Raw genomic sequence first — 144,179 nt, forward strand, 5'->3', positions numbered from 1 at the left:
GTGGAACAGGGACCTGAATACAGAAAAAGGTGCATACAGGTGGGAGAATGATGGGCCTGTCATTTATTAAAGCTCTTTGCATACTGGCTACATCATCCCCGGGGAACTAAGAATTCTTTGAGAGAAGGGATAGTCCTTACTGATCTTTGTACTCCTGCCAGCCTTCCTCTGAAGCAGGTGCTTCGAAAGGTCTTGCCAAATTAAATTTGAAAAAGGGAGCAGAGGGCAGTCTTTAATTGAATCACACTCCATCACACCTGCTTCTTTGTTTGTAGGAAACATTTTTTAGTGTTATGATTAAAGGTTTATTTTCTTGTGTATGATTTGAAAATTAAATCTACACCAACTTCTTGACGGTTGCTTTAAACCTGAACATTGCTCTCTCAGAGACGATTTAAAGCATCTATCTGTACAAAAACTTGGGCTGGACACATTCACGTTTCTTATGTGTTTAGTTACTTTCTGTTTCCTGTCAGTGTTATGGGATATTGTTTTCCATAATTATGTCAGTTGCAATATCTTACTCATTGACATTATAATACTAGGTATCCTTTCTTTAAAGAATACTCTCCAGGATGGGATTTTCTTTCTTTTTCAGGTGAGGAAGCTGAAGTTCTCATGGGGAAGGAAAAAAAAATCACATAATTCTCTAGGAAGGGAGCTAGGATGTTTTCTGAATGCAGGAGTCTTGCTTCTTTGCCCCAAGACACTCCTAAGCCTAGGCAAACATGATTATCTCTCTCCATATCATTCCTTTTTTTGCAACATCAAAGGAGCATTTACCACCATTTTTATTTTTTATTGTTGTTTAAGTCCAGGTTGTTTTAAACAGGTTCATGATCAGGTGGGCTATTGACTTGGAGGAACTACAAAGAATAGTGTTATATTCACTCACAGGTCTGAGACACTCTGTGTTGAGGAAGAAGGTTTTGTAAAGAAACAAAGATAGTACAATATCTCTTTCCTGCCTGGGTTTTTCTGAACTGTGCAGACCAGGCAGATTATCTAGAATCTGTATCTATCATCACGGTGTCTCTGTGATGGTGTGACAAATGCCAGTATGTGGGAGATGTACCTAGATGGCAGGTGTCCAATCTCACTGAATTCCTATTGTCTAGCTGCTTTCGTCCCTTCCCTATTTAGAGTTTGCTCTTGGATCCCAAGCATTACAATCTTCAGGCCACTGTCAGCAATTCAAATGAACAGATCTCATTGGAGGCCTATTGAATCTGAACCCGAGTTTGATTTAACAAAACCTCTTGTGACTCTTAAGCTCATTAAAGTTCAATGTAATTAGGCTAAACTAGCCTTTTCAGCATTCTCAGCCTGTTTTCCTGAAATTCTACTCTTGCCGTGCTTAAAAAAAATGTATACACACAAAACCAAAATTAATCCGTAACTACTTTGGTGATATTGTTCTAATGTGTAATTACACCGTAGGGCTTTTGCCGACCTACTATTGGCCTTTGGATTAACGTTCAATTAGTTAAATCAGTTACTTCTAATTATAACTATGTTTCATATATTTCCTTGAGGACACAAACTGCATCTTATTAAATATTTGTGCTCACACAGTTCCTTGTATGTAAATGCTTGATAAACTGAAAGTTGGACCATGTGACTAAAAGATGGAATGAATGCATAGAAATCTAGATGGTAAATTTCTTAAAGACAAGGACAGTCGGGATCTTAGTCATTTTAAAATTAAGAATACTAAAAAAAAAGTATTAGTAATTGTTGTTGGTTAATTTGTATGTGAAAGGAGACTAATACCAGGATATGATTCTAAACTTTAGAACAGCAGTTCACAAGAACCACCCTTTCACAGGACTTGCTTAAGACCATTGAAAAAAGGGCTGGAGACTCTAACTAAGGAAGTGAAAGATCTGTATAATAAAAACTTCAAGTCTCTGAAGAAAGAAATTATAGAAGATCTCAGAAGATGGAAAGATCTCCCATGCTCATGGATTGGCAGGATCAACATTGTAAAAATGGCTATCTTGCCAAAAGCAATCTACAGATTCAATGCAATCCCCATCAAAATTCCAACTCAATTCTTCAACGAATTAGAAAGTGCAATCTGCAAATTCATCTGGAATAACAAAAAACCTAGGATAGCAAAAACTCTTCTCAAGGATAAAAGAACCTCTGGTGGAATCACCATGCCGGACCTAAAGCTTTACTACAGAGCAATTGTGATAAAAACTGCATGGTACTGGTATAGTGACAGACAAATAGACCAATGGAATAGAATTGAAGACCCAGAAATGAACCCACACACCTATGGTCACTTGATCTTCGACAAGGGAGCTAAAAACATCCAGTGGAAGAAAGACAGCATTTTCAACAAATGGTGCTGGCACAACTGGTTGTTAACATGTAGAAGAATGCGAATCGATCCATTCCTATCTCCTTGTACTAAGGTCAAGTCTAAGTGGATCAAGGAACTTCACATAAAACCAGAGACACTGAAACTTATAGAGGAGAAAGTGGGGAAAAGCCTTGAAGATATGGGCACAGGGGAAAAATTCTTGAATAGAACAGTAATGGCTTGTGCTGTAAGATCGAGAATTGACAAGTGGGACCTCATGAAACTGCAAAGCTTCTGCAAGGCTAAAGACACCATCAATAAGACAAAAAACCCACCAACAGATTGGGAAAGGATCTTTACCTATCCTAAAGCAGATAAGGGACTAATATCCAATATATATAAAGAACTCAAGAAGGTGGACTCCAGAAAGTCAAATAACCCCATTAAAAAATGGGGCTCAGAACTGAACAAAGAATTCTCACCTGAGGAATACCGAATGGCAGAGAAGCACCTGAAAAAATGTTCAACATCCTTAATCATCAGGGAAATGCAAATCAAAACAACCCTGAGATTCCACCTCACACCAGTCAGAATGGCTAAGATCAAAAATTCAGGTGACAGCAGATGCTGGCGAGGATGTGGAGAAAGAGGAACACTCCTCCATTGTTGGTGGGATTGCAAGCTTGTACAACCACTCTGGAAATCAGTCTGGCGGTTCCTCAGAAAATTGGACATAGTACTACCGGAGGATCCAGCAATACCTCTTCTGGGCATATATCCAGAATATGTCCCAACCGGTAAGAAGGACACATGCTCCACTATGTTCATAGCAGCCCTATTTATAATATCCAGAAGCTGGAAAGAACCCAGATGTCCCTCAACAGAGGAATGGATACAGAAATTATGGTACATTTACACAATGGAGTACTACTCAGCTATTAAAAAGAATGAATTTATGAAATTCCTAGCCAAATGGATGGACCTAGAGGGCATCATCTTGAGTGAGGTAACACAATCACAAAGGAACTCACACAATATGTATTCACTGATAAGTGGATATTAGCCCAAAACTTAGGATACCCAAGATATAAGATACAATTTGCTAAACGCATGAAACTCAAGAAGAATGAAGACCAAAATGTGGACACTGTGCCCCTTCTTAGAATTGGGAACAAAACACCCAGGGAAGGAGTTACAGAGACAAAGTTTGGAGCTGTGATGAAAGGATGGACCATCTAGAGACTGCCGTATCCAGGGATCCATCCCATAATCAGCTTCTAAACGCTGACACCATTGCATACACTAGCAAGATTTTGCTGAAAGGACCCAAATATAGCTGTCTCTTGTGAGACGATGCCGGGGCCTAGCAAACACAGGAGTGGATGTTCACAGTCAGCTATTGGATGTATCACAGGGCTCCCAATGGAGAAGCTAGAGAAAGTACCCAAGGAGCTAAAGGGATCTGCAACCCTATTGTTGGAACAACAGGATGTACTAACCAGAACCCCGGAGCTCTTGTCTCTAGCTGCATATGTATCGAAAGATGGCCTAGTCGGCCATCACTGGAAAGAGAGGCCCATTGGACTTGCAAACTTTATATGCCCCAATATAGGGGAATGCCAGGGCCAAAAGAATGGGAATGGGTGGGTAGGGAAGTGGGGGGCGCTATGGGGGGCTTTTGGGATAGCATTGGAAATGTAACTGAGGAAAATTTGTAATAAAAATATTAAAAATTAAAAAAAAAATCAGTTTACCAACCGAACCACAAAAAAAAAAAAAAAAAAAAAAAAAAAAGGGCTGGAGAGATGGCTCAGTGGTCAAGAGCACTAACTGCTCTTCCAGAGGTCCTGAGTTCAATTCCCAGCAACCACATGGTGACTCACAACCATCTATAACCATATGACAGTGCACTCATATACATTAAATAAATAAACTCTTAAAAAAGACTTCCTTTAAAAAAAGAGCATTGAAAAACACATATATTTATATGTGTTTCATAACAATAGCAACATTACAGTTATGAAGAAGCTGCAAAAAAAAAAAATTATGATTAGTGTTCACCACAACATGAGGAACTGTATTAAAGGGGGCCGCATTAGGAAGATTGAGAACCACTGCTGTATAAAGCCTAGAGAATAGAAACAGTCGCAAAGGAAACAAACATGCAACTTCGTGAATTGCTTCTTACCTCAGCCAACTATCAAAACATCCTGCCAACTGGTGTAAATTGAATTCTGCCATTTAAATACCTCGCTTAAGTGCAACAGCTAGTATCAGAGCCCATAATTTTGGGGTGTAACCAGCAGCAATTGTGTTCACAGGAGTGTTCTGCAGAGATTGACTGGTGGAAGAGTTAAGAATCTCTATAATACAGAGTCTATATAGTAAATTTCAACACACACACACACACACACACACACACACACACACCCCACCCCTTTCTCGGTTCTTTTTTGCACATCTGAAACTTTGTGGCTGCGGAAGAACAAGCTTTTGTTCTGTGTTTTCGATCAGACTGGGTAGGAACAATGAAATCTACTTCCCGGCCCTGGTCTCTTTCAGCCCTCGGAACGCATGTGCGAGGTCTTTCAGATGCGGAGGGGACCAGAGAGGGACGGACACACGGCCCAGCAGTTGCCTGGCAACGCCCGCTGGCGGAGTCCTGCCGAAAAAAGGTCCGGGAGAAGTGTCAGCGGCCAGGAGTGGGACCCTGCAGCGCATTCTTTCCTTGCGGGCGGCCGTCCCCGCGGCTGGCGGGTTAGGGCAGGGGAAATGTTGCAGGAGGAGTCGGACCTGTCCCTCATCATTGCCCAGATAGTCCAGAAACTCAAGGGCTCCAATTTGTATGCTCAGCTGGAACGGCAGGCCTGGGTAAGCGGGGCTGATGGGAAGCTATGGAGACCGGCAGGCCGCAGGATGACCTGCCCGCTACACTGCCTTCACCCAGGCCAGAGCTCTTTGCTCTCTCCACCCCTTTTTGCTGTTTTAAACCCTTCCCTGAGCCTTGCACCTTGTTTGCTCAGACCCAGGAGCGAGGCGATTGTATTTTATTAAAGATGGGTGGGGCGCATCACGCCCTTCTTCAGGCCAGAGAATGGCCAAGGCTTCTCCCGTTTATTCTTGTAGTCGTTTAAGGGACCTATTTTTTATTTTTTTAGATGTTGGACTCACGAGCAGCATGCCTTCCTTCTCTTTTACTGTCTCGTGGATGGATCGGGACCCCATGTGCTTTATTCTAATGTGTCACTTTGTTGCACTTTGCTCTCCCTACAGTGATTTTTTTTTTTTAATGTGCCCACCTAGCGTTTATTGAATTCATTTAAACAGACTCGGCCCTGCGAGTAGACAAAATAACCAGGAGAGCTTTACTCTATGAGAATGTAGTGTGAATGGAATCCTACAGTACCTAAACTTTTGTGGATGCTTCTGTCCCCGTTAGGATTTTGAGATCCATCCAAACTTGGTATTTTAGTACTTCTGTTCCTTTTAATTGCTGAATAATATTCCATTGTTTGGAAGCCTGGCCATTAGTTTTTCTAGTTAGTACTTACCTGGTGGATATTTGGGTTGTTTAGAGATTATGGATAATGCCAATATGTATATTCTGTAACTTTATCTTTATCCCATGGATTGTCCAGAAAATGTATTGTTTAGTTTTCAAATTTGGGGAGATCTTTCCAGTTTCTTCCTTTTGTTGATTTCAAGTTTAACTCCAAGATGGATAAAATTTATATTATGTTAATTCTTTAAATTTTGTTGGAGTATTTTTTTTTTATTTTTAAGATTCGTAATTTGCTTTCTCTTGTTGAACATCCTTCGTGTACTTAGTAAACATCTTTTTTTTTTTTTTGATAATTTAGAAATGTCAGTTAAGTCAAGTAGGTTGAAAGTTTTGTTCAAGTGTATCTTTACTGAGTGTGGTATGTGATGGTTAATCTTGTTAGTTGACTTAAAACACCTGAGAAGAGGAAACCTTAATTGAGAAATTGATCTCCTAAGCTTCTTCTGTGGACATATGCACGGGGCATTTCCGTGATTCCTAACTGAAATAGGATGGCCGAGCCCACTGTGGGTGGTACCATCCCTAAGCAGGCAAGCCTAGGCTATATAATCAAGGTACTGAATGATGAGCCTTGGAGCAAGCCAGAGAGCAGATTATCCCTGGTCTCTGCCGTAGTTTCTACCTTGAGTTGCTACACTGGCTTTTCTCCATGGTAGGCTGTCATTTGTAAGACAAATGAATTCTTTACTCCCCCAACCCCCAGTTGTTTTTGGGCAGTGTTTTATCATAGCAACAAAAAGCCAAGGAAAATGTGGTGCTTCAGTTAGCATATATAGGTCACGAGTGAAGCAAACTCTTGAGATTTTCTCTGTTACCTTCCTTACACCCTAGACTGCAGATCCCTGCACCCAGCCTTCTGTTACTTCTGCTTAGAGTCTTGGAGCATAGAGAAATTGCCTCAATATTTCTACTACCTCCCAGCTTCACAAGTCTCTCTGCCTATGTGTCCCTTTCCAAGCAATAGGCTGATATAGTCTGTGCTAGCATCATGGTAGGTGTGGGATCCTCTGATTCTACACTATGAGTTCATATACCTTATCTGTGCAGGGTCCTTATTAGCCCTGGCTTTTATTTTTCTTTGTTTTGCAACTAAACTCAGCCTTGTATCTGTGGCAGGTGTGTGAAACAGACACACCTGCTCTGGTGTCTGCTGACATCTCTGCATTGGCATGAGGTCCTAGGCCCAAGAGAATTTTTTTTTCAACCTGTCCACATTGTAGAGAGCTTTTACAACTATTCTAAACTGGGGAGTTATTGCCTGAAATTTTAAATAGAGAGTTTCTGACATTGCTTGTGATTTAGGGCCGTTGCCTCATGGAAGGGGAGAGTTTGGTTGATGTAGCAGTTTTATGCTTGTTTTTACATATTTAGCCAGCAGAAGGTACTCTGCAGATTCCCGTGAAACCCTGGTAGATGCTCATGGGAAAGGGCACAAGATGAAAGTGGATTCCTTCTTTCTTGTACTCTGGACTACTCTAGACTGGTCTGCTAGCTCATAATTAGTCTGTATACTATGTACCTAACCTCTGTGGTTACCTGGATTATAGCTCATATATGGAAAGTTTAAAAGTTAACATCCACATATAATGGAAACTGTACTATATTTATTGGGGGGGGGAGTATGAATTACCTCACTCATGCTTATTCTTTTTTCTAGTGCCATCCATCTACCTGCAAATTTTATACTTCTATTTTTCTCAATAGCTGAGTAATATTCCATTGTGTGAATAAACTGCATTCCCATTATCTGTAAGTCAGTTGATGGACACCTGACCTGTTTCCAACTTCTGGCTAGTATGAATAGATCAGCAAGGAGCATAGCTGAGCAAAAGTCTGTGTAATAGGATGTAGAATCCTTCAATTATATGCTCAAGGGTAGTAGAGCTGAATCATAAGATAGCTTAATCCCCAGCTTCCTGAGAAACCACCATATTGATTTCCGTAGTGGCTGTACATGTTTGCACCTCCCTTTGAATAGAAATGAGTAGACATTCCCCTCCCCTGCATCCTCGCCAGCATGTGCTATCATTTTTTTTTTTTATCTTGGCCATTCTGAATGAGGAAAAATGGAATATCAAACTAGTTTTAATTTGCATTTTCCTGTTGGCTAAGGATGCTGTACATTTCTCTAAGTGTTTCTGAGCCCGTTGGGTTTCATCTTCTGGAAACTCTCTGCTTAGTTTTGTACTCCATTTTTAAAATGAAATGATATCTTAAGAATCAGGTTTTTAGTTTTTATTCTTCTCTAGTTCTTTATACAGTCTAGATACTAACTGTTTGTAACAATTTGTAACAATTGATGAAGATCATTTTCCAGTCTGTAGGCTAATGCTTTGCCAGATGATTATGTCCTTTGCTGTAGGAGAGGCTCTCATAAGGAAGGGGAGATAGAATATATTGTTATGGCGACAAAAAGGGGAAATCAGAATTGGATGATTAAATACGGAGAGGGATAGGGAGGCCACTGAGAGAGACAACTGACAACAAAGGCAATTGGAAACACCAAATCGACACCTACACCTGCAGAAGCTTTCTAAAATATATACACACGTGAAAGGAATTTCAATGAAGTTACCAAATGATAGGGAGACAACGTCCCAACTAGACATTGAGTAAAACGTCCAGTGCCAGGAATGGGCTAATATTGTTAAATTGGTCAAAAGGGTCCCATGGACATGCCTTCACTCCCAAATCGCAGGCTGTTGCCAAAGCTATCATGTACTCTCCACAACCTGCACTATTGCTGAAGAAAACATTTGTCTGTGTTATCAGACATGGAGAAATCAAGCGGTGCCTAACTAGAAGCTTCAGTAGTATTGACCAGCATTCATGGTACCAGGAGGTACCCTGCACACTACCAAGGAAGAAAATGAATAATCAATATCTGTCATCTACAACCTCTGCACCGTGTAGCAGTGACTTGCCTGTGAGATTATACTGGTGCAATATGACAAAAATGATTAATATGATTAAAAATGAATATAACAAGGTCTGGAGAAATGGCTCAGCTGCTCTTCCATAGGTCCCGAGTTCAGTTCCCAGAAAGCATATGATGACTTGCTACCATCTTTAATGGGATCTCACTCCACCTACTGGCATACAGTATACATAAAAAACAATACTCATATGCATAAATAAAACTTAAAAAATTAATACAGCAAAAATGAAAAAAAAAACCAGCCTATTTGTTTAGTGGTTGATTGCTTATTGCCCCTGTGTCTCAGCCCCCCCTTCCTCCATGCTCTGCCAAAGGCAAGCTAGTTTGCAGACATGATTGTCCTTGGATAACTTTGTTTAGAATTCAGTTCATTTGGTTTTCTTAAAAGTTTTTGTGGGTGTGCAGGGGAGACAGTGTGGAATAAAGACTTATGATTTTATTGAGAATGGCCTGATATTGGTGAGAATTGAATATTGAAATTACACACTGTGTGATTGTTATCTATCCAACAGTGTGACTTTTAGGGAATGTTCAACTAACAAGTTAGAAAAAAATCTCAATTATGATTTTGCTAAGATAGAGCATTCTTAGAAACTTCTTTCCGTTTCTGCCTCTGTTGTGTTCAGCCAGATGACTTGTCCTGTAAAATTTGGTAAAATGTATAAAAATCCCTACCCATTTCTTACACAAGATTCTTTGTAGTCTATACATAAATTTATTGTATAACATATGTTGTTATTATTGGTTTATTGATATGTCTCTCTTACAAATAAGGTTTTAATGGCAAAAATGTTATGGCTTTGTAAGTAATATATATTTTATCATTGTTGGTCTGTGAGTGACTCTGTCTCACAGTGGCTCTATAAGATGGAGGTTAGACAGTCTTACTGATATGAGGGTTAAGGAGTACAATTTAGTGATGAGAAAAAATGCTGTGTCATTTTTTTCCTATGTGTTTGTCAAGTCATTTAAAAAGTTATGGCCTCATAAATGTGTAGGAAAGTCTTACACTTTTTTTCATTTGCTATTTTCTGTAAGTGTTACAAAATTTTATTTGTTTAAACACTGGGGAGAGTTCTCCAATATAGCCTGTGCTTAGGGTTTCCTGTTTGTGCCTTTTTTGTTTGTTTTTTTTATTAACATATGCTGTTAGACTAGCTTCTGGTTTATGTAAAATTGAGTGGAATGTACAGAGTCCTCCATCACTGCTCTTGTCTTCCAAGTAGCTCCCTGTGTTGTTAATGTGTCTCACTGCTGTGTGGCGCATTTCATAAAAATGACTAAAACTGATCGACTGTGCCTCACCAGATTCTATAGTTCGCATTAGGATCCATTCTTTTTGATGTACAGCTCTATGGGCTTTCAACAATATGTATCATGTAAAATTTCCCGTGCCCCGCAGTACCTATCTATACCTCCCTTGGCCTGGGTACCAGACTCCATCTACTACTGTCCTTTTATCCTACTATCCTGTCTCCATACTTTTCCCATTGGGAATGTCATACATTATGCCTACACAGTATCTGGTCTATAATACATCAGTTCCTAGTGTCTCTTGCATGGCTTGAGAGCTAATTTTTCTTGTGCTGAGTAATATCTTATTGTATAGATCTACCATTTTGTATATTTACCTCCCAGACAACAATCTTGGTTTCTTCCAAGTTTTGTCTGGTGTGAACAAAGCTTCTATAAACAGTTCATGTTTGTGTTTCAGGTGTGGGCATAAATTTTCAGCTTTGGTATTTGAACAATACCAAAGACAGTAATTACTGGGTGGTTTGATAAGATTATGGTTGCTTTGCAAGAAAATGACAGTTGGTCTCCGCTTGAGGCTGTAGCGTGTTTTTATTCTCATCAATATTGGATGAGAATTCCTATGTCTCCCATTTTCTCCAGCACTAGGAACCTATGTCTGCTATGTATTGTGATAACTCATTGTGTTACTTTTTAGGTTCCTAATGGCATACCATTTTTTTTTTTTTTGGTACAGATTTTCTAGATCAAATTGCTAGCGTTTGCATGTGTTCTAGGGTACTAGGGTCTGGGATTGATCCAGAGTCTTGCTTGCATTCAGCCACTGAGTTACGCTCTGAGTCTCATTTTTCTTGTTTTTTTTTTTTTTTTTTTTTTAATCTGTCTGGTAGTTCTTTATATATCTTCAGTTTGAAGGATGCTTCTTACACACATGGCTTTCCAAGTGGGCAGTGATTTTCTTGCAATGTGTTGGAGGTGTTAGCCATTGTCTTTTTTTTTTTTCCCCTTTCTGGCTTCTATTGAGCTTCTGTCATCACTGAATGTATACTGCCTGCCTTTATGTGGTGTCTTTTTAGCAGTTTCTTTCTGTTTTTGGAGTCTCACCAGACTTGTTAAGATGTACATTAGTGAGCTATTGTGGATGATCGTTTATTTTGCTTGTGTCTGTCCTAGTCAGTCTTATGACAATCTGACACAAGATCTAGTCGTCTGAGAGGAGGGAGCCTCGATTGATAAATGCCTCCATCAGATTAGGAGGGAGGTAGGCAAGCCTGTGGAGCATTTTCTTAGTGATTAACAAGAGAAGGCCCAGCCCACTGTGGGTGGTTCCATCCCTGGGCTGGTGGTCCTGGGTTCTATAAGAAAGCAGACTGAGCAAGCCATGGGGAGCAAGGCATTAAGCTGCACCCTTCCATGGTCTCTGCATCAGCTCCTGCACTCCCACTTTATTTGAGTTCCAGTCCTGACTTCCATCAGTGATTAACAGTGATGTAGAAATGTACGGCAATTAAACCTTTTCCTCTTCAAGTTGCTTTTGGTCATGGTGTTCTATCACAGCTATAGAAACCCTAGTAAGATAGGGCCTATAGCCCGTTTTAAACCCAGCATCAGTTTGGGAAATCGCTTGACTCATCTTTTCAAATACCAACTCTGGCTCCTCGTTTCTGGTTCCACATTAGGAATCATAGCTAACTATGCCTCTACTACGTTTTTGTAGATCCCTTTCCATCCTTTTCTGTTCAATTTAGAGATTTCTTATGGGCCGTCTAATCCTGTTTTGTGCTGTATATTATCTCTTATTGATCCACCTAATGAGTTCTTGTGTATGTATTATATCTTTCAGTTATAAAATGTCCAGGTGTTTTTTAAAAAAAGTTGTATTTTTATTTATGTGTCTGCATGTGTTTGCCATATGTGTGTGTGCACAGGTGGAGGTAAGATGTTTGATCCCCCAGAGCTGGAGTTAGGAGCCATTGTGAGCCACTGGGTATGGGAACCAAACTCAGGTCCTCTGGAAGAGCAGTGAGTGCTTTTAACTGCTGAGCATTGTTGACCACCCCCCCCCCCCCAGGTGATTCTTGTTTAATGAAGCCAGCTCTGAATGTATTTTTCCTGGATTTTTATAACCATTTTTTCGTGTGTGTGTGTGTGTGGGGGGGGTTAGGTTCTGTGTCCTTCATAATTGTAAAGGTTCCTCTTCATTAAAACTGTTATCTAGATTACCCATGGAGCTCTTTGTAATCTTTTCTCCTCTTGCCTTTGTCCGTGTGCTGTCAGTCAGACAGCAGCATGCCTTTATTGGATGCTTTGCATTCTGTATAAATTAAAATACAGCTTCAGATTGTCACCTGACCCTCCCCGGGTCAGGCTTGGGACTAGTTACCAGCTGGAATGCCATTATGGAATGTGCTGAGTCAAGGCTGAGCTTTCTCAGGAGCAATCTTCCCTTGGTCCTTTCCTGGGTCTCCTAGGGTTTCAACGAAGGATTTGATGTATTCTGTGCATTCATTACATTTGGGTCTCAAACTTTAATCTTTTCCTCAAAAGTCCTTTCCCCAAAGGACTTTGTCAGTGTGTTTTATTGTTTCCGGTTTTAGCCTTCTATCCCACAGAGTACCAGTTTCTTGAGAATAAAACTGGCTAAGTGCTTAATACTTGCAAAGTCTTTACTTATTTCTCTGTGTCTTCGGCAGCCCTGCTGGCTTTGTGCTGGGCTAGTCCTGATTCTCATGCCCATAGGCTTACTCTCCTAGAGAAAGTGTAACTATCGCATAGTATAGCTAGTTCCTCCTTCGGAATTTTTCTCCTTTTACTCTAAGACCTGTTAAATCAGCAACTCTTTTCTATATTTAGGAGTGTGTGTGTGTGTGTGTGTGTGTGTGTCTGTGTGTGTGTATGTGAGAGAGAGCACTCTTGGTTCTAGACAAGTGTATTACTAACCCAGCAGTTTGTCCTTCCACCTTATCCACCTCGTACACATTCATCCCACTTGGTGAGGACTGAAGAAGATAACATACCTCTCACTTATATTAGTCAGTGCTTTATAAAAGAAAACCTGGCTTTTTAAAGAAGGTACAAATGATTCAGCGTTTCTTCATCCAATGTTCTTCATTGTCTCAGTGTTCATTGTGATACTTTGCCCTTTACACTTGAAACACTGACCCATTTTTTTTTCTTTTAGTCAGCTTTGCTAATGTACTTTTAAACAGCTGACTGGACACTATGTGTCTTTTACATTTAATGAACATATTTTCCTGCTGTTATGTCTCCTGTACTGCCTCAAGTTTTCTGTTCAGGTGTACATAGAAATTGGTAGAGCAACTTACAGAGTTAAATATAATTGTATAATTGTTTAAAAACTAAATACAGATTTTAAAAACTATTTTTCTCCTTGTAATAAAATGTTATTTTTAGCATAATTATCCACCAATTATGTTTTAATACATTTCTTATATAGTAGAGTGGTCAAGTGTTTGTTTTCTGACTATTCCCAAGTAACTGGCTTGAAGTTCTTTTGAGTCTTAGGATGGAGTTTTCTCATCCATTCTCTAGACACTGGGGTGGCAGTCTAATTCCAGATTGATGTCCAGGGCCGTATTGGTATTGTTACTTTATTTTATTTTGCATTGAAGTTGATGTTGCATAAACATGTTATTTTCACTCCATTAAGCATTAAATATATTTTGTTATTCAATTTTTAAAATTATAAACAATAGAATTAAAACAGACAGGGCCCTGAAAGAAGATGAGCTTTGGAGAGAGGAATATATAATAGGTATTATAATGTCTAGAACCCCAGAATATCTTGGTATTAGTAAAGAAAAAAACTTCATGAAATGTTATCTCAAATATATGGAATTTATATTCATATGAAAGGTCTACGCCATGAGCAAAATATGTTCTTTTTTAAAAGTTTTTTTTTATTATTTTAAAATTACATGTGTGTGTGTGTGTGTGTGTGTGTGTCTGTGTGTGGGTGTTTGTGAGTATAGCTGCTTACAGAGGCTAGGGGTGTCAGATATCTCTGCAGCTGGAGTTACAGGTGACCATGAAGTTCACCTGTATGAAGGTGCTGAGAACTGAACTTGGATCCTCTGGAAGAGCAGTATGCATAGCCTGTCTTTTTGAGTATATTTTCAGGTAACATTTGGTGTATACTCAGGGAAGATCTAGATTGTATTGTTGCAGTTGATATATAAATTTGAAACTCAAGGTCTCTTATTTGTCCTGAGTCAGGATGCAATGTCATCTTTATCTTTTGTATGTTGGTTTTTATTGTATCTTTAATTTTATAAAGTAATATAGTAAAGAAGTGAATGACGGCATGTAGAATTCCAAGAGAAGAAAATCCTTACCTGTGTGGAATTTATTCTTAGGATACAGGATATACATTACAATGTGAATTTGGCTTGCTAAAGTATATCTCATGTTTTATGTCAGCACCGAGTTGCTTAGAAAATGTCATGTAGGGTTTCTGGAATAGATAGGACAAACCTTTATTGACTAAGGGAGAAGATTGGTCACAAAAAGTAAACTGAGAATGATTTCACGAAAGGGAACAAGAGGTCACGATAGAATGGAGAAGAGAGTGTAGGTAGGAAAGTAGGTCAGCTTGGGGATGTCAGCAGAAGGCAGCCAGGGACAGATCCATCTTCAAGGTGAGAGAAACCAGAGTGGGGCGGGAATCACACGGCACATGTTGAGTGTAAGGCTAAGTCAGCGTTCAGGGCGCCTGGCCTTCCAACCTGAAATTAACACGTACCCCTGGCTACAGGGTGTTCCACTGGGACTGCTAGGATTACAGCAATGAGTCTGCACTATGGTTTTAGATGGAACCAGAAGTATTAGGAAGGAATGGAGAGACCCAATTCAACATGTTTACATTGAGCGTCTCATTAGTGATGGTAATGGACTCTTGAGAGGAATTAGACTAAGTCGGGAATAATGAGAAGCATGTCTGGGAACTACTGTGGGAAAGGGCAGTGTCTTTTAAATACTATGTCTCATTTTCATTTTTATGTCTTTAATTATGCTGTGAGATCTTTAAAAGTAAGAAAGGATATCTTTTTGTTTTTAAATTCAGCAACTAGCACATACAAAGAACTCAGTCATTGCAAGAACAGTGTAGGTGAAGAGAGCACAAGTGCACTTAGGGGGGCAGTCTGTGTGGTGTTCAAGGACAGATCCCAGTTCCCAGTGTTGGGGCAGTGAAAAGGCCACTCCGGATTCTTGTGTGGAAACTTTGTAGATAGGTAGAAGTACCTAGGTTGAATGACTAGCTCTTTGGAGGGTTGGAAGTTCCTGAATTAATACCATCACCGTCTTCGTCGTTGTCGTTGTCGTCGTCGTCAACAACAACAAACAACACAGGGCATAAAGAGGTTGTTGCGGTAATTTCAGAAGGGGAAATCACAGGAGTGTTTACAGAGCACACTCATATGCCTCTGATAATCAGGAGAGACAGAGGGAGAGAGTGCTATATCCTCTTCCGCTGCTTGTTTTTATTTCCTATGTTCTGTGGGATCTTCTGTGATTCCATGAGCAGCCTATGAACTAAGGTCAGGAGGCCCCAGCTACACAAGGACTACACACAACTAAGGAGTGCTTAGTGAAGCAGAAGTCGTCTTCCACAGGGAAGACCACACCTATTGATTATCCAGCACCAAATTGTCAGCCCTGAAAACATACAGGTAACATTATACAGACTATGCAGGTTATATTTAGAAATATATGTATATATATATGTATATTCCATATATATTTCTTTATATTATATATAATTATTTATATAGTTATAATGCATATATTATATAATTATATACTCTATATTGTTTCTATATAATCTACATAATTTCCATATATATTTCATATATATAATCATATGTGATTTCCATGTACATATTCCAAATATATAGTTATATATAATAAATACATTATAAGCACATATAATTTATAAATAATAATTCTATATTTTATGCTATGGAATTTAATAACAAATATTATAAATGTAATAATATATAATATAATATATAATATATACATGTGCTAGTTGTATGTGCTAGTTGTTGAATATATACATGTATATGGAATATATACATGTATATGGAATATATACATATATATGGAATATGATACATATGTATTTATGTAATAGCAATTAATGAAAAAAGAGACCATGAATTTAAAAACAGCAAGGAGGGGTAATGAGAAGGTTTGAAAGGAGGAAAGTGAAGGAGGCAATGATGTAATTATAGGCTCAAAAAAGAAAAGAAAGAATTAAAAAAGCATTTAGGAGTTACAAGCAAATGGATTTGAATTTTTCAAAAATGAAAATTATGAAACTGGAAACAGCTATTATAATCCATATGTATTCATGTAAGCTGTTATTCATAGAATCGATTCTGTTATTCAAAAAATATTTGGAAGATGCTTCTTCAAAAAAAAATGACGTTAACATGACACTTGAAGGAAAGTCATTGTGTGTGATGATGAAATTCAAGCTTTGAATAAAAATGAGCTGTTGAGCGATTGGGACAATGTGCCTGCCACTGTGAACATAATGGCTTCTCAATATTTAAAAACTATTCGTGGGTGATATTGGTGGTGACATTAATGAATATTACTTTTTGATGTTGTTCAATGGTAAGTTAACCACTTGACTTAGTTAGCCAGTATCTGATCATGCATGATATTAGAGGGTCACATGTAGGGAAAAAGCTGAGCAATGCATTTTTTTTGTGTGTGTGTTAGAGACTGGAGAGTGTATTGATATTAAATTCCATATCACAACCAATCTTTAGGAGACCATAGGTTATCATATTTTGGTGTTTCATAAAAGAACATCTTCAGTTGTCTGTAAAATATAATAAAATTCTACTCCATTTCTAGCTACATGTATGTATTGTCCAAATACATCAGGCAAAAAAGCAATGCCATAGGTCGACTGCCATGGGAATTACAAGGAAGTGGTAGTTTTCATCTACTACTGTATATATTGAAAAGATTATATAATGCTTCTCACTGATGTTTAGAATTTTTGTTTGTTTTTAAAAATAAAGCTACTTTAAATAAGCATTTAGGAAAATATATAATGAATTATGATTATTTTAAAATGAATCAAGCAATTCTTTCTTGTGGTCCAATATTCATAAAATTTACCTCTGCTCCTCGGTTGAGTGGTCCTTTGGCATGAGGTCCATTTACACCGTGGTTAGACAGACCGCCATCCATGTCCAGAACTGTTTAAACCACCCTGGTGAAGCTGTGTGCTGGTAAACACTCACTCCCTGGCCCCTCCCTATCCTGATCACCGAGTTCTATTGTTTCTGGCTGTGACTGTTTTGGGCAGAAGCAAATCATAGTATTTGCTTTTGTTTTCTTAATGTGTGTTCCTTCTACATAGCATGATGTCTTCAAGTTCATCTGTACCATGTCAGAAATAACTTTTAAAAGGAAGAATAATATTCAAATAGCCACAACATTTTGCTTGTCTGCTCATTATCTATAGTTTTTTGGGCTGTTGAGAATTAGTACTGGTGTCAAGTGTCTACTTGCTTCCCTGTTTTGGGTTCCTTGGGGATGCACCCGGAAGTAGAATTCCTGAATCATGGGGTAATCATGTGCTTTACTTTAAAGGAACCACCAAATAGACCCACCACACTAACAATTACTTTTAATTGGCTTTACTTGATCTGACGGTGTGCCGATACTTATAATTGACACAAAGCATCCCAGAGTCCTCAGTGACTTTTAAGAGAGTGAGGAACCTGCGATTGAAAGCTTGAGAGTCAGTGTTATAGAGGAGTGGGCTCTAGAGGCCAGTTCTGAATCCACAATAATGGCAGACAGGCGAGGGAAGAGCTACTCAGAGTGACACGGAGCTAGGCCTTGGATACTCGAGAACTTGATAGAGTTTGAAACAGATGTGGCCCTGAGGAAAGCAAATTCAGAGAAGGCGCAGTAACTCTTATTAAAGGGCTCTCAGCAAAAGGGATCAAGCTTACTCTGTGGTCTGAGGTGGTGGGGTTAGTGCTGGCACGTGTTAAGTCAGTGCTGCCACACGCTAGCTCAGCACAGCGATGTAAGGTAAGGGAGGCACCACTAAGGTAGGAATAGAAACAAACATTCCTAAGCTGCAAAGCAGTTCAGCATCCTTGTTGGGTTTTTCTCAGACAGACGACCTTGTGGAGAGGGCAGTGGCCTCTAAGTGGTTAGTGGTGCAGCAGAGCTTCCTGTAGTCTCTTCTAATCCTAAATTTCTGCCATTTTTAGGCACAGGTGGATACCTGGAGTCCAGCATCAGTATGTGAGTGTAGTGAGAAAGAGAGGTGATGAGAGCCTTTGCTGTGTGCTCTGTGTGTTCCTTTCCAGAGCATGTGGCCTCAGCCTCTCTCTCTCTACCTCTCCTGTACTCACCAAGATTAGGGGTTTAAGATTTCATAGGTAAAGGTTTGAAGTTAGACTGTTGTAGTGGAAATGGAAACTGTGTGTACACCTGCGCATCAGCAAGAGGAAGAACATGTGCTTTTAGACTTGCAGAAGAGCGATGGTACTACCGTCAGCATGAGTGGGTGACGAATTACACAGCGTCACAACCATACATCTCCTGCTTCCCGTTTTGTAAGAGGAGTATATTTTAGTTCTTGTCGTGAGCTACAGGCATTGGGCTTAAAGAAGGCTTAAGTTCTCATTGTAGATTTTCCAAAAAAACTCTTTCTCCAAGACTCAACTTTTTCAACAAAAATCTGTTACAGATATCTAGTCCATTACCATCTGGGCACATCTTATATTTTATAACATAACTTTAATTTATACTGAACTACATTGCCAAAAATTTACTTTGATAATTTTCTACTCAATTTTCATAATAACTTCATTTAGTTTCTTTTCTCTTTTAAATAAAAAAGGAACAAATGCAGAGATGTTAAGTGGCTTAATCAAATTACTAAGTAAGCCTGGGAGATAATTTCAGCTCTCTGGTGCCAAACCAGTGTTCCTGCCGTCCTGAGTGCTTTGAAAGCTGTGCTCTATTACAGCCAGGCTTAAAAATCGGTAATTGACCAACTGTACTAAACAGCTCCTCCAACTCCTCAGCATCAGATGGTCAGTGCACAGTCTGCACTGCTCCTGTGCATTTCTGCGAGGCATTGCATGAGCTTGTGCCTTTGGCATCACACAAGGGAGGCTGCAGCTCCAGCTGTGTGAGTGTCAGAGTGCAGGCCAGGGAAAGCACAAGTGCTCATGCTCACCACACTGCTGCTACAGCAGCACGCTGCTGAGGCGCAACACACCCAGGGGAAGGATACCACGCACACATAGAAGTCCTAGTCTCATCTAGGTATTAGTGATAAAGGAATTTTGGATTTGTCCTAAAAATAAAAATTTCTATCTACTTCTCTGTCAATTTCCTATATCTGTTTAGATTGGGAGTATGATTAGATCACTAGGAAATGAATTAGTAATGTGGATACTTCTCTGTGAATCAGAACCTTTCTCCTCATTGGGTCGTCACAATGCAATACAGAAATAAGATGCCTAAACTGTATCAGACTAAAGCTGCACCTTTTAAACAGTGAATGTGAGTGAGAAAGGTTTGTTGTAAATGTATAATAATGCTGCCTTCAATGTGGTTTATACAGTAGGATGCCCAAAGTATCTCCAAGAGAACTTTTCAGAGAGGCTCGTGCTATTGACTCATATGTCAGAACTGTGTCACCGTAGCGTATGGTGCACCTGTGACTGCCCTACTGTGTTGTATGTTGGTTTGTGTGGTGGCTATGCCTGTGCCTTTGGTATGGCTTTGGTCCTGGGCTCCAACCCAGATCTTTGAGCCTGCTATGCAAACCTTCTACTATGTAGTTGCATCCTCAGGTACCCTGTCATGGTTTTGATTCTCTCTTTTCTAAAGATCTTAGTAATTAACCTGACTAGTTAGTTAATTTGGTTCATGCTATGTCCAGCAGGGCTCAGGGAATGGACCTCACTGGGGCAGCAAGGAGATGAAGAAAACAGGCAGGCAGGCAGATAGGCAGACACTGGGCAGGAAGCTGGGAGCTGATGGTCCGGGCTCTCTGCTAGAGAAACTTCAGGACCTGTCCCTGTCCAACCGTCACCTCGAGCTCAGTGTGTTATTACAGTAGAGTTGAACAGAGAGGTGGGGTTATTGCATACAGATAATCAAGGAAGCAGGGTTTATGGTAAATAGCTGAACCAAAGAGGCAGACTTCTCCAATCTTACATCTCGAAGTCATCTCCAGACAGTCACTATCTCAGAAGAAAGCTATGGTGGGTATTCTCTGCACTCTGTCACCATCCATACACAGGCCAGAGGGGAAGGAAGGCTTTGCTCATCCTCCACAGATCTCAGCCTCTGGAGTCTTTGCCATGGCTGTGTGGTGTCAGCAGTACACATCACTCAGGACTCTGCACACGAAGGCCTTCTCTGCTCCCTATAGGCTGGCAACCTTGAACTATTGAAAATGTTTAGAAACAAAAACAAGCTTTTTTCTTCAAATTCTTTAAATGAGACTTTATGAATCATGTCTAAATACAAACCAGAGAAGAGAAAGAAAAACAAGACAAGTTAAATTTCCATTTGCCTCCATCATTGTGAATAATGAGCCGGAGGTTTTACAGCTTTTAAAATAAAATACTTCTGGGGATAATGGACTGGAAATTACTCTGCTCAGTTAAAAATAATTTTATGAAGTTCCTTATTTATTTTGGGATAAAATTGACTAAAAAAGATAGAACATGGTTTGGTCAATATAATTTTGTGAAGCAGCAATTAATACCAGAGTAATAGATATGCTGCAGAGTGGAGACCTGGCCTTGTCAGTCAGATGCTGCTCTAGTCAGAAAGATAAGTGCGATGAGAGCTTTCCTGTAGCCTCTGTGCTGCCTGTCACAGAGGACATAGTGTTCTGTCTTTGTTAGGGGAGCTGGATGGAGGGGTTTAGAAGTTACTGTTTTGTGATTTGTGCTGGATTTGTGATGAGGGAGTATTTGCTTCTAAGGAAACAACACAAATGAAAGCTTGAAGCCCTAAAGGCATTTCCAGTTGTGGGAGCATGGGATACTCTGACCAGTGCGTACCACAGTGAGAAGCCGAGAAGATCTGTAGCTTGGTCAGGCAGCACCAGCAGCAGGTCATAGGGATAAAGTAGATTTACACTGTACTGGGCTACATATGTCTGTTGAAAATCTCAGGCTCCTTTATATTGCTGCACAGCCACAGCTAGAACAGACTTATACTTTAGGAAGAGAGCACTAGAACACAGATTGGAAAAGAAAGATGCTGGTCCATTCATTCATTCAATAAACATTTATTCTGTATCTGTTTTGTGAAAGTAACTATTTTAGGCACAAAGACAGCTGCCCTAGTGGAGCTTGCTATTAAATGTTGTTTGGTCCTAGGCTGACCTTGAACTCAGCCTTAGTCTCCTGGGATTAAAGGCATGTACTAAGTTGCCTGGGCCTAAGCTTTTCATAGCCACTGTGCCTCAAGATTTCCATGCCAAGATCCAGGTCAGAAACTTGTGTCTCCTGGATCACAGGTGAGCTCTCCAATTCTGGATTGTAGTTCATTCCAGATATAGTCAAGTTGACAACCAGGACTAGCCATTACACGTAGTATAGCTTAGTCTTGCCAACTTAAAAATCAAATGCCTTCGAGTATGTTAAAAATATAGGTTTATTTATGTATGTGTTATAAATGTGTATGTGTGTATACATAGTCCTATGTGTCTGCTCATGTATGTGTGTATGTGGTTGCCAGAGGTTGATTCTGGGTGTCTTCCCCAATCATCCTTCACTTTAAAAAAAGAAAAAAACTAAAACAGGTTCTCTCACATGAACGGAGACCGTTGGCTACTCTAATGAGCTAGCTTTCTCTGAAATCCCTTGTCTTTGTCTTACAGGTTCTAGAAATATGAGCAGGCCACCATATCTTCCTAGCATTTTATGTTAGTTCTGAGGATGCCGTGTGTGGTCCTCACATTCTCACAGCAAGCACTTTATTCTTTGAATCTTCTTTCCAACTTTCCTCCCTTCTTTTAAAAAAGAATGCTTCCTTGGCTAAAGGCTGGACTGTTTATCTTACTGTTTCCCATAGCCTGGACTTTACTGGCTGTAAACTGCTAGTGCAGCTCGCCATGTTCTGTCCTTTATTTGTTTGTCAGCTGGGCCCCAGGCTTCACTAGACTTGGGTGTCAACTTTTGGCATAGCTGTTTAGGTAGTAGAGTGTTTTTTCATTGACTAGCACAGACTGTCTAAGCACCTCTTCTGCAGACTTAAAAGCTGTGTCTGCTCAATGCCTAGAGCCAGCAATTCATTGGGGTTCTAACTGAATCTGTTTTACTTTTAGCTGTAACGCTTTAATTTTTATGTGTACAAATGTTTTACCTTAATGTATATTTATGCATCACATGTATTCCTGGTGCCAATGGAGACCAGAGGGTATTGAAACTCCTTCAAGTAGAGTTAAGGACAGTTGTGAACAACCATGTGGGTGCTGACAACTGAACTCAGATCTTTTGTAAGAGCAGCAAATGTCATTAGAGCTATCACTCCAGCCCACAAGCTGAACTACTTATAAATTAAACATTCTCTTGTACTGTTTGGTTTCTCACTTGAGACAGGACAGAAAGACAGAATAAATGTGTTTTATTTTACTTACTAGATTTCAAGGTAATGAGTTATTTCCCCACCATCCACAATCTAATTACCTGTGTTTTCACTCTATGTGTTTTTATTAGAAAAAGGAGCCCCAGTCGGTACACCATTCTAGTTTCCTTAAATGGAACACTAGAGTTGGCCAAACCCCTTCAGACTTTAGGTCCTGCTCTACAGTAGGCTCCTTAACTGTTCCAGAGCATATTTGTGGGCTAGTTGGGGGTTCTTTTTCCCCCACACATGGCAGGTACCCTTGATCACTAGTTTCTTAACATACAGTTGCTAATACTGAACAGATCTCCTGGCTGTTAAGTGGTCAGAGCCAGTTGTATTTTGGGTTTATGGTAGATATCACCTAGTTTTTCTATAAATATTTTTCCTGGAATTTTGGTTTTGATATTAGTTGGTTTGTTTTTATGTGATAATAAAGGAGATTGAAAAATAAAACAAAACTCCAGATAGAGATGACTCAGCAGTTAGGAGTGTGTATTGCACTTGAGAAAACCCAGATTTGGTCCCAGCAGCATCCATGTTGGGCAACTCACAACTTCCTGTAATTCCAGCTCCAGGCAGGTCTGATGCCTATGGCTTCCACAGGCACCTGCATTTGTCTACACATATACCTGCACAGAAGGGAATATGGCTACATAATAAAATAAAAATAAATAAAAATGAAAAAGTTCACGGCCACCTCTTTGCAGGAAGAGGTTGAGCCACAGAGATACTAAAGTGTAGTTGAAAATTACTAAATGTGAAATTTCTGACCCGGAGGATCATCAGGTGTGTGACAGTTTCCTTGCAGAAGATTTAAAGTTTGAGGAGAGGAGCAAAGTAGATGGGGAATGAAAGCAACCTTTGACTTCATAGGTTTGAAGCGAGAATAAATACCATGAAGTAACAGAAATGGCTTGTTAAGAACTGTGTTTCTAGAGTTTCCCAGACAGAGCTGTGTCATGAAACACCAACACATTGAGGATGGTCAAACCTATCACAAGCAGTGAAAACTTATGTTATATATGGCAAAAACTGCAGTGTGGAATGCAAAGCATCCATTTGAAGATAGAAGAAACCTTATAATAAACACTAATGAATAGGGATTTTATCTACTTTTTAAAAGTGGGCACAACACATGTATATTGAGCAGCAATCCAATCTGGAAGCCACTATCCAGACGTGCATCGCATCAGCAGATCTTTGTCCAGATGTGGCTGCCAAGGGCTTTGGACATAATATGAGAATAGATGGCTGAAATGTGAACATATTTCTACTTGGGCTTTAGCTAAACAAGTATTTGCAAGCTATATGTTGTATTTTGCATATGTTAGAGTGCTACCATGAAAGTAGGTGAGGCCTTCTCTGTGGGGAGCCAGTTCAGGCAGGCCTAAGCTGCTATAGCCTCCAAGTGCATTTCAAAAAAAAAAAAAAAAAAGGAGGTGTTTCTTTCTCCACATTTGTAAGCATTGCACATGAACTCAAATGACATAACTTTTTACTTCTGTTTTCTCTTTCTTTTGTTTCCCAAAAATCTAGTCCTGTCTTCAGAGACCGGAGATCAGACTCGAATCACTCAAAGAAGATATTAAGGAATTCTTTAAAATATCAGGTTTGTAAAGTACCCCCTTACCTTTAAGCATCCTTAGACTTCCAGCTACTTCAGAACTGATAGAGCTTGGCTGAGGGCTTCTGTTTGGAGAAGATTAGAAGGCACACATTTGAATACAATGGTGCTGACATGCGAGGACACGGTAGAAGGGACTGCTTCGCATTAGTCACTTGTTTCCTTCCTAGTCAAAATTGTCTCAAGGATGGGAAATATACCCTTATTAAGTAGCTTGTATTCTCATTCTACATTATTTGTCTCTGCTCTCAAAACAACATAACATAACAAACACAACACAACAAAACAAAAAGCCAAAAAAAAAAACCAGAAAGAAAAAGAAGTCTTAATTTTTGGACAAGAAGGGATAGCATCGGGCCAGCACTTGCATGTGGGAGCTGGGACTTTGCATGCTGGCTCCTCAGAATAGTGTATGTTTGCTGGCCAGTAGTGTGATGACTAGCCACTGTATCTGGTTCTTGTGTTCCTTCTCTGGTATGGACCCAACTGTCAATCAGTCGTTGCTGACAGTCTCACCATAGCATCAGTTCAAAGACATTGGCACTCATTTAGAGCTTTGGTAGTGGAAGAAGGCATTATTCTTAACTCAAGAGAACGATTCAGTAGTTTTACTTAGATGGGAGCTAATGGTTAGCACAGTTCTTTTTTCACAAGTAACCAACATCTTATTTAGTGGGTTAAATTTTAAGTTCAGGCTAGAGAGTTAGCTGAGTAGTTAAGATTACTGATTGCTATTATAGGAGACTCTGATTCAGTTTCCAGCACCCACATGGCAGCCTGCAACCACCTATCACTCTAGTTGCAGAGCATCTGATGCCCTCTTCTGACATTCACAGGTTCATGCATGCATGAATTTATATATATATATATATATATATACACACACATATACATACATACATATATTTAAGCGCATACACATAAATAATAAAGTTAAAAAACTATAAAAATACTATGTTGCATATTTAAGAAACTAATACTTATTTTTTAAAACTTAAAAACAGGTTGGGAGAAGAAACTTCAGAATGCTGTTTATAGTGAACTGAATGTGTGAGTTTTTTCCTATGTATTTTGAGATACTATTTTGTTCAACTATACTTATATTGTAAGTAGTAAAAATTATTGTTGTTGTCTATACCTATACTCTCATTAGAATACTTACAGAATTGCAAGCAAGTCAATGTCACAGATCACTGCAGTCTAGTCTGAGAAAGAGTAATAAATAGGTGGGGCTTTTCTCTATTACCAGCTTTATATACTGAGAATGTATTCATCCAAGGTAATTAGATTTTGAGATAGTTATAATAATACTTACATTCTTCTTATTGTTGAATTTAAAACATTAAGCTTCTTTCTGCCATTACAAACTGACCATTATAAACATAATTTCTTTTTCTTTGCAAGATTATTATTGTTACTAAAAACCTAAATGTTTTTATTTATCTTGATTTGCCATCAGTGCTTATTAAAGTGTATAGAAATTTTACTCTCAAAAATATAGCTCCAGAATGTTAGCTTGGTGGTTTATTAAATACCCCATTATTAATCTGTCATTCATGGAGTGTTGCCTCTGTGCTCGTGGGTTGAGAAGCAGGGTGTAGAGTAGAAACCTAAGCACACATCCTGCCCTCATGATGTGAATAAACAGCCAAAAGAGGTTCTGTGTCTGCTGTTTTGTTTTACCACTTGGTCTGTCTCTAACATGCTGTAGTTTCTAGCACTCCATTCCCACAGTCTCTGTCTAAGCTACCTAACTGGGAATTGAGATACTCTTGTTTAACCAGACTGCTTCTGGGTTTGGCTCAGATGAAGACCTGTAGATTTATACTTTAGATGTGCAATTTGTTACTTTTCTATTGTTGTGAAGAAACCACATCAAGGCAACATATAAAAGAAAGCATTTTATTAGGGGGTTGCTTACTGTTTCCGAGGGTGAGTTCATGGCCATCTTGGTGGGGACCAAGACAGCAGGTGGACTGGCACAGTGTTGGAGTAATAGTTGAGAGCTTATACCTGAAGCATAAGGCCAAGGTAGGGGATGGAGGGGAGGAAGGGAGGGACAGACTAGGCTTGGTGTGGGCTTTTGAACCCTCAAAACATAACCTCAGTGAAGCCCCTCCTTTAACCAGGCTACATCTCTTAATCCTTTACAAACAGTTCTAAAAACTAGGAGCCCAACATTCAAATAAATGAGTCAGTGGAACCTATTCTCATTCAAACCACCCCACACATTTTTAAAGTTAGATTTTAGTGGTTTGCCTATTTCCATCTTCCAAGCTGGTCTGTGACTTTTCAGATAACATCAGATGTAAGTCCTATCTATCTATTACTGAAATTGACTGCAACCATGTCACTGGTAGTTCTGGCTACCAAAGGGATAGATGTCTGCCATGACAAGTAAAAATATTACTTCACACAGTGTAGTAGAGATAGATACCTGTTGTGTATTATTCCCAATTCTGACTTTTCAATCGGAGATTTTACTCATGACTTCTCTTTTGGTGATCTGGTGTATTTCTGAAAGTAGTTTCATACGGCAGACTGTGTCTTTTTAGTTGATGACAAAGCCTGTCTTCTTTTCATTTTCATATCTTTAATATCCTACACAATGCAATTGTGAATCTTTTTGATAACTAGTTGAGAGTTTTGTGGGAGCTCATTAGTGCTGCCTTTTTTCTTACTTGGGTTCTGAATCAAAAAGGAGACAAATGATAAAACAGAATGGGAAGTGAGAGCTCAATATCAGACTTTTGTCACTGAGCATGACTAGGTAGACACAGGCACGTGCACAAACACACACAAGTTCACATACTTGTAAAGACACACAGAATTGTTTTCTTTTTTTTTTTAGAATTATTTTTTTATTAGGTATTTTCCTCATTTACATTTCCAGTGCTATCCAAAAAGTCCCCAATACACCCCTCCCCACTTCCCTACCCACCCACTCCCACTTTTTGGCCCTGGCGTTCCCCTGCATATAAAGTTTGCAAGTCCAATGGGCCTCTCTCAAAGACAAAAACCACATGATCATCTTGTTTTCTTTTTTAAAGACTAAATAAAAGGCATAACTCATAATGAGAATATAGGGAATCCCTAACCTGAACTCCAAGAATAAATAGTCTTAAAAATCCAGTCAAACAATTATTTAAGTGGTCTACTGTGGTTTAAATGTCCCCTCCAAAGTTCATGGGTGAAATGTAATTCCACTGTAATAATATTACTGAGACCCTTGGGAGCCATTGGGACACAAGAGCCTACTAAGGCCAGGTTTGGGCCTGTTTTCCCTTACCAGATAATATAGGAGGAAGATTCTCTCCAGATGTTAGGACCTGGATGCTAGGTTTCCTGGGCTCCAGAACTATGAGCTGGTGCATTTCTGTTCTTAACTGATTGCATTTTATCTGTGTATAGTGTTGCACACCTGTAATCTCAGTGCTTGGGAGGCAGAGGCAAGACTAGTTCAAGGCTATCCTGGTCTGTAGAGTGAGTTCCAGGCCATCAGGGGCTTCCTAGTGAGACCCTGTGTGAAATATAAAACAAAAACCATTAGTAACCATTAACCATTAGTAAGATGATATAATTAAAAAATTTTAGACCCTGTACTTACAAATGAACTATTAACAGTTACTCTATTTTGTTTGTAGCATTGACTTCTTACCAAGGTAATTTATTATTGAGAGCTCAGTATGCTACTTAGCTGCCTCTCTTTGCTTCTAGGTTTCCTTTGCCCAGTCATCCTTCTGCACCCCCTGAGCATCTCAAAGAACCTTTGGTGTACATGAGGAAAGCACAGGTTGGCCAGTGTTTGTTTTCATTTTCTTCTTGCATGCCAAACAATGCAATGCATCACATATTTTTGTTGGCATAATATATATTGTTCATTATATAAAGACCGAGTAAGGACCTCTTAAGTAGTAATTATTCTTGTACACTCTGCCTTTTTATTTTTAGTAGTCAAGGGTCATACCTATTTAACTATGGTAACCTGGAAAACATTACATAGAAAGAAAGGGTCATGTACCTTACTGGCCTGAAGTTTGAAATAGAATAAAGCCTTCTATAACCATCTGCTCCTCATGGCCTGTGAATGTAAAAGAATGAAATCTTGATGAACAGCAAAAATTTCCCAAACAAACACCACCCCCCAAAAAACAACAAAAACCCTCTGTTCTTTGAAGCCAGTGTTACTGATACCATATTTAAAATAATTTATTCTCCCTGCAGGCATTACTGCTAGTTGGCTGACAACATGAAAGAAGCCAGTTTAAAAGTTAAAAATAAAACAAGAACAAAAACTACGAGAGGACATTAACACGTAAAGTCAATGAGCTAGTCACCTGCTCCCATCTCCCTAGATGTCCTTTACTGGGCACAGCCCTGCCCATCTCTCTGGCACAGCAATACTTGGGAACCTTGTTCTAGTGCTGGAGGGCTGTAGGACCATCATAGGCAGAGATGGTATTCTTTTCCCCAACACAGCCTCAGAAATAGATTAAATTTTTTTATTATAAAAATTTCAAATCATTCCTACAGAAATCCCATAAACTAATTCATCCCTCTGCTCCAGGTCATGCCTTTGCTGCTGTAGAAAAAAGTATGCTGGGTCCCATTGCCAGGTTCACTGTAGTATATGTTAGCAAGATTCCAACCTTTGCTTTCATTAAAACCTCCTCAAATGAGATGATTGTCTTGGTTAGGGTTTCCATTACTGTGAAGAGGCACCATGACCAAGGCAATTCTTATAAAGGACAACATTTAGTTGGGGCTGGTTAACACTTTCAAAGGTTTGGCCCATTATTATCATGGCTAGAAGCACGGCAGCAGGCCAGCAGACATGGTGCTGGAGAAAACGACAAGTGTCCTGCATCTTGATCTAAAGGCCACTAGGAACAGACTGACTTCCAAGCAGGAGGAGGAGGTTCTTAAAGTCCAACTCCAAAGTGACACACCTCCTCTAGTAAGTCCACACCTATTCCAACAAGACCATACCTACTAATAGTGCTACTCCCTGGACCAATCATATTCAAACCAGTACAGTGATGATGCAGTATAACAGAAACCATGGAGATTTTGGGAAATATGTAATATATTTATTCTTGGTGGTATCTCTAGAGGTTTACAGTTTACAGTCAGGGTTCCATAGTTATATAAGTTTGAACAACATTGGATTAACTGAAATTTAAACATTTAAGATTTTATCCAGTGTAATTTTAAACTTCTATGACTTATGAAAGCCTATTTCTGTATAAAATACTTTGGGAACTACATTGGAACATTCCAAGACAGTGGTATCTGAAGAAGCTAGTACACGCATGGTGCTTGTACGTGGATGAGTTTTCCTTTAAAGCAGTGCTGGTAGCACACAGAGCTCTAATGTGACAGCTGCTGAGTATGACATGTGCTCAGTTGTCAAGTACTCGTGGAAACTGATGCAGTGTTCACTCTGCCTAACGTCACGGTGCAGTGGTAGACCTGGAGCATGGCCGATCAGTATGCTTCCGGAGTCATGCTTCCTCTGGAACTTATTTAGCCCTCACATACTTGTGGAAACTCAAGATACACTGTGTGTATGTCTGATGGTTCCCCAGATGACCCACAGGACTCCCTCCTGGTGCCTTAAAGGACCTCTCACTAAGCTCTAGTTCTCAAAAGTTTCCTTGCATCTCAACTGTACAACACTGGGGTAAAGACTTTAATACATCTATCTGAGACTATCCAAACTACAGGACTCTGGCCAGTATCTGGTGCACAGAGAGAAGTAATGAATGTTTGTTGAGTGAACTAATGAGTGAGGACAACCTTCTCAACCAGTTTTGCTATTTCTGTCAATATCATAGTAACTGTTTTCTATTAGGGTAGACATTAAGAAAAACAATGATAGAAAAACAATGATACACTGTTTCTTTTGTTTCAGGGAAGCTGGGAAAAAAGAATCTTGAAGAGTTTAAATAGTATGTGCACAGAACTGAGTATCCCACTAGCAAGAAAGGTACATTAACATTTTTCTGCTGAAGTATCTTATTGTGAGCTAACTACTGAAAAATGTCATAAAGTTGTGTAACTGTATCATAGACTTGATATTCTTCATTTAGCGGAGTGTCTTTTTAAATAAAAATCTGTACGTGCCAATTGTTTTGTTATCTTTTATACATACTCTTTATATATTTAATGATTGTTATAATAAACCTATGCTATAGCCTACTCAGCCATTTGGTTATTGTATTAGTTTCCTATTGCTATGTAAGTTATGGAAGGAAGAGTTTATTTGGCACATACTGATCCAGAGGGATAGAGTCCATCACTGTTATAGTCAGGAAGCCCGGCAGTGGGCAGGCATCTGAGAGCACAAGCAAGAATCAGAGAGCAAATTGGGAGTGGTACAACCCTTTGAACTAACAAATCACACCCCCAGTGACAGACTTTGTTCAATAAGGCATTACAACCTCCCCAAATGGCACCACCAACAGGGGATCAAGTATTCTAATGCCTGAGACTTTAGGGGACATCTCACTCAAACCACCACAGCTGTAAAGAATGAGTATACTTTAAAATGTTTAATGACATTTAGTCTTTGTACATTCTGAGTAAATGAGCTCTGTAGCACTATGCCTTCAAGTTCAAGATTACTGCAGCCTTGTAATTGTCAATATGATGACATCTTTTAATGTAAAGAATTAGAAGAGTAATTTGTTGTATCTCTGCAGCCTTTGGATTCTAGTTAGATCTACTTCACTTAATGATGGAAGAGGTAGGAAAGCAAGAAAAATCACTAGGAGTCTGTTCTAGATGCTGTAGCTACTTACAAGGAGGAGACAAGGTGTTTTCCTTGACTTTCTTCTCTACCTGTTAGTTATCCTCTGCTGCGGAATAGATCCAGAACGTATACTTTTAATGAGAGCCAAAGAGAAGCCACAGAAGCACAGTAGAGTGTACAGAAAAACCTTAGATGAAAACCTGTCTGAATGCATAGTATGATATGATTCTGCCTTTCACATCAGAAGATAACGCTAAGGAATCAGTCGTTTTCCCCAGCCATGCATTTCGAGCTTACTGATGGGGATGGGGTAAGAGCAGTGGGATATGGCTGAAGAGCAGTTCTTTGTGAGAGTTACTGGCGTATCTGATCTTGTACCTTCTCTTCTTAGACTCATTAGTATCATGTTCTAACTGAACCATTGAGACTAGATATGTTCCAGTCATTGTAAAACTTAACTTATGTGTAATTCAAAGAAGTTTTCCATGTTTAATTGCTTTCCCTTATGTTCTACCTTATTTAAACTTTTAAATAAGTTACTGATCTTTGAAACTAATTAAAACATTCTTTTAGAGACCAGCTGTGGAGCAGAAAGAACTTCTCAATAAGTGGAATGAGATGGGAACTGATGAGCCAGGTATGTGGAGGACCTCCTACAAGATTGGTAATTGAAATTGGTAAAATAGCATAGTGCTTCTTCTTCCACCTCCACTAATCCCCAGGTGTCTCATTTGTTGATTTCTGTTTTACAGTGTAAGCATTTCCAGTTTTAGGCTGCATTTTCCATTACTTGGATAATATTAAATCATTTATCCGTTGTTTTCCAAATAGTGTTTTAAAACATTTTTATGAAAGAGTAAATAGTCTTCCTGTTGCCTCTTCTGTGATACTCCTTGAACTCAGGTGTTTATTGTTACAGATTTATCAACTAGGGGAAAGGTCCTCAGGCGTTTGTTACAGATTTATCAACTAGGGAAAAGGTTGTAAAAGACGGAGGACCAGGATGTCTGCTGTGAAATCATGTCTTCTGTATATGAGAGGGAAGCTGTACCCGAAAAATGACAGTGATGGCCCTAAGCAGTTATCCAATGCTAAGTGTTCAGCCCTAAAACCTATGCTTATGAGCAACACTAAATGGACTCAGTTGTATTTGTAGACTTATGTGAATATAACAATAATAATTACAGAAAAACATTTAAACAAAATTCACTTAACAGATTCCTAAGACTTACCTTTAATTAATGTAGAAGTTTTGTAAGCTTAATTATGTTAAGATGCTAAGGAAAGATTGGCTAGTGAAGAAATAAATTCCAAGAATTCAAAGTTTTTTTTTATATTGTATTTTGTCTTTAATGCACCGCCAGCTTTATAAACATAATGAATAACAACTGTATATTATAGATGCCTATGAACAGACACACACATGCCTGACCTCCCTGTGGCCCCCAGATAGTCTGGGAACAATAATAGGAAATGGGACAACTGAAATCGGAAAAGTTTAACCGAAGTGGAGGAATTCACTGAAAATCTATTCTTTGTATTCCAAGTACTTTGAATTCTCACACAGAATCTTTATAAGGAACTCTGAAGATCTTCTTTACTTTGTTGTTTAAGTTGTCAAAGACAGGGTTTTTATTTCTGTGTTCCCGGTTCCCTGTGTTCCCGATAATGCACAACAAATAATCAATTACTCTATAATTATGTGGTTCTTCTCTGTAGAAACACAGGAAAGTGACATTAATATTTACTGGTCATTTCATAGATTATCTGAAATTTTGTTTTACTTTAACTCATTCTAGATTTAAGCCTTTTTCGACCTGTTTATGCACCTAAGGACTTTCTTGAGGTATGTTCTATCAGGTAGATATGCAGTTATGATGGGTGTAATTGAAGAGCCATGCATGACCCTGAATGGCTTTTTAACCTGAGGTGATACAAGAATTATGTTTGGCAAGGGAGAGCATATAAAGAAACTAACCAGGCTTGTTGTTTATTTTTAAAGGTATTAATTAATCTCCGCAACCCAAATTATGAAAATGGTGATTCTCTTAGTTTTAGGACTCATTTGGGTTTAATCCAAGTTCCTCTGAAAGTAAAAGACATCCCTGAATTGGTAAGTATACACATTGAAGACTAAATTAATGGATATTTGAAGATAACCACTAGAAAAATATTTTAGTGCAGCATGTATATATTATAATCAGAGTCATAGACATGTTAGACAAATTACTAAAGTGACATCCTTTTTGTTGGAAATATTTACGTAGAAAGAGCAAGTTTATGTGTGTGCAAGTCAAAAAATGATTGGAACAAATCATAAGATTGATAAAAGGCTGTTTAAGAAAGCACATGTTATTCAGTGTAACCAATTTCTCTGGAGTCCAGAACATAGTGAGACACTAAGAGAAACTGCCTTTGCTCTGGAACACAGTAAGGCCTTCATTTTAAAATGAAACTGTGAGGAGATTGCCTGATGGTGGAATGAAGTTGCCGTTATGCCTTCTTCTGTTACTCAGTCCAAAATAATAAAGAATGCAGCATTGTCGGCGCCTCTGTGGTGAAACTCTGAACTCTCCAGATAGATAGGCCATGCTAAGTAACCTAAAGCAGGGAGAAGAAAGAGCAGCCTGGAGTGTGGAGGAGAGGTGCACCGGCACTGCCCCATCTGTTGGCTCCACGTCCTCCTTCACTCTGCTCCGCTGCACTGTGCTGGATCTGAACTATTGTCCTTTTGCCCGAGGGCTCATGTTAGTCCATGAATAAAGGGGTGATTCTGGAGAGATGCTTGAAAGGCTCCAGCGGGACAATGTTGTTTCCCTTCTGGTTCCTGGGTACAGTGGTGTCCTCTGCAGCCCAGCTCCAGCCTGCTCCTTTGGCATTTCTTTTTGTCACCACCATTGGTCTTGATTACAGCCTTAAGCACTGGGAGGAGACTTTTTTGACGTCACACTTCCTTTCATGAATGCTCCTAGAATCCACAGTTGCTTTCTGCACTTGATACTTCTGTTTTTCCTTTTGACATCTGTGGCTTATATTTTCCTTCTTAACTAGTAATTGACTTATAGTAGAGGCAAAATGGCTTTCTTCATAGGCCCTTGAAAAGGCTCAAGGATCAGAGACACCATGGGTCCCTGCCTTGGCAATCTGTAGGGTTGAGAATGGAGAGTCTATGAAGACTGTCATGTGGAGCGCCTTCCCATTGTGCAGTCACAACCCCCATAGGAGCCCAGAGCATCCTCCCTAGAGATACAGACCCAAAACAGCTATTAACTCAGGAAGGTCTGATGGACTGTAGGAAGGTAGAAGTCATTAACATAGGGATCAAGTGAATGTCTATGGAATGGTGAGACTGGCATTCTTATCTCTGCTGCTATGCTTTCTGACCCCCTACCAGGAAAGCTAGCAAAGATTTGAAGAACCTTTCTAATTCCACAGCTGGCCAGCTATAGAGCTATCCAGCAGAGTGGCCCATCACACTCTAGGGAAATCCCCTCTGCATAGCTCCCAGTCACATTTTTTTTTTATTGTCTTTTCCCTAGACTTGAGTGATGAACTTAAAATCCTAAGATGTTCAAACTGTTGCAATTTGAGAGCATGAGGCAGTGAACTCAGAGAGCAAAAGGAGTGGGGGAGGAGGGGAAGGGAGGAGAGAGGGCAGGAGAGAGGATGAGAATAATAAGTATAAGAAAAAGAATTTATAAAATGACTACTAGTAGCTGTTATAGATGTTTAAGGTTAGATTTAGGGTGACACAGAAGATAATAGATGACAGCTTGGCCCCATATTAACTTAGATTTATAGATGACACAAGACAGAAAACAGACATGCCCATGTTTCAGCATTGCTGTCAAAAGTATATATTCTTCTGGTAGTCTCGAGCTCTGGCTGGGATTTGGAAGCAGTCTGATTTGGGTCCTGGTGGAGTCAATTTCTGTAAACTTTTTATGAAAATTCTCCTTCTCTTTGGTTAGAGTAGTATTTGTTGAGCAAAATAACAGTTATATGTTCTGCCCTAGGCCTGTGATCTCCTATCTATTGACAAGGAGATGATACCAGGCATGATATTCCCTCTTGTGGAGCAGGCCTCAGATCTAATCAGACAGTAATTAGTTACACCCTAACAGTCATGTTTCTATAGCACCAATGGGCACATCTTTTCTCCAGGCCACGTTGTAGCATGTGAGAGTATGGGTAGTCTTCATCCGTCGTCATTAGTACTACTTCCTACCATCATTATACCGTGTCAGGATGCTTCTGACTCAGAACGATTGGGTTATGTAGACTTTCATGTTACAAGGGAATTTCATGGAATGGAGATCTACTAACTCTAAAGAGAGGTTGTGACTCATTTAGTGGCGTAGCCAGATGGGACTAGACACTGGTAGTTCAGAGTTTGCTGGGTCAGCACTTTGAGACAAAGAGATAGTCTTCATCTTCAAAGGATGGCAGGCTAGAGGGGATGGGCAGGAAACGGGCAGTTTTGCTAGCCTGTGACTAAGTGTTTAGGTTGAGGCTAAGAAGGGATAATATATTGGAAGTTCCTGTTATCAGTCTGGAAGAGCAAGGAAGGCTTCTGAGGATGCACACTCCCTACGATCAGTTTTAATAGAAATTGAGAGTTTGCTAACACTGAATGAAAAATGGTCCAGAGCAATGACATGGGAAGCGGACATCCAGATCTCACACTGCATCCATGAGATGCTCCAGTCTGTGTAATCAGAAGCTAACACCGAGGTGTTTGTTGCTTCAGGGTTTGTGTTTTAGGGTCTAGATGAATGCTGTTCTGAATGCTAGGTGAATGCTGGGATGTCTAATCATTACAATAATGAGTCAGTGAAAGTACTATAAAATACATGGAAGGCTGTGGTGGAAATGGAAGAATCATGAAACTCAGTAACCTACATAACAGATGATTTGAAAAAATTAAAATTAATTCCATTTTAAAAGAGAAAGAAGTATGGCTCACCAATCAGAATAGTTATAAAGCACTGAAGCAACTATTAATAGGAATATTTAATTTCTTGTAGAGTAAAATGATATGAACAATGTGGGGTTTTTGTGCCTACAAAATACAGATGTGATTTTTGTCCCAGGAAGTTACCAGAGAAGGGAAGGAAGTCTTAGGAGTAAATCAAATCCATCCTTATTTTAGCTGAGCACTTAATAGTACAATTCTGCTAAAAAAAAAATGAACTTGTTTTGGATATTTGTTAAAGTCAGAGTAAGATGTCAGATCACAGAGGACACAGAAGTTAATGTTGGTAATTTTGGACAATGATGTTAGGTAAAATTGATAGAATGATGTGAGCGAGTGATCCTGAGAGAAGAGGAGGGAGGGAGGGAGGGGGGAGGGAGGGGGGGGGGAGGGGAGAGAGGGGGGAGACGAAGGAAGGAAGGGGGGGTCTGTACATTTGCTTGCTTGCTTTCATGTTTTAGGAAAGGTTAAAGCATTAATATATCTTTATCTAGAAGGATCAGTATCATCTCTTCTGATATGATTTGTATGTCAACAAAGAGGCAAAATCAAGAAAAAAATTCCTTTAAAGAAGTCAGTGCCAACATTCATACTAACCAAAGGGCTCAAAATAAAGAGGTTTAGACAGGAAAAAGTGATGGAAAGGAAAATATTACCAAAGGTCCTGTACCAGAAAAGTACTGTGTATATACATTTCTTTTCTCATCGTGTATGCTAACCTTTCCTAAATGCTATCACTTTCTAGTTACGTTTATATCCTGTGAATATGATGCACAGCCATATCGGCAGTACACAGTTGTAATGTTTAGAGTCTGTTACTGTCCTTTTGTTTTTTAGATATTTGAATGAAGCAGATTCATTTTTACATGTGTTTTTTAACTTGTTGATATTTAGGTACAAGTAACCTTTCACATGCACCGGAGCCAGATGTGTGCTAATTCTCCATATGTTATTTTTCAGAAAGAATGCTTTGTAGAACTTGGCTTAAACACAGGACAACTGGGAATAGATGATTCTACACAAGTGCCTCCTGGTGAGCATTTCCCATGTGACATTTAATTAGTGACAAGTGATAGCTTCCAAGTACACAGGCCATCTCTATGCAGATCAGTGGATTACAAAGTAGACACACTGTGTGACCTCCAACCCACCCAAGAAACAGCATATCACAACAGCTTATGCCATCCTATAGTAACAGCTGTCCTGTTTGAAGTACCATAGGGCTGGTATGGCCTGTTTGGAATTATTTACTGCACACACTTGTTTTGGGCTCATAGATGTCAATGAGATCCATAGTGTTATGGAGACTTGTAAATTGTTTCTTTCCATTTTTGTATTGTGATCCACCATATGTAATTACTATTGTCTATCGTGTCTGTTGTTGGAGGCCATTTGAATTATTCCTACCATTTGGTTATCATCAATCGTCTTGCCGTGAGTATTTTTTTCACAGGCCATTTGATGTGCATGTACATCTTAGGGCACGTACCTGAGTGAGTTGATAGTTACCATATCATGTGCACATGAGCAATGTCAGTGGATATTGCCAGTTTTCCAAGCTTAGCATGTCAACTTACACGTTCACCAACTTTGTCTGAGAAGTTCATTTGCTGCTGCTACTGCTGCTGCTCCTCTCCTCCTCTCCTCCTCTTCCTCCTCCTCTTCCTCTTCCTCCTCCTCTTCCTCTTCTTCTTCCTCCTCCTCCTCTTCCTCTTCTTCCTCCTCCTCGTCTTCTTCTTCTTCTTTCTTCTTTCTTCTTTCTTCTTTCTTCTTTTTCTTCTTTCTATCTAAAATTCCCAATCTTTTCTATTTTACCACCATAATCTGGCCTTCATATTGGTCCAATTGCTTGCTCTGGTGACTATCGTGGTCAGTCAGCTTTTGTGTTTCCTTGTCTTTATAAGTTACCATCCTTAGTAAAGAACCTTTGCAAATGCTTGGCTTATTTGTGTCTGACAGTTGCCTGCTTCTTTCTGTAAGGCTGTCTTTATAAATTCTAGATACAAGTCCTCTGCCAGACACATGTTACAGATGTATTCAGAAACTTACCTTGTCAAAACTGTCAATGGTGCTGTCCTTTTTTTGTGGTAGAAGTTTATTTTAATATGCTATAGTTAATGAGCTTGTTTGCATTATGACTGCTATGATTTAAAAAGCCATTCCAGTGGAAACATTAAATCGCATTAAGGAGGTGGGGTTTGTACCTATAAGATGCAGGCTGTACTTAGATAGACAAATGCTAAGCTAACAAGCTTGTTTGTTTGTTTTTTAATTCAAATATTTTTTTTTCTTAAATAAAATTTTTAATGATATCTTTGTTTTATTTATGTGTTTGCTTCTGTATTTGTGTGTCTATGTAATTGTGTGATTACATATGTGAGGGTGCCCACAGAGCCAGGAGCAGACACTAAATGCCTTGGAGCTGGAGTTTGTAAGTGGTTGTGAGCCCAACATGGACTCTGTGATCAGATCTCAAGTCCTCCTGAGTAAGCAGCAACAACTCTTAACCCAGAACCAGCTCCAGCCCCTGAAGTGATGTTCAAATGGGTTCTTCTTTCTGAATGTTCAGAAATATTTTTTTGTATGAAAATATATTCTGTTTTAACAAAGGAAACAATTTGCCCATTTTTGCTTTCCAATTAAATGTGTGAACTCATTTTGAACAACTTAGGAAAGGGCTTCTCTAAGGCTGTTTGTTCTGACTTTCAGGACCAGGGGTGGTAGTGTGTGCCTTGAAGCCTAGCCCTTGGAAGCTTGAGGCCACCTCAGGCTGCATCAGTGAGATTAAGACCAGCCAGAGCAGCAAGGTTCTGTACCACACAAACACATGAACAAAATCTCATGTTTTCTATGAAGTTATCCAACTTTTAAAATAATTGAAAGTATTAGTACTGGGAAAAATACTTCTTATTCTAAATATAGTTGATCATGTTTGTGTCTAATAATTTTATTTTCCTTTAATACTTTTAGAACTTTTTGAAAATGAGCATGTGCGTATTGGGCAGAAAGGTAAGTTTAGTCAGATTTATTAACATCTATAAAAAAAGAGACAGCTAGGTAACCATCCCGATGAAATAGGCTCAGTTGAGATTTATTCTCTGTAAAGTGAAGCACTGGAGAGTTATAATATTTAGCTGAGCAGGTAACCTAACAGAAATCTTTTTTTAGAAGCAAAATGCAGCATATTAGCTGTCTCAGTAAATGTAAGTTAAGCACACAGCTGGCTTGCTGAGCAGGAAATGCAGACCACCATTTGTCAGCTTCCTGAGAGTGGAGCTCTCTGCAGCAGAATTTCACCACCCTGTCAAGGAGACAGCTTCCTCTTTGATGCACCCACACACCTCTCATTAGCACTAATGAGGGCATGCTCCTGCATCAGGAGAGGATAGAGCTCTTAAATCTCACTGACAGCTCACAATGATAAGGCTTAATAAATGTAGCAGGTCTCCATATCCTGGGGAACAATTGCCCATCTTTTGGGGTGTCTTTGTCTTGTTTCTGTAATCTTTTATTGTCTTTGGGGTGCAAACACGGCTTTGTCTCAGACTGAACTGTCTATGACAATTACTGTCATGTACCAGTGTCCCTCCATGAATGGTTCAAGGTCATGTTAATTTCAAAGACCTCTTTTGTAAACGCGGCCTCTTTGATTAGACATTCAGACAGGAGCATCCTTTTACATCATTATGCTGCTTTTGTCTCCCTTCTTCCTGTCATTTTCAGTTAGTGGAAAATTTCCTCTTCCCTATAAAGGAAACAAGAGAATGATGCTCTTAGATGAATATTACTTGTATAGTATATCTCACTTGTTTGATTGCTTTTATTTTGGCTTTTTATTTCCATGTTGAATAGCTCATATTTTAATTAAAGAATATAAAAATGAAAGCAAACTGATTACTGATATTTTAAAAAATATGGGTACTTCAGAATAATTTTGTTGAAAGTTTATTAGTCTTTGTTTTGCATGTTGTTTCCTTTTTTTTTTTTTTTTTTTAATTTTTGCAGAGCTAAGAAGCCACTTGGTAGACTGGGTGTCTTAACATTCTTATATTGTTCTTAGGCATGTTGCATGTACCTGCATGTACAGTGCTCCTTCTTAGTTTTGGGGGGTTTTTTGTTTGTTTGATTTTGGGGTTTTGGGGTTTTTTTGTTTGTTTGTTTATTTGTTAGTTTTCGAGACAGGGTTTCTCTGTGTAGCCCTGGCTGTCCTATAATTCACTCTGTAGACCAGGCTGGCCTCGAACTCAGACAATCTGCCTGCCTCTGCCTCCCAAGTGCTGGGATTAAAGACATGTGCCACCACTCCAGGCTTCAGTGCTCCTTCTAAGTAACAGAAGCGTCATGACTTGGTACATACATTTATGAAAATCCCAGGTTCTGAAGATGAGGCTCTGCTTGGTCACAGAAGCCAGACATCAGTCTCATTAGGTTGTAGGTCTGTGGAGCTGTGGGAAAGAGCAAGGAGCTGGGGAGATCAAGACTTGAACCCGGGCAGGTTAGGGCCCAGAGTGAAGGAAGACAAAGATAGATGGGGTTAGGTCAGATGTAGAGGCTGAGGCTCTGCTTCCCAAAAGATTTATAATAAAGGTTTCCAAGATGCTCCTTGCACTTTGAATTTTCTAACAGGATTGTCGTATACATTTGACAGTTCTAGCACAGCAGGACAGCGCTGCTGCTCAGCAGTACATCCGACAAGGAAGTCCTACAGCACTGAGAGCTGAGCTCTGGGCACTCATTCTGAATATCTCCAGTCAGCCTGAGGTAAGAAGCAAACCTGAGTTGTTAGTTTGTTTTCTAAATAGCCCTTTTTAACACAGAACAGCTGGCAAGTAGCTTGTTTCCACCCGGTTGTCATTTCCAGCATCAGTGCTCTTTTAAGATAAGGCAGAATTTAACACAGTTTAATCACTATGCTCAACAGACATCTTTGTTAGCAGATAATGTGGTCGTGTGTATATATGTAGTAAAACAGGCAGTAAATTTTAAAAAAACCTCAGGTCAGCAAAGCAATGACAGAATGGCATGTTCCAATAGCAAATAAGAAAGAACAGCTGAGAATGACCGAGTTCATTCTTTGTGATTTTTTTGTTTGTTCGGTTGATTTTTTTGAGGTAGACTCTCATGGAGCCCAAGTTGGGTTCAAACTCACTTATCTAGAGAGTCTGGCCTTGAACTCCTGGTGCCCTTGCTCTGCTTCTGAAAGTGCTTGAACCAGAGGCATGAGCAACCACACTTAGTTTTATGGTTACCTTTAAGTGTGTGCTGTCTCTGTGGTTCTAAAATTTAACAGATAATGGAGGAGGAGTATTTTTCCAAATAGTTATTTTTTTCGAGAGATGAGGTGAATATTAAAGGAAGTGACTAAATCACTAATAGAGAGATCAGGGATTTTTTGTTTCCCGATGTTGCAGATGGAGCCTAGGGCTTCATGTATGCAAGGCAACTCTACCAACTGAGCTAGCCCCAGCCCAGGTCATAGATTCAGTAAGAAAAACTTGCACAAGATGTTGACATTTTTGGGAATATTCTCACTGTGTATACATGTATAGTTACCTATGTATAGTGGCTATATATGTGTATAAAGTCACTCATTTAGAGATTTTTAGTCACTGTCATGGTAGTAGTATAACAGGATCTATGATTATATGTCTGGTTTACTGACTGCATATCATTGAGCAACTTGCTTAAGTTTCTTCAAGTCTCAGCTAACCCATGCTTAAATATGTGTAATAATACTTATATAATTGTGACAAATAATAAAAAGTAATGTATGTGAGTCGATCAATATAACAGACACAAATGTTTGCCACTAATGGCAGTTATCATAATAATTAATGTAACTTGTAATTATGTTACAAATTAATAATTATGATAACATAATTATGATGTTTTAAAACTGCATTTTTAACCTTTGAAAATTATGATACACACATATACACACGTGTATGTGCTTGTGTGTGTGTGTTTTAAATCTCCCTCTGTGGATAGCACCGTCAGCATCTTTTATCTGAAAAGATAAAGCTGTGACTTATTGAAGAGCAGCTTTAGAGTGTGAGATGTTGGTGATCTTTTGTGGTAACACTTTGGAGATAATTGTTAACAAAACAGATTTGAGTAAGTTGGACAGGTTGTTTGTGTTTGTATGATCTGAAAAGCATCGTTCTTGGCTGAATTTAAGTTCTCAAGTAGCTCAACTCACTACTGTGGAGTGATGCAAAATCTGTTCTTTTTGCAAGGGAAGTGTTATCTTTTCAAAACCAAATTTAGGATATTCCAAAAATGTCATCTTAAAAATGACAGATAATCATTGGTTTTTGCAGTACTCCAAGGTGATTTTTACATTTGAGTTTTGAGGAGGTAGGTAGTCATTTTATTTTTTTTTTATTTATTTACTTTTTTCTTTAAATTTTTATTATTTAAATGCATTTTATACATCAAACATATTAATAATATTGAGTATTTTGAGAATCAAATATGTAAATAATTTGTTCAACTTTTATATTCATATCCTTTCATACCCTAAAAGTATCATTAGTGAATATTTATTACTATCCATAAGCAAGGATCCTATATCTAATGTTGAATACTAAATTGTTTCAAAACATACAAAATATTTTTTGAGAATTAAGCATAGTAAAAGAGCATAAAATATTAAAAACGAATCATTAAGAAATATATTCAAAAGTCCTTATATGATACTACCTGACATAATAAGAATATTTAAAGCACATTATATATCTATGTACATTTTACTTAGAAAGAGTCAGTTTACTTAAAGATGATTATCAGTGTTTCTAGGAGAAAACTTATTTGTCAGTAAGTATATTTTAAAAATTTCAAAACTAGCAAAAACTCTTTGAAGTTAAACATTAAGAAAATGCCAATTTCAAGCACAGTGAGAAAAACTATCAATAATATTTCCATGATGTTTGTAGAACATGATTTTAATATTTTCAACATTCAACAGAGTAATTAAGATATATTTCATTTTTTTGTTCATGTGGCTATCTTCTTTTAGGTTTGTTGAAAGATTACTTTCTTGCTTTTTCCAGAGCATAGTTTTCCTCCTTGTGTTGGAGTTTTTCATCTATTATCCTTTGAAGGGCTGAATTTGTGGAAAGATATTGTGTAAATTTGGTTTTGGCGTGGAATATCTTGTTTTCTCCATCTATGGTAATTGAGTTTTGCTGGGTATAGTAGCCTGGGCAGGCATTTGTGTTCTCTTAGGGTCTGTATGAGATCTTCCCAGGATCTTCTAGCTTTCATAGGCTCTGGTGAGAAGTCTGGTGTAATTCTGATAGGCTTGCCTTTATATGTTACTTGACCATTTTCACTTACTGCTTTTAATATTCTTTCTTTGTCTAGTACATTTGGTGTTTTGATTATTATGTAACGGGAGGAATTTCTTTTCTGGTCCAGTCTATTTGGAGTTCTGTAGGCTTCTTGTATGTTCATGAGCATCTCTTTCTTTTAGGTTAGGGAAGTTTTCTTCTATAATTTTGTTGAAGATATTTACTGGCCCTTTAAGATGGGAATCTTCACTCTCTTCTGTACCTATTATCTTGTTAGAACACCTGGGAGTGGAGCTTCTTCTGGTGTTGTGGGACTGGCTGTGGAGTTCAAGCCCAAGGTCTGCTCAGGGTACTAAGACTGGAAGCAACCCGTGCAACTGGTTGGGCAGAGTTCCTGTGTGCCTGGGTTCTGCGGGTCCCAGTTACTTATGATGTTGGGGCAGATGTTGTATCCTTCTCACTTCCGATCCTCTGATCTTGGGCGTCTTAGAGCGCCTCAGAGTGGATCTTCTTATGGGTGTTGTGGGACTGGCTGTGGAGTTCGCACCCAAGTTCTGCTCAGGGCACGGGCCCAAATCGGAAGGGAGGCATTTTTATTTTAAAACTTAAATGCCAAATCTAATATTTTTAACTAGGAACTAGAATTTTCAGAAAACCACTGGAATGGTTTCTAAATAACTATTACAGGTAACTCATTGAGGGTGGAGTAGGGAAAAGAGAGAGAGGAAAATACTTTTTGCTGAATTAATTTTCTGTCAGTCAAACTACATATCCAGTTATAGTCCTATGGGATTTAGGATTTTGGTGGTCTGTTTCTTCTCAGTTATATATTTATGCATTTAGTAAGACTGCTCAGCTCCATCACAGTTCCCTCAGATGGACAGTCTTGTCAGATCTCTTTCCTCAGCTTCAGATGGGGTTGCCCAGTGGACTGATGATGCACATGAGCATCCTTGGTGCACCTTGGTTCAGGATGTCTCAGCTCTTCCTCAAGTCCTTGTTTATTTAGTACAGCCATCCATCAAAGAACCGCAGCTGAAAGACCATGCCGTTCTTTTCTTTCCACCTGAATATCATGTTACAGTCACCAATCATTCCCTCTTGACTCAGTTCCTCAATATGGTTGAAATTCATGCAGTTCTCTCTGTAAACCAAAATTTCTACCAATCCATTTCAAAATACTGTTTTGTACCTGGATTGAAGCATCCAGGTACACTGGATAGTGTACTACATGCAGCCTCATTCCCTACATATTCTTCCAAACATCCTCTCTCTAGCATTCTCTATGCTATTTCTGCCTTTTCTTTCTTTGTTTTTGTTTTTTTGTTTGTTTGTTTGTTTTTATTTTTTTTTCCAGAAGGGTTTCTCTGTGTAGCTCTGACTGTTCTAGAACTCACTCTGTAAACCAGGCTGGCCTCAAACTCAGAGATCTGCCTGCCTCTGCCTCCTAAGAGCTGAGATTAATAGCAAAGGCCTCACCCAGCTATTTTTGCCCTTTTGCATAAAACATTTTAAATCTTTTCTTTATGGTTCCTTAACACATCTTATTTTTCTTTGATTTCTGCATATGTCTTATATACCAAACAAACAGTATTTCCCCCTATTATAGGCTGTGGTATTCCAAGTCTGTTATGTCCCTTTCTCTAGAAAGTCTTCCTGGCACCTACACAGACATTAGAACTTTCTCACTAGATAGTTAACCAACAAATACTTAGTATTTTTCTGTTCTTACTGCTATGGCAAAAGAAAAGAATCATACCTAGTTCATACAAGATAGCCAGGAAATATGGGTTAAATTAATGGATCCTTATTTAGTTAAAAGATATTATTTTAAAAAAAATTTCTGTGTGACTGGTGTGTGAATCAGTTCACCACTTGCATGCAGTGCCCACGAAGGCAAAATGAAAGCATTGGATCCCCTGGCTTGGGAGTTTATAGCCAGGTGACTGAACAGAGTCCTTTAGAAGAAGAGCCAGTGCTCCTAAGTGCTGAGCTATCACTCCAACCCACAACTTATCTAACTTTTGAGAAGTCTAAAGATACACATATTCATGAAGAATTAATGTGGCCATCTTTATGGTCATCAAATTCTTTCTTAGAGAATAGTGTCCAAGCCAGTGAGATGAACAAACACTACTGCAGAAACAAACTGTGTCTCCATGCAGCCATTCCTCAGACAACCACTGTAGGCTGGAGCTGGCAGGAGTCAGTCGCCTCCTCTCTTTTAGGAATCAAAGTAGATTGTAGAGTCTGTGTTATCTCCAGCTGTCTCCCTGTTCCTCTTTCCTTTCAAAGCTGCATCTTAAAAGTCTGTGCTATAATTAATTTCATTAATGATTTGCATTAACTAATAAGATGAATTACTTTATTTAATAAATTACTCAGTCTGCATCCATCCCCACTGACACCAGCAACGCCTGCAGCTGCCGCAGAGCAAGGGGCACCTTTGTCATCTTGTCGCTGCGTGTGTGATGCTGCTGCCTGCTTTGTTCTTGGAAGAATCTTAGTCTTGATTTACTTTTTTCTTAGTTTTTTTTCCTTTTCTTTTCTAATTTCATGGTAGAGTGGGGCTCCTTAGAGGGACGTGAAAGCTCCTTAGAGGACCTATTCCTCTCCTACTGCTCTGAGGGTGCACACAGCCTTAAAAATGGTTTAGTAGATGCTTTTAAATCTTGAGTAACTACAGCAGTGTGGAAAATAGCATTTACCTTTAATTTATGAATATTTTGTTTTGAATAAATGAAGGCACTATAAGGTCTATGACTGTCTGCACTACAGTAAAATGCATTGCACAGTAGTGACCCTAGCAAAGGGCAGCTCATGTCACCTTCCAAGAACTGTACCTGAATTTGGGCCTAAATCCCTTGATTTATAGAACAGTCTTGAGGCTGGAAAGATGGCTCAGCAGTTAAGAACACTGGCTTCTCTCCCAGAGGACTAAAGTTTGATTCCTAGAGTCCACACAGTAGTTCACAAAACCATTTGTAACTCCAGTCCCAGGGGATCCAATACCTTCTTCTGGTATACAACATAAATGCAGGCAAAGCACCTATACATATGATTTTTTTAAAAATTCCTTTGTCTTAGTTTAGTCCAGTTTTATAAAGATAACTTGTCTAGATTCTTGCCATATCTTTAACTCCAAGAAATAGAATATTAAATATCCAAAACATTTTAACTAAAATATATTAAAAGCTAAACATCTGTTTAGCTGAATGGTATAGCATATAAAAATAATTAAAGAAAAAATTTAAAAAATGTTTAATTGCATAATTATTTCTTGTCTACACAGAAACTTTGGTATATGCCAGTATCAATAAATTATTACAATTTATTTTGTATGTTAATTAGTACTAAAATCAATGTGAAGGTGCTATTGCTATCGTTTATAAAGGCTACAGAAACCTCTTCATTTGATTATTAGAAAAAGCCAATATATTTTAACTACATATTGAAAAGAACATAAACTTGTTTTGTGACATAGTTTTGACATCTAGCCTGCAGTTTTGAAGTTGTTATGTACAGAGGAATTTCTGAACATGCCTTATTCTCAGTCATCCAGCATTTTTGTTTGTTGTTTTATTGCTAATATTTTATTACTTGTCTGAAGTATAGCTAGTTCAATTAGTCCCTGAGATTGCTATATAATTATATTTATGGGATTGTTGACTGTTTTGAATAATTGGACCCAGTAAAATTTGTCTTTATTTTTAAAGTTTTATTCAATGCAATTTCTTTATGGAACTATCTGATACTAAAATTAGTATTTTAATGATTTCTCTTATTAAGATACGTATTAATTTTCTAGTAGACTAGGGAAAGCATTGATTAATTGATAATAAAAAGCATTACAGATACAATTGCAAATAATTTATTGTTGGGCATAGCAATTAAAGTAAAATTATGCTAGCATTTATAATTCATGAGTAATGCAGATGAAAAATTTTAATGTATACTACCTATAGAAATAATTTCTGTGATTGGTTTTATTTCAGTTTTTAATGTCAGCATACATATGAACAAACATTTTTAACAAGCTGAAATAAATATTAATAGTGTAAACTCACACAACTTTTTCTAAAGCAGTATTCTTTCAGATGTCAACAGGCCATGTTTCTCTCTGCTTTGTATAAGAGATATAAAGGTCTTAGGGCAGCATAGTTTAATGCACCTTATCAACAGTCCTTCCACACTGCAGAGCTGGCCACCTCTGACAGGAGTGGCCATCTTCTGTGGCTACACTTACATCACAGATGACCACCGAGGGAGGGAAAGACAGCTGTCCTGTTCAGCTTGGAGCAGCTGATTTCACGTGGGCAAGGCACTGAATAATGGGTGCTATAGCTACTGGACCTTCAGATCACATATGTTAGCATATTAATGGAGAAAAAAAACTAACAGTAAGTGCCATATGGCCTTGATAAAATCCAAAAGCCATAAGTCCTATGGGCGACCTGAGTAAGAGCTGCACAGCACTTCTAACCCTCTCTCATTAGGATCAGGACGAGGCTGCAGTATTACCACTGCCATGCAGCATCATTTTTAAGGCTGCAGCCAATGTTGTAAGATAGGGAAATGACCTGGTTTAGGATTGGAAAAAGAAGACACAAAGTCATGCTCCCTATGATTATGTTAAATACCTAGAAAATGAAAGTGTTACTATAGTTAAAGTATTTTAGTAAAATATTATATAAAATATTTTAAAATCAGCTTTTATTCATATTATCAATAAGAACTTGAAATGCAAAAGTGGAAAACACCTAGTTTATAATAGCAGAAACATGAAAACTTCAATGTCAAGAAACCAGGGAGCTTGGTTCCAGGACTTCGCCGAACTTAGGAACTTAGTCTGCACAGGTGAGAGTGTGCACCACAGAGGCAGACAGCTTCTGGGACAGGCGGGAGCCAAAGAGCCACTGAGGCAGCACCCTTTTGGGGCCGCAGACATCCGGCACCCTCCCAGCTGGAGGACAGTGGTCCGCCCTGCACGGGAGCCCTCTGCCTCAGGAGCAGGGAGCTCCATCTTGGATCCGGGACTCCGCCGAACTTAGGAACTTAGTCTGCACAGGTGAGAGTGTGCACCACAGAAGCTGACAGCTTCTGTGACCTGCCAAAGCAACACAGCATCTGGGAAAGGTCCTGTTTTGGGCCTTCTTCTTCGGCCAGGAGGAGGTCCAAACACCAGATATCTGTGCACGTTCCCTATAAGAGGAGAACTTCTCAGCAGAGAGTGCTCTAACAACTGAAACTCAGAGGAGAGAGCCTGTCTCCCAGGTCTGCTGATAGACGGTAATCAGAATCACCAGAAGAACAATCTCTAAACAGAGACAACTATAACAACTCCAGAGATTACCAGATGGCGAAAGGTAAACGTAAGAATCTTACTAACAGAAACCAAGAACAATCACCATCATCAGAACCCAGCACTCCCACTTCGCCCATTCCAGGGCACCCCAACACACCGGAAAAGCTAGACCTGGATTTAAAAGCATATCTCATGATGATGGTAGAGGACATCAAGAAGGACTTTAATAACTCACTTAAAGAATTACAGGAGAACATTGCTAAAGAGTTACAAGTTCTTAAAGAAAAACAGGATAACACAATCAAACAGGTAGAAGTCCTTAAAGAAAAACAGGAAAACACATACAAACAGATGATGGAAATGAACAAAACCATACTAGACCTAAAAAGGGAAGTAGACACAATAAAGAAAACCCAAAATGTGGCAACACTGGAGATAGAAACCCTAGGAAAGAAATCTGGAACCATAGATGCGAGCTTCAGCAACAGAATACAAGAGATGGAAGAGAGACTCTCAGGTGCAGAAAATTCCATAGAGAACATCAGCACAACAATCAAGGAAAATGGAAAATGCAAAAAGATCCTGACTCAAAACATCCAGGAAATCCAGGACACAATGAGAAGACCAAACCTACGGATAATAGGAGTGGATGAGAATGAAGATTTTCAACTCAAAGGACCAGCAAACATCTTCAACAAAATTATAGAAGAAAACTTCCCAAATCTAAAGAAAGAGATGCCCATGAACATACAAGAAGCCTACAGAACTCCAAATAGACTGGACCAGAAAAGAAATACCTCCCGACACATAATAATCAGAACAACAAATGCTCTAAATAAAGACAGAATACTAAAAGCAGTAAGAGAAAAAGGCCAAGTAACATATAAAGGCAAGCCTATCAGAATTACACCAGATTTTTCACCAGAGACTATGAAAGCCAGAAGATCCTGGACAGATGTTATACAGACACTAAAAGAACACAAATTCCAGCCAGGGCTACTATACCCAGCCAAACTCTCAATTAACATAGATGGAGAAACCAAAGTATTCCACGAAAAAACCAAATTCACACATTATCTCTCCACGAATCCAGCCCTTCAAAGGATAATAACAGAAAAAAACCAATACAAGGACGGGAACCAAGCCCTAGAAACAACAAGAAGGTAATCCCTCAACAAACCTAAAAGAAGACAGCCACAAGAACAGAATGCCAACTTTAACAACAAAAATAACAGGAAGCAACAATTACTTTTCCGTAATATCTCTTAATATCAATGGACTCAACTCCCCAATAAAAAGACATAGACTAACAAACTGGCAACACAAACAAGACCCAACATTTTGCTGCTTACAGGAAACTCATCTCAGAGAAAAAGATAGACACTACCTCAGAATGAAAGGCTGGAAAACAATTTTCCAAGCAAATGGTATGAAGAAACAAGCTGGAGTAGCCATTCTAATATCTGACAAGATTGACTTCCAACCCAAAGTCATCAAAAAAGACAGGGAGGGGCACTTCATACTCATCAAAGGTAAAAAATCCAAGAGGAACTCTCAATTCTGAATATCTATGCTCCAAATACAAAGGCAGCCACATTCATTAAAGAATCTTTAGTAAATCTCAAAGCACACATTGCACCTCATACAATAATAGTGGGAGACTTCAACACACCACTTTCACCAATGGACAGATCATGGAAACAGAAACTAAACAGGGACACAGTGAAACTAACAGAAGTTATGAATCAAATGGATCTGGCAGATATCTACAGAACATTCTATCCTAAAATAAAGGATATACCATCTTCGCAGCACCTTATGGTACCTTCTCCAAAATTGACCACATAATTGGTCACAAAACAGGCATCAACAGATACAAAAATATTGAAAATTTCCCATACATCTTATCAGATCACATGGACTAAGGCTGATCTTCAATAACAAAATAAATAATAGAAAGCCAACATTCATGTGGAAACTGAACAACACTCTTCTCAATGATACCTTGGTCAAGGAAGGAATAAAGAAAGAAATTAAGGACTTTTTAGAGTTCAATGAAAATGAAGCCACAACATACCCAAACTTATGGGACGCAATGAAAGCATTTCTAAGAGGAAAACTCATAGCTCTGAGTGCCTCCAAAAAGAAACTAGAGAAAGCACACATTAGCAGCTTGACAACACACCTAAAAGCACTAGAACAAAAGGAAGCAAATTCACCCAAGAAGAGTAGACGGCAGGAAATAATCAAACTCAGGGGCGAAATCAACCAAGTGGAAACAAGAAGAACTATTCAAAGAATCAACCAATCAAGAAGCTGGTTCTTTGAGAAAATCAACAAGATAGATAAACCCTTAGCCAGACTCACTAGAGGACACAGGGAAAGCATTCTAATTAACAAAATCAGAAATGAAAAAGGAGACATAACAACAGATCCTGAAGACATCCAAAACACCATCAGATCCTTCTACAAAAGGCTATACTCAACAAAACTGGAGAACCTGGATGTAATGGAGAAGTTCCTAGACAGATACCAGGTACCAAAGTTGAATCAAGATCAGGTTAATGATCTAAACAGCCCTATATCCCCCAAAGAAATAGAGGCAGTCATTAATAGTTTCCCAACCAAAAAAAGCCCAGGAGCAGATGGGTTTAGTGCAGAGTTCTATCAGACCTTCAAAGAAGATCTAATCCCAGTTCTTCACAAACTATTCCACAAAATAGAAACAGAAGGTACTCTACCCAACTCATTCTATGAAGCCACAATTACTCTGATACCTAAACCACAAAAAGACCCAACAAAGATAGAAAACTTCAGACCAATATCCCTTATGAATATTGATGCAAAAATCCTCAATAAAGTTCTTGCTAACCGAATCCAAGAACACATCAAAACAATCATCCATCCTGACCAAGTAGGTTTCATCCCAGGGATGTAGGGATGGTTCAGTATACAGAAATTCATCAACGTAATCCAGTATATAAACAAACTCAAAGACAAAAACCACATGATCATCTCCTTAGATGCGGAAAAAGCATTTGACAAGATCCAACACCCATTCATGATAAAAGTCTTGGAAAGATCAGGAATTCAAGGCCCATACCTAAACATGATAAAAGCAATCTACAGCAAACCAGTAGCCAACATCAAAGTAAATGGTGAGAAGCTTGAAGCAATCCCTCTAAAATCAGGGACTAGGCAAGGCTGTCCACTTTCTCCATACCTATTCAACATTGTACTTGAAGTCCTAGCCAGAGCAATTCGACAACAAAAGGAGATCAAAGGGATACAAATTGGAAAAGATGAAGTCAAAATATCACTTTTTACAGATGATATGATAGTATATATAAGTGACCCTAAAAATTCCACCAGAGAACTCCTAAGCCTGATAAACAGCTTCGGTGAAGTAGCTGGATATAAAATTAACTCAAACAAATCAATGGCCTTTCTCTACACAAAGAATAAACAGGCTGAGAAAGAAATTAGAGAAACAACACCCTTCTCAATAGTCACAAATAATATAAAATATCTTGGCGTGACTCAACTAAGGAAGTGAAAGATCTGTATAATAAAAACTTCAAGTCTCTGAAGAAAGAAATTATAGAAGATCTCAGAAGATGGAAAGATCTCCCATGCTCATGGATTGGCAGGATCAACATTGTAAAAATGGCTATCTTGCCAAAAGCAATCTACAGATTCAATGCAATCCCCATCAAAATTCCAACTCAATTCTTCAACGAATTAGAAAGTGCAATCTGCAAATTCATCTGGAATAACAAAAAACCTAGGATAGCAAAAACTCTTCTCAAGGATAAAAGAACCTCTGGTGGAATCACCATGCCGGACCTAAAGCTCTACTACAGAGCAATTGTGATAAAAACTGCATGGTACTGGTATAGTGACAGACAAATAGACCAATGGAATAGAATTGAAGACCCAGAAATGAACCCACACACCTATGGTCACTTGATCTTTGACAAGGAAGCTAAAAACATCCAGTGGAAGAAAAGACAGCATTTTCAACAAATGGTGCTGGCACAACTGGTTGTTAACATGTAGAAGAATGTGAATCGATCCATTCCTATCTCCTTGTACTAAGATCAAGTCTAAGTGGATCAAGGAACTTCACATAAAACCAGAGACACTGAAACTTATAGAGGAGAAAGTGGGGAAAAGCCTTGAAGATATGGGCACAGGGGAAAAATTCCTGAATAGAACAGTAATGGCTTGTGCTGTAAGATCGAGAATTGACAAGTGGGACCTCATGAAACTACAAAGCTTCTGCAAGGCTAAAGACACCATCAATAAGACAAAAAAAACCACCAACAGATTGGGAAAGGATCTTCACCTATCCTAAATCAGATAAGGGACTAATATCCAATATATATAAAGAACTCAAGGAGGTGGACTCCAGAAAGTCAAATAACCCCATTAAAAAATGGGGCTCAGAACTGAACAAAGAATTCTCACCTGAGGAATACCGAATGGCATAGAAACACCTGAAAAAATGTTCAACATCCTTAATCATCAGGGAAATGCAAATTAAAACAACCCTGAGATTCCACCTCACACCAGTCAGAATGGCTAAGATCAAAAATTCAGGTGACAGCAGATGCTGGCGAGGATGTGGAGAAAGAGGAACACTCCTCCATTGTTGGTGGGATTGCAAGCTTGTACAACCACTCTGGAAATCAGTCTGGCGGTTCCTCAGAAAATTGGACATAGTACTACCGGAGGATCCAGCAATACCTCTCCTGGGCATATATCCAGAAGATGTCCCAACCGGTAAGAAGGACACATGCTCCACTATGTTCATAGCAGCCTTATTTATAATAGCCAGAAGCTGGAAAGAACCCAGATGCCCCTCAACAGAGGAATGGATACAGAAATTATGGTACATTTACACAATGGAGTACTACTCAGCTATTAAAAAGAACGAATTTCTGAAATTCCTAGCCAAATGGATGGACCTGGAGGGCATCATCTTGAGTGAGGTAACACAATCACAAAGGAACTCACACAATATGTATTCACTGATAAGTGGATATTAGCCCAAAACTTAGGATACCCAAGATATAAGATACAATTTGCTAAACGCATGAAACTCAAGAAAAATGAAGACCAAAGTGTGGACACTATGCCCCTTCTTAGAATTAGGAACAAAACACCCATGGAAGGAGTTACAGAGATAAAGTTTGGAGCTGTGATGAAAGGATGGACCATCTAGAGACTGCCATATCCGGGGATCCATCCCATAATCAGCTTCTAAACGCTGACACCATTGCATACACTAGCAAGATTTCGCTGAAAGGACCCAAATATAGCTGTCTGTTGTGAGACGATGCCTGGGCCTAGCAAACACAGGAGTGGATGTTCACAGTCAGCTATTGAATATATCACAGGGCTCCCAATGGAGAAGCTAGAGAAAGTACCCAAAGAGCTAAAGGGATCTGCAACCCTATAGTTGGAACAACATGATGAACTAACCAGTACCCCGGAGCTCTTGTCTCTAGCTGCATATGTATCGAAAGATGGCCTAGTCGGCCATCACTGGAAAGAGAGGCCCATTGGACTTGCAAACTTTATATGCCCCAATATAGGGGAATGCCAGGGCCAAAAGAATGGGAATGGGTGGGTAGGGAAGTGGGGGGCGCTAAGGGGGACTTTTGGGATAGCATTGGAATTGGAATTGAGGAAAATATGTAATAACAAAATATTAAAAATTAAAAAAAAAAGAAAAAAAAAAACCAGGGAAACCACAGAGCTCATATGAGGAAAATGAACACAAAAGACCAAGTAAACAAAACCCGACCCTCAGAAAGTCTGCTAGGTCCCATTTGGAGCTTATTGTATGTATCCATTTCCCCTCATATCATCCTGCAAAGGTGGTGTTATCATTTTTCTGAAGTCCACAGAAGGTTGTGACTTTGTCTTACACTACTAAGATCTCATTTATGTTCTTGGATGGGATGCTGTACCATCATAAAACATCGCCTTTTCTGAACCAAGTATTTAGGACAAGCTCTTTAACTAGGTGTAGTTATCTTCAGGTTTTTACAGATGTTAAGAATAACCAAACCATTATTAAATAAAACAGGGTGCTGAATTAATAAATAGCTCTTCTGCTATAATTTTACTTCAGTGGAGAAGGCTGATGCTGATAATTCTCTCTTACCCTCGCAGAAAATAGTAAGACCCTTTAATACAATAATAAGGAATAACAAGTTCTGGGAGCCTTACAGATATTTCAGTGAAAAATCAGCAGTTTTTCCAAAACTGTATAAACACATGTGGTACGGAAGCCTTTCGTAATGCAAGAAAAGGCACAGCCATAAAGAACGTTTGGAGAGTTGTTAGCATTTACCGTAAAATTCAAGCAACATGTTATTTTGAAGAAAAATGTTTGTAACACAGTGATGAGAGGGTAATTCTCCTTCATGAAGAGTCTGACAGGTTATACAGAGAAAGAGCACCTGATGCACAGGCTGATAATACTGTGAAGGAGGGGTCTGCTGTGGCAATTCAAGTGGCTAGGAAACACAAGCCCAAATGAACACAACAGCCAGCTGTTGTTCTCACCTGGGACTGAGTTCAGAGAGGTAAAGGTGCAGATAAAATAGCACCTTATTCTGCTGGGGAAACTTGAACCGGTTTTGTTCTTGAAGAGTAGTCAGGCAGTCTGTATCCTGACATAAGGTGTGTGCAGTTTTTGCCCTACAGCTCTGCTTTGCACAGTTATTCTGCAGACAGATAGCATAGTGCGGGTGGAGATTTATTGCAGCGTTATGAATAGGGACAAACTGCTGAGAAACAGCCTGAGTCTCCATTTTATAGTGACATAATTTTAGAACTGTGATATTCAAGACTTAGAGGAGTCTAGCTGTCCTGATCTGAAAGCCTTCTCCCGAAGACCAGCTCTCGTAGCATTCAAAGGAGCTGCCCAAGCTGCCATGGGGGAAGCCATGGGTAGGCTTGCCCAGCTATGAGAGTGTCCAGCTGGAGCTATAACTGTGACTGGTCTGTGGCTTTGGACAGCGACTTAGTTTTCTCCTTGGGCCTAAGCTTCTCAAATGTGAGTGGAGATAATTCTTTCTCAGGTGCACCTACTTCATATTATGTTCCTTATTATAATCAGTTGAGCAAAATTGATTGAATACCCACTAGATACCAGTGATGGAAATAGGCACATTACTGAACATCTACTATTATTTAGCTACAACATAGTAATGGATATGTAAATTATGAATAAAACCAAGACCCTACCTCTTAATAGCTATAATTCTATTATTGTCTATTGTTTACTAAGGTTTGTGGCTGACCTTATAAACATTAAATCTTTGTACATTTTACTTTTAAATTTAGGATATCCTGTATTATGAGCAGCTTAAGACCAATGTGATCCAGCACGACCTTTTGGTGGACAGTCTAATTTATAAAGTAAGTAAAAGTGTCCATGCTTCCCCGTCTCATTAATGGCTGTTAAAATGGAGAGTCTTCTCTCTGCAGGGTTTGAACTGTGGGCCAAAGTACATATGAAGCCTGCAAAGTAATTTGAGTGGCTGTGTATGGCAGTGCATATCTGTGATGCCTCTACCCTGAAGGCAGAGGGAGGGGAACCAGGAGTTCAAGGTCATCTGTGGCTCCACAGTGAGTTTGAGACCAGCCTGGGCCTTGTGAGGAGGCTCTCTCAAAAAATGGGGTTGAGAGGAGGAAGGAGGAAATACCAGAATGATCATGATACCTGTAGCCGAGGCTGGCTCCCCAAGCCTGGTGTCTGCACACAACACATCATTGTCTTCTTTCCTAGGGAGTTATTCTTGTGTTCCTTCCCCAGTGCCTCCATGGTTTCATGATGATAAAAAAACAGTGGCCATCTTAAATTCAAGTCTTTCACATGAAGAAAATGGAAAGTGAACCAAAATTAAACTATGAGTATAGAATTTTATTCTTCTTTGTCTCCTAATTCCTTGTCTTAGTTGAATATTTCTTTGTAATAAAACTTTTAAAGATTTTAAATTCTGTATATGTATCTTCATGTGGGAGTGGGTATGCACGAGTGCATGCCCCCCTGAAGCTAGAGTTACCGGTATTGTGAGCTGCCTGAAGTGAGAAAACGTGGGTCTTCTGCAAGACCACTGAGCCATCTCTCCAGACACATTAACAAACTTTTGTTTTCTTTCACTTCTAAATATGTGGCCAAGTATATCTCAAGTTTTATGGTAGGGATACATTGAGTAGTTGGTGCCAAAAGCTAGACTGTAGATAAAAATATTCCCCTGACCCTGGGATGATTGTAGCTCAAGGAAGGTGTGGGAAGCAGTATTAACTACCGTCCCTGAACTAAACTCTTAGATTCTTATGTTGCATCACGTTCTCCTTACTTCCCAACAATTAGCCTTGTGTCTCTACCCTCTAGTTCTGTGGTTCACTCTGGTCTGCCCATTATGCCAATGTGTGCCATTCTTCACTATCACACTCCTAAGGAAAAAGCTTAATTAATCCCTAACAATGGTAAATGGCAACGAGCAAGATTATATTGGGTGATGATTAGCTTTGGTGCTCCACGTGCCTCTGTAATACATAATTTATAACGTTTACTTCCAAGAACCAGTTTTGGCTCAGAGTATCACCTTTGCTGAGAATGTACCACCTTTACCTTCACCATGGAACCTCTAAGTCAAATGGATGACTTTCCCTTTCTTTCTCTGTGCGCTGCAGTTTCAAGTTTTCTCCAGAGCTATGAATGACTTGAGAGCTCCCAATCCTTTGATTGCTGTTTGATTCAGCTGCTGAGTTGAATGTTCTAGACTGTTTCAGCTCTACAGTCATGCATAGTTATGGTCTGTCACTGTCATTCTTCCCATGTTTTTACTACATATATGTTCTTGTCATTGATGTGGTAGACCTATTCTTTTTTAAAGAATATGTATGTATATATGTACATCTGCACACCAGAAAGGGGCAGCAATGGGTCCCATGGGGCTACAGTCAGTACTGAGAGTTGAACTCAGGATCTCTGGAAGAGCAGCCAGTGAACCACCTCTCCAGCCGATATGGTAGACTTCTTGAAGACAAAAATCGTCCTCATTTTCTTTGTGTTTTGATTTTATTGTACTCAATCCTGATCAACTACTCAGCACTTGTTGAATTGATTAAATTATGGATTCAAAAGTATCATCATACTTTGGGTGCAGAGGTTCTTCATACAGGGTGCAGGGCCTCATTATAAGTATGTACCTGGAGGCTTTTGATGAGAGTCTTCTGAGTATTGTCTCAGCATCTGATGCTGAAAGTGTTGACCATAGCTTTGGAGCAGGCAGCAATCTCCCAAGTTACAGACGTGGAGGCTCAGCTTTCCGTTGTTGCAGTGACGTAGTATTTGAGATACTGACATTTAAGACGGAGTGCTTTGCTTTTCTGTATATTTCAGAAGTCTCAGGTCATGGCTATGGCCTTTTTCATTTGGCAAGCCAATACCTCAAGGTAGGAGTCAAGGTAGAGAGCAAAGCCACTTGCCTCATGGCTGGGTACAAAGAAAAGGATAGAAAGGTGCCAGGGCCCAAGTCCCCTTCAGCGTCACCTCTCAGACACAGGACTTCTCTCACTGGGTGCTAGAACTTCTAGCAGTTCTCAAGAGCATATGAAGTGGAAAAGTGTTAGGGGTCACTTATCAAAGCATAGAGACCTAGATTTGGAGTTACTAGCCAAGGTTATCCAGCTAGTAGTAGCGTAACTAAATTTTCACAGTCAGCATATTCAACTCACCATGAAAGCTGTTCAGCGTCAGGCTAGGGAGAATGGGAATGTTTTGTTTCAGTCTTTGAGCTTTTGCTTGTTTATTTTTGGGGATGTCACCTATGTAGCAATGCGTTGCATTGTATCACAGAGAACTGCAATTAGTTTCTGCTGATCTTACCATTTGAATTTTTCATAATATGTGTGTTGGACTTTAGGAGTTGGGTCCTGTGATGAAGTAAAGTGTATATAAAGTAAGGCACAGAAGCTAAGAGAGCCCAAAGTCTCATTGGGAGAGTAGAATTTTTTTAAGTAGTCTCTGATCAGGAACTGCACATAGAAGTGTCTAGAGAAAGGACCAATATTCTACCCAGGGGATGTCATGAACAGTCCTGAAGGATGAAGGCAGGACATCACAGTTATTAGCCTCTCAGGAGCAGATGGTGATTTTCAGGTAACCAATGTCAAACATAGAGGAGATAGCTGATATTTTGAAGAAATGGCTAAGTATGTTAGCTGTGAACAGTAAAGTTGAAGTATAATCTAGAGAGAAAGATGGAGGGAGGAAGGGAGAGATGCTTGCTGCTGGGGTTGTGATCTTGTTTGTTTCTCTTTTTCAGCTTTAACACATCTAAAAGGAGATTAATTGAAATAAATCACAGTTACTAATGAAACCTTAAGAAATTAGAAATCAAATACACATATTTTAGCCAAGTAAATACATAATGGGAATAGAGCCTCACTAGAAAATGTCTATAACATTACATAAAATTTAGAATTCATTGCAATATTATTTCCAAACATTATATTCTTTAGAGTGATAAGCAGGTTCATTTGAGTAATTCTCAGTGCTCTGTACCTTTTAATTACAGGATGTGAAGCTGACAGCGAGCAATGATGATTACTATTTTGTATTTGAAGATTATTTATATCAGGTAAGATTGGGTTTTTTTTTTAATTTTAGTATCTTTAGGATTTTAATATTACTAGCTGACTGGGGTTTCCTGGCATCATAGAATTCTAGTTTTTTTTTTTTCCTCTCATATGATATAGTTTCTGATATAATGGCTCTTCTTCTGAACTGAGCCCTAAGGAAATAGAGAGTAATTAATACTATACTAATAGAGAGATAATTTGAGTCAAAAAACCTGAAACATCAAAATTTCTCTGCTTATTAACATTTTGATTCTTTCTATGCTGTTTTAATTGCACACACAAAATGATTATAACAGGGCCAGGGAGATGGCACTCTGCAGAAAGTGCTCGGCTTGCAAGCTCAGGAATTAGAGTTCATATCTCCAGAACCCACATAAATACTTGGTGGGCTTGTGGTTGGACAGTAATCCCAGTTTTCATAAGACACAGCCTGGGGATCCCTAGAGCAAACTGGCTAACTAGACTAGCTTGCATTCTACCTCTGGGTTCAGGTGAGAGACCCTGCTCAATGAATAAGGTAAAGAACACTCAGGGAAGACTCTGAAACCTCTCTTGGTCTCTATACACATGTGTACACGTACACATGCAAAGCAATGTACATGCCCCCACATGCATGAGCACCATACCACGTTAAAAAACTGTTATAACACTAAACTTATGAATATATAAATTACCATGTGTCAAAAAGAGTCAATAATGACATGGTTTAGAGTCTCTGACTATTGTATTTCGGAGTGTAGTTCCAGAGAATGTAAATTTGACACATTTATCATGTTTTGTGAATGAAGAAAGATTGTCAGCTTTAAAGTCTTGTGGTGGGGCTACCAAGAGCTTGTGAGGTAACAAATGCACCTCACTTGCTGAACAAAATCAGTGAGCAAGGGTAACTTATACTTTCTACAGTTAATCCCAGACATAACCCATTGAGTGTATTCACCCCTACACGTATAAGTCACTTATACATAAGAATTCTTCAAGAATCCTACGATTACCACACTCTGTAAACTTCAGTTCCTTTGATGAGCCTGCAGGGCAGGAGAAGAGGCAGGGCATGAATGTAGAATGCATTTGGAGATGATGGTAGAGTGCTTATGGAGAGTATAAGAGTACTCTTATGTATAGAGTACTCTAAACATGGCCTTTAGTCTCTACTTCCCAGCTTAATATTTTAGTTCAATATTTTTTCTAGTCACATCTCATGACTACTGTTGCTGCTGTTAGTGATTTATAAATAATATTAAATAAATATGATTATTAAATAATTACTACCAAGTACATGTGTTCCACAGCCTATAAAATGATTTTTTGATAACTTTTGAATAACTGAAATGCTATCCCACTGAATATCAGCTCTGTCTGAGCCCTCCTCCTGGCAAAATCTACTCTAATCTCTGCTGCTGTGCATTTGACTGTTAGAAGTACACCAGTGCAGCCCTGCTAGCTTTGTCTTTCTGTGACAGGCTTATCCCAATTAGTAGCATTCTCCATGTTCATCTGTACAGTCTCATGCAAGATGTCCTTCTTAAAGACTAAATATTACCCTCTTATATATTAGACACTATTTTCTTTCTTCCTTTTTCTAAACAAGCTTCACTGTGGATCTTTATCCTATTGCAGAAAGAAAGGAGAATTACAACACAAAGGTTTCTCATTTGAGGAATTACTCAATTAAAATTTTTATATAAACAGTTAATGAAAAGTATCTTTCATGATGATATTTTAAAGTTATTTTTTAATTAGTTTGATTATTTAAAACTTTATAAACAATCTACTTGCAGATGATGTGATTTTATACATAAGAGACCCCCAAAACTCCACCTACAATCTTGTACAGCTGACAAACACTTTCAGCAAAGTAACAGGATACAGAATTAACATTAAAAAAATATCAGTAGCCTATGCAAACAAATGACAAAAAGAAATCAGAGAAATAATAATCACATAACCTAAGATAATAATAATCACAATAACCTAAGATAACAACAGCAACAAAACCATGGGCTAACACTAAGCATATAAAAGACTTGCATTATAAAAACTAATGAAAACTGGTGTGCTGATGCCTCCGAAAGCTAAGTTTGATCTACCTCAAGATCTAGCATGCCATCCTTAAGCAAATGCCCAAAAGACTCTTCATCGCAATACAGAGCTAGAACAAGTGTCTGTCCATCCATGTTTACTGCTGCGTTATTCATAAGAGCCAGAAATTGGAACCAGCCTAAACATCCACCAACTGATGAAGAGATTATGAAAGTTTGGCACATTTACACAACAGGATAGTGTTTAGCTGTTTTAAAAAATGAAATTAGCAGATATGTAGGTATATCTAGAAAAAAGTATCTGAATTGAGGTGACCCAGGTCCCCAAAGATAAGTATGGCTTCTCTCATATGTAGATGTTAGCTTTTAAGCCTGTGATATGTGTGCTACAATCCAGATAACCACAGAGGTTAGGTATCTAGTAATGGGGAAGAGAAGATCTCCCAGAGAATGGGAAGTAGAGTATGTTATTGAGACAATCTCTCAAAGAATAGGAAATCGAATATAGTGTCATAGACAAAGTGAAAACTAGAATTGGAGATTAGATAGGAAAGGAGATGGGAGAGAAGGGTAAAGGAAGGAATATAGGGAAGGACAACTACACTAAGGGCCATTTGAAAAACCACATGAACACCTATAGTGTAGACGGTTTCTAAAATATATACATAGATGAACTGTAGTCACCAAATAACAGGGAAGAGAATGCCCTAACTAGACTTCTTATGGCACCAAGTGCAACCTTCAGTGCCAGGTTAGGGTTGTATCTTGTTGAGTTGTTAGCCAAAACATTCCTATATAAACTAATTTTTATATACACCATATGCATTGAAAACAACATTATACTATTTAAAATTGCATTTTTTTCCTCAAGGAAAATTTTATAGATTTTTACTCATACATATGCATTTGTATGTCAATGAAAACAGTAAGATAAGAAAAACATTTCTTTGATTCCATTCCTGTTGGTAGTTTTCTAGCAACATCCCTACTCCAAGGGCAACTGTTAATGATAATAGAGTAAATTTGGCTGTTCTGGTATAGTAAGGGCTCATATTCCTTCCAGGTAATGTGAGTTTATTGAGTTTTGTGACTAGACTATAGAATTAGACCGTGTGTGGCATGGTGATATCAAGTAGGGAGGGGGAATCTCCAGTGATCTTTAAGGCAGCCTGCCCCTGAGAATCTGTTACTTGCCTCTGTATTTTAGCATGCAGCACAAATTCTACAGAGAGAATATTTTCAAAAAGAAATCTACTTAATATTTTAATTTTAGTTTTTATTTTTCATGAAATTCTTACAAATATTTAGTGATACTGAGTTTTCATTTATCTGAGAGTTTTAAAATGTGTTCAGTCAGAAACCATCTCTTATTCAAAAAAAGAAATAAACTGGTTGGTTTAACAGAACCATTTAGGTTCCTTTGCTAAATGATATTATCATAAAGTACATAAGTTAACATGTCCAAAGTACATAAAAAGTTCATAGACAATAATGCATATAATAAAGGCTGGAGGTTTTACTTTGTGTTCCATGCTAAATCTTCATCTTATGTATCATGTTCTGAGTAGCAGAGCTGGAAAATACACTGCATTTCAGTATGTTCTGTCACTGAATGGGGTTTAAGAAAGGTCCCAAGGTAATGAGGTATTTTTCCCTGCATTTGTGTGTTCATACATGATGTGCACATGTGTGCAAGGGTTCCGTGCATATGTGTATTCATACATGATTGGGTGTATATGCATCTGTGTGTGCCTGCATGTGGAAGCTGACCAACATTGATGTCAGAACTCTTCCTCAGTTGTTACCCTGCTTAATTACTGAGGAAGAATCTCTCATTAGAGCTCAGCCATATGTCTGGTTTAACTTCATCCAGGGACTCCCTAGCTCCACCTTCCAAGTGCTGGTGCTGGAATTACAAGCATGCAACTACACCCACCTGGAATGTTTTGTGGGCGTTGAGGATCTGAACTCTCCTCCCCATGATTGCGTAGTAAGCACTTTTCCTATTGGGCCATCTCCCCAGCCTCTTAGGTATCTTTCATTCACATATCCACTTAATCAAACGTCTGAATGTTCTGATATAGATACTGCTGGGTGCTAGCAAAAGATATTTATTAAAGTTTATATTTCTGGGAAGACTGGGAGAATTATATATCTATATATAAAATTTGCCAAGTATAATAGAGGTTTATGCTCATGTCTATGCAAAGCAGTTAACATTTTAGGAATACACATAGTTCAGTAGTGACTGCAGAGAGGAAATGTTCTAAACTATCTAATTCTTTCTCATGGCTGAAGAATTTAATACATGTATATAAGTATACATTCCCATTTCCTCCCTTCAGTTCCTCTCTCAGCCCCCCACTTTCCCCTCCCAACTTCATGTGCTCTTTTTTTTAAGAAAACAAAAATAAAAATAAAAGTACCAACAGCAAAACATTAAGTCCAGTTATGGCTGCCGGCCTGTGTGTGCACTGATGGCGGACCATGTCCTGTAGCACAGAGAGCCTGTGAGGGGTCACACCCCTGAGGACAACTGACTTCCGCTCCCCACCAGTCATTAGTTGTCAATAGTTCTTCAGCTAGGGGACAGACATCATGATCCCCTCCCCTATGTTTACAGGGGTTTTTGTCTAGCTTAGTCTTATGCAGGTCTTGAGCACAGCCACTGTAAGATTATGTGTACATTTGATCATGCCCCCTTGAATTTCTTTTCCTCTCTTGACCTCTGGGATACTGTGCTCATGAGCTTCCCTGTGTTTTTCCTGCTGAAAGTCTCATATGGCTTTTTGGATTTCTCACTGTTCCCTCATCTCCACTGTGTTTTTCTAGACTGTCTAAACTCTCCCTTCACAAGTGTTCACGTTCCTTCTTTCTTCCTCTCCTTCTCCTACATCACACCCAGTGGGCAGTGTGAGGCCAGAGGTTCCCGTGTCTGTTCATGTTAATACCTGTTTTTTCTTTCCTTATTCCACAAACTCATTTATTTCCCTTGCATTGTCCTCAACTCTGGTGACTATTCCACCTGTTCAAATCTGCCTTTCATCCTTCAGTGAATTTCATGTCAGCTACGGTCTTTCCTACCTCTCGAGTTACCTTTTCATTGTGTTATTGTTGCTTTTCTGAATGTGTCTCTCCATTGGAGTTTCTACTGTGTTCAAATGTCATTGTTTATTTTCTCCACATATTTCTTTATGTGAGCATCTTTGAGATCATTGTCCTAACACCCAAAGCTATTAAATTTACTATCAGATCTTTTCATTTGACATTTTTCTTTGAATGGCCCATGCTTCCAAATTTCTTCATATTTTTCTTTATGATTTTTGCTGAAAACTGACATTTGTGTATAATAACGAATTTCTGAAACTTATGCTCTCCTCACCTCTCAGCCCATATATTTTTTTGTCCAAGTAAACCTTTTGCAGTTATTCTTGATCTGACTTTATAGTATCAACCCGCAGTTTACATCAGTGCCTGGTTCTTATTATGCTTCTTAATAATAGAGATCCTAGCTGTGAGTAATCTCACCAAATACATTGAATTTTTTCTCAGTTTGTGAGTGAGCAGCCCCTTCTGAGTGTATAACCTAGCAGATCTCCAATGAGCCTGCCGTCTATTGACAGATAAGGAAATCAGAGTTAACCGCACTCAGACTAGCGTAGGAGTTGGCAGCTCTCTGCTTGTCTCCAGGGTTGCACCCCGGGACATACTGTCTAACATACTACCTCTGCCATTCTCACTTTACAGTCCCAGGATTCTCCTTAGAGAAGTCTCAGATGTCCTGCCTTCTCTGAGGCTGCAGGCAGCAGGGCCTCTATGGGGATATATTTAAGCACAGAGCTTCTTCTAAAGTTACTGTGCTACCTCAGCCTGCTAAACTGAGGGGACACTGATATAGACATTTCCTCACGATTTTCCTCTCTGAGGCAACAGTAGATTATTGCAGGGTTATAGTTGGGTATTTTTTCCTTTCCTTAAATTTATTTATTGGGTTTGTTTATTATTTGCATTAGCTTGTGACTGCAATGCATTATTATAATTCTCTGGTTTAAAGTAAATACATCCTCTTGAGGTTCTAAATCACAGAATCGGAATGGCTTTACTTGGCTATATTCATGGTTCACAGGTCTGTGTTACTTTTGGGGCTCTGAAGAAGAGCCCATGTATTTCTCTTACCCTGCTTCCAGAATGCCCTGCCTCCAGAATGTACTTTCATTCCTTGGCCCCCAGTTGGTTCCCTCATTTTCAGAGCCAGCAGATAGTATCTCACTTTGACCTCCTTTCTTCTGTGTCTTATTTATAAAGATCCTTATGATTACATTGGATCCAGACCTATAATCCTGGATAATCTTACCATTTATGGATTGTCAATTTAATGGCATCTATTATAAGATCAATTTTTTAAAAGTAATTTTTATATTATAATTAGATCATCTATGCCTTTCCCTTTCCTCTCTCCATACCCTCCTAACAACTTGCTTTCTTTCAAGTTCATGGCCCGTTTCTGTATAATTGTTTAACTTTCAAATAAATTTATATATTCCAAAGTACATAAATACAACCTACTCAGTCCATATAATGTTACTTGTATTTATGTTTCCAGAGATGAACATTTGGTATTAGATAAGCAGTTGGTGTGCTCTTCCCTGGGGAAGATATTTCTCCAGCTCTCAGCGTCCTTTGGTTGTCTGTAGTTCTTTATCTAGGGATTGGGACCTCTGGAGTTTACTCCCTTCCACGTTTGCATGTCTCTAAGTCTCTTCATTGTTCAGCTCATGTTTAGGCAACCATGTTGCTAAGATTTCATGGGTATAGCTTTAGACAGTTCTAGGATACACAATTTCACAGTAAACTGTCTGCTCTTCTGTTACAATCTTTCTGTCACTCTTCAAAATGATCCCCCAAGCCTTAGGTGCAGGAGTTGCCCAAGAGACTCCCAAAGTATTATCGGCTATTGTTTTTGCTCTTGTGTCCACCTGAAGTAGAAGATAAGTCCCTATTGCTGAAGACACAATTCACTTTAAGATGCAGGGCCCAGAGGCCCCTGAGCTGGGTCTGACCTGAAAGCCTCCTCCCAGCACTAGCTTCCATAGTACCAGAACCGCAGCAATGGCCAGCATGGCATGATGACTCTAAGGGTGCAAAGGTGGCATGCTTACCTTGGCAGTAACGAGTTAGGCTTCAGGCTTGTTAAAAGGAAAATGATGCCTGGTACCGAAAACCTAGTAACTTCCTGGGCCTGGCGAAGCCAGGTATTTTGGAGGAGGACCTACAATGGCTACGTTATTACACAAGCATAATTCCTAACTGTATCCTAAATATTTGTCCTTATACTCACAGGTAAGTATAGTTCTTACCTCTCATCATAAGACAGAGACTATTACAGAAAACTACAATCAATCAAAACGCAGCATTGTGGAGCCCAGTCCCCATTGATCCGGCTACATTACTTTTATTATAGAAGACCACATAGCTGCAGGTCCAAAGACTGAGATATGAGTATCTTTGGAGCATTATTCTACAAATACACACACACACACACACACACACACACACACACACACACGGAGGGGGGAGGTGTGCAAAAGTACTTAAACGTCTGGCAAGAGAAAAGGTCAGCTATTCTTAGCTATTGGGCATAAGGATAAATATTTAGAATTTAGTTAGGGATCATGCTGGTTTAGCAAAGTGGCTGTTATAGGTTCTCCTCCAAGATCTATGACTTCGTTAGGCCTAAGTAGTTGTGTAGGTTTTCAGTACCAGGCTTGATTTCCCTCTTCCTGAGCCTGCATTAAGTCCAATTAGACCTAGTAGGGTTTGAAGGCATATGTTGTTCCCTTAGCGTTATTGTGAAACAGATAGAGACCATTATAGCTGATCAGCTGTGAACCCTAGTCCCAACTGATATATCTAGAACATAATTCTTACAAATAAGGCTCAGGGATCAATGTGGAAGAGGGGGCAGAAAGTAAGAAACAGAGGAAGAGGAAGTTTACTGTGGGATTTTTGTCTAGAAATCTGTCAGAGAGGCTACATCCATGAAGTCCACCAATATGGCTGACTAAACATGACCTGAACAAGGATGACATCAGTAGACATACTAACATGGAAGAAGGATAGCCCACAAGGCTTCAACCCTAGATAAAATCGTACAAGCAACTAAGGAATGCTAAGATCAGAAATATTTTTCTTTAGGGAAAAGTATACCAGCTGGTTATCCAATATCACAGGGTCGGCTCTGCAAACATACACTTACAGGTAATGAAATATAGATGGAGTAGGTTGTATTTATAGATTTAGGAATACACACACAAATAAAGACAGTTAAAAAGAAAGAGGACATGAATTTGAATGAAATAAGATGAGGTCTATTTGGGAAGGATTGGAGAGAGAAAAAGACTGGAGAGAATGTTATAATGATATGATAATCTCTAAAATTGTAAATAAAATCAGCATACACAAAGAGATAAGGTTAAAATTATATAATGGTTCAATAACTGTCTTAGTCAGGGTTTCTATTCCTGCACAAACATCATGACCAAGAAGAAAGTTGGGGAGGGAAGGGTTTATTCACCTTACACTTCCACACTGCTGTTCATCACCAAGGGAGTCAGGACTGGAACTCAAGCAGTTCAGGAAGCAGGAGCTGATGCAGAGGCCATGGAAGGGTGTTTCTTACTGGCTTGCTTCCCCTGGCTCACTCAGCCTGCTTTTTTATAGAACACCCACAAGGGAACCTCCCTCCTTGATCACTAATTGAGAAAATGCCTTACAGCTGGGTCTGGTAGAGGCATTTCCCCAACTGAAGCTGATTTCTCTGTGATAACTCCAGCCTGTGTCAAGTTGACACAAAACTAGCCAGTACAATAACATTTCGCATCTTTATGGTTGTTTAGAGCCGAAGATTTTGCTTATTGGAAAATACCCATTATATTAAAATGCTAAAATTAAATTTTTTCTCAGTAGATGCCAACATTATTTTGAATTGGATTTACTAGAATTTTTAAAGTTGTGGTTCAAAACAAAACAAAACATGAAGTTTGTCACCTTATCCACCTAAGTGTGCAACCAATGACAATGATTGTCAGTATTGACAACCTAATATCCATTGTTTATCCTAGAAAGGAAATGTATTTCTCAGTGTAGCAGTATCTGTGTAATGCCAGCATTTACTCTCTTAATAGTAAGTTAGTTACATTAATGTTCCTTACTGTTAAGTGCTAAGAACATGCCCATTGATGCAAAGGCAACTGCTCCTACTGCTGGGCATATATACTCCATCTCCACAGCCCCAGAGCCTCCTCTCTCAACTAAGTTCCAACTGTTGCCTCCCCCTCCCAGGGTATTCTTCCCCAGTTAGCCTCTCAGTAAGTTTCTCAGGCTCTTTCAGTGTTTGGTCGGAGGGCATCTTCTCAGTAGCCACTTTCTATAGACTGCCAGGCCCTTCTCTGGGCCTTCTTTATCTTGCTCCTACCATGTTTGCCACTTAATGCACCAGTTGATGTCATCACTCAGCACACTTGCTGTCTGTCACTTCCCTTCACAGCTGAGCTCAGTGCTTTGTGTTTGTGTCTTTCTTTTGATGTACCCCTACTTCACCCTGAGGTTTATGCTTCGTGTAGTAAGAGCGAAAGAAGGGAGCCAACTGATTTTTAGAAATCTGTGGATGTCCTCCAAAGTGTATTTCAGAGTGATAAGAATAATTTAAAAGGATGGCACGTTGAACAAGTGTAGGTCATAATTATAAAATCCTATAAAGGTAAATAGAGAACAGTGGGGATCATTCAAAAATCCAATGCTGGAGTATTTTCCAGAAATGGAGATATATAAAGTTTTAAGTTGAAGAAGCATGACGGTTGAGCATTATAAATAAACAAATCCTAAATTAAATATATTAAGAGCCAAGAATAACAGAATATAGAAAATTAATAGCAATGTAGTAATAACTGTAGAGAACATTTTAATCATGTGATATCCCAGGTACTATTCTAAACACTTCCCATCTACCAATTAATCCTCACAATACGCTTTGATTGAAGCGTTATTACATTCATCTTGCGTATGAGAACACAGATACTTAGAAGTGCAGCCACTGGCCCTTGTCATCAGTTAATAAACTCTGGAGCTTCAGTTTAAAGTCCAGCAAAATGTCTAGGTGGACAAGTGCCCTGGCACAAAGGGTTCTAATCCACTCCTCATTCTGTGCCCATCCCCTCTGCCTCCCCCCCAACCCCCAGTTTTTGTGGTATTTTTATAGACTCCTGGGTCTTCTAAATGTCCCTTCATCTTCCTAGGACTGGACTCCTGCCCTCAAATTTAAGACTAGTGTCAGCAATCCAGTTTCTTATATCGGGAAGCCCTGGTCCTGACTGCACCCTCTCTGTTTTAGCTCATGATAGAGTTGCATGTGCCTTTGTTGGCTGGGACAGCCAGCTTCTACTTGTATTGGGAAAACCTTTCCTTTGCTGATGCCATCCTTATTAAGAATGGAGACCTCTCCTCATTCTTGGCATGCCCAGCTATGAACTGCACACCAATTAAGTCTGGTTTCAGTTTCATAGACCCCTCAGCACTTGCGTGTGATTGCCCATGGGTACCTCAATGTAGTTCTCATCTGTTAAGTTTCTCACATGTGATTTTCATTTCCAGGTAAAACATAGGATAATTAGCACATAGCATTTTTTTTTTGTTTTCTGCTTTAAAGTCTGGGGAGCAAATAGGGAAAATGTATGAGAACGGGCAGCCTTCACATGGAGTCCCTCTGAGAACATTTAACGTAGATGTGCCAATAGAGGGCGCTCTTCCCATTGCAAAACCCTGCACTGACCTGAGCAGGTCTTCTCTATTGCCACCTCCTTATTAAATTAAAATTAATTGAATTAACATCAGTTGTTGGGTTGCAGTGCTCACTGTTGATTTTTCCAATGTCATGTCCAGGTGTTACTTTGCTTTTCACGGGATACGTCTGTACTGGGCCACTTTGCATACAACAGTGCTTCACCGCCGAAGTCATACATCAGAGGTAACATTTGAATAATTCTAAAGAGAAATTACTGAAGACTTTCATGATCATTCCAAGAATGATCCAAGAATGTTTGAATATTTTATATTGGTATTTCCAATTTAAGTTGAAAATTATTTCCAATTTCTCTGCAGTCATAATTACTGCCTTTCCTTTCAATGTTAGCACCCAGGCAACAGATCACAGAACCCTCTCCGGAAGTGACAGAGATTGCATTTCCATTGTCTTTTTCGTTCTTGACATCTCCTGCCTCCTCTGTTCCATTTGTGCCAAACCTGTTGTTTTCTTCTTCTTGCTACCCATAACCACAGATTTATCTTTTCAGATTTTCGTAACTTTCTTTTTGTAAATTGGTCTTTGAATTCTAGTTGGGCTACACTTAAACATTACGGTGTGGTATATGTGCTACATTACCCTCTAACTTCTGTTCTAGCGTTCCCTCTACCGCGAGCTGCCTCAGCATGCTCCTGTACTATTCCAGTGTACTATTCCTGTACTATTCCAGTGTACTAGTCCAGTCCTGTACTATTCCTCCCCTGAAGACTGAGCTAGCCTCAGCCCTTCCCTTCACTGGGCGGTCAACACCGCACACTAACATCCCTTTGCCCTGCTGTGTTTGTGTGCTGCCATTCTGCTGTTTCTATGAAGAATAAACATTTCTTCAGGATTGTATCCCTGCCTGCTTGTTGCAGCTCTTGCCCTAGGACAGCTCACTGTTTTCTTGTGTTGGAGTCAGGCTCTTCCCCCAATATGGGGCTGCTTTGCTTCTGAAATGAATACATAAAAATTTGCTTTTCTTTTTATCTAAGGAGGTTATTGGGCTGAGGAAATGGCTCAGTGCATAAAGTGCCTGTGGTGCAAACCTGAGAGCCTGACTTTGGTTCCCCAGTGAAGCCAGGCAGAGCAGCGTGCCTATAGCCCTAGCACCGGGATACAGAGCAGATGGACCCAGATGCTCACTAGCTGGCCGGCGTAGCTTAATTGTCAGAGAACAAGGTGGAGGGTGAGCTAGGAAGACAGCTGGCTTTGATCTCTGGCCTCTACATGCACACACACACACACACACACACGCATACACACTCACACAAATATACGTATACTACACACACCCTTCCATCTCATCCTGCACACAGAGTGACCATAAAATTTAATTGCGGGGAAAGCAGCAGCACCAGATCCAAGATGGCGGCCAGCAGGAGGCTGATGAAGGAGCTTGAAGAGATCCACAAATGTGGAATGAAAAACTTCCGTAACATCCAGGTTGATGAAGCTAATTTATTGACTTGGCAAGGGCTTATTGTTCCTGACAACCCTCCATATGATAAGGGAGCCTTCAGAATTGAAATCAACTTTCCAGCAGAGTATCCATTCAAACCGCCCAAGATCACATTTAAAACAAAGATCTGCCACCCTAACATCGATGAGAAGGTCTGTCTGCCAGTCATTAGTGCTGAAAACTGGAAGCCAGCCACCAAGGCTGACCCAAGTAATCCAGCCCCTCACAGCACTGGTGAGTGACCCCCCAGCCTCAGCACCCACTCCGGCTGACCTAGCTGAAGAATACTCTAAGGACTGTAAAAAATTCTGTAAGAATGCTGACGAGTTTACAAAGACATATGGGGAAAAGTGACCTGTGGACTAAAATCTGCCACGAGTGATTCCGGCAAGTTTGAACAGAGACCGAGCAGTGCATTCAGACACCCCGCAAAGCAGGACTCTGTGGAAATTGACACGTGCCACCAACTGGCGTCCGCTTGTGGCAGTTACTAACTTTCTACAGTTTTCTTAATCAAAAGTGGTCTAGGTAACCTGTAAAGAAGGAATAAAAAATTCAGATGTTCTAAAAAAAAAAAATTTAATTGCCTAATGAGCTAAAATGAAGTACAATTTTAATCCCCTCCACCTGCTCACACCATCTTAACCTAGCTTTCTTTCCTTCCCTGATAATCTCACAATGTGCTATATTCGTAGTAGCCCCTACATAGCCCTAGTGCATGAAGAGCTTCATTTTCCATCACCACAAATTATAGGCCCTTGGTGGACCAGCCTCTATGTCATGTCTGCCAGCCTACCATCAGTTTCCCTCCCCGCCCGGCACAGAAACCCTTAAAGCCCATTTCATGAAGTCAGCAAACGTATTGCATTATTTGTGGTTTGGTCTGCATTGTAACCAGTGGGTGGGTGGGGGCTGTGCCCTGTGTTTGCTGTGCATGTCTCAGTACTGCTGCTGTGCTCAGTTGGGTGTCTCTTTTCTCATCATTCCCTTCTTTCCTCACACAAAGACCAGCTCTGTGTGTCTCCACCTTAGCCTAAGATAGCCCCACTTTTTATTTTTATTCCTGGTTTCTCTCTTACACCCACTTAAAGAGAACCTTAATAATACATTTTAATTTAAATCCCAGTGCAAGAATGGATGTCTTTTTAATAACTCAGGGTTCTTAAGAATCCTGTTAAGATGGAAGCCAGTGGTCTGGGTTAGGGTTTCCGTTGCTGCGATGAGACACAATGAGACACCATGACAAAGCAGCACGGTGAGGAAGGAGCCCTCTAGGGCTCATCTGCCTTATACTTCCATTTAAGTACTTCGCTTCCATAACAGTACTTCGCTCATCACTGAGGGAAGTCAGGCCAGGAACTCACACAGGGCAGGAACCTAGCGGCAGGATTGATACACAGACCATGGAGAGGTGCTGACTACTGGCTTGCTCCATGTGGCTTGCAGGGCCTGCTTTCTTATAGAACGCAGGACTACCAGCCCAGGGTTATCTCCACCCACAATCGGCTAGGCCTTCCCCCACTGATCGGTAAGGCTTGTCTACTTACACTCTGGTTACCAGTTTTTCAGTTGATGATCCTTTCAGATGACTCTAGCTTGGTAGGGTGATATGACACTATGAAGTTATTCAGTGGGAGATGGGAAGAGTGAGAAGCTGAGGAACAGTACAGAGACGGAGCTTTTATAGAGCAGTTCTGTTTTTAAGTGTTGATCCTTTCTCTCTAATCATATAAACTATGTTGGGAGTCAGGATATATGACTCTTAGATAGTTGAAAAAGTTAATTTTTAACTCTTCAGCATATTCTCTAAAAACATAAGCTGATAGGATACGGCAAGACTTCACACTTGCTTTAAGGAACAGGGTTGTTAAAAATAACTTTATGCTTATAAATTATTCTCCAGTACTTAAGACCATTTGAAAACATGGTCTAATCAATATTATTTAGTTTAATTGTTAAAAGGCTTTGCTGGTATCAGACAAGTGGCTGACAGATTTTCAACTAATTCCATATCCTGAAATAAAATGAAGTTGAATTATGGTTATTTTAAAAATTCCATTCATTATCCACTACTTATTTGGACATTCACAGAATGTTGCTTTTTGAAACTTTATTGAGTGTATGGTTTTCCCTTACAGGAAAACTAGGATTAGAAGAATATGCTGTTTTCTATCCGCCCAATGGTGAGTGATGTTTCTGCTTCCTCTGGAGGGAAATGGAAAAATAACAGCTTTTGTACTGGGGATGTAACTTTCTCATTCTGTCCTGAAAATGGAACACAAATCATCGTCTAAAATAACCCTTCCTCCTGGGAAAGGTGGATTTTAGTGCCTTCCTCTCTGTTTGTGTAGTTTAATGCCAAATTGTGCACATCTCCAGCTCTACTTAGGAGCAATAGAAGATTGGTGAGAAGCTGAGTCAGCGTAAATGTCCACATCTAAGACATGTGGTTTTCCTTGAGGAGCACTAAGCAGTTCAACTAGAACCTTCCCGTTGTGTCATTGGCACAGCACAGGAGTGGGGGGAACAGACTGCCCTGTGTTGCAGTTAATGCCTTTATAGGTGGCCAGTGTGGCATTTATTAAGTAGGGAGACTGTGAAGAAAATCCTTGACTTGCTGAGAAGTGATGTGACCCTGGGTTTACTCTTTAGGCATTGGCTGTACAGGGCTTTTAGTACACAGGCAGCAGATAACATCCTTGTCCTGATGGTACTAATCCACACCCTGTACAACTAATGCTTTAAAGGAGTTAAGAACTCGGGCATTGTAACTCAGTGGATCTGGGTTCAGATCCAAGCTCTGCCAATTTACCCCCTGCCCTCGGTAAGTTACACAACTTCCCTGACCTTGAGTTTCATTAACTTAGCATGTGGATAATGATCACATGAGGCATGCTATGAGACTCCAGCACAGGGCCTCACTTTGAGTCCAGGAAGTGCAGCCATGATGATGGTGTTTAGCAGTATTGGGGAGTCTGAGAGCCGGGTGTGTCCTGCCTGCTCCGGCTCGTGCTTTTCGGCACTGTGGCCTGCTTCCTTACACTCTTGTCCTGTTGCTCTCTCTTTATACATTTCCCTAAGTTTCCATTTGCTTTCATGGGTCTATTTGCTAATTATAAAAATTTCTCTCTAGTTCTAACCTCTTCCATGATTACCTCAAACCTAATATGACCCAACTGAGCATACATATTTTCCTGTGCCCCTCAAGAAAAAAACAATTAAAATTAAAATAGCAAGCAGACAACCTGTCTCAGTCAGCTGCCATTTTCTTCTACCCAGTCACTCAAGCCCTGAACCCTGGAAGTCATGATAGAGTTGTAGATGGTGCAGGCTTGCTCCATCCCATCTATGTCTGGTGCCTTTTGCTTTCTTTTGAGGTCGTCTTTTTCTCACCCTTACTGCTGCCTTGCCCTCCCCTCCCCCGTCTGATCTTGCCGTAGCCCATGTGGGTGTAATGACCATCTACATTGGTTCGTCCTCCCTACCTTTTCTAGTTTTCTGGGTTTGCCTCTGTCGTTCTCAGTTCTACATCCAAAATGAAAACCGGAAAATTTCCATTTTTCTTAAAGTTCCTTAGTGCTGCTGGAAAGTTTAATGCCCAGGCTTCTCAGTATGACATGCACAGGGGACCCCTGGGGTCTCACCCCATACAGTCCACTACTACCTAGCTTCATAAATCACCATCTCCCACCTCACTGTTTAAATTTAACATCAACATTCAACTATTCTCCCAGAGCCACAGACACTGACACCAGCACTGTGTTACCTCATTGGCCTTATCTGGAGACTTGACCAAATCCCAGTTTGGGAATGGATGCTACTAATATCTTACAGCACACAGAACAACCTCATAACAAAATGAAGGAAGGCTCTTGAAAACAATAATAAAAATATATTCCTTTAAATCTCTTTGCAAGCATAAAGTTGATAACTTTTTATTATCTATATTAATTAAATAAATTTAAAGTGCTCCTAACCACATATATACTTAGAACATAAATTTAAATAGAAGTGGAAAAACTCATTAAAATTTTATTTTAAATATAACCTCTGGATTCACATTTAAATGCTGTTTTTATTGTAATGGTTTGGAAATTTTTAATTGCTAATGTATCAAAGTCACAGTTTAAAAGTTTTAGTTTAGAAAGATAATGAAAACTCTAATTTATCCATTCTCTCAATCTCTGTCTTTCCTGATGTGTTACATGTAAGATGAGAATACAGAGGACTTTATTATCTCAACAAATGAATGTAATAAACTGTACTAAGGAATCCAAGTGAAAGGGTGTAAGCACTTCATCTGGTGCGAGATGAAGTGAGTCCGATGAGCGTTATAAAGATGGTGAGGAAGGGGAGGCACAGCCTGGTCAGAGTGAAGCATGCTAAACTCCGTGGGCTTTGTGAGTCTTAGCCAGATCAAGAGCTGTTTGTTTGGGTTCTCTGCTTCCCCCCCCCTTGCCAAGATTTTACTGTGTCCTTCATGGAGACTTTTTGGAGCCCTCTTTCATCTTAGTCAGGCTTGTCTTGAATTTATGCTCATACTTACATGTGTTACTTTCCATTTGGAAAGCATTAAATAGCTATGGGTATTGAATATCTGTGTTGTACTAAAGATTATACTGATTATACTAGTACACTCTAAACACTCATTTATGTTTGAGGGGAACTCAGTAAAAGTTCATAAAATAAGAATTCAAAGAAAATTGATAGCCAAAGTCACAAAGAATTCAAATTCATGACTCTGTGACTTCACTGAGCCTTGTTCTTTACATTGAATCATGGAGAACATCCTATGCTATATCTTGTCACACACTTACAGTGAGGTTTTACTTTAGTGTTTTTTATTTACAGGCCCTCATTGTACTTACAAACAGTAATTGCATTATCTGTCACCTCATAGAGGATGCTGAGCTGGATTCTGCAGATAATGCATGATGTTAATGAGGCCCTTGCTTATGTAGACAGTTGATGATTTCAGATCTTAGGAAAATGTAATGAAAATGTAAGTAAGCATGAGTGATATTGATGTGCACAGCCCTTTGGGCTGCTATGCAGATCACTAGCCCAATCTCTGTAATCTTTATTAAAAATGCCTTGTCTTGATTAAGCTGTCTCACTTAGCAGATCATCAGAATTTGTAGTAGTTGGAAATAACAATAGGTCCATTTCAACTCACTGGTTGAAATGTTTCAGTAGCGGCTTAACAGGGGAAGACAAAAACAGGTTCTTAAAAAAATATTTTATTTTCAAATATACAGGGGTTGGGGCATAAGAATGCAGGTGCTCTATCAAGTTAAATGTGTAGTTAAGAGATTTAGGGTAAGGGTTTTGTTTTTGGTTTTAGGGTATAGCTCCCTTTAGTAGGGTTCTGATAGGAGGCATTGTATACAGAATTATCAGTGAAAGCTACTGACATCTGAAAGCCTGCCGATGGTGAGTGTGTTGTACCTCAGAGACTCCGGACTCAGGATCAGACAACAGAGGAAGCAGAGATGCATGCCAGCTGAGCTACATGTGGGGTGGATGAATGGGCAAAGAAGCCCGTGGCCGTGTAGGCCTTCCTCATAGTCTCAGCACTGTTCTCAGAAGATGATGAGCAATTTGGAAAGTTGCTTAGTGAGCTGAGCATTTGGAGGGAGGAGCAGAAATTAGAAGGCTTTTGTAGAACCACAGGTAAGAGCTCACCAGTGCCCAATTATAGGCCCTGGATGGAGGTAACTAAATAAACGGTTCAAAAATAGCAGAGGCAGACTCTGCAGGCTTCGTGTCTCTTTCCGCAAGCATGTAATGAGCACAATTATATTCTTGTCACAGTGCTTATCTTAGTGGGTGGATAAGTAATATCTATCCTATGCTCAAAGAATTTGTGTTTTACAAAATAAAAATAGGCCAGTGAGATAAGAGAAGGAAAACGTCTTGTGTTAATTGCTGACTTGTCAAGTATTGTACTGTAGTACCCACATTGCTTTGCTATCCCACCTTCCAGTTGGCAACACTATAGGGAAAAGCTAGGCAGGCCATCACCCTCACAGGACCCATCTGTCATAAATCCAAATACTAAGAGTTGTAAGTCAGAGCTGGAATCTACTAACCTTGTGGAAGGCCAGGTTTGCATTCTCTGTCTCCTCCACCATCCCTAGAGTACAATAAGCTCACCTGCTTCCCAGCCTGCTGATGCTTTCACAGAGAACGGCCCTGGGACCACATCTGCATCCTGGGGTCTATATATTCAGGACTGAAACTGTCAAGCTTTGTGAGCTGGCTTTAGGAAATTTGGCCTGGAAATATGGGGTGGTCACTAAGAAGAATGACCTCAGCTTAGGGTCACTGTCTTTAGCCTGAGAGAGTATGGAAGAATAAATAGGTTAAATAACTTACCTCCCTCCATATCTATAGGCAGTGACAGAGCCAGGATTGCATAGTGTTGTCTGGGCATACAGAGAGTCATGCCTCATCCAATCAGGGTAGGTCAGCTAGTACAGGAGTGCTCTGTGATGAACTGTTTTGGGTGAGAAGTTCAAGGACTACTGGGAGCTAATTCTAGAGTGTTGCTGAGTACATTATATAAAATTCTAAAATAATAGGGTATTTAAAAAAATAAAAAACTTTGAAGGAGTAAGCCAAGGGCAGGGCTAGTGGGGAAGATCATTGCCTAAAGCCCTGTTCACTCAAAGGTTGAATAGGAAAGCATCCTCTTCAGGATTGAAGATTAGAGTCCCGTTTGTAGGGTGGAGAAAAGGAATGATGTTGGAGATATAGCCCAGTTGACCAGAAAGAGACTACACTCTATATCAGGAACCAGAACCAAAGGAGAACTAGAAAGCAGTAATAGTTCAAAGGGTCTTTTCCTGTATGTCAGGGGATGTGCTAAGCAATCCTAGAAACAGCATCCAGAAGGAGGCAGGTTGCTGGGATTTCCCAGTTTCAATTAAAGGTTAATAATAAGAATCTGGTAGAGAGAGCGTGAAGGTAAGTATGATAGAGTCTTGGAACTAGCTGAGATTAGGAGTGGCCAGAAGAACCACAGAACAACAAACCACAGAAGCAGAAGGTTTGGGAAACAGCTCACTCCTCCCTGCTCATCATTGCCATGGCAAGGTCAAGGTTGAGAGGAACCTTCAGTTGTCTGAAGCAAATCTAACCACCACGGGCAGAGAAACCCCCGATTTGGCTATCAGAAGTTAAGACTGCATAGGCAGAAAATATACTACATGTAAAGATGTCTGGGAAAGTAAAGGGAAGGAGTGTAGAAAGTTGATTTTTTTTTCCAAAAAAAAAAAAAAAAAATGGAGCCTGGCTTCAAAAGAAGGAATTTTACATCTACTTAGTGGATATGTAAGATCTGAGAAAAATAGATTTTTAGTGATGTGTGATGAGGGCATATATAGGAGTGGGAGGGTTATATATAAAATCTTTGGTTGAAAGGTTTCCATAGAAACTAAAGACACAAAACTTAGAAGGTCACTGTGCTTCTGTGCTCCACAATAGAAGAACAGATCCCGGCCCTCCTCCTTCACTAGCTGTGCACAGTGAACTTTTCTCCTCACAGCCATCGGTTGGCTGCCAGAGCATCCAGCCTCTGCCTTCTTCTCCCTTTGCCTGGCCTGACTGTGCCCCTCATCCCTCTTTAGCCTGCTATTTTTCTTGATAGCATTTATCACTGTCTGAATGTAGAAACGTATTTTATGATTTTTCCATAACAACCGGCCAGTTGCAGTCCTTAGAATAACATCCAGCATATCCTAGATGTTCAGGAGATACTTGTGGGGTAATAAACATGAAGGGGAGGAAGGAGAGCTGATGGACACGCTTCCAAAGCAGGGATTGGCAGGCTTGTTGTACAGCCAGCCAATGGGTAAACAGTCTGTTTTCCTGGCCACTGTCTCTCTGCTCCATCTTACTATTCGTTTTTGTAAATACTCCTTTAAAAGCATAACAGCCATTCCTAGCTCACAGTGAAATTATCTTGCTGACAGCTGGAGAAGTTAAGGAAACAGGATTTAGAGAGCTGAGAGGGGAACGGAAATGTCTTCCTGCTGAGGATGCAAGTGAGAAAAAGTCAGGAATAAACAGACAGGCCAGAGTTCATGCCAGTGACCTCAGCCTCCTAGTGTAGGGGAGGGAGGGCCTGTTGGGTGTTAAAAGAGAGACCATTTTCAAAGCATAGAGGCTAACCAAAGAGCGATAACAAGAACCTTAATAAGCACCAGAAGCTGCCAAAGTAGCCCAGTGTATTATAAATCTGCCACATGCTTTCAGGTGAGACACCAGAGAAAGAGTTCTTTAGACTTAAAGCAGGTGACACTTAAGACCCCTGCTGCCTAACTTCTGGGTGGTCTGGCCCACTAGCTCACAATAATAACTGGGCTCCCATGATGATGCTCTTATTGAATTGTTTTTAACAAAGAAATACTGACATTATTTTGTGAATGCCTATATCAACTGTATACATTTATTACAAACCCAAGCATTTTAATTCTGAGCCATAGTTATTAACTCATTTAACCATGTAAAGTAGGTTTGATTATGTTCTCTGATTTGTGGATAAGGGAAATGATGCTTGCAGAAGTTAAGAAACTTACTGAAAGGCACAAAAAGCTCCTAAGTGACAAAACTAGATTGGCCAAGCAAGTATGCTGTCACCAGTCATGGCCTTCACTGACTGCAGCAGGGCACTGGGCCATGCACTGAAACCTAGGGACAGTTACTATCCTCACCCTTTCTCTGTCACCATTTTTATATTGCCTTGAATGAGAACATAGATAGTATGTATCAGGGAGACTAGCAAGCACATTAGATAACAATCCAAGCCCATTAATTATCTCCCAACTGGAATAGTTCACAAAGAAGAAATGTAGCAGATAAGAACACAGACCCTATTCGGGTCCAAAAACAACTGTCTAAATGCACTGTCCTAGCTGTGACTGTGTAGGGAGGAAAATACTTAGGGGTTTTAGTCATCAGCTTTGAGAGGAGAATAAAATGGGGATCTGTGCCAGACCATTTTTTCTGAGGAACAAATCAAGAACCTCATAGAACCTCAGAGGGTTCCCACTTGTGACAGGGCTGGGGCAAAATTAACCATTTCTGCACATTTCCAGAAGGGTTGTATATGTATGGTCAAAATTGGGACTACGAAGTGACATCACAGGGAGCCGGAGTTTGACCCAGCATAGCACAAGCAAGCCTTGGGAGCAGCCCATGTCCTTTATGGCTGGGCATGCTTTAGACTGAGATCCAATTGTGAGTTCTTAGAACTCAGGCTAGGTGGCTGGTGCTGGTGCAGGTGTGCCTCCTTATTGGCTAGAAGTATGCAGCATTTCTATACGTTAAAATAAGCAATCACATCAATAAAAACATTTTGGTTTTTTTTTCTAGAGTGCATTGATAAACTAATTTAGAATACTACAAAATATTCAGTAGTATAAATTACAAGTAGTCTGTTTGGAACCAAGGCTATATAAATTCCAACTTTTCATGGAATGTAACAAGATATTTAGTGTGCTAAAGTTACACTTTAAGTCTTTCTTTGCAACTGATATGGACTTTGTGTAAAGTTCTTGCCAATTATTGTACCATATAGATTTATACTATTGCCCTGTCAATATGTCTCCTAAATCACTCCAAGAATATAATTATTAGTAAAATTGATGTTATGATATTTTAGATAAAGTGATGTTTACAAAAAATGCCTTGAAAATCTCACTGATCCTTGGCAAACTGGATGCTAGTGTGGGATGTAGTTGTTTAAGAGGAATGGACTAAAAGTTTAAGGACATTGCAATAGTTCTCAAATTTACTTCCATGCCCAGCCTTACAGCTTGATGCCCTTCTTTGTAAGCATGTATATTAGTTTCTACTGCTCTGCCATCACAGTAGAAAATGAATTTGAATGTCTCATCAGGAGTAGATTTCTCTTCAATCTAGTCTTTTCAAAAGAAACAACTGAGCTGAGAGACACAGATAGTGTAGCAGAAAGCAAAGCAAAATGATAGTACAACCCAAAGAGATTTGAGCAGGCTGATCCAAACCTGTGTATGTGTGTGTTGGGGGAGGGTGCTATGCAGGGCAAGGGGACTGGACAGACCATTGGGTGTTGCCCTGTTGATTTTTTTTAAATGTATTGTAAATATTTATGAGGTGTGTGGTACATTTACTCATGGGAATAAGGTTATCTTTTTGCTCCTTACAAATCCTGGTAAACCCTACCGTGGCCTTTATAGGGCATTCCTTCCCATGATTCTATTGAGAAGCCCACAGAGGAAAAGGTCCAAATCATACATAATGCATTGCTATTACAGTTAAACCTTAAACCTGGGCATTTGAGGCTAATAATAAGTTGACTCCTTGCTAGTACATGAGTCACAGTCAGGAAGGGATAACGACTTACTTAGTTTCTGACACAGTGGGAACAACCTAGCTGCAGTCAAGGATGCTCATGCACATAGCTGCAATCTGACTATACCTGGACTCACAGGAGCAGAATGTCAGCTCTCTCCTTTCTAACTCTCACCTTGGACGGAGGCACAATGGTAGTTTTCCACAGTTGCCTCATGACTAACTCTTTGCTTACTCAGTCTCAGAGTTTGAAATTGTCTAGTTTACTTTTCTAAGAGTATTAAAACAACTGTTGTTGGTTACCAACACTGTCTTTCTGACATTTCAGACAAAGTCAAAGCAGAAAGTAGAAACCTGTGCATTTGCAGTTTTGATTCTTTAACTCGTGCATGAAGCAGCAGTGTGTGACTGATGCTCTGTTTACGTTTCAGGTGTCATCCCTTTCCATGGGTTTTCCATGTATGGTAAGTTGGCCTGATATAGTCATCAGTTTTGTTACGTTTGGGAAATTTCAGCATAGTGGGAATGCTCATAATCTCACCATTTATATAATGAATTCTATACATGTAAACCATTAAATTTAGTATTTTTATATGTCTATTTAAGAAAATTCAAAATAAAGATGACAATTGTTCAGATAATGCTTTCCCAGCAGATGAGGATTAAAGCACACTGTGAAGGTTGCGATGAGCTTTGCCGTCAAACCTAATGGGATGAGAACACGTTAACATTTAGCTTTACTATAGTAATAAAACGTCAGGGAACCAGCACAAAACCAGGCATATTAACCAATGCTAATGGAATCAAACAGGAGCCTGAGACATAAGCTCACATGCTTGTGGATGCCTGGCTTTTGTTTTTCTTTTTGACAAAGAAGCAAAAAATGCTGGAGAAAATACAGCATCTTCAACAACTGGAGCTCATCAGATGGGATGGCTGCATGCAGAAGAAAGAAAACCGATCAGTACTTATCACCCTGCACAAAATTCAACTTCATATGCATTAAGGACCTCAGCATAAGACTAGATAGCCTGAATCTGATAGAAGAGAGAGGGGAGAATAGAGTTGAACTCACTGGCACAGAAAGGACACTCTGACCAGGACCCCACTAGCACAGCACTAAAGCCAACAGTTAGTTAATGGGAACTCATGAAGCTGAGATGCTCCTGTATGGCAAAGACGCAGCCTACAGAGTGGGAAAAGATATTTAGTAATTATACATCAGATAGAGAGATGGTATCTAAAATATATACAGAACTAAAAAACCTGAACATCAGCAGTACAAATAATCCATTTAAAAATGGTGTACAAGCTGGGTGGTGGTGGCACATGCCTTTAATCCCCGCACTTGGGAGGCAGAGGCAGGTGGATTTCTGAGTTCGAGGCCAGCCTGGTCTACAGAGTGAATTGCAGGATAGCCAAGGCTACACAGAGAAACCCTGTCTTGGAAAACAAAAACGAAAAACGGGGTACAAAACTAAGTAACTAAGATCCAGCTATACCGCTCTTGAGTCAGTCTATCCACGATCAGCGGATTCTGTCCTACCTCAGCGAAATGCACTGCTCATCGTGTCCATTGCTGCTATAGTCACAGTAGCCTGAACTTGGAAACAGGTTGTATGTACTTTGACTGGTGAATAGATAATAAAAATGTAGTGCATATATACAAGAGAAAAATGTAATTGTGAAAATAGCAAGTAAATGGACAAAGCATCCATTTTATTCTCCATGAAATAAATAACCTAGACACAAAAGTACAAATCTTGTATGTTTTCTCTTATGTGTGGACATTAGATTTTAAGCCTTCAATATGTGTGCTACAATACAAATAACCTCAGAGCTTAGGTACCTGTAAGGGGCTAGGGTAGAGGAGAGACTCCCAGAAATGGAAACTAGAATACAATGTTATGGAGCATCAAAGGGAGACTAGAATAGGAGGATTAAATAGGGAGGGGCATGGGAGAGAAGTATAAAGCAGGGAATATGGGGAGGGCCACTTGAAAACTATATGAATACTTCTATAGAAGATTTATGAAATATACATACATAAAATATGTATATTTAATATATCTGTATGTAATAAATTAATATATAAACATTTAATATTTAAGTTATATTAAATTTTATATGCTTTTGATACATATAATATATAATATACATTTGACTATATATGCATATATGAATGAAAATAATCTAAATGAAGTCACCAAATAGTAGGGGAGACAATGTCCCAACTAGACATTTTGTGCCCCCAAGTAAACCCTCCAGTGCAGGAATAGGTTACATCTTGTTGAAGCATTGGCCAAAGGAACCCCAAGGAAACCTCCAAACGTATAGGCTATGTCTAAGGCTGGTGGACGCTCTCTACAATCTGATGGTGACTACTTTTTTCCTTTTCATTGATTCTTTGTGAGTTTTACATCATGCACCCTAGTCCCACTCCTTTTTCTGCCCCCTTGTATCAGCCCTCCACCCTTAGTGTGTTTTACAATAAATTCCTCTGTTCACTTATCTTCACTAGCAAATGTTCATCTCCCTATCCCCTCTACAACCATTGACGGAATATAAATCTTCAGGGAGGGTTGGCACCCAATGAGATCCTCCCCATTGTATGACCAGATATTGCTCTTGTGCATATCTGTGTAGGCGTTCATGGTCACTGTACACTGAAGAGTGCAATGGCTGTGTGATGTCAGGAAGTCGGTGGGCCATGACTTTTATTTTTCCACTGACTCCTGCTCCCCCCAGCTCTTACATTCTTTTCCCCATTCCTATACAACGGTTCCAGACACTTGGAGGTGGTAACACAGGTATCCCATTCAGGGGTGAAACATACCCATTCATGGCTGAGCATTCAGCTGTCACTTAGCTCCATCCTTTCAAGAGTCATGAGCATGCGCAGTTACCACTGTCCACCGCATAAAGAAGCCAGAAGATAACTGGGGGTGAATATGACAAGGTGTATTATATATGTGTACAAAAATGTCACAAAACTCAGTATGAATAATTTATACTAATAAGTAGGAAAATATTTGCAGTAAGAACTAAGAAGGAAATGGGTTTATTCTGATAGATAATATCCGATTGTTAGTAAATATCATACTTAGCAGTATTAAAAGTTTTGTCTCTAAGAAACAGATAAAGATGCTCTCTTAGTAATGTTTATATGGTATAATCCTTTGAAAGTCATAGCCAATGAAATAAAGTAAGATAAATAAGGAAATAAATACTAGAAAAACAAAATAAAACTTTTATTGTTATCAGATACTGTGTTTATGTGCATAGAAAATCCAAAAGAATAATCAGATAGTCTATGAGGACTGATAAATGAATTTAGTAAGATTCATGAATACACAATCACTACAAAAATAAATTTTCTTCCTATGCTCCAACAACAATGGTGCAGAAAAATTACATATTTTACAGAAGCTCCGATTTAGTGAAAAGTGTAACATGTCACCTTACAGATGTGCTGTGGGGTGGGGTCTTCATTTCTGACAACCTCTGAAGGTACGTGAATAGAAAGGTGGTGTGCTAGGTAAAAACATGATCTACAATGTACCTGTGGATAAATACCTCAGTTTCTCCATTTGCCAATCTCAGATTACAGTATTATTCTAATGAATAGGGTGTTATGATGATGATTAAAAAGAATGAGGAACTTCATTTGGGAGGCTGAGGAGGTCACAGGGTTAGGGTGAGCTTGGCTATGCCACCGTGCCTCAGAAAAGAGGAAGGTCGCCTGGTTGTTGTTTCCTTGTTACTTCACTCTTTAAAAGATGTTTGAGGTAGTTCTTGTGGCTCTTTGAGTCTTGTGTGCATACATATCCATATGCATATACTATCAGTTCATTCTCAGTTAACTGAGGAGCTAGTATTCTAACCGGTTGTTTATAACGTGTGCATCTATAACATTTGACAGTTGTTTGAACTCACACATGTGCACATTTCTCCCTTTCAACCTTAAAACACAGTGAAGCATGACAGCAAAGCCTTGCTGTGGCTATGAGTGCTGTCCTTCTTGTCTCGCCCTTTGCCTTTCATGAGTGTACTCGCAATGTCTGAGTCCTGCAGTGTCACCAATTTTGTTCTCTTGCAGTTGCACCACTGTGTTTTCTGTATCATGAACCTTACAAATTGTATCAGATATTCCGTGAGATGTACGTCCGCTTTTTCTTCAGACTCCACTCCATCTCCTCTCATCCTTCTGTAAGTTCATCAGTTGGATCTACTCAGACATTAAACTGTTCTTTCCCTAAAGAAAAAGTCTCCTACTTAAAGTGTTTCTAGAATCAATGGAAGAGAACAAAGTGATGTTTAGATATTTTGTGGAGTAGAGAGGAAAACATCTCTTATTAATTAGATTTTAGCTTTTTGTGTTGGGGGCGGGGGCTGCCTTGATTCTCATCCTTAACAAAGATGCCTACCTTCTTTGTTGATGTCTCCATCTGAGGAGGGAGGTTGGTGAGGTCCTCTGTGCTGCTTCAGGGAAGTTTACAGAGGATGCAGGGGCTGGTGGGTGCTTTGCACATGGCTACTTTCTTGTTTTTTTTTTTTTTAATTTCTTTTTTTTTTCTTTTTTTTAACTTATTTTTTTATTAGGTATTTTCCTCGTTTACATTTTCAATGCTATCCCAAAAGTCCCCCATACCCACCCCCCCAATCCCCTACCCACCCACTCCCCCTTTTTGGCCCTGGGGTTCCCCTGTACTGGGGCATATAAAGTTTGCAAGTCCAATGGGCCTTTCTTTGCAGTGATGGCCGAGTAGGCCATCTTTTGATACATATGCAGCTAGAGACAAGAGCTCCGGGGTACTGGTTAGTTTATATTGTTGTTCCACCTATAGGGTTGCAGTTCCCTTTAGCTCCTTGGGTAATTTCTCTAGCTCCTCCATTGGGGGCCGTGTGATCCATCCAATAGCTGACTGTGAGCATCCACTTCTGTGTTTGCTAGGCCCCGGCATAGTCTCACAAGAGACAGCTATATCAGGGTCCTTTCAGCAAAATCTTGCTAGTGTATGCAATGGTGTCAGCGTTTGGAAGCTGATTATGGGATGGATCCCTGCATATGGCAATCACTAGATGGTCCATCCTTTCGTCACAGCTCCAAATTTTGTCTCTGTAACTCCTTCCATGGGTGTTTTGTTCCCATTTCTAAGAAGGGGCAAAGTGTCCACACTTTGGTCTTCGTTCTTCTTGAATTTCATGCGTTTAGCAAATTGTATCTTATATCTTGGGAGTATTGTTGCTATAATTATCATTATCACTTTACCGTTTTAAATGTTATTTTGCCACACATTTTCCTTATGTTTATTCAACACCTACATTGACAACAGTATAGTGTTTTATTATATATTTTTATTTCTTTACCCTTTTTTTGTTTGTTTTCTTTTTCCCATGAACCCTGGCAAAGACAGCATTTACTTTTCTGTCAGCTTCCCCCTTTGGTGTTCTTTGGCCTTCCTGTGGGTAGCCTGCCTAGCTGTCTGTGAGAACCTGTTCAGTGGAAGGAAAGGTGGACCGGCCAAACTGCTCAGTAAAGCCTGTCTTCTTCCTACTAAATTGAACAGCTGGTTTTTATTCTTCCATTTACAACTGTATGTTCCTGCTCCACTTTCTTTGACTTCAGTTTTCCCTCTTGTATGCTAGTGAAAGTTGGCAACTAAGAAAACTCTAGAATGTCACAGATAAGCTAACAAATCATCTTGAGACTCTCTCCAAGAGAATTGGACTTAGCTATTATTTTCCATTCCTATTTAATCTAGAATAAACAGAAAGATAATATTAATAATTTTCTTTTCTAATATCACTGTCAGGATCACATTCTCATAACCCCATACACATCTCCTCCACATTCACATACACACATTCACATACACACATTCACATGCACACCACACATGCATACACTCAAGCACACAGAAACATGCACATACAGACTCACATACACATCTTATGCCTCAGAGTTTTGAAAAACAGACTCTGTGGATAATAAATACCCAGCCACACCATGCAGCCCTGCCCCTTCCTTCACTGGGGATTGACAGAAGCTCATCTTCTCAGGCTTACAGCCAGACTCAAACCATTGAAAACCATGACAGCTTAGAAACTCCAAAAGAACATGAAAACTTCCTTATCAAGGACAACCCGGGGAACACTGAGCCTCAGAAAGACTTTACTCGGGATTGCTGAGGAATAAGCACACTTGAAAAAAAATACTTGCTTAAAATTATTTATTTGTACTTTACAAATAATACTCCTCTTTAAAAAGTAGATTTGGTAAACAAAAAAAAATGTGTATTCTGAGTAATGAGATAGTTTTGTTTGATAACTTCTTGATGTGATTCAAAGAAAGTGAGAAAAGCAGGAAATGTTTTCCCAAAGGGTGAGACTGTAGGCACACCAAAGAGACACACATGGGGAGAGACAGGGATGGCCAAGGCACCAGGAAATGCCTGGAACCTGGAACACATCCAGAGAAAATGAAGTTTGCCACACCTACGCGGCCGTATGTGGCTCACAAAATGGCAGGGTTTTTATAAAGGATATTTATGTTGGCCTTTGGATCCACTGGTTTCTTCTGTCTTTTTATTCATAAAGAATATTTGTATGCATTGTCTCTTTGAATGATGTGTTGCCATACTTCATATTTAAAGACTAAACTGTGTTCTTCTGACTCATTGTTGGCTGCAGGGCATTGTGTCACTCTGTTTGCTGTTTGAAACTCTTCTTCAAACGTATCTTCCCCAACTCTTTTATCATCTGCGAGAAATCGGAGCTCAACCGTGAGTATTTTCATTGTCCTACTGCATCTTGACAGTGCTGGAAACACAGGAGGCGGTTTTTCCATCACTCACAGACACACTATGTCCTCAAGGAAGAGAGGCAACAGTTCTCCCCTCAGAGCGACCATCTTAAGTAGAACTCTATTGTGTCCTCCCTGCCCCCCACATGCACACAAATGAAAGGTTCATAGTAGAGGCCCAGGGATGTAGCTTGGTGGGAAAGCACTTGTCCTACATGTGTGGGCCTCTGGGTTCAGTTTCCAGCACTGAAAACAAAATGTGCTTAGAATGACTAGCATCCCATTAGACAGAAGTTGTATTCATAGGTGCTGATTCTTATGTATGACATAAGGATCACCAAATTCACCCAATTTCCATTTATAATGGAAACAGTACAGCCTGGGAAATATAATACCAAAATTAAGTCAATGTATCAGATTACAATGTATGAAGTACCTAAGGTTAAGGCTTGCTGTTGTCACAAAAGGGAGGCTGAGCGAACTCCTCCCAGCAGTTGTCCTGGGTTTCTCCTTACAGAGGTTGGATTTGCTTCCCTGATCTCAGTGTGAGCCACAGGCGAATGTATGGATTAGCTCTGACCTTACTGAGTGCTTCTGACTCCTTTTAAATAGTATTTTCTAGATTAGTGTTTTGCTCCTGTTTCTTTAAGCACCCCCCCACACACACACACACACACATACAAACACTGTTAAGGAAGGTCTGTGTGGAAAATGAGCACTAACTCTTTGAGGCCATGGGAGGTGGGAGTTACGGCAACCAAGTGTGGTATTTGTCTTCGTCACACTTAAATCTACACAGATCCTTCCTGAGTGGGTGTCAGTGTAACCCAGCTGCAAGTGCCACTTCTGTGAAGCTGGGCCATCAGGTAACATTATTTATGCTGCAAATTCTTTATGCTTAAATCGTGATAACTCAATTTCCTTTCCTTATAATGAGGATAATTCCCAAGGTACGGAATTGTTGCAGATTCAGTGATTATAGAGCAGATACAGACGTGGAAGGGAAGGATGGGGATGCTCTATATCCTTTCTCTGACGCCCATTGGGTTTGAGAAAGATTCCATATGTTATTTTTAAAATTAGTTCATATTCTCATTTGATAATTCCGAATTGATACTCTTTTCTTTGTAGCCTCATTAAAGGGCACAGTGCCTGCCCTTCCTCTTTTTGTTGATTATTCTGCCTAGAGATGTATTAACTTTTGCCATCTTTGAAAGAGTGGGCTTTATGGTCTGTTGAAATTTCTCTTGTTTTACGGTATCGACTACATTGATTTATGCTCTTTTATTCTTTCTTCATTTTTTTTCTTCATATTTCTTTTTTTTTAATTTTTAATATTTTATTACATATTTTCCTCAATTACATTTCCAATGCTATCCCAAAAGTCCCCCATAGCGCCCCCCACTTCCCTATCCACCCATTCCCATTCTTTTGGCCCTGGCATTCCCCTATATTGGGGCATATAAAGTTTGCAAGTCCAATGGGCCTCTCTTTCCATTGATGGCCGACTAGGTCATCAGAGCTCCAGGGTTCTGGTTAGTACATCATGTTGTTCCAACAATAGGGTTGCAGATCCCTTTAGCTCCTTGGGTACTTTCTCTAGCTTCTCCATTGGGAGCCCTGTGATACATCCAATAGCTGACTGTGAACATCCACTCCTGTGTTTGCTAGGCCCCGGCATCGTCTCACAAGAGACAGCTATATTTGGGTCCTTTCAGCAAAATCTTGCTAGTGTATGCAATGGTGTCAGCGTTTAGAAGCTGATTATGGGATGGATCCCTGGATACGGCAGTCTCTAAATGGTCCATCCTTTAATCACAGCTACGAACTTTGTCTCTGTAACTCCTTCCCTGGGTGTTTTGTTCCCAATTCTAAGAAGGTGCACAGTGTCCACACTTTGGTCTTCATTCTTCTTGAGTTTCATGCGTTTAGCAAATTGTATCTTATATTTTGGGTATCCTAAGTTTTGGGCTAATATCTACTACTTATCAGTGAATACATATTGTGTGAGTTCTTTTGTGATTGTGTTACTTCACTCAAGATGATGCCCTCCAGGTCCATCCATTTGGCTAGGAATTTCATAAATTCATTCTTTTTAATAGCTGAGTAGTACTCCATTGTGTAAATGTACCATAATTTCTGTATCCATTCCTCTGTTGAGGGACATCTGGGTTCTTTCCAGCTTCTGGTTATTATAAATAGGGCTGCTATGAACATAGTGGAGCATGTGTCCTTTTTACCGGTTGGGACATCTTCTGGATATATGCCCAGGAGAGGTATTGCTGGATCCTCCGGTAGTTCTATGTCCAATTTTCTGAGGAACCGCCAGACTGATTTCCAGAGTGGTTGTACAAGCTTGCAATCCCACCAACAATGGAGGAGTGTTCCTCTTTCTCCACATCCTCGCCAGCATCTGCTGTCACATGAATTTTTGATCTTAGCCATTCTGACTGGTGTGAGGTGGAATCTCAGGGTTGTTTTGATTTGTATTTCCCTGGTGATTAAGGATGTTGAACATTTTTTCAGGTGCTTCTCTGCCATTCGGTATTCCTCAGGTGAGAATTCTTTGTTCAGTTCTGAGCCCCATTTTTTAATGGGGTTATTTGACTTTCTGGAGTCCACCTTCTTGAGTTCTCTATATATATTGGATATTAGTCCCTTATCTGATTTAGGATAGGTGAAGATCCTTTCCCAATCTGTTGGTGGTTTTTTTGTCTTATTGATGGTGTCTTTAGCCTTGCAGAAGCTTTGTAGTTTCATGAGGTCCCACTTGTCAATTCTCGATCTTACAGCACAAGCCATTACTGTTCTATTCAGGAATTTTTCCCCTGTGCCCATATCTTCAAGGCTTTTCCCCACTTTCTCCTCTATAAGTTTCAGTGTCTCTGGTTTTATGTGAAGTTCCTTGATCCACTTAGACTTGACCTTAGTACAAGGAGATAGGAATGGATCGATTCGCATTCTTCTACATGTTAACAACCAGTGGTGCCAGCACCATTTGTTGAAAATGCTGTCTTTCTTCCACTGGATGTTTTTAGCTCCCTTGTCGAAGATCAAGTGACCGTAGGTGTGTGGGTTCATTTCTGGGTCTTCAATTCTATTCCATTGGTCTATTTGTCTGTCACTATACCAGTACCATGCAGTTTTTATCACAATTGCTCTGTAGTAGAGCTTTAGGTCCGGCATGGTGATTCCACCAGAGGTTCTTTTATCCTTGAGAAGAGTTTTTGCTATCCTAGGTTTTTTGTTATTCCAGATGAATTTGCAGATTGCACTTTCTAATTCGTTGAAGAATTGAGTTGGAATTTTGATGGGGATTGCATTGAATCTGTAGATTGCTTTTGGCAAGATAGCCATTTTTACAATGTTGATCCTGCCAATCCATGAGCATGGGAGATCTTTCCATCTTCTGAGATCTTCTATAATTTCTTTCTTCAGAGACTTGAAGTTTTTATTATACTGATCTTTCACTTCCTTAGTTAGAGTCACGCCAAGATATTTTATATTATTTGTGACTATTGACAAGGGTGTTGTTTCCCTAATTTCTTTCTCAGCCTGTTTATTCTTTGTGTAGAGAAAGGCCATTGGTTTGTTTGAGTTAATTTTATATCCAACTACTTCACCGAAGCTGTTTATCAGGCTTAGGAGTTCTCTGGTAGAATTTTTAGGGTCACTTATATATACTATCATATCATCTGCAAAAAGTGATATTTTGACTTCATCTTTTCCAATTTGTATCCCTTTGATCTCCTTTTGTTGTCGAATTGCTCTGGCTAGGACTTCAAGTACAATGTTGAATAGGTATGGAGAAAGTGGACAGCCTTGTCTAGTCCCTGATTTTAGAGGGATTGCTTCAAGCTTCTCACTATTTACTTTGATGTTGGCTACTGGTTTGCTGTAGATTGCTTTTATCATATTTAGGTATGGGCCTTGAATTCCTGATCGTTCCAAGACTTTTATCATGAATGGGTGTTGGATCTTGTCAAATGCTTTTTCCGCATCTAACGAGATGACCTTGTGGTTTTTCTCTTTGAGTTTGTTTATATACTGGATTACGTTGATGGATTTCCGTATATTGAACCATCCCTGCATCTCTGGGATGAAACCTACTTGGTCAGGATGGATGATTGTTTTGATGTGTTCTTGGATTCGGTTAGCAAGAACTTTATTGAGGATTTTTGCATCAATATTCATAAGGGATATTGGTCTGAAGTTTTCTATCTTTGTTGGGTCTTTTTGTGGTTTAGGTATCAGAGTAATTGTGGCTTCATAGAATGAGTTGGGTAGAGTACCTTCTGTTTCTATTTTGTGGAATAGTTTGTGAAGAACTGGGATTAGATCTTCTTCGAAGGTCTGATAGAACTCTGCACTAAACCCATCTGGTCCTGGGCTTTTTTTAGTTGGGAGACTATTAATGACTGCTTCTATTTCTTTGGGGGATATAGGGCTGTTTAGATCATTAACCTGATCTTGATTCAACTTTGGTACCAGGTATCTGTCTAGGAACTTCTCCATTTCATCCAGGTTCTCCAGTTTTGTTGAGTATAGCCTTTGGTAGAAGGATCTGATGGTGTTTTGGATGTCTTCAGGATCTGTTGTTATGTCTCCTTTTTCATTTCTGATTTTGTTAATTAGGATGCTTTCCCTGTGCCCTCTAGTGAGTCTGGCTAAGGGTTTATCTATCTTGTTGATTTTCTCAAAGAACCAGCTCCTTGATTGGTTGATTCTTTGAATAGTTTTTCTTGTTTCCACTTGGTTGATTTCGCCCCTGAGTTTGATCATTTCCTGCCGTCTACTCCTCTTGGGTGAATTTGCTTCCTTTTGTTCTAGTGCTTTTAGGTATGTTGTCAAGCTGCTAATGTGTGCTCTCTCTAGTTTCCTTTTGGAGGCACTCAGAGCTATGAGTTTTCGTCTTAGAAATGCTTTCATTGCGTCCCATAAGTTTGGGTATGTTGTGGCTTCATTTTCATTGAACTCTAAAAAGTCCTTAATTTCTTTCTTTATTCCTTCCTTGACCAAGGTATCATTGAGAAGAGTGTTGTTCAGTTTCCACGTGAAGGTTGGCTTTCTATTATTTATTTTGTTATTGAAGATCAGCCTTAGTCCATGGTGATCTGATAGGATGCATGGGACAATTTCAATATTTTTGTATCTGTTGAGGCCTGTTTTGTGACCAATTATGTGGTCAATTTTGGAGAAGGTACCATGAGGTGCTGAGAAGAAGGTATATCCTTTTGTTTTAGGATAGAATGTTCTGTAGATATCTGCCAGATCCATTTGATTCATAATTTCTCTTAGTTTCTCTGTGTCCCTGTTTAGTTTCTGTTTCCATGATCTGTCCATTGGTGAAAGTGGTGTGTTGAAGTCTCCCACTATTATTGTATGAGGTGCAATGTGTGCTTTGAGATTTACTAAAGTTTCTTTAATGAATGTGGCTGCCTTTGTATTTGGAGCATAGATATTCAGGATTGATAGTTCCTCTTGGAGGATTTTACCTTGATGAGTATGAAGTGTCCCTCCCTGTCTTTTTTAATGACTTTGGGTTGGAAGTCAATCTTATCAGATATTAGAATGGCTACTCCAGCTTGTTTCTTCCTACCATTTGCTTGGAAAATTGTTTTCCAGCCTTTCATTCTGAGGTAGTGTCTATCTTTTTCTCTGAGATGAGTTTCCTGTAAGCAGCAAAATGTTGGGTCTTGTTTGTGTAGCCAGTTTGTTAGTCTATGTCTTTTTATTGGGGAGTTGAGTCCATTGATATTAAGAGATATTAAGGAAAAGTAATTGTTGTTTCCTGTTATTTTTGTTGTTAAAGTTGGCATTCTGTTCTTGTGGCTGTCTTCTTTTAGGTTTGTTGAGGGATTACCTTCTTGTTTTTTCTAGGGCGTGGTTCCTGTCCTTGTATTGGTTTTTTTCTGTTATTATCCTTTGAAGGGCTGGATTCGTGGAGAGATAATGTGTGAATTTGGTTTTGTCGTGGAATACTTTGGTTTCTCCATCTATGTTAATTGAGAGTTTGGCTGGGTATAGTAGCCTGGGCTGGAATTTGTGTTCTTTTAGTGTCTGTATAACATCCGTCCAGGATCTTCTGGCTTTCATAGTCTCTGATGAAAAATCTGGTGTAATTCTGATAGGCTTGCCTTTATATGTTACTTGGCCTTTTTCTCTTACTGCTTTTAGTATTCTATCTTTATTTAGAGCATTTGTTGTTCTGATTATTATGTGTCGGGAGGTATTTCTTTTCTGGTCCAGTCTATTTGGAGTTCTGTAGGCTTCTTGTATGTTCATGGGCATCTCTTTCTTTAGATTTGGGAAGTTTTCTTCTATAATTTTGTTGAAGATGTTTGCTGGTCCTTTGAGTTGAAAATCTTCATTCTCATCCACTCCTATTATCCGTAGGTTTGGTCTTCTCATTGTGTCCTGTATTTCTTGGATGTTTTGAGTTAGGATCTTTTTGCATTTTACATTTTCCTTGATTGTTGTGCCGATGTTCTCTATGGAATCTTCTGCACCTGAGATTCTCTCTTCCATCTCTTGTATTCTGTTGCTGATGCTGGTATCTATGGTTCCAGATTTCTTTCCTAGGGTTTCTATCTCCAGTGTTGCCTCATTTTGGGTTTTCTTTATTGTGTCTACTTCCCTTTTTAGGTCTAGTATGGTTTTGTTCATTTCCATCATCTGTTTGGATGTGTTTTCCTGTTTTTCATTAAGGACTTCTACCTGTTTGATTAGGTTATCCTGTTTTTCTTTAAGGATGTGTAACTCTTTAGCAGTGTTCTCCTGCAATTCTTTAAGGGATTTTTGTGTTTCCTCTTTATTGTCTTCTACCTGTTTACCAGTGTTCCTTTGTATTTCTTTAAGTGTGTTATTAAAGTCCTTCTTGAAGTCCTCTACCATCATCAGGAGATATGCTTTTAGATCCGTGTCTAGCTTTTCCGGTGTGTTGGGGTGCCCTGGACTGGGCGAAGTGGGAGTGCTGGGTTCTGATGATGGTGAGTGGTCTTGGTTTCTGTTAGTAAGATTATTACGTTTACCTTTCGCCATCTGGTAATCTCTGGGGTTAGTTGTTGTTGTTGTCACTGTTTAAAGATTGGAGCAGAAGCTGTGTTCCACTCACCAGCAGTCTCAAAATCCTGTGGCGGGGGTCGTGGGTAGCTGGCAGTACCCCGTTGCTGGTCCAGCCGGAAGAGGCCTGTGGTCCTACTCAGGCCGGTTTTCTGCTTCCCTAACTAATGCAGTCTCAGGTCCCGCGTGCAATTGGATTGGAGCAGAAGCTGTGTTCCACTCTCCAGAAGTCTTAAGATCCTGTGGCGGGTGTTGTTGGTAGCTGGCGAGTGTCAGCCGACCCTGCGCCCTTGCTACCCCGGTGCTTTTCTGACCGGAAGAGGCTTGTGGCCCTATGTAGACCGGATTTCTCCCTCCCCAACCAGAGCAGTCTCAGGTCCCGCGTGATTGGACTGGAGCAGAAGCTGTGTTCCACTCACCAGCAGTCTCAAAATCCTGTGGCGGGGGTCGTGGGTAGCTGGCGGGTGTCAGCCGACCCTGCGCTCTAGCTACCCCGGTGCTGATCCGGCCGGATGAGGCCTGTGGCCCTACTCAGGCCGGTTTCTGCTTCCCTAACTAATGCAGTCTCAGGTCCCGCGCGCAATTAGATTGGAGCAGAAGCTGTGTTCCACTCACCAGAAGTCTTAAGATCCTGTGGCGGGTGTTGTGGGTAGCTGGCGAGTGTCAGCCGACCCTGCGCCCTAGCTACCCCTGTGCTTTTCTGACCGGAAGAGCTTCTTTCTTCATTTATACTTTATGTTTATTTTGCTCCTATTTAAGATACCCTTATCTTTCTTGATACAAGTATTAATGTTACAAATTTCTCTCAAAGTCAATTTTACCTCCATTCAATAAAGTTTGGTATGTTATTGTACTGGTTGGTTTTGTGTGTCAACTTGACACAGCTGGAGTTATCACAGAGAAAGGAGCTTCAGTTGAGGAAATGCCTCCATGAGATCCAGCTGTGTGGCATTTTCTCAGTGATCAAGTGGGGAGGCCCCTTGTGGGTTGTGCCATCCCTGGCTGGTAGTCTTGAGTTCTATAAGAGAGCAGGCTGAGCAAGCCAGGGGAAGCAAGCCAGGGGAAGCAAGCCAGTAAGGAACATCCCTCCATGGCTTCTGCATCAGCTCCTGCTTCCTGACCTGCTTGAGTTCCAGTCCTGACTTCCTTAAGTGATGATCAGCAATGTGGAAGTGTAAGCTGAATAAACCCTTTCCTCCCCAACTTACTCCTTGGTCATAATGTTTTGTCCAGAAATAGAAACCCTGACGAAGACAGTCATCATCTCGTATCAGTCAATTTAAAACGTTCAATTTCTTTCATGACTTGCTATGTGACCATCAGTTATATTAGAACTGTTACGTTCATAGAGAACTTGAGCTTGTACTCCGCTAGAGGCTTTATTCCTACTGACTGACAGGTATACAAACTGCTGGAAGGGTTATGCACAAATGATTAAGTCTTGCCAGCTACAAACCCTGAGAACTACAATAGCAACTTACCTGAAAAATATACCCTACCCACTGGTACCGGAGCGGCACAAATGTTATGGGTACTAAGTAACCCCTTTTTATTGGACTTAAGGCCTAGTTCATGAAATGCAATCCATGCCTGAAATTGCTAACAAGTTCAAGAAGCAGAGACTAAATAGGTAATGGTCCCTAGAAAAAACGTATTACTAATATTCTATTAAATGAACATAGCAGCTAAATGACTCCTAATGATCTATTGATATCTCCATACATCAGGGCAGCCCTCATCTCTCACCAGAGAAGCTGGTTCTTACAGTAGATGGCAATTAACCCAGAGATCCACAACTGAACTGTGAGAGAGAGACCTTGGAGCACTCAGCCCTAATGGGATGTCTTTATCAATCCCCTTCACTCAGGGGGCATATGCGAAAAGGAAGTGGAAAGACAGCCAGAGTTGGAGCCTGACTCAGGAAATGGTGTCTTCTAGATACTACACATATGCACTTACTGTGACAGCACGCACAAAAGAAGGGGAAAATGAGCACAAAGTCCTACCCCTAACCAAGAAGCGATTTGCAATTGGTTCCTGCTGACAAAGAGGAAATCAGTCCCTCTCCTCACCCCCAGGGAATGATGCCAAGTGTATCAACTACACTCCAGGGCAGGTGTCATGCCCTGGAGTAGCTGGCAAACCAAACCAAACTCTACTGTCTTTGTTGTTGGTTTGTGCCTTTTGTTGTTGATTTGGTTTGGTGGAGTTTTTCTTAAGACAGCAAAAGAACAGGGAATTTGATGGATAAGGAATGGAAAGGATATGATTAAAATATATTGTATGAAAAATATTTTATTAAAAATTTTTAAAATATAGCTGGGTGTTGTGGCACATGCCTTTAATCCCAGCACTTGGAAGGCAGAGGCAGGCAGCCTCTGTGAGGTCAAGGCCAGTCTGGTGTATATAATGAGTTCAGGACACCTGGGGCTATGTAGTGAAACCTTGTCTCAAAAACCAAGGTTATTTTTCTATGATTGCTTTCTGTTTTCATTCCGTTATTGTTAGAGAGTACACTTCATGTGATTTCAGTGCTTTTAATTTTTTTAGATTTGTTTTTCTGATCCAAATTTAATCTAAGACAAATGTTGCATATCCACTTGAGAAGAATTTAAGTTCTTGAGACGAGGAACTGGCTCTGATGCACAAGCCTGAAGACCTAACTTACATTCTTCAGGGCCTTTGTAAAAGACTGGATGTAGTAGCTTGCATCTGCAATCCCAGCACTACTGTAGTGACAGAGGAGGCAGGAGCAGAAGAATATACCAGAAATCCACAGGCTAGCTGTCCACTGGAGTATACAACACTGAGCAACAGCCAGAGAGCCTGCCTCAGAGTGAGGGTGGAAGGCAAGAACCAGCCCCTAAACATTGTTCTGTGACCAACACACACACACACACACACACACACCACACCACACAGTCACATACAAAAAGGATTTGTGTTTCATGAATATTTGACAGAAGTCTATAAATGTCAATAAGGCAACTATGTTGATGAGCCGTCTGTCTTTTATTCAACTCTTGAGCCGTCTGTCTTTTATTCAACTCTTTGACAATTTTCTTTTGCTCTTTGTTATTCAGCAATATTAGTCTCTAGATACAATTGTGGATGTCTTCTTCCTTCATTCTTATATATAATTTGGATTTCTGTTTGAGGGAAACTTGCCCTAATTGTTTTCCTTTACTCTTGACCATAAATCTACTATACCAGAGTACATTTCTCTTGATTACAAATTGCATGGTATTTTCTATTTCTAACTCAGCAGCTATCAATGCTTTTAAGTTTCAAGTAGGCTTTTAATCTCCCTATGTAGTAATCTCTCTCCCACTGATATGTTTATACCACTTATTATTTAGCATAACTGGTAGGATTTCATTGAAATCTATTTTGCTACAGTTTTCTGTGCTCTTTCATTTCATTGACTTGTGCTTACTTTAAAAACTGAGGGCTTGCCAGTGTGGTGGCACACACCTTTAGTTCCAGCACTTGGGAGGCAGAGGCAGGCAGATTTCTGATTTTGAGGACATCCTGGTCTACAAAGTGAGTTCCAGGACAGCGAGAGCTATACAGAGAAACCCTGTCTCGAAAAACCAAAACAAACCAAAAAAAAAAAAAAAAATCTGAGCGCTTGTCATTCTTCTTTGTGTGCACCCTCTGTTGTGTGTACTATAATAGACATCTTTGATAGGAGCCTCCTGCTTCAAAGCGTGCACCAGTAAGTAGATGTATTCCACTTTTAAACAAATTCCAAACTTGGGTGTCTGAGTACTTCCAGAACATTTTAATCCTTAATTTCTGTGGTTGCTATCAAGACTTTACCTTTCAGCAATGTGATTGTAATATATCTAGACTGAGATTTCTTTGAGTTTATTCTGTTGGAGTTTGTTGATCATCCTATGACTATATCTGTTGTCATATTGAGGGATTTTTTTTTTTCTTTAGCTACTATGCTCTGGATATGTTTTGTGCACCACACTTACCCTCCTCTTCTTCCGGGTTACAATGACACCCTGGCAGTGCTTTCAATTTTGTCCCCTAGATATTTGAAGTTCTATCGGTGCTTTTTGTTTATGCGTCTTTTTAATTTTTATTTTTAGGTTGGTTTTCCAATCAGTTTGTCTGTGATTTGGACTCAACACTTCTTTAGATCATATATTTTTCCATTAATTAATTTATTTATTCACTTCACATCCCAATCACTGCCTCTCCTCTTCCTGGTTCCCCCACTTACACAGTCCTTCCTCCCTTTCCTTCTCCTCTGAGGGGTTGGAGCTCCCCACCCCCTGGGTGTACCCACAAGTCTCTGCATGGCTAGGTGTATCCTCTCACATCAAGGCCAGACAAGGCAGCCCAGTTAGGGGAATGGGTTCATAGGCCCCCATTTATGGAAAGGCCCTCCATATGTTGGGAGATCTACATAAAGATAGAGCTGCATAGTTGCTACTAGGTCCAGCTCATGTATATACTTTGGTTGGTGGATCAGTCTCTGAGAGCCCCAAGGGTCTAAGTAGTTGATTCTGTTGGTCTTCTTGTGGAGATCCTATCCCCTCTATCCTCTCTATCCCCTCTAGGTCCCTCAGTCCTTCCCCCAGTTCCTCCAAAAGAGTCTCTGAACTCCCTCCGATATTTGGCTGTAGGTCTCTACATCTGTTTCAATCAAGTGCTGTAGGAAGCCTCTCAGAGGACAGTTATGCTACCCTCCTCTGTCTGCAAGAATAATGGAATATCAATAGTATCAGTGCTTGCCCATGCCATGAGTCTTAAATAGGGCCAGTTATTGGTTGCCTATTCACTTAGCCTCTGTTCCATCTTTGTTCCTGCATTTCTTATAGACAGGACAAATTTTAGGTCAAAAGTTTTGTGAGTGGGGGTTGGTGTCTTTATCCCTTCAGTGGGAGTCCTGCCTGGCTATAGGGAGTAGCCACTTCAGATAGAAGTCTCAGCTAAAGTCCACCTCCATAAACTCCCGGGAGCCTCCCCATGCCAGGTCTCTGGCACATCCTAGAGATACTCCCTCCCCTGTCCCCTACACTGCCCATCCCCTGCCATTTGCTATTTCTGCTCATTCTTCAGGCCCATTGTCCCTCTCCCCCCACATCTCATCCTGAATTCCCCTCCCCAACCCCTCTTCCATCCAGTTTCTCCTTCCATTTCCCTCCTATGACTTTTGTCCCCCCTTCTAAGTGAGATTCAAGCATCCTCGCTTGGTCCTTCCTTCTTCTTTGGCTTATTTGGGTCTGTGAATTATATAGCATGAGTATTCTATACTATTTGGCTAATATCCACTTATGAGTATATACCATGCATGTCCTTTTGGGTCTGGATTACCTCACTCAGGATGATATTTTATAATTCGATTCATTTGCCTCTAAAATTCATGATTTCCTTGTTTTTAACAGTTGAGTAGTATTCCATTGTGTAAATGAACCACATTTTCTGTATCCATGTTTTGGTTGAGGAGGATCTGGGTTGTTTACAGTTTCTGACTAGAATAGCTTCATTATGAATAAAGCTGCTGTTAATGTAGTTGAGCAATTTTCCTCATGGTATGGCGGAGCACCTTTTGGTTATATTTCCAGGAGTCTTATAGATGGGTCTTCAGTTAAAATTATTCCCAATTTTCTGAGAAACAGCCAAATTGATTTCCAGACTGGTAGTACAAGTTTGCACTCCCACCAGCAGTGGATTCTTCCCCTCACCAGCATCTGCTGTCACTTGAGTTTTTGATCTTAGCCATTCTGTTGGGTGTAAGGTGGAATCTCAGCATCATCTCAATTTGCATTTCCCTGATGACTAAGGATGTTGAACATTTCTTTAAGTGCTTCGCAGCCATATTATTATTGATACATGCTCTGATTCATTGACACTTTCCTTGGTCATCTCAATCTACATCAGGTCTACTCAGTCCTTTGGAGGTTTCACCATTATGTTTCTTTTTTTTTTTTCAAATAATTATTATACTATGCAGTTGTATAATTTTCATGTAGTCATTCCTCATGTAAAACTCATATATACTTGCAAGGGTAGATTTTGCTATGCTAAACCATCCCCCAATGAACTTTATACTTTTAAAGCCATCGCTGTGCAGTCTCTATGGGAGGAGGCACTATTCCTTCCCCAAGACACTGAGAATTTGAGTAACTAAAAATTATTGAATGTAATAATTTAGATATATTTTTCAATATTAAAATATTTATGGCAAAAAGTTTTCTTTTGCTTGATTTAAAACAAATCGAAAGGCTTAATTTGTGAATGCCACTGACCAATACTTGCACGTACTAGAATATAGAAGAATTCAACAAAGAATATGACTATGATCTTTCAGAGACAGTTGGGGGATTTTTAGATGCTCATAAACAACACAGAAATGTGAGAGGTCTATTTGTCTCTTAGGATATTTAAGCAAAGGGTTCATTTTCTAAGTCTGAGGGAAAACTGTTATTGTTAAATAGATGACTTATAAATACGGGAACCCATACATCTTTGAATTTTTTGTAGCAAAATAAATTCAGTTAAATTTGTTCTTATAACCTTGTCACTAAAACGAAGGGTTTGAATAAGAATCCTAAGGTCTCCTGTTGCTTTAAACCATGTGTCCTCCAGACTCCCTATGTGCAGGTTTACTTTTTCCAATCCATATAGCAGCTTGGCTGAGATGTACAGGTAACACTTGTTGAACTGAAAAGTATAAAGCACTGAATGTTCTTTAATATATCTGGAACAACAATCCAGATTGCCATGGCTTGTCTAAAATTGAAACTATCAGAATACTATAAATAAATAAATGGTCATACATAAGTCACCCTTTTAATGGTTTTAGGATATTAAATTGAGGACCCACCTTCTTGCCTCTGACATTCTATAGCTTTTAGGAAATAAGGGGCCTTAGAAGATTTGCAATAATGACAAAATTAGTTGGATTCTTCAAATATTGCCTTTTTTAATAGGAAAGATCAAATAATAGTATTAATCCTTATTTCCTTTATCTACAGACTTCGGATATCATTTAAATGGATGGTTCGAGCTTTTTCTGGATACTTAGCTACAGATCAACTCTTGCTTTTATGGGATAGAATTCTAGGATACAACTCTCTGGAAATCCTTGCTGGTAAGAGTGAAGCCCATGCTGTTGCTATGAGAGGCCCCATTCCTGTTTAACACTCAATGGTTGTCATTAGAGAAGGGTCTTCATTCACCATTTCTAGTGCATGAACATAATAGATTGAGCAGGTTTAGAAAACACGCTCCGAAGTTGTACAGTTCTGATGCATCCATTTAACTGCTCTATTCCTATCACAGTGAGGTTTATACAGCAGAGAGTGTTGCCTTTTCCTCTTAACCATGAGCTTCATCACCTTCTGTCCTGAGCCCCTTCTCAGAGGATGAGGCCCCTGCATATGTCCAAGCTCTGGTCTTCTGGTCTGCAGTTTATCCTAGATTTCTAGATTCCAAACCTTTTCATCTTTGCTAGTAATCTCTGCCTTCTACCCTGGTGCTAAAATTATTTATTTTAGATATTGTCTCCTAAAAAAAAACAAACAAGTAAGCCATTTTTCCCTTTGCTAAGAGAAGCCACAGAGTCATCTATTGTTGATGCTTACGTAGTTAATACAAATGATATCCCACTATAACACACTAGTGTGTCACACTGTAACACTCCTTATGTGTACTGCACCCACATGCACAGGTGGCTCCATTGCTTGATCACTGGGATTCTTAGAAAATTCCAATAACAGGATTATCTCTACAGCAATAGATGGGGCACAGGAAAGCTGGCAATGTTGTTTACTTCCTTTCTTTACTGTTAAAAATCACCTCTCTGGGAAATTGTGGAAATAAGGCTGATCTAAAAAAATAATGTGGCAAGAGTATTCTCTGGACACCATATTAACATTTTCTTGAATACCAGAAGCCCATAATATTTGGGTGACATTTGGAAAGGTGAAATTAGAATAACTATAAAGTATCATGAGAATAAATGTTACCCCAGATGCAGTAAGACGGTCATTGATTAATGCTTCAACAGCTCCCAGCATCCTTCTCTCATTTTTCTTAAAACTCATAAAGACTTGTTAGAGAAGAACTGCCTGCCCTTATCATCTTACCTGAAGGATGGTGATATATCATCTAGGAATAGAAGGAATGCCAGAGAGAGTGTCTGGATTTTCAGACATTTCTAACAAACTGCCCTTATCCTCTAGTGTAATGCTTAAGTGCTAGGTGATCCTGCCCTTTTCAGAGGGCCCATTTCTTTAAGGATAATATGGCTTATTGATATGTGCCCTTCTTAGGCCTTCTGAGATGGTTCAAAGTAAAGATGCCTACTGCCAAGTCTGACAACCTGAATTAAATACCCAAAACCCACATGGTGGGAGAGAGAACCACAAGTTGTGATCTACACAATCTGATTTCTACACGCAGACCATGGCTTCCATATATGTACCATGGCTTGCTTGTGCTCTCTCTCTCTCTCTCTCTCTCTCTCTCTCTCTCTCTCTCTCTCTCTCTCTCTCACACACACACACACACACACACACATACACACAATAACATAACTACATAACTTTTAAAATTAAAGTATGCCTTTTTTTTAAGAGAGAGAGAGAGAGAGTGTGTGTGTGTGTGTGTGTGTGTGTGTGTGTACGTACGTACGTGTGTGTACCCACACACCAGAAGAGGGCATTAGATCTCATGGAGCTAGAGCTGCAGGCTGGGAACTGATCTCAGATTATGTAAAAGAGCGCAAGAGCTCTCATGTCATCTCTTCAGCTCCAGATCTGCCCCTTTCAAACCAAGATTGGTTCATGGTTTTCTCTACTTTCATTCCCCTTCTCTAGAGCCTTCTAGTTTCCCCACAAAGCAGTCTGGTTTTCTGCTACCAATTCTAAATGTCTAGATTTGATAGTTCCCTAAGTTCCCCTCCTTCTGGTCTACCAGACACTGGGAAGAGCATAGTCGACAGCCTTTGGCCTCATTTCAGAGACGATGTTGGGCGAGTGTTAAGGGGGAGCTCAGCGTAAGAAAGGACATTCTCAGAGAGTGATTAAGTAGAGGAAGCTCTGTGTCACCTGAGAGGTGGCAAAGTTTTCATGTGGAAGCAGCAGCAAGTTAGCAAGCTTTCAGGGCCTCAGGCTTAAAGCCTCCGACTTTGTTACCTCATCACCCCCTTAGCTGAAGGGGAAGGGAAAGAAAGGTATGCAGGATACTAGATTAGCATCTCTGCAGAGGCTCTGTTAACGCAATATAGAAATTAAAATCGGACTGGCGGCGAGGCAGGAACCAATGCACATGGCGCATTCACCCACTTTCTCAAATGCTAAAACTCAACAGTGAAGAAGTCTAAAAATGGGGTGCAGGAGCTCCCAACCTTTGCAGTCACATAAAGTCTGTAATAATAGATCATTGCACATAGAGATACACAGATTCCCATTGATTATGTCATACAATTTTGATACAGCTGTTTAAGGGCTACCTTTTTTTAATATATATCAAGCATGTTATTGTAGAATCTTTAGAAATCTTTCTACAAATAAATCTGTCCTTATGACTTACAGACCACTAAAGAAGAGCTTAAAACAGAAGTGTCATAATGTCATGATAGGGTTTATTAAGATTAAATTAATGAAAATAGTTGTTTAAAAAAACAAACTAAACACAATTTCCACATCTCATATGAAGCATGATTTCAGTTAAGAATATCCCAAAGTCTAGATCCTCTCGTCATGGCAAGCAAGCCTGTTGTGAGTAGAAGGGATGGACAAACTCAACATGAAGCAAACAGAAAGGCCTGTGTGATGTGACACCCAGATAAATAAAGGCTATGAGTACACATTTGGATGCTGAGTTCAATCAGTGGACTTCTCTCTTGACAGCTGACCTCCATCTAAGCCTCTTTCCTACTACAGCAGAATATTTGGACATCCTGTCAAGCTTTCAGCCAACTGCTCAACTACATACAGGAATTAAAGTGGGAATCCTATTTCTTAGCTTCTAATATGTTTTCACTCTCCAAAACATGATTCCAGATAATGGGAAGTGATAAACAATTGCTGGCCTGCAGAAATGGTTTTGATACTCTTGTGAACATAGTGTCCCATAGCTTTAAATTCATTTTTAGTCCTTTTCAGTGAAAGAGAAAATCTTTGATCCAGATCTCCTGTATGCCTTATTCCATGGTGAATAATTCCAGCTGACTTACTCTTAACTTGTATTATTATTATTCCTAAATTTTCTCCTTGGTCTTCCTATCTAATTTTGATGCTCTTGCCAAGACTTCTCAAAACCTCTCATCCCCAAGCAAAATGCCTGAGCTCTTTCCAGTTCCTGGCTGCACTGATGCTTACCTGGGGTGGTTTAGAGGCCTGGACAGCAAGAGCCTGATATCCATTCCTCAAGCAGAGCCTTCCACCTGTGAAGGCCCAGGACCACCATCATCCTACCCTGCAGGCAATGTCTGGAAAGCCCTCCGTGGTGCAGCAAAGCTGACCGTCCCAAGGAAAGCACATAGTCTCTGGTGCAGGGCTGTCTACTCCTTGTCTGTGTACTCAATAGGGAAGTCATGCAAAGGTCACCTGCACAGGCTTTGGGACCAGACATAAGTGTCAGCTCTACCATTTATACCTGTGTGACCACAAACCGGTCAGCCAGCACACTGTGCCTCAGTTTCTGTAGTAGCAAAATGGACTTGATAATAGTGCTTAATGCAGAGTGCATGGGCTGAGAGTTAAGTGCCAAAGCTGTTCTCACAGTAAATTACTGTTTAAAAGATTGTGTTAGCTGTGCAGTGCACCTAGGAACCAGTCTCCTAAGTCATTTTTAATGCTCATTACCTCGTATTCCCTAACTGTCAATGTTCTAAAGGGTAGGGAATGCACTGGCACCTCAGACCTCAGTACAGGGGGAACAAAGGTGGAATCAGGAGTCCTCTGAGGCAATTTTACCTTTTCAGGGCCACCTTTCTCATACCTGGGTACTCTGCTCCCCGTCACTCACTGCTCCACCTTTCTCATACCTGGGTACTCTGCTCCCTTGTAACTCACCGCTCTCGTGGAGTTTCGGGGTCGGTTCTGTACACAGTGTGTGCTTACCTGGCCCTTCTTGTGTGTGCTTAACAGGAACAAACAATACCAATGTTTTCTACATAATGCCTATTACTAAACTTCAAATTGTCTATATGTTTTCAAAGTTTCAACTTATTGTAACTTGTAATGTTACAAGCTAACAGTATAAATATCAAGATTAGCTCCACAACAGCCTTCTGCATAGAAGTATCCATTTGTGATACTAAGAAAATCAATAATGAGTATACAAAGATATAAATATAACAAAATATTATAAAATCACTTTTTAAAGTTGGTATACCCATACTTATATCAGGACACCTCCCTCAAACATATTAAAATGAGTTTTTAAATTTTAACTTCATGTTCCAAAGGCTTATCAATATTATAGACTAAAATCTGTGAGATATTAGAGCATATTTTAACAGTTACCGTATTAGTTGTAGGTGTGAAAGAAATCATTTAAAAATGGCTTTTTAAGACCAACAGGTTTTCCTTTCTCCAAACTGTGAAGGAGCCAGGCTCCATTCTCTAGAATAGATGTCCCACTCATTATGACTCCCTAAGCAGAGGGCAGGGCAACAGCTGCACTGCCTGCTCCTTCACCTTCTCACGGTGGCTGTGGGCACAGCGTGAGTGTCTGGGCTGCTGAAGAGTCCAGCCGTTGAAATACTGTGCGTTCTTTTCCAGTGCTGGCAGCTGCCGTGTTTGCTTTCCGAGCAGTGAACCTGATGGAGGTGACATCACTGGCTGCAGCTGAAGTAAGGATAAGTTTCACTCCGATGAGATGGAAATAGTTCCTGAGAGGCCGCCAGGCCGTCACTTTTAGTGTCTGGTGCATAGGACAAGCACTACTTGTAGCTGAATTTTTAAACTCGGGTAAAACCTATAAATTCTGAGTTAAGTATTATTAAGTACTCAAATTTCCCTAATTACTTGAAAACAACCTTCTTATGAAGGGTCATAAACAAGATTATTACAGGAAACCATTATGACCATTATGAGAAACCCGATACCTAATGACTTTAATTGAAACTATGAGGGGTTATGGCACAGGTTCTTGTTGTTGCACATGTGTTACAAACAGGAAAACTAGTTGAAAGAGTTAAATAGTATGCATTTGGAGGACCTACTAATGACATGGGCTTTGGATTCTTTTTGGTGGTGAATGAATGATTCAAAGCTGATTCCTCTCTCCTTCCTTCCTTCCTTCCTTCCTTCCTTCCTTCCTTCCTTCCTTCCTTCCTTCCTTCCTTCCTTCCCCTTTTATGGCATCTCTGTTTATTTCTATCCATCTCTGAAACCAGTATGGTCCTAAGCTTCTTGCTGGTGCTCCACTGTTACCCTCTCTCTCCCTGCTCTTTCGTGATAAAATCTTCTTTCCCTTTCTCTAGTACCCATACTTGAACCCCACCACCTAGTGTGGAAGTGTGACCTGGGGGTTTAATTAGGGTTGCTTTCAGGAACTCAGGTGTAGGATTATTTACTGAAGTATGGGCAACTTACTAGCAGCTAAACCACTGAAGAAAATGACCCCCTTCCTCCATCAGCCATTAACTATCATGAAGTGAGGAACGATGAGGGCCTGTGAACCTGTCACCCATACGAGGTGCAGTTTTGACAGGCTTAAATGTATACAGGCCGGCCTTATGAAGGTCGCCACAGGTTCACCGCCCTGTGCCCTCTCCTCCACCTCTTACATTTTTTTCTGCCCCTTTTCACAGTGGTGCTGAGCTTTAGTAACAGGCTGAGCACTTGACAATCTCCTAAAGAAGATTCTATGATATAAGGCTCAGATTAGCCCCAGGCTGTGCGGGAGGCGCACATGAGAGGGACTTTGCAATTAACAGTTGTTTGAGGGGTTCATTCTTCTTAGCAGTGTAACCACTGATAAACTAAAGCTGATTTCTTTCAGTGGTAGAGTTTATACCTAAGATATGGTGCACTTAAGTAGTGCCTGCCCTGGTGCTATATTTCTTTTCTCTCAGAGATGGAAGTATTGTCCTTCAATAGCTTCTGTGTGTTGTGTATAAAGGGAAGAGGATGTTTATATATCTTGCAACTGAATAAATATTAGCTCCATCTCAACAATATTCCCTGCAGTCTTTTACTTTGTACACTTGAGTCTAGGATTCATATTGGAGGTTTATTTATAGAAGCGAGCTGAAATGTTAGACCTAGAAACCCCCGCCACTATGTGTATGTGAGGAGAGTGGAGTGCTGCGGTTGGGTCATTTTCTTATGTGCATTTTAGATTGTGTACGTGTTCAGAGATTCCAAGGAGGAAGTTGTAGTAGCATGGTGAAAGACTGAAAGCAGCGGAAGAACTTTGTGGGAGTGGCCCCAAAGGTCACACTGAGCAGGTGTGTCTGTTGTGTGTGTGCTTTGACAGACCTTAGTGTTAATAATTCCTTTTTGGTTTTTTGTTCCAGGCAGTTCTGGCTGACCTTTCTACTTTAAAAGTCATGCCTCTTCTTCAAATTTTTCTGTTTGCTACCGTCACCTGATCTTCGAGGTCGCTGACAACACCTCTAGTTTTTCATTAGAAACTAATCATGAACTATGCAAACCTGCATACATCCAGAATTAAACTTTGCACATAAGCCAATAAAGATCATGTTCCTCCTCCGTTAAACCTAAGAAGTTTTCACTTTTTAAAACAATAACCCTACACACCAAATACTGCGCTTGCATGCTGATGATTGTCAAGAGAGAAGCAATAGACATCAGTTCTGCTGAACCGAGCATCCTCCATGCAGATCCCTAACTGGTAACAGGCTCGTACCATATATGCAATAAGAACTAAAGACACTGTAATAAACTTGAAGAGGTAACACAGCTTCTTGTCAGTTTGTAAACTTCTCCCTAGATAATAGTTTTATTTTATAAATTGTTCCCCACTAAAGCTAATTGGTTGAATGGGGCTTGAAAAGGCTTGAAAATAATGCATTTGAGTGGAATTTAAATGTACTTTAGTATTTTTTATCAACTTTTAATTTATGATGGATTTTTCATATCCCTCCCATTTTATTTCTCCATTAAACATCTCTACTGGGAAAAGGTATACAGATATCTCTAATAATCTTTTGACTTGTTTTTGTTGTTGCATTTTTGAGACAGTCTTACATAGTCCAGTCTTATATAGCTACTCACTGTGTAGTAGAGGATGCCTGAGTTCCAGATCCCCCCATCTCCATCTGCCAAGTGCTGGGATTACAGGTGTGTCCCACCCCACCTGCCCCATCTGATGCTAGGTTATTCTTTCTGTTGGAAGTCCCTTTGCACTTCCCGCCTCCATCTTTTACACAGCATCCTTGCTACTGCTGACGCTGATGGTGACGCTTGTTGCCAGATTCTGTTTCCTTGGAAGAATACAAGGAGGAGGATTCAAACCCAGCTCTGTTTTGCTGAGCTTGGTGCTTCCAGATTGCCTTCAGAGCAGAACAGCTTAAAAACATCACTCTAATAAAACTCAAATCAATAGATTGACACTCCTTATCTGAAATTTATTAGGTTTTATTCAAATGTATCTTAGAAATCTGTTATTTTCACAGATATATTAGGAAAACTATGATAGTCAACATAATACTTCAAGTGTGGTGAAATTTGGTGTCAGTAGCTTACCCAGAATCTAAGTTCTCTTATTCATCAGGTACTTGCTGAATTACTGAAGTCTAAACTATTTACTCTGTGTTTGAGTCTTAATAAGTCCCCATCTTACTGTTTTTGGTGACACATCATGTCATGTGTCTTGCCATTCTGCATGTCCAGGTGCCCCTCCATGGAAAGGACAAGCATGATTCTGGGGCTAGTGTCCCCCTTTGTCACAGTGGCAAAACTATTAGGAAGCAGTTGTGTTTTAGATAATTAATGGAGAGGTACCAATGCCCATCTTTAAGCTTTTTAAAGAAAAATATAATTTTACTAGAGATATTGTAGTTACCTGATACACTTCATCAGAGAGTTCTCCTAAATAATTAGATCTGTTTTGGGCAGTTAAGCAGGATACCAAACAGTAACAAATTATTGTTTCTGCTGTGTTTACCTTACACAATTATGGAGGACCACATGAGTAAATATATATGGAAGTGATTTTCTTAAACTTTAAAAGACCAATCAAATGTGGTGTTTAATTCTTATGTAACAGATTAACTCCAACTGCTAGAAGGTAACATGAAAAATGCCCAGCTAGATTGGCATGTCTGTTGTATTTCTTGACAGCTTGAAATGATGTGTGTTGAGAAATGAATCTTTCCAGGATGGTGCTTTCATTTAGTGCAGTCTACTCTAGCTGGTTGCTCTGAATTTTAATCCCAGATCAAAGCTGGTAGGCAACCTCATACTTTGCCACTATGGCAGCCCCGCATTGCTGGTGTTACCTGCTGGGTAAGCACTAGAGAGAGAGCCATCAGGCCGCTCTGCCCATTCCATCCCTAACTGTGCTTCTTCACCCTGCCTCCTGTGCTGTCTCTGATCAACCATCAACCCCCCCTTCCTTCTGCTCTGCCGGTGACCACAGAAGCCTGGAAGGCAAGTGATGACCATGAGCATATAGTGAAACAGCCTCACAGGCAGGTTATGTTTAGTTCTTCTGAACTCAGTCCACTAACATACACCGTGGCTTTATGTATGGAAGAACATGTCTAACCATCCCTGGACCAGGGTGTTTTGCTACTGCAGTTCCCTGAATAACTAAAATGCCCAGCTTGATTTAACTGTCCAGTGATTCTTGCTCAGCCGGGGCTCTCTCCTCCCACTCCACAGGGAGAAGAAAAACCAATAAGCTCTCACCTTCTCCACTTGGTAGTCTAAAGCTTAGCTTGATCCCCATATGTAATTTCTTCCTTCTTGTCTCAAGAAGTCTTTAATCTATTTCTATCGTTCTTTAAATCCTGACTAGTCTGAGTTATTTCTATCTTTACAAAGTTTGACTACTTGTTGCTTAAAGGATAAAGTCTCTGCTCATCAGCATAGCAGCAATAATTCCTCATGCCTGGCCTTTTCATTTCTTTGTCCCATGATGATCTTCAGCCAGTTCCAGATGGTCATCTCCTCTCTGTAGAAGGAACCCGCATGTTCAAGGTCCTACGCAGAAAAGGCTCTTCAGTTGACAAGATGTGCTGGATCCTACACATTAGAATTATCCCTGTGTCTTTGTTCATCCGTTAATGTGGTGCTTATAATAGTGGGTATTAGTATGGTCATCATCATTGACTTCCTAGCTGTCCAAGTCACAAGAAGAGATTGTCTGCATGAGTTTGTATTTCCTGAGTTGTTCCAATCTTTTTGGAATACATTTTTCTTAAACACAAATAGTCTCATCCTTCCACAAAGGCTCTGAGCTCTACTCACAGTTTGTCTCTTAACTGTGTGCTTCAGGTGACACTGACTCCTAACCCCAAGCTCTCTGGGTTGGCCAAGCAGTCACATGTGCCACCCTACTAGCCATGGAATGAATGACTTTGATATCAACTCAAAAATCTATGACCAGTGAAAGCCAAAGACACTTGGTTAGGAGACTCTGATGTAACCTTTCAGGGAAACTGAATGTAAGAAAGAAAGACTATGACCCAGCTCCGGTGTCTTGAGAACGGAGAGACAGAAAAGCTGCCCTTGGCTCTTGTGGGTCCCCGGAATGCACCCCAGTAGCCTTCTGCTTCAAGGATTGCCTTTTCTCTTTGCAACAGCAAGGATTCTAACGTCTGTAGGTATTTTCCTTTGAGGCTTGAGGTCCATTGGGTGTAGAAGCTCAGTCCACACCCTGTTCAAAATGGTGTAAGACTTCTAAACTCACTGAGTCAAGGCAGAACCGTGGCCTTACAAGAATAAAGCCTATCTTCCGTGCCTACCTGATATCCCTAACTAGGGTCTTTGACCTTTGGCCCTTTGTCATATAACTCCCTCACTTAGAATGCTTTCTCTTCTCTTCTTACCTAACTACAACTTGTACCTCAGAACCTACCTCAGGTGACGCATCATCAGGAAGACCGCTCCTCGTACCCTAAGTCAGCCCACGCCACGCCACTGTCCTACTTGTCTTTGTTCTCTGCTACATGGTAACTCCTCAAGGGCCAAAAATGGTCTCATTTTAGCTTTGCACTTCTAGAGCCAAACAGTCCTTGCCCCATTATAGGCTTACTAAATGTTTACAAGTGAATGGATGGGGCCATCTAACTCAATAGTCATTTTCCTCATGATGGCGACACTGTTCAGAGTGACATCTTGTTCAGCATCATGTAGCCATTGTACCTTTAGTTTACTAAAGAGAAAGTTCTAAAGGGAATACTATCTTTAGAGGAGCAAATGAATGCTTTATTTTTCATTTAAGTGAATACAGATATAATAAAACAACACAGGTAAAGTAGCATTCTCTTTAAGTGTACAGTTTGGTACAAATGGATGTACCCATGTCACCTCTTTTCATAATTGAGGTAGCAGAATGTTCCCCTCACCTAAGACAGTAGATCCCTATATGCCCTTCCTATTCAGTCTCCTGCACACTCACAGGGGTCCGGGACTCCAAACCATCACAGAACTGTGGCTAGCCCTGAAGATTAGCCTTTCTTCTCTAGAGGTTCAACATCTATACTCTTGTGTCTGGCTTGCTCTACTTGGCACAATGGGCTGGGATTCATACTGCGGCATTGGTAGTTCACTGTCGATTGTGGCTGGATACATATCTTCATAGAGGCATGCATCTTCCTTCCCCTGAGGCAAATGCCAAGTATAACGGATACTGTGAGTCATATCCGCACTTGTTTACCTTCCTAAGAAGTCTTCATGTTGTTGTGTGAAGTGATTCCACCATTTACACTCACCATCAGTGGAGGAGTTGCAGTGGTTCCCAGTCCTGGTTGTCAATGTATTAAGTTAATAGGTGGGCATTTTTTTCCTGTTATTTCCCCAGTTAGATAGAACAGCACCTTATTATGCTTTGTTGGTGTTTATACATAAGTTCTTATTTTATAGTCAACTCTTGTTCATTTAAATCAGTTACCTTCTTATTACATTTTAAGACTTATTTATTGTGGATATAGCATAGAAATATCATTATGCATTATCCCTAATTTTTGTTAACTATACCCTTTTTCTTTTTAATTTTTACTTAAAAATTTACCCTCACTCATTTTACATAAAATTCATTACACCCCCCCCCCCCCGGCACAACACTAATTACCTTTTTCAACAGCAAAAGCTTTTATTTTGTTGAAAACAAATTGGGCATTTTTTTTTCTTTTAAAGGGGTTTTGTGTACTATCTATAAAATCCTTGTGTAACTCAGTTACACATATTTTCCCCATGTTTTCCTCTATAAATTTTATAAATTTAGTTCATTCATTTAGAGCTATGGTTTGTTTTCTTTAGTTTCTTTAATGTATGTGTCAGGTTAAGGGCTAAGGTTCATGTTTTCACTCTGGTGCCCACCTTTGCTAAACAGGCCACCTTTCCATGCTGCACCACACCTCTATAAAGTCAGGAGGAGGGACTCGCTGGCATCTGGACTTGACTTTATTTCCTGTGGATTTGTGTCTATCCTTACTGCAATAGTATAGCATCTTGATTTTTGTGGATTTAGAGCAAGTCTTGGGATTGACAGTATAACTGTTCACTTAGGTCAAAATTATTTAAGCTATGTCAGTATTATTGCTTATAACTTTTAGAATCAGCATTTTGGTTTTTTCACAAAATAGTTTGTTAGGATTTTTTTTAATAGACAGCATTAGCCCTATAATAGGCTTAGGGACAATTGATATCATAATATTGAGCTATCCAATCCATGAACACAGTATATCTTTTTATTTACTTAGCTCTTTTAAATTTTCACTCAATAATGTATTTTAGTTTTGAGTGGGCAGTTCTTGCACTCATTTTGTTTAAAATATCCCTAGATATTTCACATTTCTGTTATTGTAAATTATATTTTTAACTTTAAATTTCCAGTGTCTTGTTGTTAATATAGACAAATACAACTAAACCTTTTATATTGACCCTGTATCCTAAAATTTTGAAAAACTTAATACTTCTGTTATCTTTTTTGGTAGCTTCCCTAGGATTTTCTACATATATAATATACCAACTGCAAATAAAGATTATATTGCTTCTTCCAAATCTTTGTGCCTTTGGTTTCTTTTCTCTCTTTCCCCCCTGTCTGTTAGCCACCAAGTAGAACCTGCAGTAATGTGCAGGAAGAAGCCAAAAGAGGGAGAAGAGAACCAGGTTCTCCAGATGAGGAGAACTAGCCAAGTCACCCCACTAGTACCATGCTGGAGCAGAGGCGCCTGTTGTTATCTCAAAGAGCAGCTGTCCATAGTCGTACCATGCCAGGCTTCCTCCTTTACAAATGGAATAAGTTATGAAGGTCCCTTGAACTACAAAGCATAACTTATCTGTAATATGCAAACTGTCCTGAACACGTACTACACGAAGCTTGCCACCATTGACTTGGATGATGGACCATCACATGGGGCGGGGAGAGGGAGAGAAGAAGAAAAGAAAGGAGAGAGGAGACAGATGGAAAAGGTCACACTTCTTTGAATGCTGAAGGGCTTTTTCCTCTAGAAGTGAATGAAAATGGTAATGATATGTGTAAGAATGTGAAAGATGATGGAAAGAACCAAGTCTCTGTGCAAAGGATGCTTTGGGTACAGCTAACAAGACTCCATACTAGGAATAGTTCCCAACTCTGTCAGAGGTATGCATGATACAAGACTGAAATTCAAGTACAAAGATGTAGGACAAAGAGATGAACTCTCCTGAACAGAAAGCCAACCCAGAATTTAGGCCTAAAACAAAGTCAGTGGACTCGGCAAAAGAAAAGAAAAAAAAAAAGAGGACCAAGGGGCTCTCCTCCCACTGATGACCGACTAGGCCATCCTCTGCTACATATGCAGCTGGAGCCATGAGTCCCACTATGTGTACTCTTTGGTTGGAGGTTTAGTCCCAGGGAGCTCTGGGGGTACTGGTTAGTTCATATTGTTGTTCCTCCTGTGGGGGCTGCAAACCCCTTCAGCTCCTTGGGTCCTTTCTCTAGCTCCTTCATTGGGGACCCTATGCTCAGTCCAATGGTTGGCTGAGAGCATCCATTTCTGTATTTGTCAGGCACTGGCAGAGCCTCTCAGTAGACAGCTATATCAGGCTTCTGTCAGCAAGCACTTCTTGGAATCCACAATAGTGTCTGGGTTTGATGATTATATATGGGATGGATCCCCAGGGAGGGCAGTCTCTGGATGAAGTCATCAAAATAATTTATAATAGTTAAATGCCTCTTAAATGTATATGATATCTTCTGAAGCCAAGAGTAATATACATTCAACGAGTTTTGAAAATCTATTTGGAACATTAAACATGATAGAAGTAGAAAAGAATCTCTTATAAAGTCCTCTATGAAAGGAAATTGTGACAAGTTCCTGATTAGACAGAAAATGTTCCATCTCCAAGGGAGAATATGCAGTGTAACTGTGGCTTCATAGAATGAATTGGATAGTGTTTTTTCGGTTTCTATTTTGTGGAATAGTTTGAAGAGTATTGGTATTAGGTCTTCTTTGAAAGTCTGATAGAATTCTGCACTAAATTCATTTGGCTCTGGGCTTTTATTGGTTGGGAGACTTTTAATGACTGCTTCTATTTCTTTAGGAGTTATGGGACTGTTTTGATGGTTTATCTGATCCTGATTTAACTTTGGTATTTGGTATCTGTCTAGAAAGTTGTCCATTTCACCCAGACTTTCCAGTTTTGTTGAATATAGGCTTTTTGTAGTAGGATCTGATGATTTTTTGAATTTTCTCAGTTTCTGTTATATCTCACTTTTCATTTCTGATTTTGTTAATTTGGATACTGTCTCTGTGTCCTCTGGTTAGTCTGGCTAAGGGATTATCTATCTTGTTGGCTTTCTCAAAGAACTAGCTCCTGGTTTGATTGATTCTTTGTATAGTTCTTTTTTTTTTCTACTTGGTTAATGTCAGCCCTGAGTTTGATTATTTCCTGCCATCTACTCCACTTGGGTGTATTTGCTTCTTTTTGTTCTAGAGCTTTCAGGTGAGCTGTCAAGCTGCTAGTGTACACTCTCTCCAGTGCTAGTGGAGGAACGAAGAGCTATGAGTTTTCCTCTTACCACTGCTTTTATTATGTCCCATAGGTTTTGGTATGATGTGTCTTCATTTTCATTAAATTCTAAAAAGTCTTTAATTTCTTTCTTTATTTCTTCCTTGACCAAGTTATCATTGAGTAGAGCATTGTTCAAGTTCCATGTGTATGTGTGTCTTCCGTTGTTTTTGTTGGAATTTAAGACCAGTCTTAGTCTGTGGTAATCTGATAGGGTGCATGGGATTATTTCAATCTTCTTGTATCTGTTGAGTCCTGTTTTGTGATTAATTATATGGTCAGTTTTGGAGAAGATACCATGAGGTGCTGAGAAGGTATATTCTTTTGTTTTAAGATGAAATGTTCTATAGATATCTGTTAAATCCATTTGGTCCATAACTTCTGTAGGTTTCAATGTGTTTCTGTTTAGTTTGTGTTTCTGTGATCTATTAATGAGAGTGGGATGTTGAAGTCTCCCACCATTATTGTGTGAGGGGCTATGTGTGCTTTGAGCTTTAGTAGAATTTCTTTTATGAATGTGGGTGCCCTTGCGTTTGGAGTATAGATGTTCAGAATCAAGAGTTCTTCTTGGTAGATTTTTCCTTTGATGAGTGTGAAGTGTCCTTGCTTATCCTTTTTGATAACTTTTGGTTGAAAGTTGATTTTATTTGATATTAGAATGGCTACTCCAGGTTATTTCTTGGGACCATTTGCTGGGAAAATTGTTTTCCAGCCTTTTATTTTGAGATAGTGTCTGTCTTTGACACTGAGGTGTGTTTCCTGTATGCAACAAAATGTTGGGTCCTGTTTACATACCCAGTCTATTATTCTATGTCTTTTTATTGGGGAATTGAGTCCACTGATGTTAAGAGATATTAAGGATAGTGATTGTTGCTTCTGTTATTTTTTATGTTATTTTTATGTTTGTGTGGCTATCTTCTTTTGGGTTTTTTGAAAGAAGATTACTTTCTTGTTTTTTCTAGGGTATAGTTTCCCTCCTTGTGTTGGAGTTTTCCATCTGTTATCCTTTGTAGGGCTGGGTTTTTGGAAAAATATTGTGTAAATTGGATTTTGCCATGGAATATCTTGGTTTCTTCATCTATGGTAATTGAGAGTTTTGCTGGGTATAGTAGCCCAGGCTGGCATTTGTGTTCTCTTAAGGTCTGTATGAAATCTGCCCAGGATCTTCTATCTTTCATAGTCTCTGGTGTAATTCTGATAGGTCTGCCTTTATATGTTACTTGACCTTTTTCCCTTACTGCTTTTAATATTCTTTGTTTAGTGCATTTGGTGTTTTGATTATCTTGTGACAGAAGAAATTTATTTTCTGGTCCCATCTATTTGGAGTTCTATAGGCTTCTTGTATGTTCATGAGCATCTCTTTCTTTAGGTTAGGGAAGTTTTCTTCTATAATTTTGTTGAAGATATTTACTGGCCCTTTAAGATAGGAATCTTCCCTCTCTTCTATGCCTATTATCCTTAGGTTTGGTCCTCTTATGTGTCCTGGATTTCCTGGGTGTTTTGGGTTAGGACCTTTTGCATTTTGCATTTTCTTTGACTGTTGTATCAATGTTTTCTATGGAGTCTTCTGCACCTGAGATTCTCTCTTCTATCTCTTGTATTCTGTTGGTGATGCTTTCATTTATGACTCCTGGTTTCTTCCCTAGGTTATCTATCTCCAGGGTTGTCTCCCTTTGTGATTTCTTTATGGTTTCTGTTTAAATTTTTAGATCCTGGATGGTTTTGTTCAATTCCATTACCTGTTTGGTCATGTTTTCCTGTAATTCTTTAAGGGATTTTTTTGTCTCCTTTTTAAGGGCTTCTACCTGTTTACCTGTGTTCTCCTGTATTTCTTTAAGGGAGTTATTTATGTCCTTCTTAATGTCCTCTATCATCATCATGAGATGTGATTTTAAATCAGAGTCTTGCATTTCCGGTGTGTTAGGCTATCCAGGGCTCACTGTGGTGGTGGAACTGGGTTTTGATGATGCCAAGTAGCCTTGGTTTCTCTTGCCCTTGCTTCTCATCATCTGGTTATCTCTGGTGTTAGCTGATCTTGCTTTCTTTGACTGTGGCTTGTCCCTCCTGCAAGCCTGTGTGTCAGTACTCCTGGGAGACCAGTTTTCTCTGGGACGAATTTGGGTGTGGAGAGCTGTGGCACAGGGTCAGTTCTGGGTACAGGAGGAAACTAGAAGGATCCTGTCCCCAGCTCTTCCTTGGTTCCTGTGTCCTGATGGCTCTGGGCTGGTCCCTCTTGGGCCAGGAATTTGAGCAAAACTGGTGGGTCTTACCTGTGCTCACAGGTGTGTTGGCACTCCTGGGAGACCAGCTCTCTCCTGACGGTATTTGAGTACTGAGTGCTATGGCACAGGATCTCTCCCTTCACTTCTAAGGTACCAAGACTTGTAGTCTGAGTGAGAGAGGGAGATGAGAGGGAAGGGAACAGTTTTTACACAAACAGTATTAACATAATAGTCACCCTTGAGATGGAAGCAAATAATATAGATAATATGGTTGCAAACTTCCTCACATAGACTTACAAATATTTTCCCAATTATTTTGCTGACACTCTACCAAAAATGCACTTAAATTCTACTTGCACCATTGCTGAGTGTGTTACCTAGCTTTTATAAGCTTTCATTTCTTCATCTGTGATGTGCAAATAAATGTCAATTAAATAGGACTTGCTCTGTTCACTCCAGAGGCAGAATGGAGTTGATAAATGGGTTAAAGTCTCATATAAAAGCCAACTTTATTCAGAGGATCAGACAGTTTATATTCTGAGGGTTAAGAGACTTCACATGAGTAAAGTATCCAATCATAAGGGCAAGCCACATGTGACAGGCAAGCAGCACACAGCAAAACATGTTTTTCCATAGAGGCATATAAACAAATAACAATAGCCAGCTGTATTGAATAATCTGAAGTACACTCACCCCTATCTGTTACATCTGGGAGAGGCACAAAAACATTCCAAGGAAAATCCCATGTTTTGAAGCAAGAGGAGAATGCCTCTAAAACATTTAACACTAGGAAGTTGAATTCCTAAGGAAAAAAGCACTCATTACCTGGGTTATACAATTAAAAGGTACATAGTCATGCAAGACAAACAAACAAAAACCCAGCAGGGTCCATCAAAAATGCTTTGCCATTTTTAGTTTTCTAATAAAAATTTTTGGAACTAGTCTATACTAAATATCCCTCATGGAAGTTTACACTACACGCAAGGATATTAGAGACTCTGAGAATGCTTACAGTGAAATAATCTGATTGTCTAAGCACCTTAATGTTGTACATCTTGTAGGTTAGGCTTCCTTAAAACACAGTCTAAGAGGATTCCAGCTTTCTAAAATCATATGATGAATTCCAACACCTAGTGTGGTGAGATCAGAAGGCAGACACTTTGGAAGGTAACTGTGCTTTAGAGACACCAGAAGATTAGGGTCCCCATGGTAGAGTTAATGTTCTTATAAGAAAAGAACAAGACTGATGCTTTCTTCCTAAGTGTCCACCCAAGGCCACTTGAACACATAGTGAGGTGGTGGCCACCTACAAGCCAGAAAAAGGGCTCTCACAAGTGAAACCTACCTTGTTGGCAACCTGGGCATTCTAGCCTCCAGAACTAGGAAAAATAAATATCTGTTGTTTAATCCACCCAATCTATAATATTTCAATGTGGCGCCCTAAGCAGTCTAAGGAAACAGATGCAGGAGAAGCAGATTTATTGGGAGATACAACCGTTCTCAAGTTCAAACCAAACACTCAGAGCTGTGAGCCCCAACTCGCTGCCTGTAGGAAGATTCCATTATGTAATCGAAGAAGGAGGCTCCCAGGAAAAGTCAGTAACCCCACGAGTTAGAGAAGGCTGGGAAGACAGAGCAACCAGAGTCTGAAGGAAGGACAGAGGGACCAGAAAAGAGCAAAATGCACCAGGAGAGAAAACTAAGCTTCAACTGTGCAGCTGAGAGCTTCTCTCATGCAATAAAAAACTACTCAAGGAAAAAAATTTAAAAATTAAAAAAAAAAAGAGCTACTCAAAAGAAATAAAGGGAACATGCCTTCAAACTCACATGGGGCCTAGAATAGTGCCTGTCCTCACCAGGCGGGATGAAGAACCTCTAATACCTGGAGCATTAAGTAGTATGCTCAGAAGGGGTTTGCCCCATCAAGGGAGAACATTAATTCTAGACAAGTGCTATTCTGATCACTTCCTGCAAATATTTAGAAGACTCAATAGGATTAAATGATTCCCAGGTAATTTATCCTGGAATAAAACTCAAGATTATAAGAATACAAACATACCCAGCAACCAATAAGGTAAGATTTATAATACTAGGCTCTTCGTTTAAAACATTTGCCTCAATTAGAACAAAATTAATAAACTGAAATTGACACTGATGATAGAATGGGCACAAAATAGAAGGTGCTTATCGATATTTCCTGTTTGTGCAAGAAGGTAGAGAAGAAGCTCGCTGCAGTAAGTTGAGTTTTGGGAGACATTGTTAATTTAGCCATGTGCATATGTGCCTGGGGGTATATATACATATATATGCATCCTGTGCATACAGGTATCTGTGGAGCCCCTGGAACTGGAGTTACATCTGGGTGTGAGGCACCATGTGGATGCTGGGAAGCAAACCCAGTCCTCTGCAGGAACAACAAGTGCTCTTAACTGCTAGGCATCCTTCTGCTCCAGGGATCAGTCATTGTAAAGTTCCAAGACAATGTTCTAGAGAATATGCAACATCTTTCATGCAGAGGAAGGGGATGCTCTAAAAGTAGGTTAGACCTCTTGGAAGAAAACACTGGAGTGAATCCTGAGGAGACCACAACAGAAGCAACCCAAAATGAAGCAGAAGTTGTCATCAGTAAAATGTGAACTTTAAACAACCTGGGGTGTGTGTGTGTGTGTGTGTGTGTGTGCGCGCGCGCGCGCACGTGCGCGCACGTGTTGGTAAAGATATACAGAGACTGAAGCTCTTTGTTATTATTTATAATTTTATGTGCATTGCTGTTTTGTCTGCATGTATATCTGTATGAGGGTGTTGGATCTCCTGGAACTAGAATTACAGAAAGTTATGAGCTGCCATGTGGGTGCTGGGAATTGAACCCAGGACCTCTAAAAGAACAGTCAATGCTCTTAACCACTGAGCCATCTCCCCATCCCTGAGACTGGAACTCTTTTTTTTTTCTCTCTCTCTCTCTCTCTTTTTTTTTTAGATTTATTTATTTATTATTATATGTAAGTACACTGTAGCTGTCTTCAGACACACCAGAAGAAGGCGTCAGATCTCATTACGAATGGTTGCGAGCCACCATGTGGTTGCTGGGATTTGAACTCTGGACCTTCGGAAGAGCAGTCGGGTGCTCTTACCCACTGAGCCATCTCACCAGCCCGAGAGACTGGAACTCTTATGCAGAGTTTATAAGAATATAAAATGGTGCCACTACAGTGGAAAACAATATGAGGTTTTCTCAAAAGTCAAAGATATTATAAGTATAATAATATCCAACAATCCTTCATATTTATGCAGAAAAATTAAAACTACAATCTCAACGATTTGTTTGAACTCCTATTTTTGTTACAGCATTAATTGAACTAGCCCCAACACGGAAACAACACACTTAGTCCATTGGTGAATAGATAGATAAAGAAAATGTGGTATAAACATACCACGTAAAAGAAGGAAATCCTGCACCGTGTAAAAACTTAGGGATAGTATCATGCTAAGTGAACTGAGCTAGTCCAAACTATATTGAATGCAAAGGTTCCAACTATATTTATATATATGGTGTGTGTGGGAACAGTCAAACAGAAGCAGAGTTCCACCTTGTTGAAGGCAGGGTAGTGAGGAAGGAGCTAAACACAGGAGGGGTGTGTGTGTGGGGGGGGGGGGATAGCATTTTAGCTATTCAAGATAAACAGGTTCTGGAGATGGGTTATACAAAGGGTGCTGGTAGTAAACAGTGCTGCATTGTGCACTGAAGATTTTGTTAACAGGGTCAATTTTGTGCTCAGTGTTTTAATATATTTTAAGTGCTATGAAAAATAAACAAAACTCAACCAAGACTAAGTTGGAAAAAGGAAATAATAAAGATCACAGCCCAAATGCATGACTTTAGACAAAACCAGAAAATATAAAAATGGAAAGATGACTCTTCAATAAGACCAATATAATTAATAAACCTCTATCTGAGCCAACGGGGGCACAACATTGCCAGTATTCGCAACAACAGAGATGATATCCACGTGGAAACATGAGATGGCAGGCAGTGTGAGCCAACTGACTTTGCTGTTTCCTCAAGTTGTTTTGCTTCTGGATTCTCTGGGAACGTGCGTTGTATTGTGGCCAGGAGCCAGGCTTAGAAACAGGCTACCTTCTTTGCAATGCAAACAGGCTACCAGGCCCTTAGTGTGACTTTTATGACCTAACCACAGACTATCACGAAGACTCTACCTGACAGGTCTCAAGGGAAGAGGTGCCCAGACTGGGACGGTGCCTTGCCTGCACTCATGGGCTTTTGGTTCCCAGCCCAGATGCCTGCATTTGAGGCCTTCCTCAGCACCTCTCTCTTCTCTCTCTGGGAAAGAAACAGAGACTGGGGACACTTTTCTCCACACGGGCTCCGTGCCCAACCAAGTTCTCACCGCCCTTTCTCCCTTTTCCAGGTCCCCAGCTCTGTACTGTATCCTACTGGGGTACTTTGGCCTTGAGACCATTCTCCTCACTGGTCCTGATCTACCTGACTTATGCCCCAAACTGTTTCTTGGGGTGAATGAACAGGCTGGGGCGAGGGGGTGTGCAGCCTTCTTTTCTAGGTTATTTTCTTCTTTTGCTGCCCTAATAAATGGCTAATGCCGTGTCTGATACCTTTCACCTAGGCTTCTTGTCTTAACCAACGAGCCACTCTGATACCAGTCGATTTTGACTCTTGACTTTATGAATTACAGAATGGCATGTCAACTTCTCAAATAGAAAAAAAAAAAGGCCTCTGGGATTTTGATTAGGATTGCAAATTGAATCCTTTCATCAGTTTGGCTAAAACTGACAATAAAACAGTCCTGCATTAATCTTATGGTCCTTTTAAATTTCACCCAGGAATGTTGTCACAGTCTGTCTCTACGTTTGTTGCCAGCCTTTATCAGACATTTCTTCTCGAGACAGAGCCTTACCATATTGCTCAGACTGGTCTGAAACTCCTGAGCACAACTGCTCCACCTGCCCAGCCTCTTACTGAGATTCACATACAAGGAACTGACATATAACCTTGGTGACCATCCACCATCTATACTTGCTAGTGGCTTGCATAGTCAATCAGGTTGTATGACCCTTGTTTTCTAGTGGATTCCTTCAGAGGGTAGAAGAGAAGTCTTCTCTATGGGCTACATGTTGAACACAGCAGCTTTATGTTTCTTGGCTACTCAGAAGTAAGTTTAGTTGGGTATAAAATTCCTGGTTGTGTTACTTTTATTTTCCTCTTGCCCTACTCTGACTTTGTTTTCTTTTAGAAGCCACTTATCGGTTTTTGTATAGCTACCCTGGGATATGTGTTTTCTTTCTTTAAACTAATAAACAAGAATGTTTTGGTGTTGGTCGATTGTGTTCATATTTTGAGGTTCACAGTAGTCCCTTTCAATATATAATCTTAACCCCCATTTTTAAAGTTCAAATTTATTTTCATCATTTATTCTCGTGGTGATATTGGTTTTCCTCTTCCATAACTCATAGTTGAGTCCCTTTATGTCCCAGAGCTTGCTATGCTCCTGCTTACTCTCCCAAGTGCTGGGAATACAGTCATGTGTGACCATGCTCTATATATCTCCATTTTTAAACTGAGAAAACTGATAGTAAACAGTAAGATTATTTAAATCATTCAAGGCCCCATAGCTGGTAGTGGTAGAACAGAACACAGCTCTGCCGAACTCTGAATCCCCAAATCCTGGCTCCACAACCTTGCCATTTGGTCCAAGTCTGGCACAGAGTCTCTCATGCTTACAGCCTATATTGCTTCACACAGTCACTCTCTTGTGCCTGACACCTTGTTTCTTCATGGACCACTGGCCCTGGCAATACTTGGGGACACATAGAAACAGAGTGCCAATTGAGCCGACAACACCAGTAAACCTCTCTGTCGGTGAGGAGGTGATAATAGGAGAAAAAGAAGGTAGCTTAGGCTGTGGTTCTCAATTTACTTCATATTAGATTCCCCTGAAAGTATATAAAATCCCAGTTGCCAGACCAGAACCACTGCCAATTACATCAGAGCGTCTGGGAGCGGCTTCAAGTGTTCCCAGGCACAGACAAGTTCACTAGCCCCTGTGTAAAGGGCCCTGCTCCCTCCTAGTGCTGGTTCCTTGGAACCCAAGATTTGGCTTTGATAAAAGTTCCCCACCTTCAGGGTTGTTAGCTGGCTGCTGGAGGAAGCATTTCTAAAGTGAAATGAACTGCTCTGGCTTCCTTCAACACTGTCAGTAAGAACAATAGGGAATGGAGGCAAACCCTCCTTGTGTGTTTACTCTAAAATAATGGAGGAGTGACTCCAGAGAAGCCTTCAGGTACCCACTATCCAGCCACTCCCTGGAGCCCCAGGGCAACAGCTCCTGCAATCTCAGCTCCCCTTTCCAGTGCCCTCATCATCCATCTTAGATTTTTTTCTCTGCCTAGCCTTGTCTTGCTTCTCCTGGCTTCCCCTGTCTCAGCTTCCTTGGGTCTCTGGTTACTTAGTTAAATTTGAACTAAATTAAAACTTCAGTCTTAGCCATAAAACTAAGGAACTCAAGCCAGGAGATGAAAGGGGGCCATGGTGACAAATGCCTATGAGAAGCGACGTGACAGAACTTGAGCGGCTTTGCACTCAGACTCCATTCATGACAGGCAGCATTTGGTCTGACGACTGCAGTGTGGCAGGATTTAGCATGCTCTGCTCTCACTCCAGCTTATAATTTACATACTTTTCTCTCTGGTAAGACCTGAGCAGCTATCATCAGCAGGTTGTGAGGGACTAACCCCAAATGAGGCAGGTCTTTATCGGGTTCAGCGAGAGCCAAGAGCTCCTCATCACCTCCCCTGGCCTGTGGGGTAGAGTGGAGATGCTTGTTTCAAAGCAAAGACTGGGTCAGCCCTGTTCTGTGAGTGGTGCCAAGTCCAAGGTACCCCAATTCCACCTCACTTCAGCTGACTGTACCTGAGAATATGGAACACGTACCCAGAATTCCATAAGGTCAAAGGTCCTCTATCACAGAGCAAACTAATCCGTTTCTTCTAGGTTTACCAGAAAGAAACTGAAGAAGCTGAAACTGTCCAATGGGAAGACGGCCAAGTAGGGGACCTTTGAGCCACGGGCTCATCCCACATTTTTCTCTGGTGTTTTTAATGCACAGTTTATTTGGTATATGGTAAATACCTTGCTCAAACACAGAATATAACCTGTTTATGCTCCGAAGTTTCTGCCCCCCAACAAACATATTCTACAGACCCTAGCTTGCTCCCAGCCCCAAAACCTGGAAATGGTCACAGGGCCCAAAGGCGGCTTTACAGAGAATGTCAGGAGGAGTTAATCCTAAGTATTCCCTAAAGGGAAGCCAAGGAAAGGCTTCATTTCCCAAAGGAGGTGTTTCACCAACCTCTCTGAGACCACTGTAGTCAGCAAATGATCAAGTACCCACAATGCAGGCCAGTCAGCCTCTGGGGAGAAGTCTCTGGTTGCCTGTGATGGGCCCACCTCCCCCCCTACCCCCCTACCCCAACTCCAACTCTACCCCCACCTACTTCCACCTCCCTTGTGGCTGCTATTTAATTGTTGGGTCTTGAAGATGAAATAAGAGAAATATCTTGGCCCGTAAATAAGTAATTAGCCTAATGAAAACTCACTTTAGGGGTAGCTAATTAGTCAATGGAGGACAAGCAGCTTTGGAGGGAAGTCCCTGAAGATTGAGAAACCCACTGGATGCAGACAGGCTGTCTATGAAACCGGAGGCACAACAAGGGCACAGGGGCCCTGCAGCTTTAAGCATCCAATTAATTAGGTGAACTTATCCGAGGCCTCTGGGATCCAGGCCCTAAGCCAACTGCCTTCTGTGTCCCACAGCTGAGATCTTTGCTCTCACACACACTGATTCTCAGTGTGGTCTCCAGGAAGCCACATCAGCGTCACCTGGAGACCCAGGCTGCTGAGTCAGAATGTCTGGTAGAGGATCCCACGGGCTGTGTTTAACAAGCTGTCCGCATGATTCTGGTACAGGCTCATGTTAGAAGGCCACTGCTCTAATGAGGTCATTCTTTAGGTGAGACTGAATGAGGATACACCAGACACAAGGGGGTGAAGCCCACAAAGTGGGTGTTAAACTCAGCTGACCACGGCCTTGAGATGCATTTCAAAATTTGTCTCACCAGGCCAGGTGTCACAGGTCTGGAGAATAACGTTACTTAAGAGGTTGAAGAGAATCACAAGTTCAAAGCTAACCTGGAGTATGGGATAAGGTCAAGGCAGGCTTGGGGAACTTAATGAGGCTCTGTCTCAAAATAACTAGAAAAAAGCCACAGGGACCCTCTCTTCCTAAAGCAGCCAATCAATTAGATGAACTTCTCTGGGAGTGTAAATCAGTGGTGGAGATCAGAGAGCTTGCTTGGCCCTGGAGTCAATTTCCAGTACTGCCAAAAAAGAACTCCCCGAAACAAAACAACAACAACAACAACAACAACACACACACACACACACACACACACACACACACACACACACACACGGTTGCCTCTTCCGTACCCCAAGCTACCTAAAAGGAAGTCTATAAAACCTAACTTACCCTGGGGCAAAAAAAATCTCAAGATAGCAGACAGCCACATCCATGCCTACAGTGCTGCGCCTAATGCGTTTTTAATTAACTTTTTAAAATGTTTCTGGGACTGGGTAATTCAGCTTAGCCTCTGAGTCCTGGGGATAAGGATTTATTTTTTTTTTAAGGCAGAAATATGTTTTCCAATGCTGACTTTTATCCAAATAGTTTCAAAGATTAGATTAAAACTCTCTAACAGTGAAACTTAGCTCGGCGCACTCAGGCTTAGAAGAGAGGGAGGCAGAGCCTTATGTTTGTTTTCTTTTTCTTTTTCTTTTTTTTAAGAGAGGAAGAACACCACGATGGGATACTTTTGTTTTAAGTTTATAATTCAGGATTAAATCTAACAAAAAGAGCCAAAATTATTTGAGCGTTTGTTTACCTTACCTTGAAATAGAGAACATTTTCACTCCATTTATCTCTGTTATAAAAATAGACATCTTTAACATAAATTTTAGAAAATACAGGGAAGAAGAAAAATAAACCCTATCCTCTCACTCAAAGAAAACTGCTATTTTAATTATTTCTTTGTACCATTTTTCTGCTCATGCATATGATGTCAATATGCACATAGACGTGAAAATTATTGGCCATGCCTCTGTGAACCCCCAAATTTTATTTAGATACCCAGACTGGCAATGCCACATGTGCACCACACGGACGTAGAGGGCTCACAGATGGTATAAAATGCTTTACTGTGAAGGAGACTCCAGAGGGCAGAGCAGGGCCCAGAGATAGCTCCTAACTGACTCGAGATGGCAGAGAAAGCAAATAGTGTCCAGGTCTCTCTCACTTGTGACCAGAGGTGGCACTGACCCAAGACATCCTGTACATAGGCAGGCCTCTGCCTCGGGAACTAGGTGCACCTGTGAAAAATGGACAGTCAAACATCAAAACTAGACTTCTCCTGTGATGGACAAGCAGTTTTAAATCTGTCTGATTTTTTTTTTTCATTGCCCAATCTGTGTAAGGGGAATGCCAGTGTTTGTTTGTTTGTTTTGAATATTTTATTTATTTACATTTCAAATGTTATCCCCTTTTCTGGTTTCCCCTCTGAAAACCCCATATCCCCTCCCCCTGCTTCTCTGAGGGTGCTCCTCCACCCACTCCCATCTCCCTGTCCTGGCATTCCCCTACACTGGGGCATCGAGCCTTCCCAGGACCAAGGGCCTCTTCTCCCATTCATGTCCCACAAGGCCATCCTCTGCAACATATGTGACTGGAGCCATGGGTCCCTTCGTGTGTACTCTTTGATTGGTGGTTTAGTCCCTGGAAGCTCTGGGGGTTGGAGGGTCTGCTTGGTTGATATTGTTGTTCCTTCTATGGGCCTGTAAACCCCTTCAGCTCCTTCAGTCCTTTCTCTAACTCCTCCATTGGGGATCCCGTGCTCAGTCCAATGGTTGGCTGGCAGCATCCACCTCTGTATTTGTCAGGCACTGGCAGAGCCTCTCAGGAGACAGCTATATCAGGTTTCTGCCAGCAAGCACTTCTTGCCATCTGCAATAGAGTCTGGATTTGGTACTTATATGTTCGATGGATCCCCAGGTGGGGCAGTCTCTGGATGGCCTTTCCTTCAGTCTCTGCTCCACACTTTGTATCTCCTCCCGTGGGTATTTTGTTCCCCCTTCTAAGAAGGATTGAAGTATCCACACTTTGGTCTTCCTTCTTCTTGAGCTTCATGTGGTCTGTGAATTGTTATCTTGGGTATTCTGAGCTTTTGGGTTAATATCCATTTATCAATGAGTGCATACCATGTGTGTTCTTTTGTGATTGGGTTATCTCACTCAGGATGATATTTTCTAGTTCTATCCATTTGCCAAAGAATTTCATGAAGTCATTGTTTTTAATAGCTGAGTAGTATTCCATTGTGTAAATGTACCACATTATCAGTATCCATTCCTCTCTTGAAGGACATCTGTGTTCTTTCCAGCTTCTGGCTATTATAAATAAGGCTGCTATGAACATAGTGGAGCATGTGTCCATGTTATATGTTGGAGCATCTTCTGGGTGTATGCCCAGGAGTGGTATTGCTGGGTCCTCAGGTAGTACTGTATCCAATTTTCTGAGGAACCGCCAGACTGTTTTCCAGAGTGGTTGTACCAGCTTGCAATCCCATCAGCAATGGAGGAATGTTCCTCTTTCTCCACATCATTGCCAGCATCACCTGAGCTTTTGATCTTAGCCATTCTGACTGGTGTGAGGTGGAATTTCAGGGTTGTTTTAATTTGCATTTCCCTGATTACTAAGGATGTTGAACATTTCTTTAGGTGCTTCTCAACCATTTGATATTCCTCAGTTGAGAATTCTTTGTTTAGCTCTGTGCCCCAGTTTTTAAATAGGGTTATTTGGTTCTCTGGAATCTAACTTCTTGAGCTCTTAGTATATATTGGATATTATCCCTCTATCAGATGTAGGGTTGGTAAAGATCTTTTCCTAATCTGTTGGTTGCCATTTTGTCCTATTGACAGTGTCCTTTGCCTTACAGAAGCTTTGCAATTTTATGAGGTCACATTTGTCAATTCTTGATCTTAGCGCATAAGCCATTGGTGTTCTGTTCAGGAAATTTTCACAGTTTTAAATCTGTCTCTGATGCTTTTTTCATTGCCCAATCTGTGTAAGGGAAAAAGCTTAAATCAAAAGCTTCAACATGAAGCTTTTGACACTGGCGCCTTGTGGCTATGCCAGTGTTTCTTATAACTGAACATTTATTTACTTATATTCTGGAAGAAAAAAATGTGTGGATTAAGAATACCATTGAGGTTTTGTTTTGTTTTTCTCATAAAACAACCAGAAGGTCAAAACAGCATATTCTGAAAGCTAGCTCACCCTGAAGAAGGAGAGCTCGCATATATCTCCAGTGTCGTGCAGAATGGAGCTGACTGTAGAACGTGCTAGCCATGTAACCACTGTGCTTTTAAATAGCCACCCTAAAGCTCACAGGTGCCTCTAATCCTACAGTTGGAGTCCCTGCCATGTGACCATAAAAGATTTGTCAGCCTCACACATGGCTCTGAAGTAACCACGGGGCTAGTTTTGCCGTCTGTATGCAAGAATGTTCCAACATCTTTAATGACCGAAGATAATCCTCTGTCATCATCTTGTGCATCTACGTTATAAAAATATATACCCGCCTTTGAAGAAAGGTCTTGGTCCACTGGTGTCAACTGCGGGTCAGACTGTGGAAAACTGGCACGGATCCAAGAAGGAATGAAGCCTGCTTATGTTATCACTTTGTATTTTGAACAGAGAATCTCACGAGGCGATTTTCTATTTGGAGATCTAATTAAGGCATGAGGAGTGATTGACTTTAGCTGCAGATCACTGTCAGCCACTACCAGGGTTGTGGTAGTGGGGAACACAAGGGTTTCGGGATGAAGCCCAGAGAAATGGTCTCTGTACGTAGGGCGGGAGTACCCAAACAGCTTAGCATGTCTCACACCAAGGTAAACGTTTAAAGAGAGGCAGTGTGCAGACATGTCCCTTTTGTGGAAAGCTTGTCATCTCTGATAAATCAAGTGGGTATGCTTTCTAACTCCATGTGTGGAGACTGGCAATACAGTGTCAAAGCTACTAATAGGTGGGGGAGCTGCAGACAGCAGGACAACCACATGTGCTGGGATCTTTGTAACTCTCTATGTAACAAGTTTGTGTTCGTATTTGTGAGAGGAGAGGCAGTCGTTTGCATTGGGGAACATTGGGAAATTATTTTTAGAGAATCAAAAACACCTAGATGTAGATTCAGGTGACCTTGCTAGTACTAAATATTGGCCGCGAGGATAATTGTAACAATGGCCCTGAGTCACTGCACACCACTCCATGGCACATGCCTGGCTGAGGATTGCACCCAGATCCTCCGTGGTGCTCCCAACACCACCAAGAGAAAAGAATTGTCACTTCCCGTGCAAGGTCTTACCCACCTTCACACATCCTATTGGAAGCCATTTAAAACCCATGGCTGGCTCCCCTTCCACCTCTGATTCTCCATAGCTATTCTTCGACCTAGAATTAGTGATACTGAAGTTAAGTTCACATAGTTTTTTTTTTTTCTTTTTCTGTTTTGTTTTGTTTTTTCAGACACACAACTTCTTCTGCACTAAAAGGAGAAAACAAGCTGGCCAAATATTTCTAACAAATTACACTAGAGTCAACAATAGTAAACGACTCACTAAACTGTGCATAACTGTGTTATGTCTTTAAAACATAACACAGTCCCTGTGTACTAGAGGAGCCTCTACGTCAGGATTGTGTGGACGGAGTAATCCAGCTGCAGCCATAGATAGATAGCACACCATCTGTTGACACTTATCAGTTAAAAATATTAACCATCACTCCCATGATAATGGCCAACCCACTCTCTCTACTTCTGTCTTCTGAAGGAAACACTAACACAATCATACTGCAGTGATACAATACACACACACACACACACACACACACACAGAGAGAGAGAGAGAGAGAGAGAGAGAGAGATACAGAAACTATGGCCAGCACCAGAGAGAGAATGTGCCTAGACTATGGTGGGGGTGTAGTGGAGACAAGCTTTCCCACACCAGACTTGGAGTGCGCATGTGCATACATGACTCCTGGTACCACTGCCAGACTGTGGGGCTAGGCACAGGCTTGGGTCCAGACAGCGCATGCTCTACTCACTTCCTCTGTCTGTACCTCACAGCACCCGGGTCTGGAAGGGGAGTTCTAAAGATGACACTTAGGATGTTGCCAGCCTTGTTTTGGGTTTGAGTTCTAGGCACCGGGAACTCCCATTGTTATACAACCAGGCAGCCGGCAGGATGGAAAGAAAACGAATTATGTCTGCTTAGGAAGCCGGAGCTGTACATTTCCTGTGATTGAAATCTCAAGGGTAACTTTTGGTGTTTATGTGGCAGGGCTTTTTGACAGCAGTCTTAAATGTTTTTAAAGTTAAACTGGGCTCCATTTGAGTCCAGGAGGACATTGGCTCAGGACTCTGACAAGGAACTTACCACCTCTTGATAACTCTTGAATGGACTTCCCTAGGCCTGGTTGACCAATGGCATTGCCTCCTGGACCCTAGGGACACTAGTATCCATGTAACTTAACATCATTTATACCCAAAGAGTGAGTATTCAGTTGTCATTCAGTTTTAAGTGTTCTATCTCCGCAAAGCATGGGAACAGCCCGGCTTGGCAGGTGATGCCTGTTTGGGGCTCCCTGCATAGTTCAAGGGTAAAGACCTACTCTAGAAGCACCACACTGGGGCAACAGAGCAGAGCCTCAAACTCTGAGGGACACAGGACTTGGGAAGATGGCAAATGCTGTCTTGCGGCATATAAGTATGGGAGCAGGACACGGGGATGAATGGTTTGCCTTCCGAGTTGGGTGGGCAGATGGGTAGAGAGGTTATAAGTTGTACATGAGTACAAGATAATGTACTTTGAGTCTAGATAAGATTTGCTAGTTTTTTATTTCTTAGTGAGGTGACATCAGAAGATTTATGCTCACCCGGCCGGATCAGCGCCAGGGTAGCGGGAGCGCAGGGTTGCCTGACACCCGCCAGCTACCCACGACCCCCGCGGCAGGATTTTGGGACTGCTGGTGAGTGGAACACAGCTTCTGCTCCAGTCCAATCACGCGGGACCTGAGACTGCTCTGGTTGGGGAGAGAGAAATCCGGCCTACATAGGGCCACAACCCTCTTCCGGTCAGAAAAGCACCTGGGCAGCTGGGGCGCAGGGTCAGCTGACACTCACCAGCTACCCACAACACCCACCACAGGATCTTAAGACTTCTGGAGAGTGGAACACAGCTTCTGCTCCAATCCAATTGCGCGGGACCTGAGACTGCATTAGTTAGGGAAGCAGAAACCGGCCTGAGTAGGGCCACAGGCCTCACCCGGCCGGATCAGCACCGGGGTACCATCAGCTACCCACGACCCCCGCCGCAGGATTTTGGGACTGCTGGTGAGTGGAACACAGCTTCTGCTCCAATCCAATTGCGCGGGACCTGAGACTGCATTAGTTAGGGAAGCAGAAACCGGCCCGAGTAGGGCCACAGGCCTCACCCGGCCGGATCAGCGCCAGGGTAGCGGGAGCGCAGGGTTGCCTGACACCCGCCAGCTACCCACGACCCCCGCCGCAGGATTTTGGGACTGCTGGTGAGTGGAACACAGCTTCTGCTCCAATCCAATTGCGCAGGACCTGAGACTGCATTAGTTAGGGAAGCAGAAACCGGCCTGAGTAGGGCCACAGGCCTCACCCGGCCGGATCAGCTCCAGGGTAGCGGGAGCGCAGGGTTGCCTGACACCCGCCAGCTACCCACGACCCCCGCCGCAGGATTTTAGGACTGCTGGTGAGTGGAACACAGCTTCTGCTCCAGTCCAATCACGCGGGACCTGAGACTGCTCTGGTTGGGGAGAGAGAAATCCGGCCTACATAGGGCCACAACCCTCTTCCGGTCAGAAAAGCACCTGGGCAGCTGGGGCGCAGGGTCTGCTGACACTCGCCAGCTACCCACAACACCCGCCACAGGATCTTAAGACTTCTGGTGAGTGGAGCACAGCTTCTGCTCCAATCCAATTGCGCGGGACCTGAGACTGCATTAGTTAGGGAAGCAGAAACCGGCCTGAGTAGGACCACAGGCCTCATCCGGCTGGATCAGCGCCTGGGTAGCGGGAGCGCAGGGTTGCCTGACACCCGCCAGCTACCCAAGACCCCCGCCGCAGGATTTTGGGACTGCTGGTGAGTGGAACACAGCTTCTGCTCCAATCCAATTGCGCGGGACCTGAGACTGCATTAGTTAGGGAAGCAGAAACCGGCCTGAGTAGGGCCACAGGCCTCACCCGGCCGGATCAGCGCCAGGGTAGCGGGAGCGCAGGGTTGCCTGACACCCGCCAGCTACCCAAGACCCCCGCCGCAGGATTTTGGGACTGCTGGTGAGTGGAACACAGCTTCTGCTCCAGTCCAATCACGCGGGACCTGAGACTGCTCTGGTTGGGGAGAGAGAAATCCGGCCTACATAGGGCCACAACCCTCTTCCGGTCAAAAAAGCACCTGGGCAGCTGGGGCGCAGGGTCAGCTGACACTCACCAGCTACCCACAACACCCACCACAGGATCTTAAGACTTCTGGAGAGTGGAACACAGCTTCTGCTCCAATCCAATTGCACGCGGGACCAGAGACTACATTAGTTAGGGAAGCAGAAAAACGGCCTGAGTAGGACCACAGGCCTCTTCCGGCTGGACCAGCACCGGGGTACCATCAGCTACCCACGACCCCCGCCGCAGGATTTAGAGACTGCTGGTGAGTGGAACACAGCTTCTGCTCCAATCTTTAAATAGTGACAACGATAACAACTAACCCCAGAGATTACCAGATGGCGAAAGGTAAACGTAATAATCTTACTAACAGGAACCAAGACCACTCACCATCATCAGAACCCAGCACCCCCACTTCGCCCAGTCCAGGGCACTCCAACACACCGGAAAAGCTAGACACGGATTTAAAAGCATATCTCCTGATGATGATAGAGGACTTCAAGAAGGACTTTAATAACACACTTAAAGAAATGCAGGAGAACACTGATAAAAAGGCAGAAGACAACAAAGAGGAAGCACAAAAATCCCTTAAAGAATTGCAGGAGAACACTGCTAAAGAGTTACAAATCCTTAAAGAAAAACAAGATAACATAATCAAACAGGTAGAAGTCCTTACAGAAAAACAGGAAAACACATCCAAACAGATGATGGAAATGAACAAAACCATACTAGACCTAAAAAGGGAAGTAGACACAATAAAGAAAACCCAAAATGAGGCAACACTGGAGATAGAAACCCTAGGAAAGAAATCTGGAACCATAGATACGAGCATCAGCAACAGAATACAAGAGATGGAAGAGAGAATCTCAGGTGCAGAAGATTCCATAGAGAACATCGGCACAACAATCAAGGAAAATGTAAAATGCAAAAAGATCCTAACTCAAAACATCCAAGTAATACAGGACATAATGAGAAGACCAAACCTACGGATAATAGGAGTGGATGAGAATGAAGATTTTCAACTCAAAGGACCAGCAAACATCTTCAACAAAATTATAGAAGAAAACTTCCCAAATCTAAAGAAAGAGATGCCCATGAACATACAAGAAGCCTACAGAACTCCAAATAGACTGGACCAGAAAAGAAATACCTCCCGACACATAATAATCAGAGCAACAAATGCTCTAAATAAAGATAGAATACTAAAAGCAGTAAGAGAAAAAGGCCAAGTAACATATAAAGGCAAGCCTATCAGAATTACACCAGACTTTTCACCAGAGACTATGAAAGCCAGAAGATCCTGGACGGATGTTATACAGACACTAAAAGAACACAAATTCCAGCCCAGGCTACTATACCCAGCCAAACTCTCAATTAACATAGATGGAGAAACCAAAGTATTCCACGACAAAACCAAATTCACACATTATCTCTCCACGAATCCAGCCCTTCAAAGGATAATAACAGAAAAAAACCAATACAAGGACAGGAACCACGCCCTAGAAACAACAAGAAGGTAATCCCTCAACAAACCTAAAAGAAGACAGCCACAAGAACAAAATGCCAACTTTAACATCAAAAATAACAGGAAACAACAATTACTTTTCCTTAATATCTCTTAATATCAATGGACTCAACTCCCCGATAAAAAGACATAGACTAACAAACTGGCTACACAAACAAGACCCAACATTTTGCTGCTTACAGGAAACTCATCTCAGAGAAAAGGATAGACACTACCTCAGAATGAAAGGCTGGAAAACAATTTTCCAAGCAAATGGCATGAAGAAACAAGCTGGAGTAGCCATTCTAATATCTGATAAGATTGACTTCCAACCCAAAGTCATTAAAAAAGACAGGGAGGGACACTTCATACTCATCAAAGGTAAAATCCTCCAAGAGGAACTATCAATCCTGAATATCTATGCTCCAAATACAAAGGCAGCCACATTCATTAAAGAAACTTTAGTAAAGCTCAAAGCACACATTGCACCTCATACAATAATAGTGGGAGACTTCAACACACCACTTTCACCAATGGACAGATCATGGAAACAGAAACTAAACAGGGACACAGTGAAACTAACAGAAATTATGAATCAAATGGATCTGGCAGATATCTACAGAACATTCTATCCTAAAACAAAAGGATATACCTTCTTCTCAGCACCTCATGGTACCTTCTCCAAAATTGACCACATAATTGGTCACAAAACAGGCCTCAACAGATATAAAAATATTGAAATTGTCCCATGCATCCTATCAGATCACCATGGACTAAGGCTGATCTTCAATAACAAAATAAATAATAGAAAGCCAACCTTCACGTGGAAACTGAACAACACTCTTCTCAATGATACCTTGGTCAAGGAAGGAATAAAGAAAGAAATTAAGGACTTTTTAGAGTTCAATGAAAATGAAGCCACAACATACCCAAACTTATGGGACGCAATGAAAGCATTTCTAAGAGGAAAACTCATAGCTCTGAGTGCCTCCAAAAGGAAACTAGAGAGAGCACACATTAGCAGCTTGACAACACACCTAAAAGCACTAGAACAAAAGGAAGCAAATTCACCCAAGAGGAGTAGACGGCAGGAAATAATCAAACTCAGGGGTGAAATCAACCAAGTGGAAACAAGAAAAACTATTCAAAGAATCAACCAATCAAGGAGCTGGTTCTTTGAGAAAATCAACAAGATAGATAAACCCTTAGCCAGACTCACTAGAGGGCACAGGGAAAGCATCCTAATTAACAAAATCAGAAATGAAAAAGGAGACATAACAACAGATCCTGAAGACATCCAAAACACCATCAGATCCTTCTACCAAAGGCTATACTCAACAAAACTGGAGAACCTGGATGAAATGGACAAGTTCCTAGACAGATACCAGGTACCAAAGTTGAATCAAGATCAGGTTAATGATCTAAACAGCCCTATATCCCCCAAAGAAATAGAAGCAGTCATTAATAGTCTCCCAACTAAAAAAAGCCCAGGACCAGATGGGTTTAGTGCAGAGTTCTATCAGACCTTCAAAGAAGATCTAATCCCAGTTCTTCACAAACTATTCCACAAAATAGAAACAGAAGGTACTCTACCCAACTCATTCTATGAAGCCACAATTACTCTGATACCTAAACCACAAAAAGACCCAACAAAGATAGAAAACTTCAGACCAATATCCCTTATGAATATTGATGCAAAAATCCTCAATAAAGTTTTTGCTAACCGAATCCAAGAACACATCAAAACAATCATCCATCCCGACCAAGTAGGTTTCATCCCAGGGATGCAGGGATGGTTCAATATACGGAAATCCATCAACGTAATCCAGTATATAAACAAACTCAAAGACAAAAACCACATGGTCATCTCCTTAGATGCGGAAAAAGCATTTGACAAGATCCAACACCCATTCATGATAAAAGTCTTGGAAAGATCAGGAATTCAAGGCCCATACCTAAACATGATAAAAGCAATCTACAGCAAACCAGTAGCCAACATCAAAGTAAATGGTGAGAAGCTTGAAGCAATCCCTCTAAAATCAGGGACTAGACAAGGCTGTCCACTTTCTCCATACCTATTCAACATTGTACTTGAAGTCCTAGCCAGAGCAATTCGACAACAAAAGGAGATCAAAGGGATACAAATTGGAAAAGATGAAGTCAAAATATCACTTTTTGCAGATGATATGATAGTATATATAAGTGACCCTAAAAATTCCACCAGAGAACTCCTAAGCCTGATAAACAGCTTCGGTGAAGTAGCTGGATATAAAATTAACTCAAACAAATCAATGGCCTTTCTCTACACAAAGAATAAACAGGCTGAGAAAGAAATTAGGGAAACAACACCCTTCTCAATAGTCACAAATAATATAAAATATCTTGGCGTGACTCTAACTAAGGAAGTGAAAGATCTGTATAATAAAAACTTCAAGTCTCTGAAGAAAGAAATTATAGAAGATCTCAGAAGATGGAAAGATCTCCCATGCTCATGGATTGGCAGGATCAACATTGTAAAAATGGCTATCTTGCCAAAAGCAATCTACAGATTCAATGCAATCCCCATCAAAATTCCAAATCAATTCTTCAACGAATTAGAAAGTGCAATCTGCAAATTCATCTGGAATAACAAAAAACCTAGGATAGCAAAAACTCTCCTCAAGGATAAAAGAACCTCTGGTGGAATCACCATGCCGGACCTAAAGCTCTACTACAGAGCAATTGTGATAAAAACTGCATGGTACTGGTATAGTGACAGACAAATAGACCAATGGAATAGAATTGAAGACCCAGAAATGAATCCACACACCTATGGTCACTTGATCTTCGACAAGGGAGCTAAAAACATCCAGTGGAAGAAAGACAGCATTTTCAACAAATGGTGCTGGCACAACTGGTTGTTAACATGTAGAAGAATGCGAATCGATCCATTCCTATCTCCTTGTACTAAGGTCAAGTCTAAGTGGATCAAGGAACTTCACATAAAACCAGAGACACTGAAACTTATAGAGGAGAAAGTGGGGAAAAGCCTTGAAGATATGGGCACAGGGGAAAAATTCCTGAATAGAACAGTGATGGCTTGTGCTGTAAGATCGAGAATTGACAAGTGGGACCTCATGAAACTACAAAGCTTCTGCAAGGCTAAAGACACCATCAATAAGACAAAAAAACCACCAACAGATTGGGAAAGGATCTTCACCTATCCTAAATCAGATAAGGGACTAATATCCAATATATATAAAGAACTCAAGAAGGTGGACTCCAGAAAGTCAAATAACCCCATTAAAAAATGGGGCTCAGAACTGAACAAAGAATTCTCACCTGAGGAATACCGAATGGCAGAGAAGCACCTGAAAAAATGTTCAACATCCTTAATCATCAGGGAAATGCAAATCAAAACAACCCTGAGATTCCACCTCACACCAGTCAGAATGGCTAAGATCAAAAATTCAGGTGACAGCAGATGCTGGCGAGGATGTGGAGAAAGTGGAACACTCCTCCATTGTTGGTGGGATTGCAAGCTTGTACAACCACTCTGGAAATCAGTCTGGCGGTTCCTCAGAAAATTGGACATAGTACTACCGGAGGATCCAGCAATACCTCTCCTGGGCATATATCCAGAAGATGTCCCAACCGGTAAAAAGGACACATGCTCCACTATGTTCATAGCAGCCCTATTTATAATAGCCAGAAGCTGGAAAGAACCCAGATGTCCCTCAACAGAGGAATGGATACAGAAATTATGGTACATTTACACAATGGAGTACTACTCAGCTATTAAAAAGAATGAATTTATGAAATTCCTAGCCAAATGGATGGACCTGGAGGGCATCATCTTGAGTGAAGTAACACAATCACAAAAGATCTCACACAATATGTATTCATTGATAAGTGGATATTAGCCCAAAACTTAGGATACCCAAGATATAAGATACAATTTGATAAACGCATGAAACTCAAGAAGAATGAAGACCAAAGTGTGGACATTGTGCACCTTCTTAGAATTGGGAACAAAACACCCAGGGAAGGAGTTACAGAGACAAAGTTCGTAGCTGTGATGAAAGGATGGACCATTTAGAGACTGCTGTATCCAGGGATCCGTCCCATAATCAGCTTCTAAACGCTGGCACCATTGCATACACTAGTAAGATCTTGCTGAAAGGACCCAAATATAGCTGTCTCTTGTGAGAAGATGCCGGGGCCTAGCAAACACAGGAGTGGATGTTCACAGTCAGCTATTGGATGTATCACAGGGCTCCCAATGGAGAAGCTAGAGAAAGTACCCAAGGAGCTAAAGGGATCTGCAACCCTATTGTTGGAACAACATGATGTACTAACCAGAACCCTGGAGCTCTTGTCTCTAGCTGCATATGTATCGAAAGATGGCCTAGTCGGCCATCACTGGAAAGAGAGGCCCATTGGACTTGCAAACTTTATATGCCCCAATATAGGGGAATGCCAGGGCCAAAAGAATGGGAATGGGTGGGTAGGGAAGTGGGGGGCGCTATGGGGGACTTTTGGGATAGTATTGGAAATGTAATTGAGGAAAATATGTAATAAAAATATTTAAAAAAAAAAAAAAAAAAAAGAAGATTTATATACTGCTCCAAAACCAACTAGTCCAACTCTAAAATAGCTATGACATTGCTTGCCTGGCATGTTTGTTGCCGGAATCGCCCCCGAGGCCTGTAGAGTACCAGGCAGGTGGTAAGCCCTCAGCAAAGAGAACAGCTTTTTGTGTGTATAAGTGGTGTCTAGAAAATCTTACAGGTATTCCTGGGATTCGAGCCAGGCTCAAGAAAGGAGCAGACTGAGTTGGAAGAGGAGGAAGGAACAGGGTGGTTTCTGATGCAGGAGAACCAGCACCTAGAGCTTTGGAGGCTTGTGAGTTACTTGGGGCTGCTACAGAGTCATGGGGTTCGATGGGCAAATCAGAGCCTGAGCAGTAACCATGCCAAGGAGTTTCCTTAGATATCAGCAGAGACTTCTGGAAGGTTCAGAGGGAACTAGGAAGGCTCCCAGGGCCCCTTTCTTCTGCAGGCAACATCCTTTCTTCTAACTTTGCCAACATCCGGACTTCCTCTGAACTGGGAAGTTCTGTTGTTAACTATTTATAGTTCTTTACCTTTTATAAGTAACCCTGACTTCCTGTGTCCACAACAGCTGCAGGATCCCGGCCCTGAGCTCTCTTCCATCCCCAGGGAGCAGCTAGAAGGCTGCCACAGACAGAAGCTCTCAGATGACAGGAAGTAAGTGTAGTTGACAGTTTTTGTTTTGTTTTCATTCCACTTTTTTTTTAAAGACTAGGTCTACTCTCATGACCCAACTAGCCTGGATCTCCCCGTGTAGTCTAAGACTAACTCGAACTCATGACTGCCCTCATGCCGTAGCCCCTCAAGTGCTAAGATTCCAGGCACTTGCCACCATGCCTGGTGCCCATGAGTTTTAAAGATTAGCTGGTAGGGAGGGACGCAAAGCCTCCAACCTAGTTTGAATCAGAAGGACATCCTGCTTGTGTCCCAACTCACCCTCTCACAGGGCTCCCGAGCACATTGTGGCTGTCCATCTGGGGGCACGGTTCCAGGTGCTTGGAGGCTCCTCAGGGCCAAGGATTTTGGGGCCAGCGACTGCAAGGAGGCTGGCACAAGACCTAGAGCATGCCCGGAAGTTCCCTTCTGTAGGAGGCAGCAGAGTCTAAGGCAGTGATCATTGTCTTTGAGAAGCAAGCACCTTAGAAATGAAAGTGCTCACTGTTCACAAGGCCTGAGTGGGCAGAGCATGGACACCCTGCAGGGAAGATCTATAGCTTTGAGCCAATGAGTCCATTTTGTGGGGAGAAGACCTGCCCTTCTTTCTTATTTTTTCTCCTCCTCCTCTTCCTCCTTTTCCTCCTCTTCCTCCTCCTCCTCTTCTGCCTCCTCCTCTTCCTCTCCCTCCTCCTCCTCCTCCAGTAGGGTTTCTTTGTATAGCCCTGGCTGTCCTGGAACTTGCTCTGTAGACCAGGCTAGCCTTGAACTCAGAGATGTACCTGCCTCTACCTCTCCTGGGAATAAAGTCATGTTCCACTATGCTCAGCCAGGTTCTGCCTTTTCAATCAGACACATTGCTTTAAGAACCTTGAGTATTTGTTGACATAGTCTCAACTTCTCATTTTGCCCACAGTATCCTCCTCGCAGTGATTTGTCCACCAGCACATACCCTGTCCACGCCAGAGGAGAGTCTCGGGTTCTTCTACTCCCCTGATCCCAAGAGACACATTCCGATCATGACTTCTTGCCATGAGCCCCACCCTCCTTCTAGCTAACCTCCCTCTGCAGGATAGCTCCAGATTAAGGGGACATCTCTCGGTGATATGCATGATTGCTGAAGCTGGTTCTTAATTATCTGGCACTGTCAATGTGGGGAGAGTTGGTGAGCTCTGGCCCAGGTGGCTGCCTACTTGAAAAAGAGCAGCAAGAAAATAAACTGGAACAAGAGTTTGGGGTCTCCCTCTCATTCATTTGGATGATCAGTTGTCATCTTAAAATGATTGGCTGAATTCTTACCCTAGCTCTAATGACAGAGGCCCGTATGGAGACTGATGGCTTGGGCCGGGACCCAGCTCACTTACACATCACTGACGAACTTTTAGGCAAGTTTCTCACTCTTCTGCACTTTGGTTTTCCTATGTGTGAACACTAAGAATCTGCCATTGGCAGAGAGTGGCAAGTGACAGGACATTCATGCCACACCACCACACTGGGTCCTCCCAGTCCGGCTTTCCTTACAGTTAAGGTTGCTGTGTAGTTAGATTCTCTTGCCAATGGAATGTGATCCTCCACTCTCTCTCTACCACCTGCTGGTCAAGGGTGTGTCCGACCCAGGGAGCCTTGAAAAGGGATGGAGCTACCATAATGTGAAAGAGCCTAGGTCTAAGCTGCCACATGGAAAGCTGACTGCCAAACATTTCCACTGAACACCTACTAAAAAACAAACAAACAAAAATGTAAAAAACAAATTAATAAAATAAAAACAAAAATGTGTTACGTTAAAAGGCTTAGCATTTAGGGTGAATTTTTATAAAGGATATCATGCCTTAAAAGGTTGTTGGTAGTCTTAAATAAATTAACATAGGAATGCCTCTAGAACAATTCCTGGGGCATAAATAAGTGTTCTATATGTAGATGTGTTATTGTGAAGTATGGCTAGATAAATAAAATGAGAAAGACCAAAAGAGAGAGAGAGAGAGAGAGAGTTTGCAAAGATAGTTGCCCACAGTCTTATTTCTTAAATCACTCTGTGTTTGTGTCTGTGTGTATACATATTTAATACATATTAAATATGTATATAGCTGTAAAGTTTACATTTTGGGGACAAAAGATGAAGTTACAGAAAAGTATGTTGGCTCATTCATGAATTAGTATTATTTGCTAATATAGTTTCATGGTCCTTACAGAAAAGCAAGTTCCTTCAGAGAGATCTACTTTTAGAAGAGGCAGATAGAACATTCATTCTCAACCAAATATAGTGTTTATGCAGAAATAATTTCTCTTTTTTTTTCTCCTAATAATCATCAACATACTTGCCTATGTGGGGCATGAGTGAGCACAGGAAGCTGGACTTCCAGAGATGCAGAAATGAAGCCAGACTTCCGGTGATGCTTCTGCAGCAGATGCTGGGGTTCCCTTGTAGTATCATCTTTGTGTCCCCATGAACAAAGAGTAGTCCCGGAGTCATCACTAGTCTTTTCTTCCTCACCAGGGAGATGTGTCCAACCTCCCACATGTCCTCCTTGCTCCCTAGTACATCCCCAG

At 40.4% G+C, this 144,179-nt stretch overlaps 1 protein-coding gene and 1 pseudogene across 2 annotated transcripts; both read left to right on the forward strand.

The window, feature by feature from the left end:
- Positions 1-4,957: 4,957 nt before the first annotated feature.
- On the forward strand, positions 4,958-109,592 carry Tbc1d19 (TBC1 domain family member 19). Of its 2 annotated transcripts, XM_021162116.3 has the most exons (21): positions 4,958-5,182; positions 24,268-24,340; positions 25,360-25,405; positions 28,073-28,148; positions 30,270-30,344; positions 31,683-31,746; positions 32,909-32,955; positions 33,112-33,222; positions 37,045-37,117; positions 39,055-39,093; positions 40,733-40,845; positions 56,044-56,118; positions 59,289-59,351; positions 70,329-70,413; positions 73,828-73,872; positions 82,459-82,491; positions 86,127-86,236; positions 88,721-88,812; positions 102,890-103,005; positions 107,648-107,718; positions 109,390-109,592. In XM_021162116.3, the coding sequence occupies exons 1-21, from the start codon at positions 5,084-5,086 to the stop codon at positions 109,462-109,464; spliced, it is 1,581 nt and encodes a 526-aa protein (XP_021017775.2). In that variant the 5' UTR covers positions 4,958-5,083; the 3' UTR covers positions 109,465-109,592. The 2 variants fall into 2 exon arrangements, with proteins under 2 accessions (XP_021017775.2, XP_029333466.1); XM_029477606.2 differs by lacking the exon at positions 33,112-33,222.
- LOC110294113 (ubiquitin-conjugating enzyme E2 L3 pseudogene) lies at positions 71,557-72,055 on the forward strand (annotated as a pseudogene).
- Positions 109,593-144,179: the final 34,587 nt, after the last annotated feature.

This window comes from Mus caroli, unplaced genomic scaffold (genome assembly GCF_978045245.1).
Source record: "Mus caroli unplaced genomic scaffold, Mus_caroli_1 scaffold_4, whole genome shotgun sequence".
Taxonomy (NCBI): Eukaryota; Metazoa; Chordata; class Mammalia; order Rodentia; family Muridae; genus Mus; species Mus caroli.

Excerpts from the sequence above, each read along its gene's own strand:
- Tbc1d19 (XM_021162116.3), top strand. The coding sequence starts at position 5,084 with ATGTTGCAGGAGGAGTCGGACCTGTCCCTCATCATTGCCCAGATAGTC. Across the intron at positions 5,183-24,267 it reads AGCTGGAACGGCAGGCCTGG|TCCTGTCTTCAGAGACCGGA; the intron begins GTAAGCGGGGCT and ends CCAAAAATCTAG. Across the intron at positions 28,149-30,269 it reads TGTACATGAGGAAAGCACAG|GGAAGCTGGGAAAAAAGAAT; the intron begins GTTGGCCAGTGT and ends CTTTTGTTTCAG.